This window comes from Lithobates pipiens, unplaced genomic scaffold (genome assembly GCF_037356315.1).
Source record: "Lithobates pipiens isolate NorthernLeopardFrog02 unplaced genomic scaffold, aLitPip1_a1.2 Scaffold_30, whole genome shotgun sequence".
Classification (NCBI taxonomy): Eukaryota; Metazoa; Chordata; class Amphibia; order Anura; family Ranidae; genus Lithobates; species Lithobates pipiens.
The window spans coordinates 104,901,261-105,023,156 of record NW_027507791.1 but is presented as its reverse complement, the minus strand read 5'-3'; the positions used below and the strand labels follow the sequence as shown (position 1 = coordinate 105,023,156).

The following is a 121,896-nucleotide window of genomic DNA, read 5'->3' as shown; positions in this document are numbered from 1 at the left end:
TCTATCTTGCATCAGGGCGACATGCTCAATCACGCTCCTGTGAGGAGAACTCTCATTTTCCCAAGTTTCCTTGGCGATATCCAGCAGCCCTCTTGGGTGTCTCCCATAGAGCAACTCGAAGGGTGAGAAACCTGTAGAGGATTGGGGTACCTCCCTAATGGCAAACATTAGATAGGGTATTAGACAGTCCCAATTCTTTCCATCTCTATCCACCACCTTATTTAACATTTGTTTAAGGGTTTTGTTGAATCTTTCAACCAACCCATCTGTTTGGGGGTGATACACAGATGTACGCAATTGCGTCACTTTGTACAACTTGCATAATTCTTTCATAACCCGGGACATAAAGGGTGTACCTTGGTCCGTAAGCAGTTCCTTACAAATACCCACACGGCTAAAAACAAGAGATAGCTCTTTGGCTATGGTTTTGGCCGAGGTATTTCGGAGAGGAATTGCTTCCGGATAACGGGTGGCATAGTCCAATATAACCAAAATGTACTGATGCCCCCTGGCGGACTTCATTATCGGACCTACCAAATCCATTGCGATCCTTTCAAAGGGGACCTCAATGATAGGAAGAGGTACCAGCGGGTTACGGAAATGTGGCATAGGTGCCGACTTCTGACACACAGGGCAGGAGAAACAATAATTTTCTATTTCCTTCATGACCCCAGGCCAATAGAATCTCTGCAATACCCTCTCTCTGGTTTTCTCTGTCCCCAGATGACCTCCCAGAATGTGCCCATGAGCCAATTCTAACACCAACTTCCTGTAAGGTTTGGGCACTACAAGTTGCTCAATGGTTTCTTCTGCCCTTTGAGCCACTCGATACAGCAGGTCCCTTTCCATAGTGAAGTAAGGATAAGTACAAGTCTTATCTGGGTTCACTAACTCGCCATCCATTTTCACCACATTTTCCCGTGCCTTTATAAGGGTGGGGTCTTTTAACTGTTCTGTGGCAAAATTTTCCCTGTGAACCTCAAGATCCGAAAACTCCACAGACGGCATGTTTTCATCTGAGGATGTTGGCTCCCCCCCCCCAGTTTCTCGAGTTTCCCCCGCCAATACCGACAAGGGAAATTCAGGAGAGTCCTCATCACTCCCAGAGGAATTCTGGTCATCTTCCTGGTTTATAGGGGCACCAGTGGGGGGCTCAGGACAATCCCAGAGTTCCCAGAATTTTGGAAAATCCCTTCCCACAATAGCATCATGTGGTAAGTGAGACACTAACCCCACCTAATGAGAGAGGTTACCTTTGGGAGTCTCAAAAAACACTGAAGTTACAGGATACTCTCGGGTGTCCCCATGCACACAAATAACAGCCACCCTGTTCTTCCCAGAGACCTCTGTAGTAACTAATTCAGCTTTTATCAATGTTACCAGGCTACCTGAATCCAGCAACACATCAACATTTATACCATTAATACACATTTTACATAAATGTTTCTCAGGTCCCCGAATGGCAGTGCATGCAACTGTCGCAAACAGCGACTGACGTCTCTCCCTTATAAAGTCACATTGCATAGGCTCATCCACAACAAGGCAATTGGCTGCAATATGTCCCTCTTGCCGGCAGCGGTAGCAAATAATCTTTTTCGCTGTATGGGCAGTGTATGAGCATGGGCTTCCTGGGCTGCTCCCGCCAGACCTTAGGTAGAACTCCCACCCTCTCACTCTCTCCACCCTCACCCCTTGGAGTCATCTTACCCGCCACTGGGAATGATCTGGTCTTAGGGTGGAAAGTCCGTGAGTCCCTGGAAGAGGTGGTCAGGCTCTCTGTAGCAAAGTACCTCTCAACCAGATCCACAAGTTTATCTGCATTTTCTGGGTCTCCATGGCTTACCCATTTTTGGATGGCAGTAGGAAGAGCTCTCAGGAAACGATCCATAACAACACGTTCCACAATGTTTGGTGCGGTCAAAGTCTCTGGCTGCAGCCACTTCCTGCTCAGGTGAATGAGATCATACATTTGAGACCTGTTGGGTTTTCCAACCTGAAAAGTCCAATTATGCACACGCTGAGCCCGGACGGCCAGGGTGACACCCAGCCGTGCCAATATTTCTGTTTTTAGCACCACATAGTCTTTTGCTTGGTCAGGCTCTAGGTCATAATAAGCTTTCTGCGATTCCCCAGTTAACAGAGGGGCCACCAGTCCAGCCCATTGCTCCTTAGGCCACTTTTCCCTTTCAGCAGTCCTTTCAAATGTGGTCAAAAACACCTCCGGATCATCCTCTCCAGTCATTTTTGTCAATAAACGGCTCACACCAAAGGATGCGGTATTATTGTAACCACTTGCTTCATTGGTCTGCGGACGTTGCTGTATTAATGTCTCTATTTTCTGTTGAAAATTCTGCTCTTGCTTCTGCAACAGATCTATGAAGCGGGCTTCAGATTGCTGCTGAGCTTGTTGCTGAGCTTCCAGACTCTGCAGGTGAGCTTTCTGCTGAGCTGCAAGGCTCTTTTGTAAAGCCGCATTTGTTTGCTGCTGATTTGCATTTGCTTGCTGCTGGTTTGCATTTGCTAGAGCCAGCTGTCTCAGTATCTCCTCCATGCTGGCCTTTAAAAAAATTGAAAAAAAACTGCCAAAATTCTCCACCAACTGTGAGGGGTTAGCTCGACAGCGGGTGTGTGTGACCCCCTGGATGGGTTCACAACACAAAATCAGGCACAGCAGACAGCGTTGTAGGTGCAAAAAACAAAAGATGCAGTTTATTTATGCTACATGCAGTGATACATATAACAGCCAAACAAAAAAAATAAAACATGAAAATAAATCCTGGTCAGCTTGACCTCTAACTACACACTTAGATTCCCTGTCTAACAACTGAGTGCAGCCTTGTGCTGCACCAGTCCCTGTCTCTGTTGTAGAGGTTTGCCACACAGGCGTAAACTCACCGCACAGAACAGATATCACACTCCCCAGTCTATACAACACAAAACTGGTTCCAGGATGGAGCATCTCCCTAAGCATGCTGGGGTTTTTTGTAGAGGTCTTAATGAGCCCACTTACTTCAGCTGGGCTCATTAACTCTTCCCCTCTAATTGTAAAGGTCTGCATAAAGCCTGAATCTAGGGCACACATATTTCCCATCCTGGATACAACCAGGTGACTTTACCTGCGTGCTGCCACACCAGGTATTGGATGATTGGTGGTGGATCGATTGGTTGTCCCCCCTTGTGACTATAAAATCCCTGTTCTATGCTGGATCTTGAGCATGTTAACTGAGGAAGGGGTTAAACCCCCGAAACATGTAATCGCATACCGCTCAAGCGATGGCACCTGCTGTGATATTCATCACATCCCCTGCTCTGATTCATCAACCTTTGCTGATGTCTGCCTGCGGCCAGAGTATATGACATGGCCAGGGAGGAATCCTGTGATGTCCGGACACCTTGCAGCCCAGCCTCATACCCGCTGCCCCTCCAGCATCCATCTTTGGTCTCAACTGCCGCTGAAGCAGCTCTGCCATTTTCCACTCTGGTTATACAGTGATCGTGCTTCCTGGATCTGGACCCAGCCTCTCCCCTACCTGATGTAGCCCGGCTTTGGTTATGGTCACCGCTCCCAGCTTTTGGAAAGTGTTTTCAGGCTTCCCATTTTTGGTCTGCAGCCCTCTGTCCACAGCCCTCACGGAAGCAAGACAGCCATTTCTCCACCACCTTTGGCTCCATTGCTGGCACTATCACAGTGAGTATATGGCCATTCTGACAATTTCTTCCCATTTGTACTGTGTATTGGTTACATGTTTTATCAGCAATGAACTGTTTTAAATTTCACATGGATTCCATCTCCAATTAACTATATAAACTATATCTGAACTTGTGTGGTGGTTTATTTTTTGCAAGTCGGAGATATGGCAAGAGACCATAGAGGCTGTGTTCAAGAGTGGCCTGAAAATTACCAAAAAAAAAAAAGAAAAAAAAAAAAAAAAAAAAAAAAGGACATCTGGCCACAACTCCAAATCATACGAGGGAACTCAGGGTGCCAAAACTACACTTCTCAAAGCAAAAAAAAAAAAAAAAAAAAAAATGCTAAAGTTTGAGCGCTCTGTAGGGATTCTCATGAGACTCACTATTGATCCAAAACGGAGAATGATTAACAGTCATGAAAAAGCCATTATATGGATAGATAGCAAATCTAATGCTTCCTCCGTCTATCAGGTTATTTGTGCTATCTGCAGCTCTGTTTGAGAGATTTTCCCCTCTCTCACCATCACAGCAACAACAGTTTCTCTTGAAAATCTAAGAAATTTTGCAACAGGAACATAAAGCTGATTGGGGGGGGGGGGGGTTCTTTTCTTCCCCCACTTTACTAAAATAAGCATCTTTAATTTTGGTGTTGCAGTTGGAGATTTCTTCCTTCTTATGTCTGGTGAGACTACCGTCACTGAGGCAATGAGAGGAATGAGGGGAGTAAGGGGAATATATTGGACTGAGCCTTGGATAGAACTAATAATCCAACACGAGTTCAAATGCTTCCTCACTGTTCAAAATTTAAAAAAAATGGTCTGAACGTGCGCTTAAGAACTCCTTGGACAGAATTTGGAATGGTTACAAAAATACAGACCTAATGAGTGGTGGAAGGATGAATAACTAGCATTCTGGTAATAATACAGTAAAAACCATAAAGCAGAATGAATTCTCTCCCTAGGATCTGAAAGGCATTCTTCAGATGCTATTTGATATTTATGGACTACTAAAAGTACTTTTGCCTCCAAAGTGGCTGGTCAGGGGGGCGCATCAGCTTGTCAGGTCCTAGTAGACTAACAAAATGGTAACCATCTGCACACAATAGTCTACCTGTTGCATAAATATGAAAAGTGAAAGATGGGTAAAAGTTGGCTTTAGCTCCTGTTCGCCACCCGTAGAGATGGGTTTTGCTCTTTTTGGGGCTTAAAATTGTTACTAAACCCACAACAGTAAAATATGCTTGTTATTCTCACTGTGAAACCCAAGGGGTTAATCCTTTGCATTGTGTATAAAGGTGGTTTGATCCTGTCTTCTCTGATCCTCCAAAAATAACCTGATATTTACAGAGCCAGGGGACAGGCTGCACATGCCCAGTTTGGTGTGTATTGCTGGAGTTTTTTCTTCCTTTCTTGGGAGGGTGCATGTGATCAGCACTGTCCAGACAGAGGATCGGGGGAGAATGAAGACGACTCCTACAAGCTTTGCTAGGAACTGATAGAAGTCACAAGACTACTATATACTGCCGATGAGAAAAGGTATTTATCAGCTTATATTTACTAAAATAATTGCATTTCTATGTTTTGTAGGAGACCAGATATAGTGAATATAGGATCTGCCTAGACAAACAATTGAAAAACAATTGGGCCGGTCAGAGGATATTCCTTTCTATTCATAGGTAAAAAGTGAGGAAATCATACACATTTGATTTTATTAACAAATGAAACATTCTACACAGAAAAAAACACAACATGATTTAAACTTTAAAAGAGACTTTTTTTATTATTTAGAAATGCAGTTATATACATAGAACAATTAAAATTAAATTACTTTGTACAAATATTAAAATATTATCTTCAGCCCCACAGCAATGTCCAAGTTGACAGTCAGAGCAGAGGGAATAAAGCTGTGATTTGTTTATAATGCATCATTCTGGCACCAGAGAGGTTACCTGTCCCTGTACACAGTCATGCAGTGCCCCATAAACCATACAACACACAATGACTTCCATAATGCCCAGGGACACCCGGAAGACAGTACTGAGGAGGTTAGACCACCATTGAGGTGGTTCTCTATTGTCAGCTTTCATGCAATGTCATAGGGCAGTAACCATAGCTCTGAAATAGTGGGTATAAAGAAGGAATCACCTGATATATATTTGAGGGCACTGTTCGAAGAACATATAGAAATAAAAATATAAAAAAAAGGAAAAATGAAAAACCACCCCAGGTTATAAAGCCAAGCCTTGGTAATAGTTGCAGAGGAGTCTGATTAAAAGTATTTACAAACTGGTGAAAGATTGTGCAGCTCATACATTAATGCTCTTAAAAATATTGCACTTTAGAATATAAGGAGGGATGTCTAGTGACAATGCTGTAGGTAGCACTCAAAAGGAACCCAAGGCCTGCCAGCTGTGGTAGCCCAACAAATACCAGCAAGCTCTGGTAGATAAGGTCCAGCAGGTCATGCTACGTCTTGCAGCTCCTCTAGAGCCGATGAGCCACAGGCTACCTGATCCTAACTAAAAGGAAAATAAAAAGTGGCACAATGTAAACCAGCGGTGCTGAAATCAGGTCCTCATGACCCATCAGGGCATGATTCTTAGTGGAATAATAAAGGCTGTTTCTACACAATTTACTAATTTATACAGCAGAGTTTCTACCTCTTAGTGGGCTTTGAGAACCAGAGATTAGTGCCACTGAAGTAAACCACCACTGCAAATGAAGGCCATTTTTGGTTGAATGTCCACTCTATTCATGATTGAGGAAAGTAAATAGGCAAGCTGCAAACGTCCTCAATGTGGGCTGAATTCACAAAATGGCTGACCGAAAAGTGCATCTTTTTTGCTCAACTGATATTTTGTTTTTAGCTGTAACAAATGTTATATATTTGCATGCCTGCATGTTGAATCCCCACTGCAACAGTGCCGGCTCTGAACAGTCGCTGCTTAGAAAGCAAAACTAAAAAGGCCTCCAAAAAAAAAAAAAGCACACAGGCTGCAACAAAAACCATGAACACACAAATATACACACACACACACACACACACTCAAAACCATACACACCTACTCAAGGTGACTTATGTAGGTGTGTATGTGGCATTAGTCTTTTGTAGTAAATGAAATAGACAAACATACTCAGATACACACATTTGCAAAATTCCAATCTCCCTTATTTCCTCTCTCACTCCTGCCAGCAGCTCCCATATCTTCCTATATAAAACTACACTTGATGCGTCCATTTCCTTGAGTTCCTGGTCAGCTTAATGAACCTGACATATGCAAGAAACATTGTTGGTAAGGATGGCCCTTTCACTGTGTTCAGTATAACCCCCCCTCTCCCCTCAGATTATATCCAATTCCCATTCTTGACATCTCCACCTTGGCCTTTCTGGCACAACTCATTCTTTGTTAGGCTGCTGTGTTGGAACGGGATTATGAACAAGGATCTCTAGGATCCAGTCCTCAGGAGCATTGCATGATACCTGGAATCTTTCCAGGATTTAAAAAAAAGGCTATACATTTGTAGCTTAAAAGGGAAAACATTTTAAAACCATGTATCTATGTGGCACAGCTCTGATAGAACTGCTTAAGTTGAGCATTTAGGAAAACTCTTTGCATTACATTCAGGCCTACATTTTGTACAGATTTAGATCTCATATACCGTCTTCACACTTTTGCTGAACAATAAACTGGTTTATTGTCTTCTAACTAGAAATAATCTTTGCCAAAAGGGTAGTTGAAGCTAAAATATACAAGAGATGCAGTGTCCTACATTTTTGAGAAATGTAAATAGCTAATAGAATTATCTTGAATTATATTATTAGACATACAGGACCTACTGTACTAAATTACAGTATTTCCATGTCTAGTGCTTGGCATAGATTTAGCACATGCACCAGTTTTTTTGTTGTTTTTTTTTGGGCCTACCATGTCACCTGGCAGTGGCCTTACGTATGGAGCAATGAATCTTACCCAATGCATGAGATACATCTCTCGATAGAACTCAAATTTTAAGATGTTCCTCCTTTTAAAGTTACAAAATGCTTTGCAGTAACTTAATGCTAGACACATATCCCATACAAAACGCCAAACCACCAGCACAGCCTATGCAGGGGTCATGGAGACGTGCTGCTCCTCTGGTACAAACAATCATTACTGGAAGATATCAATCATAAACCTATTTTTAAAAGGCAAACATCAATAGGCAAAGTGCAGTAAATCCATGTGCCAATCACCTTTGAGTTATTCAACATTGGTTACTGTACATGTTTTCTCCTTGCATTATGAATTCTGCAATGATCATTAACAGAACAGAACCGAATAAGCCTCTAATGGGGAAAGCAGCCAGCCTGAGAAGTGGTCTACACCTTAGGTGTTGGAAAAGTCCTTGTCCAGTGATGCTTGAGAAGACAGCGAATATTGCACTGGACAATGAATTTTGTAGCCACCTGAATTAGGTGACTTAACCTGAGACAAGAGTCTTCCCTTGGGAACCATGTAAATATATTCCAATTATTTGAAAGTGTCTTATGGAGGTCCACAACAACATTTGTGCGTGCTGAAATCACTAGGAAGGCCAAGAGGTATTAATATTTAGTAGGAAAACGTGCCAGGCAATGTATGATCCAGCCCATATCACAGGAATATTCGTATATAGGTTACAGCATAACACATACATATTAAATAGTTGTACACCTCTGCAAGCGTGGCTCAGACAACCTGCTCCCAGCATTGTGTAGATGGGGAACAAAGCGTCTGTGCTAAGTGGGTTGGTGGGGCGAGGGAGGCACATGTCTGCTCCAGAGCTCCTGCCCATACAGGAAATGCAGAGCAGGAAGATTGTAGGGATCCCGCAGGGTTGAGTGAGGCATCAGATCTGTTCAAGCTTCTTTTAGCAGAGGGATATCTGGGGAGGAGAGATGAAGAGAACCCCATCAGAAGAAACCTACAGACATTCACCAAACACAATATGCATATAATGCCAATATTTTAAACCGGTTTCCTAGGACATTTTGCTGTTGAAGTAAGGTACCTAAAGCTGTCTGTACACATGCAACTTTTTTTTTTTTTTTTTTTTTATTGGCTTAGTATAGTGTGATGTCAGGAAGGGCTGCCAAAGCTCCTATGTGGCAAGGGCACCAGGGCTTAGAAGGGTGCTAGACAGCAAAGAAGCAGCTTTGATCACCTTTGAGTCTGCCCTACAGACGTAGAACATTGTATACTAATTATTTTTTTGGTGACACTTAAAAAGTGGAGCAACTGGACAAAATATAACTTTGGCAAGAGTGGATCAAGTTGAGAGAACAAAATTCAAGATAGCTTCTGAAGTTATAAACAATGTAAAAAAACGTAGCCAATTCCCTGAATCCCACCCACACCCTTTTATCTTCCTATCACACCACTAGCTGTTGAAACATACTTTGAGGGGGGGGGAGGGGGGGAACCCAGAGGTCCATCCATGTAATCCAATCAGTACTTGAACTCCTGATGAAAAGGGGGGGTGCATTATAGTCCTTGAAACGCACTGGATGGTTGTCCCTGGGGCTCTACGATTACATCAATCTTGGACTCTCCTAAACACATGTTGCTCCAGTTGACTACACTTTCCGGTTCTGTATCAGCTGTAGAAACTCTCAGGTATGAGTTTTATATGTTGTAATATGTTGGCCGATTTATGTGGGATATTATATATATGTACACATACAGTACAATATTGACCAGGCCAGAATTCAGTTGACCAAGCCATTTCAATTTTAATATATCAAAGGGACAGCTAATGATCCTTTGATATGCTAATCTTATGCAAGTCTACCTAGGTATTTAACCACTTGGGATCCGCACTATTGCCAAATGACGGCATTAGCGCGGATCTACTTTTCCGGGACTACGTCTATTGACGTCGTCCCGGGTACGAGCGGCCTGCGCGCGCCCTGAGGGGCGCGCGCGGCGCGCTCTGTGATCGGCGAGTCCGTGAGACTCGCCTGATCACCGATCCGTGCAAGGGGTCGATCCCGACCCCTTATCACGTGATCAGCTGTCAGCCAATGACAGCTGATCATGTGATAGAACGGAGCTGGTAATCGGCTATTATTCCTCCTCGAGCTGACAGCGCGAGGAGAGAAAAAAAAAGCCGATCACCGGCGGCCGTGATCGGGACATCAGTCCCGATCACGGCCAGCAATACAGCTGACCACCTGCCCCCTGCCAGTGCCCACCGCAGTGCCATCCTGAATAAAAGTAAGTGCCCCCCATCAGTGCCACCCAGCAGTGCCCATAGTGCCCACAGTGCCACCCACAGTGCCCACAATGTGCCTCAAAGGTGCTGCACCCCAGTGCCGCCCATCAGTGCCGCCCATCAGTGCCACCTATCAGTGCCCATCAGTCCCATCTATCAGTGGTACCTATCAGTGCCCATCCGTGCCACTTATCCGTGCCACCCATCCATGCCATCTTATCTGTGTCCATCTTTGCCCATCAGTGCTGCCTTATCTGTGGACAGTGCCCACCAATGCAGCCCATCAGTGCCCACCAATGCAGCCCATCAGTGCCCACCAATGCAGCCCATCAGTGCCCACCAATGCAGCCCATCAGTGCCCACCAATGCAGCCCATCAGTGCCCACCAATGCAGCCCATCAGTGCCCACCAATGCAGCCCATCAGTGCCCCCTAATCAGCGCACTTCAATGAAGGAGAAAAATGACCCGTTTGCAAAATTTTATAACAAACTATTAAAACATGATTTTATTTTTTTTATTTTTTGCATTCTTTTTTTGTTTGTTTAGCAAAAAATAAAACTCCGAGCTGTAACTAAATACCACCAAAAGAAAGCTCTATTTGTGGGAAAAAAGTTATAAAAATTTAATTTGGGTACAGTGTTGTATGCCCGCGCAATTGTCATTGAAAGTGCATCAGCGCTGAAAGCTGAAAATTGGTCTGGGACTGAGGGGGGTTTAAGTGCCCAGTAAGCAAGTGGTTAAGGAATGGCCTGTTAATCAAAGGGTACATTGTTTATATACTAAAGGACCATGCAAGAAGTATTTATTGATGGTAATTAGAATTGAGGAGGTAACAAGAAGATCAAATAGTATTTTGGGTTGACCTAGGAGAACACCCCCCGCCCCAGTACTTGAGAGACATTCAAGCTGGCAATCATTCAGTCTTTTCAGGGGACAGGAGGAACTGGGTTCTCTTAAGGTGTATGAATGCTGTACAAATAGCCTGTCCCCTATTTTATATTTACTCTGTTGGATTTTGAAATCTGTTGTAGGTATCTTATGGACTTTGTCACACACCTGCTGTGGCTTTTTTTTTTTTAAAGGGACCATTTATTTAAAATGGAGTTCAACCCAGAAATGGAACTTCCGCTGATCCGGCCCCCCCCCCACCCCCCGCGGTGTCACATTTGCCACCTTTCAGGGGGAGGGGGGAGAGCAGATACCTGTCAAATCCAGACATCTGCTTCAACTTCCAGGGAAAGAGCGCCGCACATTCTGTGGTAAACTATGCCATATTCGGCCCCTCCTCCTCCCCCTACTGTTTTCTGGGAGACACACAGGTCCCAGAAGAAAGTAGGGACCATTCAGATGTGCATACGCAGTAGGAAACGGGCTGCGAAGCCTCAAGGCTTCACTTCCCGTTTCCCTTCTTGAAGATGCCGTCACCTGCACTCTGAGCCGAGGGACGGGACGGCTTTAGGTGAGGACATCACGGGGGCCCTGGTCAAGTAAGGGTCCTTATATTAAAAAGTCAGCAGCCACAGTATTTGTAGCTGTTGACGTAACTTTTTTTTTTTTTGCAGGCGGAACTCTGCTTTAAGAATATAGGAAATAAACCAAATGGAGTAGAAACACTGAAAACTCCAAGATGTGCAAAAACACAGCCAGAAGCAACTCTGATGAGATCCACGGGAGCTCCTGAGAAACAGAGACCAGGGGTGTCTTAGTATACTAGACCAACTATAAAATCTTTTGGTGAAAAGACCCTTTAAATGTTGGGGGATATTTATTATACCTTACACCCGATTATACCTTCCTGATCTTTCAAAGCAAACCTCTCTGCCAATAATAAGTCACTGGTCGCTAGATTGAACGAAATTAGATCAATGGAAAGCCTGGTGGCTTCACGTTGTAACAGAGAAGATTAATTCAGGGATACTTGGATGCTATGGATGGTGTACACTTGCTCTACTGAGTAGATTGATACAATATCCAGAGCCCTAAAATTGAATTGGTTGGGACCTGACCTCTGTTTTTCCTAGATTGTGCCTCCCGCCCCCCCCTTTCCCAACCTCACCTCTCAATATTTTAGATATAATTGATTTGACCTGGTGTGGAGATCCACATTCCCCAAGTTTTCCTTTGCTTTCCTCCCAATTCCCTTGATACTAGGGAAGGAGGACATTTCTATGTTTAAAAAATGTACGTTGTATCTGTTGAGCTGATTCAGAGATCTGCAATGTACATTGTGACAATTATTCCCTCGATTATACGTTCTGATGTGTACTGATGTTGTTTATCCCTTTCATGACTAAGCCTCTCGCTCTGACGATGGCGGCAATACCTCACATGTGTGATTTGAACAGTGTTTACATATGCGGGCGCGACTTCCGTATGCGTTTTCTTTGCTGCACAAGCTCACGGCGACGGGGGCACTTTAAAAAAATATATTAATATTATTTTGATCACTTTTATTTCTGTCACAAGGAATGTAAACATCCCTTGTGATAGTAATAGGTGGTGACAGGTACTCTTTATGGAGGGATCGGGGCTCTAAAATCCCTCCTTTACACTTCAAAGTATTCAGATCTGAATACTGAATACTGTATTTTTTTTTTAAAACTGGCATCATTGGCAGCCGAGTAAACCGTAAGTGACGCCATGACGTCGCTTCCGTGTTTACAATTAGGAGACTGGAATGAAGCTGCTTACGGCTTCATTCCAGTCTGTCCCTAGCTGCCGGAGGCATCGGATGTTCGATTGGGGTTCCCGATTGAACGGGAGCCCCGGCAAGAACGGCGGGAGGGGGCTTCCCCTCCCGCTCCTCCGGCATAACAGCCCAGCGGCTTTTAGCTGCATCAGTTGTTATGGCTGGAAAGCCAATCACCGACTCTGAAAAATGGAAAATAAAAAGGTTTTTTTTTTAAATATATTTTTGGGGGATATTTTTTTTCAAAATTGTCGCTCTTTTTTGAGTGCAAAAAATAAAACACAGCAGAGGTGATCAAATACCGCCAAAAGAAAGCTCTATTTGTGGGGAAAAAAGGAGACCGTGCAATTGTCAGTTAAAGTGATGAAGTGGCAAATCACAAAAAGTGATCTGGTCTTTGGCCAGCCAAATGCTCCGCGCTGAAGTTTTTAACTGACAATTGCTCGGCCATGCAACTCTGTACCCAAATAAAATGTATGTCATTTTTTTTTCCCCACAAACAGAGCTTTCTTTTGGTGGTATTTGATCACCTCTGCGTTTATAAAGAAAAAAAGAACGACATATAAAACCCTTTTCAATAAATAGAAAAAAAAACTAAAACAAAACTAATTTCGACATAAAATTTAAATATGTATTCCGATACAGGTTTTTGGTAAAAAAATCAAATAAAAAAAAAATCCCAATAAGCGCATATTGATTGGTTTACATGAATATAGCATTTACAAACTATGGGATATATATTTATGAAACATTGTTTCCCCTATACTAGTAATGGCCACAATCAGGACTGTGATACTGCAGCGGACAATCGGACACCGACTGACTGAGACTTTGTGGCAACCAGTGACACTAATATTGTGATCATAAGAAAAATATGCACATTCACTGTACTAATGACACTGGCTGGAAAGGAGTTAAACATCTAGGGCGATCAAGGGTTAACTGTGTGCCTAATCTGTGTTTTTGTGTACACTGAGTGCTACTTTCACTAGGGGAAAAGATCAATTCTAGTCTCTGCTTTGCAGGAACACAGGATCGATCCCCTCCCCCCCTGTCAGAACTGAGATAGGCCTTGTTTACATAGGCATATCAGTTATCTATGTATTGCCGACATTGGCAGGTGCTGGAGGACATCAAGTGGCCGACACCCGCAGATTGGCTTCTGCTATGAAGAATCACAGCAGAAGCAGTGCGCCCCCTGCAGGCAGAAATGGAGAATCAAGTATATATGTGATCCCACACACAGCTGCCACCCTGTAGAAGTAAAACTGCTATAGTGTGGTCCGCAAGTGAAGTGGTTAATATCACTTTAAGGGTGAATAAATGGTTTAATGTGTATATTGGGAAGAAGTTCACTTTAAAATTAGTCTTAAAAAGCATAACGCAACTATTACTTGAAATAAAAGAGAATATGTGTTAATGTATCTACATGACATCTACTTACCATCTGTATATTCCTCAGAGGAGAGTGAAAGAAGACTCTGCACATCGCTGTTTTCAGAGTCAGCTCCCTCCCTTCCCAGTGTCCGTCTCTGTGCTCCAGACACCCACTGGGAAGAAGTCTGATGGACGAGTACAGTCTCTGATCGCTGTGAGCTGCCAGCTGTGCATTGCGAATTATGTGCCATGGCTGGGCCAGCGGCCTGAGTATTCTGCAGAGATTGTCCTGGTATGCTGGAGTCGGGTACTTCTTGCTGTATATCCTGCTCTTCTCCTGGTCCTTCAGATAACACAATCTGCACACGAGAGCTGGCAGATGGGATACAATTTCCTGCACTGCCATAAACAGCTTCTTCATACGAAGGAAGGGCTACCTGCACCCCATCAACCATGATGGAAACTTGCTCCCCCGTCACGTGGGTTTCACGCCTGTATCAGATCATACAAAGAAAAATTAATTAAAAATCATGAAGGCTTCAAGTGTCTTTTACAGAAAACTCTACTACTGGTAAAACATGATCAAACATATAAAGTAGCTGAGTGAGACATTGTGTAATGTAAAGGAAACTTGTATTGGATGAAATAGAGGGATGAACTAGCTGACCACTTTTGAAGCTGCCAGTTGTCTCTTTGGCCTGGATCAAGCATGCCGATCAGAAAAGTCCTAGTGATGTCAGAACTCCTGATCTGCATTGTTGGAGTGCGCAACATTTTCACATCAGCGCATTCATTAAACCGGTATGCCAGTAAGTTTTTGATCATCACTGGGCGACCTGTTGCCCCTCACGAATAGAACCCTAAAATCAGTGGTGCAGAATAATTCAACAAGAGGTTTATCGTTCTCCTGGATAAAACTTCACGCATAGCACCCTATAATGTTTTATGGGGGTCATATCTGTCCCAGTGTGAAAGTAAATCACAGTTCCTGTGAAATGAATACATATCAAAGCACTAACATGCTTACTGCTCATCACCAAGGCATCAAAAAAACAGACTGTAATCTAAGGCTGAGTTCACACTGGCCTTAAAAAGGCCATTGAAATGCCTATGCACAAGATACAATAGACAGCACATAGTGCTGTTCACACTAAGCTTTAGTGTTGCGTCAAAATGTAAGCCTCACACCAAGTCATGAGAAGTTTGAAAGGCTTCAACACCTCCCATTGAAGTCTACGGTAACGCCTCGCAAAAATGCTCTGGCAGGCAGTTGCAGAGCGTTAAGATTTGTTAATTTACTGTCAGTTTCAATGCTCGTTAAACGCTTCAAAACTGCCCAAAGGGCGTTTGGGAAGCATTTTTATCTCCTCATTAATGCTTATAAAACGCCTGTCTGATGCTCATACTAACGCTCATGGACACTGGTCTGACGCCCATACTAATGCCATACAAACGATATATTGTATATGTTTGTTTGTAGTGTTTGTTGAATGTTAGAAATGTAGGCAAGTGTGAACAAGCCCAAATGGTGAAAAAAGCAGCACTTAGAATATCATATCACCACATGTGATAATTACATCCCATACATATATATCAAGTATCCATCAGATAATGTATAGATAATCAACACCATATGTAGACAATAGCGATCAAAAATTTGAAATCCTCCACCACAGTGTCTTTGCCTCCACCAAAATACGCAGAATTCAAACTTACCAGACCCAATTGCTGTCTAAAATGTAGAACAGCAAATCTTGTTCATTACTTAACAATTCTCCTTTATTCTGCATGCGTGCCCTTTGAGAACGTCATGTGTGACGAAACATGTCAGGGCGGTGCTACACATTGACGTCACTCCTGCTCACGTGACCCCGGAAGCATGGGTGAACGTTTTGTGTATTTTATTGCCGGCAAACCTTTTAGAAACTCTCTTTGTATGTTCGCTTTTGAACATTTTTATGAATTAAACTAATAGTGGTTAAGGATAACACACTATTGGGGTCCCCCTTTTTGTTTGCACCATTTCATATGGTCTGTTCCGGTACGAAAGAGCATCCAGCCTTGCTATCAGAAGGAGAGTCCCTCCACATACCAGACCACAAAGTGGTGTTACGAGAGAGGGGGATGATACGAGCCTGGAGGTTCTGATACTTTGGATTGACTTCAAAGATCCTGCAGAGGGCTCTCTCTCTAAGCGCCAACGACCTTACTAGAGATAGGAGGTCCATATTATCTGGTAAGGGTCTTTGTTATTTTTTGGTGTGCACCCCAATGAGAGGCCCTTCCCTCATTCCCCTGGTGGTTGTGGTGGAAGTCTAATCTTCAATTTACATCTTCACTTTCTTTTTTGCAATTGGAATCTGGACTCAATTTTTTTCTTAAGCAGACCTTGCACACAAAAGCCTTTTTATCTTAATGCATAGAATGCATTAGGATAAAAAGCCTTCTGTCTTTACAATCACTTTAACTTCCACATTTTGGTAAACACTTAGAGCCCCCTGTTCACATTGGTGTTGCTTTGAAATCACGCTACTTCAGCTTGATTTCAAAGCCGCACAATCAGTGCGATGTGCACTGCCGGTTTCACTACAAATCTGTAAAAAAGTAGTGCAGGTACCTTTTTCATAATCGCTGTGGCATGAGTCGCGACAATATGAACGGTTCCATTGCCAGCAACTGGGTGCGCCTTGTCATGCGATTTGAAACTGTCAAATCGCACCGTGTGAACTGCTGTGTCAGGTTTGCTTTCACACCGGATATAGGTAAATGAAAACAGACTAGCAGCCGGCTAGATGAAAGCAACCCATGCATGATCATTATTTGCAGAAACAAACTGTTTGAGAGAATTTTCAAAACAGTACTGTACATTTTAGGGCAAAACACACATTTAGGCCCTCTATCAGTATATATACATTTTGAAAATGGGGAACAATGAAAATGTTCACAATATAGGAAAGTTTGTGAAAAGCAGAACTTCTTAAGACTAGGCAGCCCTTTTATAAAACAGGGGCATGTCAAGTCCCCTCTCTATTGTGAGTCAGCTCATTTTAAGCATCCCTTTATAGAAGTACATAAGTAGTGCTAATACCCTCTGACCGTGTATGAATGTTTCACAACAATTAAAGAGGAAGTAAACGGCAATAAAAAAAAAAAAATGCAACCTGCAAGGCAAAGGCATAATGAGCTAGTATGCATAGCATACTAGCTCATTATGAATAACTTACCCGAGAACGAAGCCCCCGAAGCTGTCCTCCGTCTTCATCTTCGCCACTGCCATGTATCCCGGAGTGACTTTCGGGCCTTGCTGCTTCAGCGCTGTAATCCGCCGGAGCCGCAAGGATGTCATTTATGCGCATGCGCATGGGAGCCGACACTAGCGGCATATCGCAGTGATCTGCGGCCTGCTCAGAGCGCCATTGTCTACGGGACATGCGCCATAGACAGCAGTGCCTTTCTTTTTGTAAATTATCCCCTAAACCGTATAGGTTTAGGAGATATTTCTTGGACCTGCAGGTAAGCCTTAATCTAGGCTTACCTGTAGGTCAAAGTGGTTTGTAAAGGTTTACAACCACTTTAAACATAATTTACAAAGAAAAAAAAACCCACAATAAAAATATCAACAGCTATACCTTGCTATAAATTACATTTTTCTAAATGTTCAAACTGATGTGATACATTTTCAATATGCAGTGCTGATACCAACCCTAGAGGCCTCATAGAAGAGACCAACAAAGTGAAAGCTGTCTGACATCATTTACCTCTTACCATATACAGTATAGTTTTTCTGGTTTTACAGAAACCATTAATTAAACTTTTAATAAAGGAGCGTCTAGAAGCTCTAACTCCAGCTGAAAGCTGCCTGAGGTGAACGTAAACCTGCTGAGACAGCAATATGCTTTCTTCCATGATCAATTATGACGTTTTTGGAAATTCGATGCGATATAATATTATGATGTACAGACATTATGCAACACTCACCTGCTGTGGTGGAAGGACTTGATTTTGGGTTGCAGCAGGACAAATAAGACAATTAGGAGTAATATCAGGGCCACAGAGCTGGCTGTTGAGGCAACAATGGAAAGTGTGGGGACCCCAAGGCTGGTGTTTCTATTGGTTTCTGGGGGGGAAAAAAAAAATCTGTAAGTTACAAAGGTTTCCCACTACATTGCGTGCAAAAAAAAAAAAAAAGTTTTGTCCAAACTTTAAGTTATTATTCTTTTGTTTATACGGTTACCCAGATTTTTTTCTCTCTCACTTCCTGTCTGTAAAATGGTTGTCACCATGACAGAAAGTGAGGGGGGGGGGGGGGGGGGAACACCAAAAAAATAAAAAAATAAAAAAAACACAGCAACAAAAGACATTTTTTATTTGTGTGTGTGTGTGTGTGTGTGTGTGTTGCTGTTAGAGATTTATCTTTGAAATCGTTGTCACCAGGATAGAAAGTGAAGGAAAATCTAAAGCAAACCCAGGTAGTGAATGGAAGCAGACAGAAGTTCTAATCCTTCCCCACTAGCTGATAAAAAATGTCAATGACAGTGTACAGTTCATCAAGCAGGCAGATAGCTTCATCTTTTCCAGGGAATACCGACTGCAATGCATATCTTGAATGATCTCATCTGATGGAGAATGCCTTCCATTGATTCCCATAATACAGAGCAATCAACACTGCATTCCTGGAACCAGGTATCCCACATAGCCATAACTAAAAGCACTCACCTTGGTTCAGCCTACAACTAACTCCCATAGGTGGGTTCCAAGCACCATTCTTGCATGTTAGGAACTTGTAGTCTCCTTTCAGCATGTACCCTTCAGCACAGAAGTACTCTATGACGCTTCCAGAAGTAAACGACTTTTCACAGTGTGGCGGGTGACACATGAATCCACCATTCTCTGGTTCTGGGGGTGGTGGACACACTAAAGAGGAGACAACATAGAAAAGATATATATTATTACACACACAACTAAGCCAATATTTCTATGTTAAGCATTTCATCCTGTGCTATAAATGTACTGTAAACAGTATTGGAGAAAATATTCTTGATGCACAAAGTCGTCCATTAACTTATCCCAAGGACTGAAACATTTATGGAAAAGCAACAACTGTGCAAGAGAAACAAGGAAAATACAACTCAATATTTGCAAGCGATGCTTAAAATGGAGCATTGCTCACTGTCCGTGTTCAGCAAGTTCTGCTGCTCGGTGCTCATTTGGTTAAGGAAAGAAAGGCCAAATATTACCAAGAGTATCATTCCTAAGAAGATCTCTCCATGTAAACAGACTGTCACCAACTTAAAAATGCAGATAAAGGCACAAAAAAATCATAAAAATCACATATTTTAAATGCTTACTTATGGAGTTTTCCTTTCCTTAAATGATTTGTATTTACTAGGAAAGTACCTCTGAGTTTGTTAGAAAATGTGACTCCAGGAGAGTCAATTCCCTTAGTCCCAACTTCCTGGCACATCAAATAGAGTTTTCTCAAACATTTTCAGACACGGCAAAATTTTAAAACTATGCAAAATCTTGAGACACCCCCAGTCTAAAAAAGTAAAAAACTGAAATGTTACTTATCAACGGGGAACTTGATCCTGGGATGATGCACACACTCTTCCCATCACATGAGAGACCCCTTTTCACATCAGAGGCCCCTCTTCATGCCAGTGATGTGCCCTACCATCACATCAGAGATTCCCCAATCATCACAGACCCTGGTGCAGCAGAGATGCAGAGGGTAGGAGGTGAAGCAGGCGGGCTTTTGTCCTGAATGCTAGGGCTGGCCGCCTGCTCTGGATTAGCATTATGAGCTGGCATAGTGCAGACCATCTGCCAACACCATAGCAGCAGATGAAGCCGCATGTCCAGTCCTAGAGCTTCAATGGCTGTTATGGCGCTGGCAGATAACCAATACCATAGTAACTCATGATGCCGATCCAGGGCAAACTGAGTTACGTGCTCACGGTACCCCAAGGTAACCCAAACTTCTCCCTTGTTGATAAACACTGTCATAGCACTCTACTCCTCGTGGAGCATATCCAACTTGCCTGTGCTGGCCCAGCTCATCTACTCTTCTTCCTTACCTTCCTACATAACCTTTTATGTAGTTGCTGGAGAAAAGCAAAGGGGAATATTATAATGAGAGTCACTTGAGTAACAGCTCTGAGTCTGCTGGGGCTGATGATATCACATCCAAGAAGGCAGCACCTCATGGTATTGGAAAGTCTACACAAAGAAAGCTTTTACAGGTAAATAACATGCCTGAAATGTTATATGCACATTTCCTCCAAGAAGATTTCTATTGAAATCGAAAGTCAAATGACAGTCTTAAACTGTGTGAAATATTTGATAGTGTTAAAAAGGTTCCACAAACCTACAGGATATCCTGTACTATAATAGGTACTTATTAAAATATGCACTTCCCTTTTAAAACCCGTTGTCCTAGCACACTGAAAGGGGTTGTATTACTGTAAAGCAAAAACCTGTTTCAGACTGCCTCCTTACATAGCAAATGGATTAGTACTGGGATATGTATGTAGAATTTAATGTCGGCCCTCACGGCACTATCCGCCATCTTTAAAGAATTACGTTTAATCTTTGTATCTTTGTTGAATTAGCCAAAGACAATAGATGTATTCCATGTTGATGGATTTTCATTGACAGGCACCTCCCATTAATGCATTTTGCTTCAACTGGAGCTTTAAAAATAAATAAATAAAATTTTTTAATTTTTTTTGATAGATAATAGCGATTCACCTTATTTGTCCTTGTAACCACTCTCACCAGAATAGAAAATGATGCCTCTGGTGAAACCTGTCCAAGAAGGGGGTTTTCCCCAATTGTGGAGAGATTTACTCCTACTCTGAAAGAGAAATATCCCCAGTGGGAGAAAGCAAAAAAACGCCTAGGCAAATTGGAGCAGAAGTTCTCCTCCCACCCCGCAGTCTTCTAGGACACATCATAGGTCCCAGAAGACTGCGGGGCCATTCACAAAGTGCAGCGTGGCTTGCGCATGCACAGTGGGCACTTGGCTGTGAAGCCACACAGTTGGGTTCCCACAGTCCAGATACTGATGTCGGGGACAGAACACTGGTGGAAAAAATGGCTTGGGTGAGCACATCGTTGGATCATGGGACAGGAGTGTCTGTTTATTACAAGTTACAGTTTTTGTAGCTGCTGACTTCTAATAAACAGCAATTTGACTGGAGTTCATCTTTAAGATATCTGTAAATATAATTATCTTGTAAATGGGTTGTAAATCTTCAGGCCTCTTAGTTAGTCATTTCTCTTTTACGTCATAAGACTATAAAAAGGCTGGGGTGTTGGCATTTTTTTTTTGTCCTGACATACACTTTAGGTCCCTTCATACAGGCAGACTGATCGGGTCCACCTGTCAGTTATTCAGGCGAACCCAGTCAGGCCATCCACTGCCCTCTATTGAGCGGCGGATGTAAACAGACATGTGTCCATTTATAGCGGATCGAATGTTGGCAGGTGTAAACAGACAGATTGGGGGGGGGGTCCATTTCACATCCGTCTGTCGGATTGGGTCGAATAATGGTCCATTTACATCTGAACCTCCATGGAGGAAATCGGGCTGTGTCCGTCTCTACTCTGGATAAGCAGAGCGAACACAGACCTGTCATCCGCCTGCTCAGTGAACAGATCCCGCTGAGCAGACTGAGTCCACCCATGTGAAAGAGCCCTTAACCATCCCCTACTCTATCAAAAACAAAAAAAATATTTTGGGTTTAGATATACAATACTTGAATAATAAAACACAGCCAACTAGAATAACGCTACCACAGTAGCCTCAACCGAGGTCACCAGTATTCAGTGCAAGTAATGCTACAGAAGGCTGTAGTAGCCAGCAGACGAGCCACAGCTGTGGTCGGATCCATGCTGTAGGGCAGTGGTCATCAACCCTGTCCTCATGACCCACTAACAGGTCAGGTTTGCAAGATAACTGAAATACATCACAGGCGATATCATTTGCTGCTGAGTGCTTGCAGTATTCTAGTCTGCATCTCCCCAAGGTAATACATAAAACCTGGCCTGTTAGTGGGCCCTGAGGACAAGGTTGATGACCACGGCTGTAAGACAGTCCTAGACTGGGGACATGTAACATTAGACTGGGTTCTAAACTTTCCACACTCTCCTCAAAAAGGTTTTATTTGCGTCATCTCCCATCGGAGAGATTTCCTATTACCAATTCCTTCTGTGACATCCTCTCACAATTAGTTCAGCCGAATCCTGGGCTTGCTGTACAGAAACCTCTTTAAGGGCCTGTCTAAACTGGTCCTTTAGGGGTTGACAGATGCCTATTGCAGTGACTGCAGGCTGAGTAACCGCACCTGCTTAAAAAAAAAAAAAAAAAAATAAGGATTTTAACACGAATTCTAACCTTTTAGCTGTTGGATCCTTAACCAGTTGCCGACCGCCGCACGCCGATGTACGTCGGTACAATGGCACGGGCAGGCATAAGGACATACATGTACGTCCCTTGCCTCCCGCGGGTCGGGGGCCCGATCGGGCCCCCGCCCGGTGCCTGCGGCGGTCGGTATTCGTACGGGAGCGATCCCGGACGAGGGGACGGCCATTCATTCATGGCCACCCCCTCGCGATCGCTCCCGACGAATAGAAATCCCCGGTGACATCACTTCCTCTCCTGTAATGTAAACACAGGAGAGGAAGTGATGTATTCTCTCCTCCGTGTCGGTATTTTTCGTTCCGACACGGAGGAGAGCGGATCAGTAAGTTGCACCAACACTCTACACACACAGTAGAACATGCCAGGCACACTCACACCCCCCCTTTACCCCCCGATCACCCCCCCAATTACCCCTGCCCCCCAGTCACAGTGACACCAATGTCATTTTTTTTTTTTTTTTTTTTTTTTTTTGCATTGGTGTCATTTGTGACTGTAATAACTGTTAGGGCAGTTAGAGTTAGCCCCCTTTAGTTCTAATGTACCCCCCTAACCCCCCCAATAAAGGTTTAACCCCGTGATCACCCCCCGTCGCCAGTGTCACTAAGGCTGGGTTCACATTGCAGCGGTTTATGAGAACGAATGTGATTCGCACCGCACTGCAGTGCAAATCACATCCGATCTCTGTGCGATTCGAGTTCAGCCATTCGCCGCACCCGCCGCACCCGCCACACCCGCCGCAAATTCGCACGGGACCCTTTTTTTGGCCCGCAGCAGAATCGGATCGCATGGGTGTTCACACCATGCGATCCGAGTTTGCAGATCGCACTGCGATATGCGAACTGATCTGGGGGTGTCAGTAACATTTCACTGACACTCCCAGCAGTTCGCATAGGGCAGTGTGAACTGCCGCCGGGAGGCATGCGATGCGGGAACCCGCCGCGCATTCGTGGCGTTTCCGCATCGCTCCAGTGTGAACCCAGCCTAATAAGCGATCATTTTTCTGATCGCCGTATTAGTGTCACAGGTGACGCTAGTTAGGCAGGTAGGTATTTAGGTTCGCCGCAGCTTTTTATAGCGCCAGGGACCCCCATATACTACCGCATAAAGCCCCCTGATTGCCCCCTAGTTAACCCTTTCACCTGTGATCACCATATAACTGTTACAGGTGACGCTGGTTGGTTAGTTATTTTTTTATAGTTTCAGGGCACCCGCCATTTATTACCTAATAAAGGTTTAACCCCCTGATCACCCGGCGGGTGTCATTTGTGACTAATAACTGTTAGGGCAGTTAGGGTTAGCCCCCTTTAGTTCTAAGGTACCCCCCTAACCCCCCCAATAAAGGTTTAACCCCGTGATCACCCCCCGTCGCCAGTGTCACTAAGGCTGGGTTCACATTGCAGCGGTTTGAGAACGGATGTGATTCGCACCGCACTGCAGTGCAAATCACATCCGATCTCTGTGCGATTCGAGTTCAGCCATTCGCCGCACCCGCCGCAAATTCGCACGGGACCCTTTTTTTGGCCCGCAGCAGAATCGGATCGCATGGGTGTTCACACCATGCGATCCGAGTTTGCAGATCGCACTGCGATATGCGAACTGATCTGGGGGTGTCAGTAACATTTCACTGACACTCCCAGCAGTTCGCATAGGGCAGTGTGAACTGCCGCCGGGAGGCATGCGATGCGGGAACCCGCCGCGCATTCGTGGCGTTCCCGCATCGCTCCAGTGTGAACCCAGCCTAATAAGCGATCGTTTTTCTGATCGCTGTATTAGTGTCACAGGTGACGCTAGTTAGGCAGGTAGGTATTTAGGTTCGCCGCAGCTTTTTATAGCGCCAGGGACCCCCATATACTACCGCATAAAGCCCCCTGATTGCCCCCTAGTTAACCCTTTCACCAGTGATCACCATATAACTGTTACAGGTGACGCTGATTGGTTAGTTATTTTTTTTATAGTTTCAGGGCACCCGCCATTTATTACCTAGTCTCACTAGTGTACCCCTAAATTTAGGGGTGTCTACTTTCCAAAATGGGGTCATTTGGGGGGGGTTTGTGCCATCTTGGCATTTTATGGCCTTCAAAACTGTAACGCCCTTAGAAAGCCTGAAGGCGGTGCTTGGTTTTCGGGGCCCCGTACGCGGCTAGGCTCCCAAAAAGTCCCACATATGTGGTATCCCCGTACTCAGGAGAAGCAGCAGAATTTATTTTGGGGTGTCATTTCACATATGCCCATGGCATGCGTGAGCAATATATCATTTAGTGACAACTTTGTGAAAAAAAAAAAAAAAAAAAAAAAGTTTGTAATTTTCCCGCAACTTGTGGCAAAATATAAAATATTCCATGGACTCAACATGCCTCTCAGCAAATAGCTTGGGGTGTCTACTTTCTAAAATGGGGTCATTTGTGGGGGTTTTGTGCCATCTTGGCATTTTATGGCCTTCAAAACTGTAATAGGTAGTGAGAAGTGAACTCAAAAATTTACGCCCTTAGAAAGCCTGAAGGCGGTGCTTGGTTTTCGGGGCCCCGTACGCGGCTAGGCTCCCAAAAAGTCCCACATATGTGGTATCCCCGTACTCAGGAGAAGCAGCAGAATTTATTTTGGGGTGTCATTTCACATATGCCCATGGCATGTGTGAGCAATATATCATTTAGTGACAACTTTGTGAAAAAAAAAAAAAAAAAAAAAAGTTTGTAATTTTCCCGCAACTTGTGGCAAAATATAAAATATTCCATGAACTCAACATGCCTCTCAGCAAATAGCTTGGGGTGTCTACTTTCTAAAATGGGGTCATTTGTGGGGGTTTTGTGCCATCTTGGCATTTTATGGCCTTCAAAACTGTAATAGGTAGTGAGAAGTGAACTCAAAAATGTACGCCCTTAGAAAGCCTGAAGGCGGTGCTTGGTTTTCGGGGCCCCGTACGCGGCTAGGCTCCCAAAAAGTCCCACATATGTGGTATCCCCGTACTCAGGAGAAGCAGCAGAATTTATTTTGGGGTGTCATTTCACATACGCCCATAGCATGTGTGAGCAATATATCATTTAGTGACAACTTTGTGTAAAAAAAAAAAAAAAATTTTTTTTTTGTCATTATTCAATCGCTTGAGGCAAAAAAATAAAATATTCAATGGGCTCAACATGCCTCTTATCAATTTCCTTAGGGGGTCTACTTTCCAAAATGGGGTCATTTGGGGGGGTTTTGTACTGCCCTGCCATTTTAGCACCTCAAGAAATGAGATAGGCAGTCGTAAACTAAAAGCTGCGTAAATTCCAGAAAACGTACCTTAGTTTGTAGATGTGACAACTTTTGCGCAAACCAATAAATATACAATTATTGACTTTTTTTTTACCAAAGACATGTGGCTGAATACATTTTGGCCTAAATGTATGACTAAAATTGAGTTTATTGGATTTTTCTAATAACAAAAAGTAGAAAATATCATTTTTTTTCAAAATGTGCGGTCTTTTTACGTTTATATCGCAAAAAATAAAAATCGCAGAGGCAATCAAATACCATCAAAAGAAAGCTCTATTTGTGGGAAGAAAAGGACGCAAATTTTGTTTGGGTACAACATTGCATGACCGCGCAATTACCAGTTAAAGCAGCGCAGTGCCAAAGTGTAAAAAGACCTCTGGTCATTTACCAGCAAAATGGTCCGGTCTGAAAGTGGTTAAAGAGGAAGTAAACCCTGATGGGTTTACTTCCTCTTTTTTTCCCTGCAAAGGTAAAGCATAATGGACTACTATGCATCGCATAGTAGCTCATTATGTGTCACTTACCTGACACAGGAGCCAGCGAAGTCGCCGCTAATCCCTGTAGTCCGCCGCATCCATCTTGCTGGTGGCGTCTCGCAGCTCCGACCAATGACAGCGGCGAAGCCGCGATGACGTCACTCCCGCGCATGCGCACGGGAGTCGCGTCTCGCAGCTCCGCCGCTGACGTCACTCCCGCACATGTGCACGGGAGTCGTCAAATTAGGCAAATCCATTCTTGGACTTGCCGCATTTAGTGCGCCTGCGTGCCGCTGTCTACGGCGCATGCAGCGGTGCCCATTTTCGGGCAAATATCTCCTAAACCATATAGGTTTAGGAGATATTGCTTGGACCTACAGGTAAGCCTTAATCTAGGCTTACCTGTAGGTCAAAGTGGTTTGAAGGGGTTTACTTCCTCTTTAAGCATTTGTGCATTGTCTACTGGGAAAGTTAGATTCGCGCTAAAAATCGCAGCATCAACTGCTGGTACATTCAATTTTCTGCTGAATTTCTCCTCCATGGGATAGAGAACTGTGAATCTCTTTGGAGGGAGAAAATGCTTATCCAGGTGATCCCATTCAGCATAAATAAGCTGCTCTAGTAATGCATGGACAGGAAATGCATGAAAAGGCCCCCCCTCCCGCCACCCTCCGGTGCTTCTACCGACTCACCGCTTCCTTCGGTGAGTCGGACACAGGATCCGCCGGCCCCCGGATGGTGATCATAGAGATTTCTATGATCGTTCGGAGGCTGGGCGCGATGTTATGACGTCACGCTCGGCCTCTGCATTCAAATAACGGCGCCACCTCGGCTGGGAAGCCGTGATCATTTTTTTTTTTTTTTTTTTTTTTTTTTTTTAGGCTTCCCAGCCTAGAGGTGAGATGTGGGGTCTTATTGACCCCATATCTCACTGTAAATAGGTCCGATCATGCCATATTCCTATTACAAGGGATGTTTAAATTCCTTGTAATAGGAATAAAAGTAATCAAATTTATTTTTTATTTTTTTTAAAGTGTCAAACGGAAAAAAAAAAAATAATTTTAAAGCGCCCCTGTCCCTGTGAGCTTGAACACAGAAGCGAACACATACGTAAGTCCCGCCCACATATGAAAACAGTGTTCAAACCACATATGTGAGGTATCGCCGCGAACGTTAGAGAGCAATAATTCTAGCTCTAGACCTCCTCTAACTCAAAACATGTAACCAGTAAAAAAAATTTAAGCGGATTTTTAAATACCAAAATTTGGCGCAATTCCACGAGCGTATGCAATTTTGAAGCGTGACATGTGGGCTATTTACTCGGCGTATCTTCATCTTTCACATTATGCAAAAAAAAAATTGGGCTAACCAAATACTGTGTGAGATAAAAAGTTGCAACAACCGCCATTGTATTCTCTAGGGTCTTTGCTAAAATTATATATTATATTATATTATATATATATATATATATATATATATATATATATATTTATTATGTTTGGGGGTTCTATGTCCTTTTCCATCATGAATTTTACATGTAGGAGAGAAATGTCAGAATTGGCCTGGGTGCGAAGTGGTTAAAAAAAAAATAGAAAAAAAAAAGAGGAGATCAGGAAATATCTATTACTGTTTACCACCAAATAAAAGTCCAATTTGTCCTGAAATAAAAAAAGAAAAGAAAAAAAAAAAGAAAATGTATAATTCACTTGGATACACAAAGTTCTTGCGATAATATGTACAGTTTTACTAACCCATGTCAAAATTTCAAAATTGTGTTCAGATGGATTTGTTTTACACTCTGTCAAATAGGGGTTATATTGTACGGAAGAAGCAGACATGGTTTACTGATGAGAGGCAACATTTTTTCACAGTTGCGACTGCAAAACCTCTTCAAAGATTTCCATCTGTGAGTAGGCCAAGCAGATGAAGTGTAACAAAACACAAGCTATGAGCAAGTTGAGGCAGAGAGATTGCAAGAAATCTTTATGTCTCATACAACAGATGCTCTGTTCCCTCAGGACCCCATATTTAGAGTAACTGTCCACGTGGCTGGAACAGCTGAGAACACACACTGATCTCTACACTGCACAGAGCCGCAGCTTTTCAGCAGCGACATTTATGTGGTTCCAGCAGCTGAGGCAGAACATCAATAACTTCAGGAAACCACACACACACACGAACAGTACTCATATACAACTGACGCAGAGAGAAAGGAAGTTGGAGGAGGGGGGGGGGGGGGGACTTTTTATAGTCCTCAAAATGCTAACAATACTGCAATCAGATATAAAAGCATTGAGCAATTAAAAAGTGCATTTCCAACAAGTCTTCTCACTTTCTAGGAGAACGTGCATGTTCTTGTGCCGCATTCTCTTGAGCAAGAGGTAGCACAACTAGGATACAGATTTTTTTTGACACTAAATTATATTCTTAAAAGGATAAAAAAAAAAAAGGAGAGAGATATCGATCTAATAATATATATTTATATTTTCTAATATATCTAGCCCTACAGCTGTTGAGAAACTACAAGTCCCATCATGCCTTTGCCTGTGGGAGTCATGCTTGTAACGGTCAGCCTTGCAATGCCTCATGGGACTTGTAGTTCTGCAACAGCTGGAAGGCCCCCAGTTTGCCACCTGTGTTCTAAGGCATGTATAATAGTGGGACCATTTCTTAATTGTAGACTTTCAGTAGCTTTAATTCCCCGTTAACCATGATGCGCCAACCAAAGATAAAAAAAAAAATGCAACTAACAAACAGCATGTCCTAATGACCGCACAGACTGATCGTTCAGCATTTTGTAAGGTTTTTCTGGCAGTCGTATATCAGGAACACTAGAGCTCTTATGCATTTCACAGTACATGCAGTACTTCTTCCATAATCTCCAGCAGTATGGGAAAGAAGTTGGATCTGCACCCGTAGGCTGGCGCAGGCTAATAGGCTGACTGACCCGGAGTGGTTTTCATATATCATATGCACCAAATCTGTAGCCCACAAAATCAAAACTACATTATAGCACATACTAGGATTTGCTATGATTTTTTTCCAATTAATATGTGGGTGTATTGGTAAAATGGAATATTACTAATTCTACATGTGACATCGGGTTTCTTGAACTGTATAGCCAGTGGCAGAGAGGGACATTTATTTATATGAAAAAGACTAAAAGGAGAAGTTCACTTAGGGCACTTTTCGCACCAACAGCGCCGCGCGCCCCCCCCCCCTCCGGTGTCAAAGCGCCGCTAACTAGCGACACTTTACTGGCTTTACTGTTTTTGTGCGGCTTTTCGGGCGCTAGCAGGGCACTTAACGGCTAGCGGCCAAATAAAGGGTTAAAAGCACCCACAAAGCTCCACTGCCGTGGCACTTTGGAAGCACTTCGGCGGCACTGCCCATTGATTTCAATGGGCAGGGGTGCTTAAAGCCCTGCAAAGAAGCTGCTTGCAGGACTCGGACATCCTGCCAGTGCAGCGCCCCAGTGTGAAAGCCCTCGGGCAGATGAGACTTTTTTCAGACGCTTTGAAAAACTCCTCCGGTGTGAAAAGGGTCTTGATGGCATTTTACCGTTGTTTTAGCTGAGCTTTTCAGCTGCTAACAGGGCACGTCTAACCACCACTAACTGCTGAAAAGGGGTTCAAAGCCTTGCTGCTAAAGCGCTTTGCGGGCGCTTCGGCAGCACTGCCCATTGATTTCAACGGCAGGAGCTTTTTATTTTTAGCCCTTTTGCGCCTGAAAAATGCCTCAGTGTAAAAGTAGCCTTATTGTAAAATGTTATGTTAGACCCAGATTTAGGGTGCAACATGTTGGAGTAGGTTTGGAGCAGATTACTTCCCCCCCCTCCTTCCCCCATCACACCCACCCCCTGTGACAGCAGGTGGGGGATCCTCTCCCCGCACCCACAGTCGCGTTTTAGAAAACAGCCCTGCTGTGTGGGGCTCCACCCATGCGGCTGCATCATTTATTCACAGGAATCTGTGAATGAACACACTACAAGTCCCATCTTCCAATGCCGTAGCCTTGTAGCTCTCAATGAACTGCGATGGCACTGATGAGCGTCCTCGTGGTTCATCAATTTTTTTCCTGCTCTTCAGTAACTGTCTGCTTGTATGGGAGGTATGGGCAGACAGATGTATTGAGTATCTGCAGGATCATGACATTGCATCTATGATCTACTCATCAAAAAGGTGCAATGCTTTGCAGGCTGCAGTGTAAAAAAAAAAAAAAAAATGATTTTGCAGGTAAAAAGGTGCATTTATTTTTTTTTTTTACAAAAGGTGAATTTAGCCTTTATGATCGAAGTTGTTTTTATTTATTGGTGAGCCGCTGTGTCTTATTATTAGAATCTGTCTCCAGGAAAAGAGAACATATGCTCAGCTAATGGATACACATTTACGTCATGTAACAGCACACGGAGCTTCACACGCCACTGCCAAAAAATCATGTCATTAGCTGGACAGTAACCAAGAAGCTCTACCTCACACTGTGACAGATTGGTGTGTGGGTGTCTGTTACATACAGTTCAGAATAGGGGTGATCTATGCTGGGATAGCAATATAAGCCTACTGGGTGCAAAGTATCAAAAGGTTCCAAACACCGTTATATCAGGAAAGAATGCTGCACAAGCAAACGAAAAATCCACACAACGGATTACATTTTTTTTGCTGTAATGCATAGAAAAAAGGTAAATAAGTATGATGACAAGTAGTTCCAGGCGAACCAAACCCACCGGCCTACAAATCAGATGAATGCTGGGGACACCTGAAATTTGTATTGTTCACATTGCAGCTTAAAATAAATCTATTGTGTGGATTTGCCAGTTGGCTGTGCAGAATCCTTTCCTTGGAGAAGAAATAAAAAATAAAGAGAAGGTAAAATTATATATATTAACATACATAATGACTATGGAAATGTAAACATATTTTGATTAAAATAGCATTGACTAATGGTGACCAATCAGCTTTCATACTTGCAACTTCATTTTCAAAAGCCAATTTCTCCTTTTCTGTGCTCTCTAGAAAGTCACTTTCCTGTGTTTTATATCATCAAAGATGATTTTCCTGGCAGGTATCTCTTTTTTTTTCTTCCCATGAGCAAAAAGAACAAGTTATACAACTCTCCCAAACAAACAAGAAACTACAACGTACAAAATGTATCCATATAAGTGTTTCCATACAGTAGCACAGCAGCCAATCCTATATTTTATTTATTCTTGGTAATGTAAATTTACACAGCGTTTTACACATACATATTGCACATTCATATCAGTCCCTGCCCTTGAGGAGCTTACAATCCAGGGTCCCCAATTCACATTAATACACATTAGAGGTGCGCATCTTCACTGATCTCACAATTCTATAACGATTATCTGGTCAACGATTCGATAACGTGATGCATCACGATTACTGACGATGGTTTCCATCAAAAAAAATTCAAACATTTAGAAGAAGAAATCCATTTTTTAAATTTTATCCGCTAAAAAAAAAAAGAAAGAAAGAAAAGAAGACACCCCCTGCATATAGCAGGACGAGGACAGTATATGAGGGAGGGGTAGGAATTGAAGGATGGAAGAATCCATGAATAAGAAAGGAAGGATGGAAGAGTCTGGGGATGGAGGAATCCATGGATAGAGAATGGAAGGTCAGAGGAGTCTGAAAAAAGGAACTGAAGGACGGAAGAGTCTGGTGATGGAGGAATCCATGGTTAGGAACAGAAGTATGGAGTTCAAAGATAAAAATGGTGGTAGTGAGGGGGGACTGAAGTAAGGAAGAATCAAAGGGAGGATGTTAAGATGGTCATCACAGAGTCCTGCAGGAGAGGAACATCAGAGGTAGAGGATCCCTTGTGTGGTGTACACGGTAGGGTTTGGGTGGTGACGGTCTCCTCCTGGAGTCGAGGGTTAGGGATGTCATTGCGCTTGCTGTATAAACATATTTTATTAAAGTGGAATTCCACCCAAATGTGAAAATTCCGCTTTAGGTGCCCTGACCCCCTTACATGCATGTCCTTTTTTTTTTCTGGGGGGGGGGGGGGGGGGGTGATCTGATTACCTAGTTTTGACAGGTACCCAGCTTTTTTAAAAATTGTGGGCTTTCGAGACACATTTAGTGGGCCTGAAAGTACTTTCCCCCTTAGAGCCGGTTCACACAGCGGGCGATGCGAGGCGACACGACTCGCCTCGCTCTCGCAAGTCGCCCCTGTTCTGTACAATGGAACCGTTCTGAGAGGAGCGACTCGAGTCGCTCCGACTCAGAAAAAAGGTTCCTGTACTACTTTTGGGCGACCTCGGGGCGACTTGCATTGACTTCTATACAGAAGTCATCTGCAAGTTGCCGCTGAGGTCGCGGCAGGACGCGGCAAGGCAAGTCGGAGTCACCTCGCCTCGCCTGCAGTGTGAACCGGCCCTTAAAGTGGTGGGTCTCTAGTTACTTTCACACTTCACTGTCAGAGGAGGAAGGGCCATCTAAATGTCTAATTTCCCAGTGCAGAGGTTACCACATAGATACACTACAATGGAGGTTACCACACATATACACTATACTACCAAACATATTGGGACGCCTGCCTTTACACGCACATGAACTTTAATGGCATCCCAGTCTTAGTCTGTAGGGTTCAATATTGAGTTGGCCCACCTTTTACTGCATGTAAAGGCAGGCATCCATATACTTTTGGTAATATAGTGTATATATCTGGTAACCTCCGCAGTGGGAAATGGGCACTTTCGATGGCATTTCCTTGAACGGACACTCCTCTGACGTGGAAGTACCCAGAGACCCACCACTTAAGAATGAAAGTACTTTCAGGTCCACTGTGTCTCTTGAAAGCACATGATGCGGGAGTATGTATCTATAAAATAAAGCAATTGAGATAGATATATATATATATATATATATATATATATACACTTTCAAGTATTAACAAAAATGCATAAATATCCTAAAAAAAAAAAAAAAAAAAAACTGTTGGTAAGAAAAATAAATGCATAAAAAAAAAAAATGTATTTAATAGCAACACCATTAAATTGATCATAATGTGCCTGTTATTTTAAATATAACAGTCCAGCAAATGTCCCAAAAAATAAAGCATCCACTAGAATTCTCCACTGATATTGCTTCTCAGTGCATCAAAAAGTGTACGATATACGCAGTGTAGATACTTCACCCCTAGGCACTCACCAGAAGGTTAATAGTCATTAGCCTAGCAAAACACTCCAGCCTCAAGGGGCATCCAAACAACGCTTTTCAGAGTAGATGGCATGCAGCCAGAGAAGTGCCCAGGAGATTGTGGAACAGGTTGCCCATCCTTTCCCCTCACTAGGGGGCTCAAACACAGCAAATCTCACAGCTCTCCCACCAAAGTACCTTACAAATTTTCAACTGCAGGAACATACAGCACTAATGCAAAGATTTTATTGAGACATGCTGTAAGATCGCAATTTAGGTCTTTTACTGTGAGACTCTGAAAAAGTTACTACTGGACTAAACACAATCCAAAGTGGTCACTACCATCTACAATGTATTGCAGGCAGCCAGACCTCAGCCATTCAGTACCTCTCAAAAAAACAACAGGTCGCATACATTTCCAATCTGTCCCAAGAGAACAGTAAGGATAGCGACTGACCAACAGGGACCCTACAGCCACACGATAAACCAGTGGTTTCCAAACTGCGACCCGGGGCCAGATGTGGCCCTTTGCTTGCCTTTATCTGGTCCTTGGGGCACTGTTCCTCTCACTGACACCAACAATGGGGTACTATTCCTCTCAATGACAACAACCAGACACTATATCTCTCACTGATACCAATAAGGGGCACAATTCCTCCTACTGAGACCATCAATGGAGCAGCATTCTTTCCACTGACACCAATGATGGCGTTATTTACTCCCACTGACATTTTCTTGTTGAATAATTTTATTTTATAGATTATACGAAAATCTGACAACAGACCGCTGTATGCAGAAAATTTACTAGCCTGCCATCCAACATTTATTGGTGGAAAGTTGGACAACAACTGTCTGAAGGAGCATACTAACGGTCGGATTTTAGGCAGTCTGTCATCACACAATTCCCTCCCGAAAATCCAATCGTGTGTACGAGGCTTAAGTCTACTTTTAAACTTCCCTAAGCATTAGATGGAGCAGTGCTGGGGCGCAATGGATGTCTGCAATTTTAAGTGTCGGACTTGGAGCCTTTCAAAGAATAAGGGCATCATAAATGCATGGATTGAAAATAGGTCTGCCGGATGCAAGAGATTCATTTTAATTCATTTTGAACGGGTGGCTTTAAATGATTAAAAAGTGTATGTATCAACATTTTCAGTTTTGGATAGTATGGAGAAGAATTAGAGTAGAAGTCCACCAAAACACTAAAATCCCTGCATCTACAGACATCAAAGATCTAACACCAACTTATCTAGCCCTGTAAAAAATCATTATACATACCTTTTTTGATCCAACCGAATCCCACGTTGAGCTGTCAGCCGTGGCTTCACTGTGGAGGCGGGTGAGTAGATAATCTCTCCACTTGTTTATATGAAAGAATCGCTTACTCTCAGCGAAAGAGATCGTAAAGGGGTGGGGGGTGAATCGAGATCGCGTTTTTTTAACGATTAATCGCACAGCTCTACCTGATTGCATACAAATTTAAACTCTTCAGATTTACCAAAACCATTTAATATGAGGTCAGACTTTAAGAGTTCCAATTTTTATGCAACCAGGCCGGCCCTTGCACTACATGGTTTTGGTAAATCTGAAGACAAAAATCTTCAGAAAATCGTATAGTGTGTATGGGGGGGCTTAAGTCTCACTGTCAAATTAATAGTTTTGATTCAATCCGAACCATTAATTGGGCAGGCTGAATGTACAAGTTGATCGACCAAGCAACTTGGGTACAACCAGCCCCCCAAATAATCGCAAGCAGCTGCTATAGCCGCTAGCGATAATCACTGTCTTCACTGTCTCCCCCTGGAAGAAGACAATTGCTCATCAGGAGGGATTCCCCTGTCACACTGTGTTGGTGGGCAAAACATGCAAATTTCATTCCTGCAACTCTTGGTTGCAGGAAAGAAATTTGCACAGTCTATGCCCTGCCGACAAAAAAATATTTCTGAAATCTAGAGAGCTGGTTCCTATAACATGTTATACAATTCCAGTAAAGCAGGCAAAATGATTTGCCTGTTGTAGGCAGGGGTTCTACTTTTTCTAAAAACTGTTATGAGAAGCATCAGGTAAATAAATGTGCTTTGGTTGACGAACATGGGAAATTGTGGCTAGCATATGCAAGATCACAAGACAGAAAAAATAACTGACAGAAACCACAGGGAGACCTACAGATAACAGTGGGAGGAATAACACCGCAGACGTAGCCGTCATATAGGTCAAATAAGGGTAAAAGCGGAACTTGATGCAAAAAATAAAAAACCTACAAAAAACAGGCAGATTCTTTATCACTGCAGAGGCACACAGTGTCTCCTTATCAATCACATAAATTTACTTGCAATAAAATAAACTGGCCGTTTGCAATCCTCTGCATGTACAGCGCCGTTTACATTTCTCCAACAGTGCTAGTGTGCCAGGATGAATGACTCCCGTGCATCTGCGGAAGTGACACCATCCTGCACAACCCAATCAAAATGGCAAAACCAGCACCCAGAAGAAGTTAGGGAGAAGATGCCAGTACAGGACCTTGTGAGTGTCAGACTGTTGGAGCATAGGTAAGTATTCTTGCCTTTAGTTTCACATTAAGTTTGCCTGTTGTGATAAAATCTGTGGGCTGCTGATGCTAACCTCTTTTATGAACGTTACTTGCCTAGCAGCATTTGTGAAACAAACACCCAAAGAAACAAACCGCATATGAAAGTCAAAAAGAAAAAAAGTGAGCATTTCTCATCTTTGTACTTGTTTGGGGTCATTGATTCAAAGTATGGAAGGCAAAGTACGAGGAGTCACGTTATTGGAATTTCCAGAAGAAAAGGTCTGTAATAGCAACCCACATGATTCACCTTGCTGCTTTCACCAAAAAATGGCAAGACCCTCTTCAGCCTAGTAGACATAATGAGAAAAATCGGAAGAATAATAGTCTCCCCCCCCCCCCCCTTTCTTTGCATGCTAGTCTCTATATCAAAAATGAAGAGGTTCCTCAACTTATGAAAATTCTCGTAGAACAGAATAAAACTTCGGAAGTGATGTAATGTGTTGTATATGTATTGCATTTTCAAACGAAAACTGTACTGATTAAAAACGCAAATCGTAGGATCTGGTATTGTATGAGAAATTTTGGGCTTGCCCTTCAGATAATTTCAAATGAACTGTTGTGATCGGCCCTCAAAAGCTGTGTACTAAATCAGATTATTGTACCATCACTCCCAAAGGGGTATTTTTCCTACAATTTTATGATCACGTGTACTAGGTTTTAGCTGGAACCAGTTAGTTATCTGGTGAATGTTCAGGATCACAATTCAATTCATCAGGATTTAGCTTTCTCTACAAAGAGGAAAAAAAAACACCCCCCAAAGAGAAGAAAACAGCCCCAACAGCAGAGTGCTTTGCCAATGCGCAGTAAGGAAACGTTTGTGAAGCCGAAAGGCTTCACTGCCGGGTCCCCTTACCATGATTGGGGGTGACTGCACACAAAGATTGGCTGGGGTGCTGACATCGTGGGCTCCCTGGAAAGGTAAGTGTTCATATATTAAAAGTCAGCAGCTGCAATATTTGTAGCTGACAACTTAATTTGTTTACATCACCACGACGCAGCCATTCAAGCAGCCACATCCCAGGAACCCAGCAGGAAGACCGGGTGAAGATAGAAGCCTCTGCAGCGGTGACAGAGGGTTGCTGGAGGGGTTTGATTCAAGGAAAGTCCTTCATAATTTTGCTAGTATGCAATGCATACTAGCACATCGTGCAGAGAGTTTTTCTTTTTCCCCTCAACATTTTCTACCGCTATAAAATTCTCATCCCAGCACTTGCAGCTTACACATTTCAGTGTTGCTGGTTTCTGCTCTCAGTGCTGCTTCCAGTGTTCATAGGGAAAAAGGAGCTTCCAGCAGACAGTGCAGTGTCCAGCCAGTCTGTTTACTCAGAGAAGGGAGAGAGGAGGAGCGGGGTTGTGCCTTGCCACCTTAGGCTATGGGGCTGTTTCTATTGAAGCACACATTGTTGAAAGACATTAGTCCTTGCATGCAAGGGTGGCTCCATAAGACACTGCAAGAGACAGGAGTCACCCTAAAACAGGAAACCTGGAGGTATTGGTCATGGCTTCAGCAGCCTAAACTGAAAGACAGGCAAGGATTATAAGAAAGAAAATTGTATCTACCGTAAGCGTCTAAAATCAGCTGCAGAGTCAGTTTCCTTGTACGGTACTGATCTACTTAAATATGTATTTGAATATCCAAAATAAAATATCCACATTGTACTTATTCATTACAGCAGCGAAGGCATAGGCTGAGCTCCCACCAAAAGTAAAGTATATGCAGATATTGCTCATTTACATAAACCCAGAGACATGATGGCTGGAATTTCCCAGTGAGGAAACCACAGTGCATTTCTGGTTTGTACTGCATGCTTCTCAAACAGTTTGCTTACTCAGGCCTCTCTTGGGGACATAGGGGGTAGTGCCTCCCATATCACTTAGTACAAGATAAAATCTGAAGCAAAATAAAAAAAAAATATATCTGCTGCAGTGCAAAGACAAATGGCGTGAAGGAATGCTTGTGAAATTTCTGAAAGCCCTAGAACACCATTTCAGAGCAGTAAATTCACTTGTTTTAGACAGGCTTTGTCGGGTCACATGTTTAAATCAATATGTTCCCATTTGACATCTGCCCAAACGTGGTTCTCTGTCATAATAATAAGCTGTCCAGGCTGGCCTCACCATTTGGCCTGGTGATGAAGGTTGATAACTGTGTACTGTACACAGGAGGGGGTGTGAGCAGATTAACTCACTAGAAGGGAATGCGGCCTGTAAATATGAGAAGGGGAATTTCATAATGCCAAGTATTCACCTACAAAGCCTGTACTGAATGAAAATACTCTTTGTGACTAAGTTCTGGAAAACCTAGGCTACAGGTATCCAGGCTATAAAAATCCTATTTTCTTTAATCGTACATCACGGGACACAGAGCCATAGTAATTACTATGTGTGATGTCCCAGAGCAATGGCAACTGAGGGGAGGGAGACACAACAAAAGTAGGGCACCATGAGATCAGAGGACTTATACTGCTGCCTGCAGTACACTGCACCCAAAGGTGACATCCTCATGTCCTTTTACATCCACCTGATAGAAAAATTTACGGATTGAAGACCAAGTTGCAGCCTTGCAGATTTGAGCCATGGAGGCTTGGTGATGCACTGCCCACAAAGCACTAACAGCCCTAGAGGAGTGCGCTTTGATTTGATAGGGTAGAAACGACCTCTTTAAACAATAAGCTAGTATGATTACTTGTGGAATCCATTTAGAAGAGTAGATTTCCTTGCTGCCTGTCCGTTTTCCAAATCTGAGCAGTTGTCTTTAAGTAGACTGCTCCCACCACATCCTGAGAATGTAGCGATTTTTCTTCAGTAGGACAGTGTTCTGGAAAGAACCGAAGATAGAACAATATCCTGGTTTAGATAAAAACCTGATACTACCTTCAGTAAAAAGTTAGGATGAGGACACAAAACTACCTTATCCTTGTGAAGGATAATAATAATAATAATAATAATAATATGGCTCTTTACAAGAAAAAGCAGCCAAATCCAATACCCTTCTTGCAGCAGAGATGGTTACCAGAAAAAAAAAAAAAGTTTCCTTGTCAAAAAGGACCAAGGAAATATGTTGTATCGGCCCCAAAAAAGGGCTATTTTTAATGCTGACAAAAATAATTCAAGTCCCAAGGGTCCAGGGGTGACCTAACTGGGGATTAAGCCGTGTTACCCCCTGAATAAAGTTACGAAGCAAAGAATGCGAAGCAAGTGGTCGTTGAAATAATAGTGATAAAGGTAGAGACCTGTCTTTAGAAGGCACTTAAGGCTAGCTTTCTTACTCCATCTACAGAAAGTCAAGGATTCTACCTTTGACCCATTTCCTGAGGTACAACCCCTGGTTTCACACCAGGAGACATATGCTTCCCAGACTCCATAATATATAATTATGGAGGCCGGCTCCCTTGCATTAACCAAGAAACTAACCACTGAACCTGACAGCCCACGTTTCATCAGAGTGTGGGTCTCAATAGCCAAACCGTTAAATTTAGCATTTGTAAAGTAGGATGGAATACCGGACCTTGCAAAAAAAAGGTCTGACGGTGGCAGTAGGGTTCATGGGTCCCCTACTATCATCTTTACGCTCTCTGCATACCAAGATTTCCTGGGTCCTGCTGGGGGCCACAATAATCACCAACTTCCCTTTCTGCTTGATCCTGCAAAGAAGTCGTGGAAGCAGGCAGAATAGGAGGGCATGCATAAATCAGTGAAAACTGATTCCAGGGGAATAGCAAGGCATCTGTTCCGCATGCTAGCGGATCCTTTGTTTTTGACACAAAGTTGTCAATTTCTTTGTTGAACCTGGACGTGAACAAATCTATGTCTTGGATCCCCCATTTTGACATATTGACAGGAAGATATCGGGGTGAAGGAACCATTCTCCCGGGAAAAACTTCTGGCGGCTCAAGTAGTCCGCCTGACAATTTTCTATTCCTAGAATGAAGACCGCCGATAGGCAAATTACATTGTTTTCTGCTCAAGATAGGCTATGATTCACCTTTCTCTGGGCCGCACAACTTCTTATGCCCCCTTGGTGATTAATATAGGGCATTGCGGTGGCACAATCGGATTGAATCCTGGCAGGACAATACCGTAAACTGAACGTTCAGGCCCTCAGAACCAAATGCCTGAATTTCTAGAATGATAATGGGCAAGGCCATTTCTGATCTGGGCCACTTCTCTTGGACAGTTGCCTCTTCCAGGACTGCTCCCCAACCCAAAAAGAAAGGTTGGCATATGTTTTTACCACTTCCCAGGTACCTGAAGGATTTTCCCCTTTACAGATTTTTGGCTCCTGCATACCCAGCCTATAGCACCTGGTATGTCCAGGTGGTCCATCCGGGTACTAGCCAGGCCCGACCCTGCTTAGCCTCCAAGATCAGGCGCTTTCAGGGTGATGTGGGCATAGGCTTTGTAGTCAGACACATTGGGAATCTAGAGCTTGAACCCTCTGGTCCAAGCCGATAGAATACGGTTTTGCAGCAGAGCATAAGGAACAGCTTTGAATGAAGCCACCATCTTTCCCAACAACCTCATGCAAAGTTGAATAGGAGAATTCATCTTGCTTCGACCACCTAAAATCAGTTCCTTTATGGAGCTGATCTGTGCCTAGGGCAAGAATACCCCTTTTCTGGGTGTACCTATGATCAGACCCAAGTATTTTAGCCTTCTTCATGGTTTTAAAGATTTATCCTAGGATTGTGGAGCATTATAATGTACTAAAGAGCTTCATGGCACATGTAGGACATTTTAGTGCATGCATTGACATGCATATCCATTGAGTTCAATTTCAAAAACGTTCTGCCCCTGTGGCAATGGTCACAAAGATAAATAAAGAGGGTGCATCTTAACACCTAAAAAAAAAACTAAAAGGGCTTTTAAAACTCCAATGCTCTATCCAAAATGGAAAAAAAAAAAAGTTTTGGCTTTAGATAGAGCTGCATGATTAGGTCGTTAAAAAAAAAAAAAAAGCTTGCAAAATGTTTAACAGCGCTGAGAGAACTAAAAAAAATGCATCATTTGGTTCTTTTAGCTCAAAAAGGGATGAACTTTGGTCTGTAAATGAGGTCAGTTTAACCCCTTAAAGCAGGGCTCGACAAAACCCGGGCGCCAGGTCGCATTGGCGACTAGAAATAGCGACCTCGCGCCTGGGGCAGCACAGCTGGGGGTATCCTGTCTCTGTGGACCCCCCCAGCGTGATCGCGTCGGGCCGTTCCGCCGGCGGCCGAAAATTTAGGCCGCGGCTTTGAGGCCTTCTGCGGTCCTATGATTCCTTATGGAATCTGGCGCCCTCTTGTGGTCGCCGTTGGTATGACAAACCAGCAATGCTAATGACTGTTTTATATTACCTGCCTCTTCTTCCCTTTATTTAGAACCCCCTAAACATTATATATATTTTTTATTCTAACACCCTAGAGAATAAAATGGTGGTTGTTGCAATACTGTCTGTCACACCGTATTTGTGCAGCGGACTTACAAGCGCACTTTTGTTGGGAAAAATAATTTAGTTAATAAAAAAATAAGACAACAGTAAAGTTAGCCCAATTATTTTTTATATTGTGAAAGATAATGTTACGCCGAGTAAATTGATACCCAACATGTCACACTTCAAAATTGCACCCGCTCATGGAATGGCGACAAACTTTTACCCTTTAAAATCTCCATAGGCGACGTTTAAAAAAATTCTACAGGTTGCACGTTTTGAGTTACAGAGAAGGGCTGGGGCTAGAATTATTGCTCTCGCTCTACCGATCACGGCGCTACCTCCTATGTGTGGTTCGAACACCGATTTTATATGCGGGCAGGACAGGGCGCGTTTAAAAATTATTATTTTTTCTGCTTATTTTAACTTTTTTTTTTTCCACTGTTCTTTTTAAAAAAATGTTGTGTCACTTTTATTCTTATTACAAGGAATGTAAAAATCCCTTGTAATAGAAAAAGCATGACAGGTCCTCTTAAATATGAGATCTGGGGTCAGAGAGACCTCGGATCTCATATTTACACTAAAATGCAATCTATCTTTTTTTTTTAGTAGAGACCCTAGAGAATAAAATGGAGTTGCAATATTGTATGACACTGTGAAAATACAATTGAATAATGAATTTAAAAAAAAAAAAAAAAAAAAAAAAAAAAAACGAAACAGTCAAGTTAGCCAATTTTTTTTGAATAATGTAAAAGATATTATGCTGCGAGAATCATGATCTTTATTCTAAGCAAAATAAAAAAAAAATTGTGATTCTCATTTTAGCCAGAATCATGCAGCTCTAGCTTTAGATAAACTTTAATATGTACTGGGAGGGTTGTTAAAATGCTGCCATCCATCTAAAACTGAAATATAAAATTAGATTGGACTGACTGTTTAACATTTAAATAATAAAATCTACTTTTGTTTTTACCTTTTTCACTTAAAAAATTGTTCATGGTACAAGTCCTGACAAAGCACAGGCATAAAAAAAAAAAAAGAAAGAAACAGTTGATGTCCCCCTCTCATTCACTGCCTGTGGCTAAAATGTAGTCAGTTTCAACCCAGAAAGCCCTCAGATAAAGGCAGAAAAATATGTCCGAAATCTCCAGTTGAGCGCTGTAATGTCTTTATTTTTTGCTGTCAGAATCCTCATTAAAAACCACACAAAAGAAAAACGAACAGACAGTTGGCCAATCCTCCATAATCAATGAAGGCTTACAAGCAATCCTGACAACAGGATGTTTTCAGCCAATGAGGGACTGGTAATGTCCACGCTGTAACTGGAAGAGCAACCTTGTATACTTTGCAATTACATTGCCAATATTTAACCAGGAATTAAGAAGCAATAATGCCCACAATGGGAATGTTTGCAACCACAGATGGCAACAGAGACAAAACAAAGACGACTGTGTATTGCTAAACTCGGGGAGTTCTAAATGTGGTCATGTCAAGTCATGCAGAAACCGACTACAGCTGAACACAAAGCATATATTTATGAAAGTGGTCCATTAACAATAAAATCTATGAGTGCCAATATGGAACAATGCAGATCACCATGAAAAATAAAGAATGAAAACACCCACATATTTCTGAACTGGTCATTTTTAGCATGCAGAAATGGTCATATTCAGTTTACATTCGTCACTTTAATCAAAAGGGAATTCTACCTCCATTTACCCAAGTTTTGTATTGAACAACCACCAGCCTCAATGCATAAAATTAGAGGTGCACCGAATGGAAATTTTGGTGCCAAAATCGAAAATGCCGGAGGCACTTAGCCAAAAATAATAGTAAAAAAATAAATAAAAAATATATATTTTTATATAACTGTATTATATTCAACTTTTAATTAGTATCATCAATTTAAATTGTTATGAATTTATTATTGCCCATTATTGGCGCCTTTAGTGCAAGAAAAAGGTCAAGAAAAATGCAGTCTGTAGTCTCTAACCATCTCTGGCATCATGTCTGCAATCTCTTACGTAAACTTAAACACATTGATAATAGTATTTCCATTCGGTGCACCTCTAACAGACATGATACAATAAATCAATGCAGCCTCCCCAGAGCCCAACAGATGCAGCCTCCCCAGTGCCCAATACTGCGGTCTCACGCTGTGTCACAGAGCTGGATCTGAATTGACAGGCAGCTGCTGTAACAATGTCCCACCTCCTAGAACTGCTCCTATGACACACGGCACAATGATTAAATTTTCCGGCATTGGACCAGTGTGACGTCCATCACAAGAGTCGGTCTAGGAGGTGGGACAGTTACAGTGGCTGCCCGGCAATTCAAATCCAGCTCTGTGACACAGCGCGAGATCGCCACTCTACATGACAATTTCAAGGGGAGGACTCCGTCTGGGGCGCGCCAGGATGACACGTGTGGCACCCAGGACGGACCGCACCCTTTTTGGTTCCATTATCTGGAAATTTTTTTTCTTTTGGCCGATGAGTTTCGGCAGCCAAAATGTCGGTGCACCTCTAATGAAAATTGTACTGGCACTTCTGTTTAGGCACCTCAAGTACATTCACCTAAATGCGATGGCGTTTGTTGAAGTGCAGGTCATTAGAGAATACTATATATGTAAGTTGGAACACCACTGAGAAAGAAAATGCAATGCTTTACACAGATACAGCATGTTGAAGTGCACTGCAGTGACTAGGGATGCACGGATACCGATACTAGCTATTTCCGCGAGCATTGGTACTCGCGAAAATGCTTCGATACCGGAAACCAATACCGGAAGTGACATCACTTAGGAGAGGGCCGCCTCCTACTCCCTTCCGGACAGTGCCTTCCCTGCCTCCTCCTCCCATTGGCATCGCTAGGTGCAGGCCCGCCCATCCTAACAGCCCACAAGCGTTGTTTCCTTGTTGCACGATGCCTGCAGTCTCTAGCTGTCTCCTATACCATGCCTTCAGTCCCTGACTATGCCTGCAGTCTCTGTCTGTCTCCTGCACCATGCCTGCAGTCTCTGGCTGTCTCCTGCACCATGCCTGCAGTCTCCGGCTGTCTCCTGCACCATGCCTGCAGTCACTTCTGCCTGTTGTCTCCTCCTTCCTTCTACCACCCGTCACCTCTGCCCCCATGTCTCCCAATGAACCTCCTATCCCCCACCCCCTCCCTAGCGATGACAGTCTTTTCCATCTAAACTCTCCCACCCCACAATGCCTATTTCACCCCATCCTCAACTACTTTGCCCTCGCTTACCCCTCCCCTCCCACCCTGCCATCACTTGACCATGCCCGCAGTCTCCGGCTGTCTCAGTAATCGGTATCGGCGAGTACATGATGTCAAGTATCGGTACTTGTACTCTGTGTCAAAAAAGTGGCATTGGTGCATCCCTAGTGATGTGTAAAAATTTAGGTTTTAACAAGTTACTACGCATGGAAACAACCCTTGGGACTTGGCTAATTTGTTTTGAATCTAGGAGCCAGTTAAAGTTAGGAGCCATTTTTTTTTTCTTTTTACCAAAGCTTTATTGTCAACGACAAAACCCCTTCTCTTATGTAGACCTGATGTGTATCTTTACAGATGCATGACACAGGTTTACACAGTTATGCTTCCGCATTAACCTTAGGATCCCTAAGAACTTAGGGCATTTGAAATTGTAACAAGTGAGGTACAGGGAATGCTGAGACTTTTAGTTCTATCACAGTCTGCAATGAAGGTACATCATATGCTGGGACTTGCAATTCCCCAGCAAACCCTGCCCCCAGTGTACACACATCTAGGAGATATCCCTATACCACTGGCAGCACACAGGTGTGTATAGCCCCATCATAGATGATATAACACCCCTCCAGTCCAGTGCCCGTACCCTTGCCCAACAGTCTGCCATCGGCTCCAGCCCAGTCCATCAGGCCTCCTCTATTCCCCTGCTTCCCTTGTCAGGGACTCGGCTTCACCACTCAGACTCAGGCAGAAGTGAGACCCAGGCCCAGTCACTCCCTCCCCAGCCAATCACCGCCCGGCTACTCCAAACTGGACTCAACTAACAGCGAGGCACAGTGGGCGGGATCGCCAGACTTGGAGCATGCGAGGTGGGGTCAGCTCGGTCTGTGTGATCCCAGTGAATGGATTGACAAAAGCTCAGGTACCAGGGGGAACTTTCTATTCACCATGATGACTTGGTGCCTAGAATTTGTCAAGCTCTGCCCTTGGGGTTGTTTCCTGGGTAAATTTAGGAGGCAGCAGTGTACCCACTGTATATTATTTATAGGTGCGAGTGTGTTACACTGGTTATAACAAAAAATTATGAAAAGCGTATGGACTCATACCAGGGTGATCTTTGTTACCAGGAAGAAACTAAATATATACTATCCATGGAGACCAGGCTTCAACTATACTTGAATAAAGCCAAGACCTTGTTGACTGTCATGTGCCTTTTCCCTTCCACTGTGGCCCATTATGACTTCAGGGAAGGCTGGAAGAAATACATACAGTACAAATCCAGTGAAGCCTCAACCACCAGCAATAGATCATCTGTCCATGCGATGGTCGACATGAGGCCAGGAATAATTGTGCCTTGTACAAAAGAAGTAAAAATGCTACTAGCTGGCGCATGGCTTTCACTCTCAATTAACTCTCACAGACCCCATCTCTGCGGGTATTGAAATGCTAATTAAATTCTGTCCCGATCCTAAACACAGAAGCTGCCTGTGTCCTCTGTAGACAGATGGCTGGGTCACTGCAATGCCTCAGGGTCACCCTAAGCATCAATCAGACCATTCCTATTGAAGCAGCAGAGACCAGCCTGTGGCCTTTGTGTATATAACATACAGACAACAGTGCAGCGACTCAAAATTTGAGAGGTCCCTCTACAGAAAAATGGTTACACATCATAAATGTGTTCTCTGGAGAGTCACCCGAAGGAAATGACCACATCGTCATCACCCTACACCAGTGATCAGACAAAGATAAATTCATTCATTGCTCAGTTGTTTGATTTATTAAAACTGAAATGGTCAGCCTAACAAAAATCCCAAGCAGCATTTATACTGCCATTTTTTTATTTTTGGAAGAACGTACTGTTATAATTCAGCTTGAATGCAAAATATACTCAATTATGGTGTTCAACAGACCATTCCAGCAAACTCTGTCAGGTCAGCATATCTCAGTAGTGTAATGAGAACGATAAGTATTATCAAACTCAAAGAGGAAAATTACAAGCTCACGTGCACATCTATATTTCGTACAATTTTTCAACTCACGGTTGCAAATGACAGAACCACCTTCTTTTTACCTTGACTTCTATTCTTGCAATGTACTCTCTCCCAAGTGTTGTCTGTGTAGACACCGCAGTATGGGCATTCTCAATGGCTCAAGGGCTGCACAGGATACCAGTTTTTTTTTTTTTAACCCATACACCGGTACTTTTTCTGAAGTACTTGCCGATACCAATTACCGACACCCATTTTTAGTGTCACATGACAGTTTTTGTTAGGGCTTGTTCATACCAAACATACATGAAATCTGATAGGAGAATTGCACAGACTTCACCTCCAGAGACATTCATTTCACATCAGTTTTCATGTGCGTTTCAGTGAGGTTTTTACAGCTTGGTCGCAGTGTGATTTCTCTCCGATTAAGTGCTACACTACAGTTCACATTAGAATCGCGCTTGAACCTAAAACAAAATCGCACCGCGCGTTGAAATGAAATTGCGCTAAAAAAGGGAAAAAAAAAAGACCCGCAAGTACTCCAGTATCGGTACAATGCTAAAAAAATTAAAAAAAAAGAATGGAATGTGCTCATGGGAAATGTAGTCCCTCCATAAGCAGGGAGTTGCGGAATACAGATTGTAAAGAAGGAAGCCGGTGTGAGTATCAAAGTATTACTAAAATATAGACGTGCTTTAGACAAAAACAAATAGCATTTTCCTAGCAAAAGTAAACATTATGTACACATAGACCATTTATAAAACAATGGTTTAACAACTTGAGATCAAGAAAATGTTACCTCCTTCATAAACAGGCTATTTTTTACTATTTAGCAGTGCGCTAGCTGGTAATTTCGCGATCATGCAACACTGTACCCCCAATCAAAATGTATACTTTTTTTCTTATTACACAAATAGAACTTTCTTTGGGTAGCATTTGAGATCACCACTGGGTTTTTCATTTTTTTGGTGATGTAAATAAAAAAGTTCATTTTGAAAAAAATATATTTTTACTTTCTGCTACAGAACATATACAATTTAAAATAAATGAATAAAAATTTGGCCAAAATATATTCTGCTACATGTCTTTGGTTTGCGCGAGAATTATAGACCTACAAACTATGGGATAGAGATAGATAGATAGAGAGAGGAGAGATAGATATATATATATATATAACGAACTGCCAGTGACACCAATACAGTGATCAGTGCTAATATTATACACTGTCACTGTACTAATAACAAAGCTGGCAAGGAGTTAACATCTAGGGCAATTAAGTGGTTAAACGTGTGCCTAACGGTGTACTGCTTTTTACTACAGATCGGTTTCTTATACCTGCTATGCAAAAGATCACTCCCTCTGTACAGAACCCTGTATTGATTGTAAACACAGGGCTCTGGGCTGTGATAGCACACAGCCGATCAGCAGGTCCTGGCCATGAATCATTGGGCGGGATCTGCCGACAAGACTCCCGCTGTGTACAATCCAGTCTAAACCTAGAAGCAGGCAGTGATGTATGGGTACGCTGCTTTGCCTGTGAGGGCTGCCCCTCTGCAAGTGGTTAAAGTTAATCTTTGAGGGCCCATTCATGGGGAAACCCATGTTCTATGCATATTTCCCACATTGCGTTCAAAACGTGCTGAAGTGGGTGTCAATAATAAGTTAACATCACCCCAAACACGGGTTGCAAATGCAGTGCATTTGCCCGCACCGGATCGCATGGTACAATGAATGGGCTGAAATTGCACTGCACAGAACTGCATGGGAAAATCGCACTAGAATGCACAGTACATTCCTATGGGATTCCTGGGTGAACCAGCCCTAAGAAAAAATAAATAAATGCATATATTATTGCAGGAATAATGGGTATATATTTTTCACAAGAGCCTACAAAGCATTTGCACCCACGGTCAGTGGATCATGGGTGCAATGTCAGGTTCCTGCAGACTTTTCCTTCAGCTCTCTGCCCTCACCTCTGTACAAGCTTTTAGTTGGAGAGCATAAAAAAAAAAAGTGTTGACTATGAGTGCACTGATTAGCACGCTGGTGTACCATTGAGAACAAGTCTGACTGCTGTGTTGGCAGATGGACTTGTAGTTTATTTATTCACAGATCTCTGTGAATGAATGACATGATTGTGCAGTTAGAACGCCGCACAGCCACATAGAATTTAAAAGTAACAGCGAGAAACCCCCAAACACTTTATAGGGGGGCTTAGCAACATGTTACATGCTATATAGGGGTGTAATATGTTGCTAAAAGGTAAAGTATGTCTTTACTACTACTTTAAGAATACTTTCACAACAGGCAAGTGTGAATCCAATGACATTGACACTCCCCATAGTCAACAGCTCAGCAGCCAGCATTAATCAGAATCTAAAGATATTGCTGCTGCCAAGCTGGATGACCAGAGAAACTGTGACGAGCCAACAATCACCAATGTATTTCAAAGGTCAGGCAAGTGACTGTATTTATTGCTGCTGTATAACACAGTATTACTTTTTAGACATTGAGTATTCCACAGTAAGCAAAGCAAAAGCCGACATTTAATGATTTTCTGGCTTTGGAAGAAGAACCCTTATTATGCCTAAAAAAAAATAAGCTGTGAAACATCTCAATCTCAACCTTATAAGAGACAGAAGTGTAACTGGTTTAACCTGTCAGAGGTATTACATGACACACCTTGCAAGACTCTAACCTCAGGGATTTCTTTGCATAATTTAACCTGGACAAACTTTTATATGTCTTTATACTGATGACCTTTAAAAGCAGCCACTTTGGATGTTCCTTGTTCTTTACCATCTTCTAATTCTAGATTTTTCTAGCCCCAATAATAAAACTCATGACATATTTCTCTAAAAGGTCAAATCACTTCACACTTCACACTACCACATAATCTCCAAATTGTTTAATTCATCACTGCAGAGTTTTAGCAGCACATAAATAAGAGCATCAGCTGACAGCATTATGACCAAGTACTGGGTGACAGAACCTCGGATTGCTATACCATTGCCAAGTTTCCCAAAACACCTTGGAAAAAATACGGTATTGATATAGTGGAGATATCTAGGCACCGATTACCTGCATTTGATGTGTGTCTGAAATGCACAAATACAGATCAGCAGATTGCCATTTATCATAAAGATGAAAGCAGATAATAGTTTTCAGACTAGGTTTGAATTGCTTTGCGTTCGATTTCTCTAAACTGTCCTAATGGAGATGCGTTTGCAATGCAGGAAAAACAGGGCAAATGCAGACTTTTCCATTCAAACAAATGCTCCAGGGGGAAATTAATAAAGCAGTTACAAATATCTTCAGGTAGTAGTTTCCATCAAGCAAGCATTTTGACAAGGCTTTGTACCAGTTTTGGTAAAATTACCGACATGTGCACCAGAAACTCAGGTAGTGCCAACTACTCCTACTTAACAGCCTGTCACTATGGCAGCAACAAAGCCTTAAGCCCCAAACACACTATCAGTTTTTCTGATGAGTTTTTCCTTCAAGTTTACCAAAACCATGTAGTAGAAGGACCTGTCCGATTGCATACACAGTGAAACGCCTAAGGTTTGACTTCATATTATATGGTTTTGGTAAATCTGAAGGAAAAACTCAGCAGAAAATCTGATAGTGTGTATGGAGCTTTAGAGAATCACAGCCAGTTTACAGATCAGGAAACGACCTGTGATGAAGACCAGCTCTGAGCTTGCATATGGAAATACCCTGGGTCATGTGTGTGCTGGGAAGTGAACATCAATGTGATTTCTGTACAGATCAACGTATAGATTTGCTAGCACACCATGAATCTTCAAATAGCACGCAGAGCTTTTATTCGGAAATCACATCACAGCAGAAAAGTACAATGTTTCAAGACCATGCAGGACCCCTTTATCAGGCCTAAAGAAGGGGTCCTGTGTGGACCCAAAATGTTGCACTTTTCCGTGGTAATGTGATCTCTGAATAAAAGCTTATGAATGCTACCTGAAGATCCATGGTGGGCTGGTATATATGTGCATTATTCTGCGATGTTACCAGTTCCCAGCTGATCATTGCTGCAGTATCCGTTTAGCTCTCAGCCTATTCCAGAAACGTGTGTGATGAGAATATCAGTAGTAAATTTCAATACAGGGCTCTATCCCCAACCCCATTCAGCAGTCGGCCGGGGGATTCCCCAGCCCAAAAGCAAAATACACACAAAAGGGCTGGAGATTACTGACGGTGCCTGACGAGTCAGATGGAAGGCGGACCTGATGGGAAACTAGTCCCCCACGGTTGTAGCACCTATTGCATGGGCAGAACCTGATACGGAACTGAGAAAGCCCACCTTACTTTCCACTGACAGCAGATGGCAGTGGGCGTATTCAAAGGTGCTATTGGACTGAATAGTGGCTATGGATCCACCCAAAGCTGTGCACTGTCAATCAACAGCAAGGTGTGTGATGGAGAACTAGTCCTTAAAGTAGGCCATACATTGAAAATGAATTCCTGCAACCATGGGACTCGGGAAAGAAATTCGTTCAAATTCCGCCATCAAAACAGACAGTGTTGACAGGGGAATGCCTCCTGCCGGGTCATTATATTCTCCTGAGGGGGGGTTGGGGGAAGCTGCCTTCGTCGGGAGATGACAGTGATTATTTCTAGCTGCTATACCAGCCGCTATCGATAATCACATGTCAAGATATGGCAGGCTGGCTGTAACCAAGTTGACAAACTGATCAACTTGGTACATTTAGCCTGCCCATACATGGTCCAAATCTCAGCCTGTTCCAGACCATCTTCTTATTAAGTCTTTGATCAGCTTTAGTCAAAAACTGACCTTTGTCTTCTTCAAAAACACAGAATTTATACAACAAAAAGACAACTTCCGCCCTGGTTCACATTCATGTGATTTGACATGTTAAACCGCATGCCAAAATCTGCGCAATTGCACTGCCCGAAAGTGTGCTGCGCCACACCAATTCCCAAAAGTCATTTTTGTACTACTACTGGCAATTTCGGGGGGCCGGGGTTTCCATTGACATCTGTGCAGTAACCTGCACAGATGTCTAGGAAATCCCCCCCAAAGTCAGGACATGCATGCCGGAATGAAATTGTGAGAGTTCAGCTGAACTCACACAATTCTATTCCCGTTTGTGTGAACTTGGGCTCAGTGCTATGCTGAACCCTTGATAGTGCCAACGCATTGTCATTTGAAAAGTTTTTCCAACTCTTTTCTATATAAAAAGGAACCCTCCCCCCATCCCATTCAATGTGATTCTAGGTTGATCCTGTGCAGATATGAGTAGTTGTAACTTGCCAAGTACAAGAATGCACTTACCTGAGCTGAAACTATAAGGTAGATAGGAAAGTAGTAACACTAATACTCCACTCCTTCCTGAGGACCAGACTTTATGCCACAGACTTTTCCCTGCAGATACTTGCTGGCACATCTTCCTGGATGAAGGTAAGCCAAGGGGCAGATATGACAACCAGCACCTAGTCATGAGAAAAGAATCCACTGGTCAGGATGCAGAATAAAGGAGAGATTCAACACATTTTATTTTAAGAGATTAAAAACCAGAGGCTGGTAAAGTCATCTAGGAACTGTAGTCCAACAGCTTTAATGGAATGCATTTGATTGCCTTAGCAATATATACCTGTGTTTTATGACTGTGCTACATACAGTTACACTGTAACATTCTCACCAGCAGGCCAATCCTGATAATCAAGAAACTCATGTTACTGCTTTTATACCATTATGTTATTGCTCACTGTCGTCATGCATTTTAAAATTAGAAAAAAGATGACTGTAATGTTACATAAAAAAAGATAAATAAACAGGAGGGACCGTTTTCACCTTGGTGCGTGCAATAGTTCGCTTTTATGACACTTGTGTCTTGACATGGGTTCACTTTTAAAGGGTTTATTGGCATTTTAAAATGTATATATAGTGTAATTTGGGAGGGGGAGGCTAGAATGGACATTAATGGTACCGTATACCAGCTGACAATAGACAGTCGTGAATAAAATATAAAAAAAAACATTTACAAAAATATACATATATAACATTCGGCCTTTCCATATTAAAACCAATAGTGATCATCAAGCAAATATTGGGTTTTACTTCCACAGTTGCACTACAATGTGACAACTATAACATGGACACCATCTGTATACTGGTTGCTCTACATGTTTCGCGGATCACATTAACCGCTTCTTCAGAAGCTTTATTTATACAGTTAGGTGGCGATTAAAAGCTGATTATCACATAACTATGAGATAAAGAGAATAGAGATTAGTCACAATACAAAAGAGCATACATTTTTACCACACTGGCATATTATACTAGTGTAAATAAAACATCTGCTGTGAGTACCCTCATGATCCACTGTCTTAGTCTTACCAATGTATGTTTTTTTTAACCTTTTGAGATCCGCGCTATAGCCGAATGACGGCTACAGCGCAGACCTGCTTTGCCGGGACTACGTCTATTGGCGTCGTCCCGTGCACGAGCGGCCTGCGCGCCCTGTGATCAGCGAGTCTATGAGACTCGCCTGATCACGGATCCGAGCAAGGGGGTCGATCCCGACCCCTTACCACGTGATCAGCTGTCAGCCAATGACAGCTGATCATGTGATACAACGGAGCCGGTAATCGGCTATTTTTCCTCCTCGCGCTGACAGCGCAAGGAGAGAAAAAAACAGCCGATCACTTATACGCTGTCCGGCATTAGTCCCGATCACGGCCAGCGTATAAGTGCCCACCTGCCTCCTGCCAGTAAACCCCCAGATGATTAATAAAGTGCCACACAGCAGTGCCACCCATTAGTGCCCATAGTGCCACACAGCAGTGCCACCTATCAGTGCCCACAGTGCCAACTATCAGTGCCCACAATCTGCCTCAAAAACATTGCTGCACCTCAGTGTCATCTACCAGTGCCCATCAGTGCCACCCAGCAGTGCCACCTATCAGTCCCGTCTATCAGTGCCCATCAGTCCCGTCTATCAGTGGTACCCATCAGTCCCATCTATCAGTGGTACCCATCAGTGCCCCTTAGTGCCACCCATCCGTGCCACCTTATCTGTGCCTATCAGTGCCCACCAGTGCCGCCTATCAGTGCCCACCAGTGCCGCCTATCAGTGCCCACCAGTGCCGCCTATCAGTGCCCACCAGTGCCGCCTATCAGTGCCCACCAGTGCCGCCTATCAGTGCCCACCAGTGCCGCCTATCAGTGCCCACCAGTGCCGCCTCATCAGCGCATTTCAATGAAGGAGAAAAATGACCTGTTTGCAAAATTTTATAACAAACTATTAAACATGATTTTTTATTTATTTTTTATTTTGCATTTTTTTGTTTGTTTAGCAAAAAATAAAACTCCGAGCTGTAATTAAAATACCACCAAAAGAAAGCTCTATTTGTGGGGAAAAAATGATAAAAATTTCATTTGGGTACAGTGTTGTATGCCCGCGCAATTGTCATTCAAAGTGCATCAGCGCTGAAAGCTGAAAATTGGTCTGGGCAGGAGGGGGGTTTAAGTGCCCAGTAAGCAAGTGGTTAAACATATGTTCTGGACAAATTCATGCCCAGTGCACACAGATGTTTACATGCTTAAAATTCCTGGCGCTTTGCTGCTCCCGAAGAGACGCTGGTGCTGCGTACAAGTGAATGACAGCACATGGCGGCACTTGTGTAAGCATGTTACTGCTTCTGTATCAGCGCTTACACCTCCATGCGTGCAAGCACATTTCCCCAAATGCTAAAGTGATGCGCTTGGGGAAATTTGTTGTACGCACATGCACAAGTAAATTCCAATGCGGAATCAGCCAGCATTTACATGAGTATGGCCACTTACATCCATTAACGTGTACTGGTGGCTGTATGTGGCACCTGCAGCTCCCTGAGCCAGAAAAGCACCACTGAAAACAATGTGATTGCCATAGTCATGCAATTCTTTACGACAATCGCATCTGAAATTGCACTAGCGTGAAGCAGACCTTATAGGCAACAGAAAAAGCTCATAACGCAGTCTTTGTTGGTATGTGGCCTAAGAATGTTACCAGCTCAGATTGTACAATGTAATGCTAATGTTCAAGGCCTTGGTATGTGCAAGCTTTGCTGTAGATCCCCACAATATACTGGAGGAAATTCAATTTGAAATAAAAGACAGGTCAATGTTTCCTTGTTTTAAAAAAAAATAATGCTTTTTACCAAAAGCAGTTTTTAAAATGTCGACCTTAGACAAAGTCTTGACTGGGCTCCTTTCATAGGACTGTTTATTTGTAGTGTGTTAATATCTATACAGCCCAATCAATGTGCAACAACCACAACCCCACTTGAGCTTGCAATCCAATTTCCTGGCCATTCATTTTTAATAGAACGGAGATGGTTTAGAGCCGCTTATATTTTTATTGCTATTACTAGAAAAATATCACCTCACTTCCGCTCAGAACAGGAAGTGATGGCAAATCTCTCCAACAGACACACAGACAACGACAAAATCATGTTTTTAGTAGGGGGGGGGGGGGTGTCTTTGTAATGTCTGACAATAATTTCATTCCAGCCCAAAAACTTTACAAATCATTTCCCCGCTCCATCCAACACAAAATTTTGGCTCGAGTTGGGCTTTAAATACAACAGTTCATACTGCTACCACTTATTGGACAAGCTGGATTCGGCTTTAGAGTGATTTTTTTTTTAAATAACAATGAAGCTTTACAAACATCTTATACTTACCTTCTCTGTGCAAGCATTTTGCACAGAGTGGCCCTAATCCTCTTTTTCTGGGGTCCCCTGGTGGCGCTCCTGGCTCTTCCTCTACTCGAGTGCCCCCACAGAGTGCCAGTTTCCATGGAGACAGTCGTGCGGGCCCCCTCCCGAGTCACTGGATTTGATTGACAGCAGCGGGAGCCATTGGCGATCAATCTATCCAATGAGGACCCAAGACAGCAGCTGGAGCTGCTGTGCTCGCCCTCGACTTTGGAATGATCATCTGGCTCGGGTAAGAAAACAGGGGGGTTTGGGGGGCAGCTGCAGCACAAAAGATTAAAAACCATGATGGTTTACAAATACAACAGCTCATATATGCATACCCCCATCCTCCCCCCATTGGACACACTGGAGTTGGGCTTTAAATACAACAGGTCATCATACATGTACCTCCTATTGGACACACTGGAGCTGGGCTTCAAATACGACAGTTCCTATGTGTACCTCCTATTGGACAAGCTGGGGTTGGGCTTTAAATACAACTGTTCATACAAGTAACTCCTATTGGGACACGCTGGAGTTGGGCTTTAAACACAAAATTGAATGCACACCCACCTTTGGATTCTGGAAAGATACTACACAGTATTCAGCCAACACAAAACAATGAACATGTTTCAATTACAGCACCTCAAATCCAGCAGGGTCGTTAACACCATTCGTATTGCAGTAACGTACCCCATACATGCGTTGTAGCACATGGTTCACCCATTTCAGTGTCATTCATTTTGTACCGTACTGTATGCCCAGAATGAACCTGCAACACAACTTATTTCTTCGAACCCCCAGGTGCGTTGGAGTCCCTTTATTTCAATGGGACTACCTAACATTACACGCCACAACCTACAAAAATGTGTGTAGCAGTGAAGTTAGGTGTAGTGTAAGTGAGCCCTTAAATGCACCTTTGCTACTACAGGAAGGCATACAATCTCTATGCAAACAGAACCCTGAAGCAGAATGCCTTTCATTTTTTAATAAATGTACATGGGTTTCTGCCAAACAACTGGAATCACTTAAAAAAAAAAAACACAGAATGAAGGGCTATTAAAATTTTCGGTATGGATCAAACCTCAGTAACATGGCCTAATGAAGACTGTTCGTATGTCTTCTTATGAAATATGAGAGTTTTTGCTTCAAGGAAATCTGTAGAGTGCTGAATAGGGAGCAGACACCTAATACGCCTTTCTGGTGACAGAAGCACAATCACCAGCGGTGAACACGATCTTCCTGCAAACATGAAACCGTTTACGGCAGAGTTACTATTCTGCTGAAAAGGTAAAACTTCACATGAAATGACTCAACTATTTAGCCTACTTTCACTTACTAACATCCACTAATCTCTGCTCGGTCATCATATCGGAGCTACATACCCATTCACGTCGGCTCACGGATAGACTAACTTGGATTTACAGTAAAACTCAATGCTTTTTAACCATTGTCCTTTTAAGGAATTGGGTGTTCATAAAAATAGTACAGGAAGGGGAAAAAAAAAAAAAGAAGGAAATATTGGCTGAAATATGTAAGGAGGATATCCAGACGGAATAACATGCTGTTTCTCAAGAAGGGGGGATGAGTCACTGCGAGAAGTAGCGATTAACTCATCAAACTGTCTAAAAGCAATGATTTGAGTCCATATGACGCAGCATTGTTGTGTCAATGAGTGTCTTTATTTCCAGACTAGAAGAAACTGGCTGAGCAGAACGAGGACTTGTGCAGGCCTGAAAATCCGGACCTCACCTCTCCTCCCCTCACGTGCCAAGTTCATTGCCTGGTCCTTCAACCTTTGAGAAATCTAGGCTGGGGTATCTGCTACAAAGCTTGAAGCCCCACAGCCCCTGTGAGAAGTATTTGTGTACAGCCATGTTATGACCAGTAGGGAAAGTAGATGTTACCAAGTTCTGCATGGTGTAGTAGGGTACACAATTTGCCAGTGCTGGAAGATTTAGGATATCAGCTCTTTTCATGTGCTACTGGGGTATGTAGGTTAGTAATCTAATCTAAGGTGACGTTGAACTCCAGGCAAATGTGTTTTCACGCACAAAGGGCTTTAACAGGCATTTTTTTATGCTTCGTGCAATTCCTGGCACTTTGTCTGCACCCAGGGAGCTGCATGTACTGCGTACGGCCTGCCATACAGGTGAGTGGCTGTACGTGACCATGCTTTTGTAAAAGTCGATGCTGCCTAGCTTTGGCATTTACCTTTGGATTTTCCAAACACAAAAGTAAATGCCCCCAGTTAAAGTGACTGCAAAGTTTCCTTTTTTTTGTTTTGTTTTTTTGAGGGGGAGTGGGTACCCCTCCAACTTCTGCCCAGATCACCTAGACAATCCAACCGGAAGTTCCTTTTGGGACACATCACAGGTCCCAGGGAGGCTGCAGGACCATTCACAGGGTGGAGCATGTGCACAGTGAGGTATGAAGGTGTAAGAAGTCACAGCCAGCTTACCATAGGTAGCTTGGTGGCACCAGAAGACCGGTGAAGAACTGGCCAAGGTTAGAAGAATGGTGCATCCCTGGACAGACAAGTACGCTGAATTGCAGGTATTGCTCATTTACCTTGCTATATTGGTTCTACTTTGACCAATGTAAGTCTGTATGTGATATACCCGTGGGATCCCTGCAGCGCACGGGGGGGTTCACCTTCTTGGCACCATTTAGAACACTTTGCATTTTCTCAATTACTGCAAAGTGTTCTCGGACAGGACGAGGTGGGGTTTGTGATGTAACTGACCCACCCACCTTTCATTGAGAAAACGCAAGGTGTTCTCTGAGCGGTGCCGGTGCAAAGGGGAGACCTCCTGGGTTCAAAGAGCAACAGGGCAGTCGGGGAACAAGAATCTAGCAGTGAAGACCATTAGCGGTGCCTACAACAGTGATTTCCAGATTCCACAGGCATTTGCGTTGGTCCAAGCTGGACTAATGTAACTATGCAAAAAAAAAAATCCTACAATTCAGCTTTAAATTAATTATTTGTGGCTATGACCATCCTCACACTTATTGACTGGCTATGGAGGCACACACCACATCAATCTTTGCCAAAAATAAATAAATAAATAAATAAAAAAATGACCTAGATTTTAGTATACATGTTGTGCTCTTAATTCTGTGTAATTTATAAATTTTAGCTTTTTTTTACCTTTCAGCTACATATACATATTTAGGAAAATCTACTGTGTGCTCCAGTGATCTTTGTTGCATGCCTGCTTAGCTCTCCGCTGCCCCTTTTGAAATCCCTCCTTTGGTCTGTTATAATAATAATAGTTAAAAAAAAAAAAAAAAAAAAATTGCTATACCAAGCCTTTCACCCCAAGCTCCAAATGATTGCATATGCTTTTTTGAAAAGCCAGTATAAGGGTATGTTCCACCAGCTGCTGCGTTACAATCTAGTGGCTGGTGTGCACTGCCGACAACCCGATCTACCGCGGAGCATCACACAGTTCACTTTTTTTGTGAACCTTTCTGTGAGGCAGTGGATTGCCTCAAGCTGCGCTGAAAAAAATAAAAAAAAATAAAAAGAACTGCATGCTGAATTTATTTTGTTGAGAATTTTGGCTTGTCATGCAGTGGGACGATGCTGGAATAATCACCCAATGCAGCTCCGCCGCATCTTGTGTGAATGCACCCTAAAAGAAAAGCTGGGCTGAAAAAACACACTTGTGGATGCCCAATAATGTCTTGCATATTAATTCTTTAGGGTCTGCATAATAATGGCACAGCAGGGGTGTGTCCTTTGCCTTAATAATTTGTGATACACGGTTGTCCCACTATCATTCTAGAAAAGTTGAGAGATACGATATCTGTAACGTCGGCAAAGCCGTTTCATGCCCCATCTCAAAGAGGCAAAAAAAAAAAAACTGTACATTTTCCTGTACATCCTTCCCAGAATTCACTGTCCTTTGTTCCTTCTTTAAAGATTTACTTGAATTGTGTCATTTACACCGAATTTCACACCACTTCCTGCATTCACTTTCACTCCCCCTTTTCCACCAAGTCTGCTACATATACAACTCTGAGCTGCCCTCTTCCTCTATCACATAAATCAAGGAAATCACAAGCCAGTTTCTTTATTGCTGCTTGAGGCTCAAGTTTGTAAATTCTAGATCAGAGGATTTTTGTTTTCTTGGGGACACCAATTACCGAGACCTGGCAGACAGTTGTTAAAGTAATAATAAAGTTTTAAGTTTTTTTTTTTTTTGTATTAAAATACCAAACATGTTATACTTCGCTGCTCTGTGAAGTGGTTTTGCATAGAGCAGCCCTGATCCTCCTCTTCTGGGGTCCCACCAGCGCTCTTTGCTTCACCCTCCCGCTGAGTGCCCCCCCCCCCCCAGCATGGAGCTTGCGGCACTGCTGCATGCTCGCTCCCATCTATAGACACAGAGCGTGGTTCGGCTCCCCACCGGCTCACAATGAGGCAAAGCAGAGCAAGAGAGCTGACACAGCTTGGGCTCTTGTGCACATCGCTGGATCAAGATCAGGCTCAGGTATGTATTTAGGGGACTGCGGGGGAAGCTGTATGCAGAAGATTTTTTATCTTACTGCACAGAATGCAGTAAGGTAACAAACATTCTGCCTTTACAAACACTTTAAATAATAATTCTAGACAAAACCAAACGTCTCAAGTGCCACAAGTCAAAGCTGTGGCAACTTTAGTAGTACAGTGCTACTAGGAAGGCCCTAGAAATATTTCCATCTCTAGCCTTCAAGCTGAATCCCAGGTACACCGCTGCATATGAAGCACATATGAGAACTGCCAAATGGATTTGTATTCCTGCTCATCCAGTCCTAATATTTACAGGAGTTCTTTAAAGTGGGCGGCACAGTGGTGTAGTGGTTAGCACTCTCACCTAGCAGTAAGAAGGTGAGCTGGTTAGTATCCCAACCATGGTTCGTATGGCTGGTTCGTATCCCAACCCAACCATGACACTACCTGCCTGGAGTTTGCATGTTCTCCCTGTGCCTGCATGGGTTTCCTTCGGGATTATGCTTTACCTTTGCAGGGAATGAAAGAGGAAGTAAACTCATCAGGGTTTACTTCCTCTTTAACACAGCACAGTCCTGCCTGGCAGAAAAGGGTGCCTGATCTTTCTCTGCTGCAGTTTCACTTTAAGCTTATGTTCAGGTATGGCAATTTATGCATCGTTACATTGGTCCAGCGTGGATCAATGCAAGTATACATGTGCCATAGCTGTGGGATCCCCATGGAAGCTGGAAATCACTGTAGTATACAATGCTACCACAAAAAGATTGCCATTAGCTTTAAAGGTCCAGTGCGGAGCAGCTGCCCTGCTTCTTACTAAATACAGGAGGTTGCTAGCTTAGCGCAGGCGCCATTCAAAGAACACTGCATAGTGGATTTGGAGGTGGAAATCAAGATACCACCACCCTGCCTCTCCACCTCTTCCAATCCAAACCCTTTGTATTAATTGGGAAATGTAAAATGTTCTCTAAATGGCACCTGTGCCAAATAAGCAACCTCCTGTGTTCACTAAGCAGCTGCTTGGCACAGGGAGCTAGTCGTGATCACTGTAGTAGCGGTCCCTACTCAAATGATTTCCAGCTTCCAGGGGGATCCCACAGGTATGACACTGGCATACTTACCATGTACCTATATAAAATTTGCCATACCTAAACCTGAGCGTCAAAGTAATAAAAATGAGATTTAAACTTACAAGATATGTGCAACAATATTGCACAGAGCAGTCCCTTTCCTCTTCTTTAGCGGTACACCGCTGGCACGATTTACATCATCTCCTTACAAGATTTGACTAAGCACAGCAGGAGACGACTGCTGTCTATGAGACGAGGAAGTGAAGGTAGAAAACCTGCAGCCAGGCACAATGCTGGATCAGACAGCCAAACGTTTTTTTTTTTTTGGGGGGCACTTTGCAAATCTTTAATAACTTTGGTGGATACTTGGGCATCAAGATAAATTGGGCTAAAATTGGTTTAAAATTTTCCATAGATGAATGAGCAGTCAACAGCACCCCCCCCCCCCGGGTTGAGGAGTTCCGATATCTTGGGGTTCAGGTGATCAAACATCCCTCTGGCTTGAAAAATACATTTTCTGCTTGTATTGTTTACTCTGCAAGCAAAGTGTGCCACATGGGAGAGCCTACCCCTCAACCTACTGGGTCGTATCAATCTCTTAAAAATGGTGATGCTGCCTACATTGAATTACTTGTTTAAGAACTGTCCAGTATCCATTCCTAGCTCGCTTTTTAAGGACATTGCTAGATGTGTGGGCTCTTCCATTGACAGTGGTCACCAGAAAGGAAGAATCTTGCAAAGAGGAGCACAGCACAGCGATATAAACCTGACAGGGATTCTAACCCCTTCCCTCTATCTGAGTGGAAACCAAAAAACAAGGTTTAGCTAAGCATCATGTTCAAAAACAAACATTAAAGTGGATGTAAACTCTCACATATACCCAGTGAAGTGAACAGCCTCAGATGACACAGAGATGAAACAAATCTCCCTATATAAGGTTTACATGTATATCTGCTGTCTTAAGCTTTATATATTTTTTAGAAAGTTCAGATTGTGTTAGGAGATATCCTCTTCCTGTTCAGCACTGCAGTGAAGCCTGGGCATACAGCCAAGACAGCCGATTGGAGCAAAGGCACAAACAGCCTCTCTTCATAGGTAGAAACTTTCAGAACTGTTTGTTGAATGGTTCAGCACTCTGTCAATCTATTTATAGCACCCTCCCCAACACAAAGTTCAAGCTGCTTTCATCTCAGTAGAGAACTTGTCAGAAGTTATCATGCTGAAACCAGAGGAACTGAGCAAGAGACAGCTACAGGACAAAGTGCTTTGAAGAGAGATAAGAAAACACTGCAGTGATATGTGCCCAGCTCAAATTTCACGAATGGGTTTTACATCCACTTTAAGTGAAAAAGCTGTTAAAGCTTTTGTATAGGCTGAAGGTTTTTTTTTACCTTCATGCATTCTATTCATGAAGGTAAAAAAACCTTCAGTGTGCAGCTCCCACCTCAGTCCTCCCTAATATTTACCTAAGCCCGATCCCTATTCAGCGATGTGCGCAAGACTCAAGGCTCTCCCAGGTCTTTTCCTCCAGATTGGCTCTTGCTGCTGCATCTCAGCCTATCAATCACAGCCCCTGAGGTGGGAGCGGGGGGTGGGGCTGAGCCGTGCTGCGTCTTAAAGACGCGAAGAGCCGGCTTGGGAGCGAGAACGCATGAGTGCCCCCCACAGCAAGCGACTTGCTATCGGGCACTCAGCCAAGAGCACGGCAGGGGACACGAGAAGAGAAGGATCGGGGCTGTTCTGTGTAAAACCAGATAAGTATGACATGTTATTTTTTTCCTTTACAATCACCTGTGTGGAACAGAGGGATCTATATTTTATTAAACTTTGCATACAGCCTGCTCTCCTATGTAAGCCGCTATGTGTACAAACCAGGAGGTCTGTGGTGCGTTCTAAAATCTGAAACTTTAACACACAAGCAGCTAAAAGGGAACAATCCGAGCATTGGCCAGCAACTCTATAACAGTTTACAGGAGGCAGGCTAACAATGAATTGTTTGACTTACAGAATAAACCAGTACAGTATATAATCACACAGCACACTTTGGACATCTATAGCACAAGGGTTCATGTTATTATGTAATAAGAAAGAACTAACACATTCTATAGCACGTATGGACAACACTTCTGTGTATTTGGCACAGTTCACCGAATACAGACAATAAAGCTGAGGACTATTTGTACAGACAATACAGGCGAGTAGAGCCCAGCACTATCCTGTACAAACAATACAGCTGTGTAAGATGGAGCAACACTTCCTGTTTCAGACTCCAGTCCCAGCCATACAGATCACTGTATACATGCCCTCTACTCCTCACACTGGGGGGATACTGACTGGACCCCTACTTACCAGCTGGTCTTGGGTGTCCCTGATGCTCCCCCTCTGTGCTCCGGTGTCAGCCCCAGGTTCAGTGCCTTAGCTGCCAGTCCCCTGGCGTCAGTCTTTCCGTGCTTGCTCCGTGGAAGGATGGAAGAAAGCACCCCTGGCTCCCTTTAGCTGTGCATGTTTCTTGTGCAATCCTGCCTGTCATGGGTGATACCAATCACGTTTACAATGATACTGCTACAGGACTATTAATGCAACCATTTCCAAACTGCACATTTTCTTTTTGGCAAATGAATTGTGAAATGCACACAATTAAAGGGCATCTCTATAAGAGTAATATGGTCAAATCTTTGTTAGTCTTACTTTTCTTGTTAGTCACAGCAGTGCAATCACTTGTGTACGCCTGTGACCTGCAGCCAGCTGACAGCGCAGAGCCACTCCAGGCTCTGGAAGGATCCCGACCATATTGTCAAAATCCACCCAGCTGCCTGATTGACAACTGGATCCGGCTCTCAGCAAGTGGCTGAGAGCCAAAGCTAGCTGCCCCCATCCCCTCCCAGGCCCGATGCTCCAGTGAGCGCTGGATGAGCGGAGCTTCATAGAGACAACTTCCAGAACTTCTTTTTGGCGACATGCATCCTATGATTTTGCTGCGATTTGTCGCATGACAATCGCAGAAAAAATCACACTGCATTTGGGGTGCTATTGAGAAATAATGGGGTCAAACACATCCTGCCGTGATTCAGATTCGCTGTGGCCGAGGTGTGAATGGAGCCTTAGTGTAGGGAATGAATTCTGTTAACCTTCAATTGCTACCAGTTTAAAAAGTTGTTATTGAATTTCCTTACTTTATATATACACTGTATAGTTATATTAAAAACAGCTACCCATACTAAAAAAACAATAAATAAAATGCTCTTCAAATGCAATATTGTGGAATATTCTAGTCTGTTGCCCTAGGTTTACACTTTCATGTGTTGTGCATACCCGAGTTAAAAAAAAAAAGGGGGGGGGGGCATACACCTTTTCATAAATGTGGCCACAGGGAAATTGCACGGTTCAGTTGACAATTTCCCTGGGGTTCCCGCCCCCCGGAAATGCGATGCGTCCTGAGGCGAGTGGGGGTGCCATTTAGAATAAATTGCAGCCCTGCGCCTCTCCTAAGGCCCCTTTCACACTGGGGCGGTGCAGGCGTCGGCGGTAAAGCGCTGCTATTTTTAGCGGCGCTTTACCGTCGTTTTAGCGGCGGTCTACGCGCGCTAGCGGGGTGGTTTTAACCCCCGCTAGCGGCCGAAAAATGGTTAAAACCGCCCGCAAAGCGCCGCTGCCCCATGATATTGCCACGCTGTCCCATTGATTTCAATGGGTAGGAGCGGTTTAGGAGCGGTGAATACACCGCTCCAAAGATGCGGCTAGCAGGACTTTTTTCACTGTCCTGCCAGCGCACCGCTCCAGTGTGAAAGCCCTCCGGCTTTCACACTGGAGTGAAAGGGGCCGGTTTTTTTCAGGCGCTACACAGGCGCTATTTTTAGCGCTGTAACGCCTGAAAACCGCCCCAGTGTGAAAGGGGCCTAAGGGAAACACGCTTAGGCTGAGAGTACAGATGCGATTCCCGCAGCCACATGCAGAGGTGCGAGCAAAGCCTTAATGAAGGATTCTAAGCCTAGTATATTTCTATACCATATCTGCATATCTGGCAGACGCCCCTGGAAGATGGAAATCACTGTAGTGGACTTGACACCGCTACTCCAGTGATCTCCACTTGTCTTAGGGTCCTGTGCTGAGTGGCCAGTCTGTTGCACTAGGAACAAAGAAGGTCGGCTACTTGCCATGGCCGCCTTTCAGAGAATGCTTTTCTCTGATTGGACGAGGTAGAAAGACAAGGTGGTGAGGTCTCTCTCTGTACCTCATCCAATCACAGAATGTTTGCATTTATTCAGAAAATGCAAAGCATTCTCTAAATGGCTCTCATGCCAAGCGGACAGCTGCCTGTGTTCACAATGCAGCCGCCTTTCCACAGTCCTAATGGTTATGGGCTATATTTATCACTTAGTGGTAGCGGCATCCAGATTGTCATATTTACACATTATAATTTATCATTTATTTTATAGACACTTTTGGAGCCGTTACTTGGCCCTGTTACCACATAAATGATGGCGACCTTCACCCTTTTGGGGACAGTAATATGTGCACCCCACACTACAAAAGATCTCATGACCTCAGATCCCGGGCTAGACAGTCACAGCGCGCCCCCCCCCCCCTGTTCATTAGTACTGCATAGGCTGAATCCAACATTGCAAGTCACTTTGGGTTGGATCAATTTTCTCCTCCTTACCCATTTTACTACTTTGGGTTTGACCTGAACTATAATGGTACCCATCTATATATTATATGATTTCTTTAAGTATAAGGGGGGGGCCGAGGGGAGCTGCCACACACAGAAGGCTTATCATCTTAATGCACAGAATGCATTAAGATTAAAAAAAAACTCCCTTTACAACCACTTTAAGTCTCAGGCTGGTACTGCTAACTTTGTTGGGAGATTTTCCATCACTGTTGTTGCTGGACAGGAAGAAGAGGAAAGATCTGAAATATCTCAACAGGAACTCGGACCTCAACAGAAAAAAATAAAAAAATAATAAAATCTAGTTTCAGCTCTTTCCTCATGCGATCCAAAACCAATAAAGGTTTTAGCTTAGATTCCACTTTAGGGAAAACACTACAGAAGAATATTGGCCTCCTCCAGCTTAGGCCCCTTCACACTGGGGCGGTGCGGGGGTCGGCAGTAAAACCACACTATTTTTAGCGCCGCTTTACCGTAGTTTTAGCGTTGGTATTTGGCCGCTAGTGGGGCAGTTTTACCCCATGCTAGCGGCCAAGAAAGGGTTAAACCACCGCAAAAGCGCTGCTGCAGCGGTGCTTTGCCGGCAGTATAGCCGTGCTGCCCCATTCATTTCAATGGGAAGGAGCGGTGAAGGAGCGATATACACACCGCTCCAAAGATGCTGCTAGCAGGACTTTTTTTCTACCGTCTTGCCAGTGCACTGCTCCAGTGTGGGGAGCAGCTCTTTCAGGGAGCTTTGTAGGCGCCATCTTTAGTGCTGTAACGCCTGCAAAGCGACCCAGTGTGAAAGGGGTCTTAGTGCTGGGCCTAAAGAATTTACGAGATACGTTTTGGAGTGCTGCCATATATCCTAGGGAATACTATGTGATGTACTAAGTAACAAGCATACCCTATATCCCATGAAGCTGCCAATTATTATATTTAGATGTTACACATGTAGAAGGAGGGTGAGAATAACAAACCGGCAATACTATGAATAAGGAAATAGTAGCGCACAATGCAGAGGAAATAGGGAGCCCGCAGTATATCATTATCATTTGCTTATGGCAAATGCCTTTTGTTTCGTGACAAAAGAAAGGGATGGCGAGGTCAGAGGATACAATGCAAAGACAAGTGTGAAACAGGCACATCTAAAGGGATTCCAGGGATGCCTTCCTTTATGTAGCAATAGTCTTTGATCAACTCCAGGAAGTGACATCCCCAGGCAGAGGGAAGTGCTGGAACTCCTCCTACCGCTTACACCATCTGTGCCAGAACCATATCCCCAGCACCTTACACACCATCATATAGTGTGTGTATACTGCTGTGATTAGGCACTTCTCTTAAACTATGCACACATCGGTAGCACTTACTGTATACCATTATATAATGTTCTGCTGATCAGTGCTACACAGGGTTACTGGTGGGCAATAAAATTTATTGGGACTGTAGAGACAATGCCCTCCAAAGCTGCAGTCTGTGTTCATTTTCATATGGTGTCCCCATTTAACCCTTTCTGCACGCATCACAAAAATTATTTTAGGTCTGACGATTACTTGAATCAATTAGTTATAGATTTTCCAAAAGCAGAGACCCAGGAGAATAAATTGGTGGTAGTTCCAATATTTTATGTCACACAATATTAGCGTAATGGTTTATTACCCACTTGAATACAGGGCACTTTCACCCCCTTCCTGCCCAGGCCAGTTTTCATCATTGTCGCACTGTGAATGACAATTGCGTAGTCATGCAACACTGCACACAAATTACATTTTTATCATTTTTTTGGAGACAGAGCTTTCTTTTGTTGGTGTTTAATCACAATTGGTTTTTTTTTATTTTTTGCTAAACAAACAAAAAAAATACCCCTTTTTCTTTGTTTCTGTTATAAAATTATCAGAATATATAATTTTTCTTTGTCACTGATGTGTGCTGATGAGGTGGCGCTGATGTGCAGAACTGATCATCGGGGCACTGATGATCAGTATAAATGCCCCTGTCACCACAGGAAAGCCAGCTATCAGCTTTCCTTTCCTCCGACACAGACAGCTCTGAGAAACAAACGGTTAGCAGCTTTCCTTTCCTCAGACACTGACAGCACTAAGGAAAGGAAATGCCTCTGCAGCAGAGAACCTGCCTGAACAAGCCATACAATTCACATCTGGTCCGGTAGGCTCACTGTTGTAGTCCGTGGTACTACAGAGATAGTCACAATCTTCTAGGACCTGTGCTAAGTAGCTTCATCTCTAGAAGTTCAGGGCTATCACTGTAGTAGGTAGTGCTGACTACTACACTAGGGATGCACAAATATATCAGCAGCCAAAAATAAGGTTATCAGAGTTTTGCACAGAAACAAATATGCCGATTATGGCGATTTTGGTTCACCACTATACTACGCCAAGCTGGACTGATGTAAGTAAGCATTTCAGATCTTTCCTAGAGTTCAGCTACAATTGTTCAGTGACTGACCCACAAATGGATTGGAATTTTTGTGATCTGGACCTTTCATTGACTGCAATGGTTTGTCTCTTCGCAACAAAAGTGTAATAGGAGAGCAAATGTACAGTATTTCCATTATTATTTCCAAGGCCTGGTATTTCATCCCCACAAAACAGCAGGCAACAAAGCTGTCTTCTACAAAAAGAGTACCAGTCACCAAAATTATTCTTTATGAAAGAATAGCTCCAAGAGCACACATTCATGTGAGACTAGTCAGTTTGGTGATCTGAATTCATGTACATTACTAGATCATGAAAACAAAGAATGCTCAGCACTGTCAACACTCCGCACCCAACACCACCATACAAACACCACCATACTATATTATGGCACGCTGCATCCAGTAGAGCTGCACGATTCTGGCTAAAATCAGAATCACTACTTTTTTGCGTAGATAGAAGATAGATCACGATTCTCGCGGCATATCATCTTACACATTAAAACAAAAAAATATATAATTGGGCTAACTTTACTGTTTAGGATTTTGATTTGTTTTTTTAATTCACTGAAGTGTATTTTTTCCCAAAAAATTGCATTTGAAAGACTGCTGGGCAAATACAGTGTGACATAAAATATTGCAGCAATTGACATTTTATTCCCTAGGGTCTCTGCTAAAATATAGATAATGTTTGGGGGTTCCAAGTCATTTTTTGGCAAAGTGTCAGAAAAAGATTTAGGCGTTAAATGGTTAAACTTCCTGCATTTACACCTTGTTTAAAAACTTGGCAGACTGCCCAGATTTTTTTCCTTACACACAGAAGTTTCCCTTTGATCTAAGAAGGAAGTTACAATGTTTCATATTAAAAACTTGGCAGAGGGTGTTTTCTTTTGACAGCTGAGTGAGCAGATAAGTCTCTCCACTTGTTATATGAAAGAATCAGCAAACTCTGCAATTGAGATCACCCGAGGTGTTGAATCGAGATCACGATTTAATGATTAATTGTGCAGCTCTAGCATCCAGACAAAACAGCACACGAATATACATGGAGCTGCTCACCTAAATTCCAAGACCAACTGCACAATAAAATCTCATAACACAATCTGTGTACTAAATCTACGCAAGGAATCTCCAATCACCGGGAGCATGGTCAGTGCATAGACAGCACACAGGCTCCTGTGGGGGAGCGCACAGCACACTGGGGTCAATTTACTAAGAGATGTACACTGCATTCATTTTTGTGGTAAAATATCTTAAGTGATATTTTTTTCAGAACTAGGAAATTCACAAAAAAAGGGGGGGGGGGGAGGTTAAAATGTTAACCCACAGGCATCCCAGCAACAGTGATCATCCCTACCTGGCACATTCAGCTATCAGCTTGTAAATGGGTGAATGTAAACAAAGGGGCGGGGACAATGTGCAAGAAAAACAGCATTTTTGGTAAGTGCCTCCCTCCCCTAACCTGAGAATGCAGGACTGAAAAAGGGCAAGCGTTGTTCACCATGACTGCCGTGGACTTGCATCAATGGATGACATAATTGACAGTGAATGTGCATTATTATTTTTTTTTTTTATAAAGGACTTGTTAAAATTGTTTTGTGTTTTTGTTACAAACAGAATTGCTCTTTATTGAGAACATTAACAACAGTCATTCAGAGGATTACACATAAAAGAAAAGGGGAAGAAATATTCCATCAAGTATAACATATCAGTACATCACACAGATAATTAAAGAGGAAGTAAACCCTTCCAAACAACTTGGACCTACAGGTAAGCCTAGATTAAGGCTTACCTGTAGGTCCAAGCAATATCTCCTAAACCTATATGGTTTAGGAGATATTTGCCCGAAAATGGGCACCGCCGTCTACGGCGCATGCGCCGTAGACAGCGGCGCGCAGGCGCACTAAATGCGGCAAATCCATGAATGGATTTGCCAAATTTGTCGACTCCCGTGCGCATGCGCGGGAGTGACGTCATCGCGGCTTCGCCGAGTGGCAGCGGCGGAGCTGCGAGACGCGACTCCCGTGCGCATGCGCGGGAGTGACGTCATCGCGGCTTCGCCGCTGTGATTCGTCGGAGCTGCGAGACGCCACCAGCAACATGGATGCGGCGGACTACAGGGATCAGCGGCGACTTCGCTGGCTCCTGTGTCAGGTAAGTGACACATAATGAGCTACTATGCGATGCATAGTAGTCCATTATGCTTTACCTTTGCAGGGAAAAAAAGAGGAAGTAAACCCATCAGGGTTTACTTCCTCTTTAAGGAACATAGATTGATGTTTACCAGTAGAAAAAAGAAGCAAAATAAACGTGTCCCATATGGGAGTAAACACATAGGGCCAGTTCACACCAGATGCAGTTCCATTTTTTTCTGCACCAATACAGTCAGTTCCGGTCAGTTTTCGGTCAGTTTCTGCACCAGAAACTGACTGCATGGTGTGAACTAGAGCCATTGGAATACACGGAAAACACTGTGCATGCATTTTTATTGCAGAAATAAAGCGCACGGAACTGAACGGAACTGCGTCTGGTGTGAACTGGCCCTTAGCACTCCAACCATGGTTGCCAGATTTTTTTTCATATTTCCTGGGGCAGTTCCTATTTCTATATGTCAATTTGTACATCGGCAACAACCCGTTTATAATAGATTCTCTAAAATATCACATTGGAGGGGGAAGGGGGAAGTCCACGTAAACATATTTTTTGTGGCTTAGTACAGTAAATATGACAGCAGCTTAGTATACCTAGGTCTTTGGGCATCAATTTTTTTATTTTTACTGTGTACATATTTTTGGGGGGAATGACCAGAGGAACTAAGTGCCCCTTTGCTCTTTCACATGGAGAGGGGCAGGATCTTAGAACCACCTTCTTGTTAACAGGACTCCCAGAAACCCAATAAGACGCCCACAACCCAAAGCCAGGGCTGGGAGGGAAGGAGCCCTTGTGCCCATCAACATGGGGACAAGGAGCTTTGGCATGGGGGTTCCTCCCCCGATGGTAAAGACATGTGGCCTGGTATGGTTCAGGAGGGAGGGGGGCTGTATGCGTGTCACCTCTTTCCTGGCTTGCCAGGCTGCACACTCAGATAAAGGGACCGGTATAGAATTTGGGGTGACCATATGCCAGTTTATCTTAATTTTGCATGGGGTCCCTATTAAAATTCATACCAGACCCTCAAGTGTTTTATTTATTTTGTTTTTAGACATCTTATACACCCCTTTGTTCACATTCACCTGTCAACCAGGAACCCCCTGGCTGTCAATGTGTGGGTGGGGATGAGTCACTGGTTGTTAGCCTTCCTAACAACCAGTAAAAGCCCTGAGCTGGAGCTGTTACATTTAGGCACCATGCACACTAGCGTCATCATTACAGTGATGATCTCTGTAATAAGCAATCCGTAAGTCTGTTCAAAGGTTTCATTTATGAAACCTTGTTTACTACTGTGATGCTGGCATTAGTCACCGTTATCACATGGTACATGCCTTCTGTGATTGGCCCTGGTGCCATGTGATTACTGTGACCAATCGCAGAGATCACACAGATGTAAACAATAACAGCCTTGTCTACTACCGTACCTGTGATTGGTCACAGTAATCACACGGTACCAGGACCAATTGCCATGTCCCTTATACAATTTTTTTTAAATCACCTTTCTGCTGTGTCTGGTGGACATAATGATCACAGATCTTGCTGGACGTGTGGGTACGTTCACTTGGTATGACATTGCTCCCATCCAGCTGTATATACACATTGGCTGGAAAGGAAACGGTTAACCACTTCCCATCTGGTCAATAGCAGATTATGTTATTCTGATTGGGCACCATATGACGTCATTCAGGATTACATTGGGGCGCGTATTGTGGGAAACGGTGGAACGGTGTGTCAGTCTGACACACTGCTCCACCGATCTTGGTAAAGAGCCTCCGGCGGAAGCTCTTTGCCACATGATCAGCCGTGTCCAATCACGGCTGATCACGATGCAAACAGGAAAAGCCGTTAATCTGCTTTTCCTCACTTGCGTCTGACAGACACGAGTAGAGGAGTGCCGATCGGCAGCTCTCCTGACAGGGGAAGCCCCCAGGACCACCAGCGATGTGGGCAACATGTGGATGGCAAAGTATGCAACCTATGGCTATCCACATGTGCCCAATCTGTGCCAATCAGAGCCCACAGTTGGGCACTGACTGGCACCATCACGTACAAAATAAAATCAGTGATGCCCAGCAATGCCACCCACCAGTGCCCATCAGTGCTGCATACCAGTGACACCTATCAGTGTCCATCATCAGTACCACCTCATTGGTGCCCATCAGTGCAGAAGAAAACTTACTTATATTCAAATTTTTTTTTTTAAAGAAACAAAAGAAAAACTTTCGGTCTTCATTTGTTGCACAAAAACAAAAAATCACAGAGGTGATGAAATACCACCAAAAGAAAGTTCTATTCGTGGGAACAAAATGATAAAACATGTGTTTGGGTACAGTGTTGCATGACCGCACAATTGTCATTGAAATTGCTACAGCTCTGAAAGCTGGAAATTGGCCTGGGCAGGAAGGTGTGTAAGTGCCTGGTATTGAAGTAGTTAAATACCAAGTGGTCATATCACCACATAATAAGAACATTTTTTTATTTTATTTTTATATACACTGTAAAGTGATATTGCATTTTTGTGAAGTTTATCGCCTGTAATTACAGTTTTTTTTTACAAATACAGCCGTACTGAATTGTCAGTGAAAAACATCGTATGCCATATTTCATAAAACACAAACATTACAAGCGATAAACGTAAACCGATTGGCCGCCTCCTATGGGGGGACAGCACAGCCCCCTATGGTGTACACATAGATCGGTGCGGAGTTCCGGGCTCTCTGTACTCAGCTCTTCCTGGTCCGGGCTCCTTGTACCCCACCTCCCTCTCCCCCTCCAGACACACACTCACCGGCTGGTCCCCGGGCTCCCCTCCCTGTCACAGTGTTCTCCTCGGTCCCCGTGTCTCCGGTGCCAGGCCCCGCACCTTCCCCTCCGCTCTATTCCGGGATCCGATCGGTAAACAGTGGAGGAGTCGGACAGGAACTGATGTCAGCGGAAGAGGGCGGGCTCTTGGCTCGGGAGGAACAAAGCTCATCTCTGCTGGTTCCGTGTGCAATGTATTGTCATGCTGAGAGATGGTGGAGGAGTGCTACTGTTTTCCCCCGGGGCGGTGGGGATTTCCTGGTGTGATGGGGTGAGGGGCCATGTACATGGATGTTCTCAAAGGACCAGTTATAACTGGGTAGACCTACATACAGGGTGCAAGGTTCAGTGGTGAGCTGCATATAGAGTTCAGGGGTGTGCTTGATACAGAGTACAAGGTTCAGGGGTGCGCTTCATACAGAGTGCAAGGGTGCTCTGTGTACAAAGTGCAGGTTTGTACTTCATACAGGGTTCAGAGGTGTGCTTTGTGCAGGGTTCAGGAGTGAGCTACGTCCAGGGGTGCGCTTGGTACAGAGTGCAGGCTTCAGGAGTGAGCTACGTTCAGAGGTACTCTATGTACAGAGTACAGTTCCAGGGGTGCCTCGTGCACGGAGTGTTAGGTTCAGGGGTGTGCTTCATACAGAGTTAAGGGGTTTGCTGCGTACAGAGTGCGGGGTTCAGGGCTGTGCTTTGTACATGGTTCAGGGGTGCAGGATTGAGCCGTGCGCTTGGTACAGAGTGCAGGGTTTAGGGCTGCGCTTCATACAGAGTGAAGGGTACAGGGGTGCTTTGTGCGGGGTTCAGAGGTGCTCTTCGTACATGGTTGTAGAATGCATTTCATGCAGAGTGCTGGGTTTAGGGGTGTGCCTGGTACAGAGTGCTGGGTTTAGGGGTGCACCTGGTACAGAGTGCAGGGTTTAGGGGTGCGCCAGGTGCAGGGTTTAGGGGTGCACTTGTTACAGAGTGAAGGGTTCAGGGGTGCACTTGATACAGAATGCAGGGGTGCGCTTCCTCGCATCTCCCTCTCGACTTCCAACTTTTGGCATCCGTTTCAGACTGTCCAAACGAACATTTTCAAAGGATCAAACTCCAACAGTTTTCTCTGTGAACAGAGCTAACAATTTTCATTTAATGTGTACTGTTTTCGTACGAGAAGAATCAGATACGAAAGACTGCGTGTGATAACAAACAATAGGCAACAAAAAAAAAAGTGTGTAGGGGGCTATACATGCACTTAAACAATATCATTCCAACATTTAAAGTAGAACTACTGTATAGGCAAAACTTTTTTGGGCCTAGAGCAAGCGGGCGGGGGGGGGGGGGTTTAACCCATCAGAATTTTTTTCACCATCTGTGTCCCATTGTGTAGATTTCTCTTCACTTCCCATAGCTAAATGGGAAGTGAGAGGAAACCCCTGCAAATAGAGGGAATTCCTTGGGGACACCCAGGTCACCAGTACTAGTGCCCCTATTGGAAGATTCCCCCTCTATTAATTTTCTGGGGACATCCCATGATTTTTTATTTTTTTTTACTTTTACTTTCAATGATGACGGTAAACGGGACATATAGGATGAATCTTCTTAATGGGGACACAGACAGCAATAAAAAAAATTACAGATGTTCTAATCCCTCTCCACTCCATCCAAAACAAAAAAAAAAAGTTTTACCTTTAATTATACTTTTTGGTTTTCAGGCTACCATCTTGCCCATGCCAATCTCATCCCTCCTAACTATAAGTTAAAGGTCTTCCTCCTTTAGCAGATATCTCAACTCTCCCGCAAGCCGCGGGAGTCTCCTGCATTTGGGTGCGGTCTTCCGGTCCCCCACAAGCGCCGGGCCGTCTCTTGGCTGCGCCTGTCACTCAGCCACAACAGCGGCCTAATGGAGTGGTCACGTACCTTAAGGCAGAGCCCGGAGTGCAGGGAGCGACCTCTCGTAAACCTCTGACTCGGGAGGCCCTGATAGAGATGACAGGGGCTCGGGAGCACAAAGGAGCACAAGCGCCTGACTGGATGGCCGGTGTAGAAGGCAGGAGACCGTTGGTAGTGGGGAGGTGTCCTGTAGTCCAGCTGCAGGATGCAGATGATAGCAGGACGCAGCAGGCGGTTCCAGCCGGAAGCAACGGACAGCAGGGATGTGCCTTGTAGCCCAGTGGCAGGATGCAGACCGTGGGCAGGATGCGGCTGACAACAGGGAGGAGTCCTGTAGTCCAGCAGTGGGAGGCAGGTGACAGCAGGATACAGTGGACAACGGGAGGAGTCCTGTAGTCCAGCAGCAGGATGTAAGAGGTAACAGAACACAGTGGAAGGCACCAGCCGGGTACGGTGGAGAACCGGGAGGTGTTCTGTAGTCCAGCAACAGTAGACAGGTGACTGGCGGGTAGCAGAGTAGTTAAACAGTCCGGGTCAAGCACAGGCGAGCAGATCAGGTACCAAAACGAAGTCCAGGAGAATAGTCGGGTTCGGAAGTCAAGGTCGGGGGCAGGCAGCAAGCAGAGAAGTCAGAAACAGGCCAAGTTCAATACGGATCAGGTAAGTTCAGATGCAGGGTAGCAGAGCACACAGGAACGCTGTTGACCGGGCAGCAAGACAGCAAGGCAAAGATCCCCTTTAAATAGCGCCATTGGCGCCAATTACCGTCAAAACGGCCGTGTGCGCGCTCACACGCGCGCACCACCGATCGCATTGTCGCTCTTCTTGCGCACAGGTATTCTTCTGAGCCTTACACCACTCGAATGTCTGTGGGAAGGGTTTTCCTGACAGGAGTACGGCTGCTCGAGCTGCTCTGTCTGTGGCTGAGTGATCGGAGGCCCTCCTCCACTACATCAGTCACACGCACCGGTCGGGAATTGAGTGTAAAAAAATTTGGCTGCACTGTGACAAAAATCCCGCCCTCCTCCTAGACCAGCTTGTGTGATAGTCAGAACACTGCGTCTATCACACGAACTGGTCTAGGAGGAGGGCGGGACTTTTGTCACAGCGCGGCCAAAGTTTTCACACTGAATTCCAAGACACAATGGGGGATGCCTGCTGTGTGTAATCCAGGCACTGACCGTAGTAAGGCTGCGATTTATGGGTAATGTAAGGCTGCGATTAGGGGCACGGTAAGGCTGCAATTATGGGCACGGTGGGGCTGGGATTATGGCCATGCTAAGGCTGAGATTATAGGCACGGTAAGGATGAGATTATGGGCACGGGGAGGCTGCATTTAATTAGGGGGGGGGGGGGGGTTTAAGCGGCGGCATAAAACCTCCCTGAAATGAGTTTGCCACCTCCCTAAAATGAGTTTTTGCAGATTGGGATGTCTGCTTTAGGTTTATTATGGCCTTCAGTCTTCTTCATCTCATTCACCTCATATGATAAAGTCCTGGTAAATCAAAACAGTGGTAGGCTTTCAACTTCCCAATCTCTCTTTCTCCTGACTTCTTGAGTAATAAACAATTTTCTCACCTCACCTTCCAGGATGGCAACATATGAGAGATGATAATCTCCTCCCTACAGGAAACACAATCAACTCACAGCTGTTTATAAGGCCCCACCTTACCCTTTGTCAGTATTGATTGTGTTTCTTCCACAGGGAAACGTTTGTCTCTTATCGTACATCACGGGACATAGAGCCATAGTAGTTACTATGTGGCGTATAGGCCACCTTCAGGTGATGGGCACTGGCAGGCCCTAAGGCAAAAAGTGCACTCCCTATATAACCCCTCCCACTACTCGGTGTAACTCAGTCTTTTCGCCAGTGTCTAATGTGTTGGTCACGAGTAAAGATGTGCTGTGCCCGAGCTGCACTGGAGCAATCCTTACTGGGGCTAGCCATGCAGACCGGATTCATTCAAAGTGTCTTTTTAGCCAAATTGAATGGTACTCGGGCCTCGTATCCAAAGAAACGAGGTCTTGCCTGTAACGCTTCTCTTTTTAAAGAGCTGGACCCGGGGATCCAGTACTTTTTGGTAGTAAGGCCATAAAGTTTTACTGGGGGAGGTGCTATTACAGGCCCAGGATTGTGAGTTCCCTGAGGGCCCTCAGCTCTTGAAGGTTTAACGGAACCCACCGTGAAGGGTGACAAGGAAAATTATTTTCTTGGTTGCCATATCTTCTTCAAGAAGAGTATCAGAGTTGGCTGCTCTTTCTTGTAAAGAGCCACATTTCATTATTCATAAGGATAAGGTTGTATTGCGACATCCTAATTTCCTACCGAAGGTGGTATCAGGTTTTTGTTTAAACCAGCATATTGTTCTGCCTTCATTTTTTCCAGAACCTCGTTCTGTAGAAGAAAAGTCACTACATTCTCTTGATGTGGTGAGGGCAGTCAAGGTCTATTTGAAAGCGACCTCTCAGATTCGTAAAACAGATGTTTTGTTTGTGCTGCCAGAAGGTTCTAAGAGAGGACAGGCAGCATCAAAGTCTACTGTTTCTAAATGGATTCGTCAAGTGATTGTTCAAGCTTATGATTTAAAGAGGAAAATTCCCCCTTTCATATTAAAGCCCACTCCACCAGAGCTGTTGGTGCTTCTTGGGCAGTGCATCATCAAGCCTATGGCTCAGATTTGCAAGGCCAAACTTGGTCTTCAGTCCATACATTTACCAGATTCTATCACGTAGATGTAAAAGGTCAGGAGGATATCACCTTTGAGCGCAGTGTACTGCAGGCTGCAGTATAAGTCCTCTAGTCTCTTGGTGCCCTACTTTTGTTGTGTCTCCCTCCCTTCAGTTGCCATTGCTATGGAACACCCCACATAGTAACTACTTTGGCTCTGTGTCCCGTGATGTACGATAAGAAAATAGGATTTTTATAACAGCTTACCTGTAAAATCCTTTTCTTTGAAGTACATCATGGGACACAGAGGTCCCTCCCTTCTTTGGTAGACACGTGTATTGCTTGGCTACAAAACTGAGGTACTCCCAGTAGTGGGAGGGGTTATATAGGGAGTGTACTTTTTGTCTTAGGGCATGCCAGTGTCCATCACCTGAAGGTGGCCTATTGTCAGGGCTGGCTTAGCCCTTCCTCCTCTGGGCAGGCCGCTCAGCTGTCGGCTAATTGCCAGCTCTCTTCTCTCTCCACAGTTACCAGCTGTTCCCGATGATGCTCGTCTGACCTGCCTATTTAAAGCCTTCCAGCTCACTTCTCCTCTGCCTTCGCGTTGGTCACATCACAAGGAGCCATCTCCTGCTGTTTGTTTCAAGACTGGCTTGCTGACATCCCTCCTGGCTGCTTATTCTGCTTGCAGTTGCTCTCCTTGGATCTCTGACTTCAGGCCTGGCTGATTACCCGATCTGGTTACTGGACTCTGGCTATGCTTGACTACGCTTTTTCTATTTAACTTTAAATTTTTATTAATAAACAAGTGTGATTTGATTGTACTTCTGTCTCGGTCTGATTCATGGTTTCTGACACCTATACGCCACTTAGTAACTACTATGGCTCTGTGTCTCATGATGTACTTCAAAGAAAAGGATTTTACCGGTAAGCTGTTATAAAAATCCTAATTTTTTTTCTGTGAGCAGAAGTCTAAAAAGTGTCAGAAGATACCCCTGTGAACCAGGTGTAGGAATGCTTATGAGGGCTGCACTTACCTGCTTCCTCAGAGCTTTTCACAGATCATCCCCAAAACGGCATTTGTGCAGGCAGTCTGGGCGTTTCAAACACACGCCACTCAGCAGCTTGGGTTTGTTGGTCTTGCCCTGGTGCAGTGGGCGCCATTTTGCCGGAGTCCAAACAATCTAAGTACCAAGGGGAGGAGTCAGCATGCTGCAAGCCTCACTCTCAGGCTGAAACTTCCTGTAACAGCAAAAAGAGGTGGAGCAACTTCAAACACAACCCAGTGGGTTTAAAGCATGGAGGAGACGGCGGACCCTCATGGCTGCAGAAACTGAAGCATTCCTGCTCACAGCAGGGCCCAGTGAGTGGTAAAGAGCTAAAAGTCTGTCTGAGCCCACCTTATGGACAAGGAGGATGGAAAGATAGCACAGGTGGCTGCAGGCAAGAGCAAACCAGGTCAGGATAAGTACCTTTTTCTTACCTACTTGGGTGATTTACCAAGGATCATCTAATCTGGTGTCAAACCCCCATGCCTTCTCCTCCAAGGAAAAGGGGCCTGCAGCCATGATACAGGGGGCAGGAAGAGTGCTTATGACTTGTTCCCTCTTTTCTTGCAGATTCCACGAGCAGAGCACAGGAGGTCTCTGACAAACCACCTTCCTCACCTGCTAGCACCAGTGCTAGTAAAAAGTGCGGTAATTGGGGGGGAAAGACTGTCAAAATGTCACACCAAGCCTTTTTGTTATAGGTGTATTAACAAACTGGCTGGGAAAGAGGCCTCAGGATTAATGAAAGATTTTCTCAAGTCTGTACAAGAGGAAATGTTGGCCACTATACAATTTTTCTGCACCTCTACTCACACACCCCTAGTAGTAGGTTCAGAGGAACCCACTCCTAAATGGGGTCCCTCATCACAGGAGAATTTATTATCAAAGCCAGGACCAAGTATCTCTTTACCTTTCTCTCAGGGCTTCCCCTGGCTCAGCCCAGGGAAGAGGATGAGATAGAGGAAGCAGAAAGCCAGGCGAACTCTGAGCTCTCTTCAGATGAGGAGGCTTGCTTAGGTCCATATAGTGATGTAGAAGACACCAAGTTAAGTAGTCACCTCTTCGGCTTAGCCTGGAGGACTCCGTCTAAGTTCTCTATCTATGCCACTGAAGAAATCCCTGAACCAGTTGAGGAAACCTCTGCACAGGATAAGATGTACAGGGGGTTGGTTAAAAGCCAGGCTAGGGTATTTCCCCTATGCCAATCTCTAAAAGATGTGGTTCTTCAGGAGTGGAAATGCCCTGAAAGGAGTTTGTTCAATTCTAAAACCTGCAAAAGAAGGTTCCCCTTCAAGGAGGAGGAAGCTGATTTTTTTTTAAAGGTCCCCAAGTTGGACGCCTCCCTCTCCCAGGCGACAAAAAAGTCTGACCTCTCCTTTGAGGACTCTTGGAACATCCGGGACACAATGGACAGGAAGTCAGAGTCCCTGCTGAAAAATGCCTGGGAGGCCAATTCCTCGGTTATGGCCCCTGCATTGCCAGCTGGACAAAAAGCCATAGCCAAAAGATAAGGATGACAGAACAAAACAAAATGATCCAGTGCTCAATGGGTTAGTGGAAGAAGCAGTCTCACAACAGGCAGTTAAACATGAGTACACATAGTTTATTCAGTAAAAGCCATATAATCCAATTCTGTTGTCAGACAAGGAGGAGTAGGAAATGATAAAAAAAAATAATAAATCATAATAAAACAGGCTTATGCAACATACACATGATCGGAATTCCTGTCGGAAAAAGCTCTGATGGTTTTCCCGTCGGAATTCCGCTTAAACTGTCTTGCCTACACACGGTCACACGAAATTATGACCGCCAAGAATGCGGTGATGTACAACACGTATGACGGGACTAGAAAAAGGAAGTTCAAAACCTAGTAGCCAATAGCTTCCATCTCGTAGTTGAATCTGAGCATGCGTGAGTTTTTGCGCGTCGGAATTGCATACACACAATTGGAATTTCCATTGGGAAAATTGAGAACATGCTATCAAATTTTTGCTGGCGGGAATTCGGCCAGCTAAATTCCGATGGAGCATACACACTGTCGCATTTTCCGATGAAAAGCTCTCACCGGTCTTTTGCTGGCCGAAATTCCGATCGTGTGTACGCGGCATTAGGGTGTCGCCAGAAGTCCATGGAGGGGCTAACAGCATCCAGATCTGGGAGGCAAACCTTGCTGCGGGGGGCACCAATACCCCTGCTATGCTGTAGCAAAGTATACAGACCATTCACCAGCATGTGAGAGATGGCTGTATGTGCTGGAGAGGAAGGAGGAGGCAGAGGCAGTTATCATCTGGGAGATGGAAACACGAACTCTGTGTGTCACATGTTGGAAAAGCCAGACCAGCTGGAGTGCTCACAGGAAGAGGAGGAAATACAGCGATGCTGCAGATAGATTCATGTTACTCTCTCCTAGTGTAGCTATGCACTTGGGTTGTTGCACACAGCTGTAAAGGAGTATCCTGGGGTTATGTATTGTCCAAAAGGATAACAACCGGAGTTGGGATAGCTGACATAGAGGATAATCAGCAATGCTGGAGGTTGTGAAGACTTTGCTACCTCGTGGTGACCCATAAGCTACTTGGTGTCCTTGACGACGCATTTCACATGCATGCGCTTTTTCAAAGTCCTGGATTTTATGGCTATTACTGAATAAACTATGTGTACTCCTGTTTAACTGCTTGTTGCGAGACTGCTTCTTCCACTAACCCATTGAGTGCTGAATTCTGGATAGAGAAGCTTAGTAGCCACGTCTCCCAAGGAAATAAGTCTCAAGATATTATAGATTCCCTTTCAGTGATAGGAAAGGCTGTTGCATTCCTGACTGACACGCCGGTGGATTCCGTTAAGGCCTCTGCAAAATCAGGAGCACTGATTAACTCAGCCAGGAGGGCCATTTGGGTTAAAGCCTGGGAAGGTGATCTTACCTCTAAGGCCAAACATTGTGGCTTGCCGTACGAAGGATCTTTTTGGTTTGGCTCAGGCCTTGATAATGCTTTGTCTAGGTCCTTAGAAAAATTGAAGAATTTTCCTGTCAAATCCAATCCGAAAAGTACAAGAAATTTTTTCGAGACAAAATCAACAAAGGTCCAAGAAGGAACCCAGCAAAAGGTGGGGTTATGGCAGAGACAGGCAAAAAGGTAAATTGCTCTTTTCCTCTCCAGGCCAAAACACAAAAGATCCCAAGTGACTCCAGAATCGGGGTAGGGGGCAGACTGTCTCATTTCATTCCTCAGTGGGAGGAGATTTCAGACAGTCCTTACATCCTCAGTCTGCTCAAGGAAGGCTACCGCCTAGAATTCTCATCAGAGCCCCCACCTATGATCACGTTAACGCATCTTCCCAAGGAGGCATTAAAAAAGAAAGCCCGGGGGCGTGGCCAAGCGCATGGAGGAGAAGGACGTGTGAGAGCTCAGCTCCCGCTCCACCGATCCAAACGGCACACAGCGCCGCCGATCCACGCCACACCGAACTCCTCCATGAGCAGGAGAGGAGGCACCAACACCCCCCGCACCTCGGGGACCCAGAAACCGGGGATATCGGCAGTTTTTTCCCCGCGAGAGGGCCGAATAGCAAGGCCGTGCCGGAATCCAAGATGGCGGCGACCCGCTCGGCGGCGGCACAGGCAGCACACACTGCATCTAAGGTACAGGCCTCTCGGCCCTCCTCGCCCCCGTCCTCTCCTGGGTCCCCTGAGCGGCATGGTGGGAGCCCCGAGAGCCCAGCACATTCAAGAAGCCCCTCCCCGGCCTCTGGCACGCAGAGCAGAGGCTGGGACATGGAGAGCTACATTAAAGCTCTCCCTACTAAGGGGGACATTGAGGCATACATCAGCAGATTGGAGAGGTCTTATAAGAGAGAGATTAAGGACTTGCGCCAGGACATAGGCCAACGCATAGAGGACATTGAGATCCATGCTGAGGAATCAGCAAATAGACTCAAGGAACATGACCATGTCTTGCAGCAGCATACTAATCAGATTCAGCACTTATTCTATGGTCTCGACGACCAGGAGAATAGAAGTCGCCGCAACAATATCCGCATCCATGGTATCCCAGAAGCGATTGAAAACAAAGATCTAATGTCGGCAGCCACCGCCATGTTTAACCAGTTGCTGAACAAACCCAAAGAATCACCGATCGAGATAGATAGAATTCACAGATCCCTTGGCCCTCGCAATCCTAACCCTGCACACCCAAGAGACGTCATTTGTCGCGTCCATTTCTTTAATGTCAAAGCTGAAATAATGCATGCTGCACGTGCACAGGAATCCATCCTGTTCAATGGCTCACCTGTTATGCTCCTGACGGATCTTTCAAAGCAGACGCTGCTAATGAGGAAAGCCTTGAAGCCGGTCACGGACGCTTTGCACGTTAAACAGATCAAGTTTCGCTGGGGGTTTCCGTTTCATCTTTTTGCTTCCCATGATGGTAAATCTGCCACCTTCCCCACATTAGGGGACCTGCCCAACTTCCGTCACCCCTGGCCTACCTGGCACCTCAGCCTGGGTAACGCAAACCAAGAAGAAGAGGTCCCGCTCCCGCACCGCCAAATCCCCTCCTGGATGAACGCACTGTGTCCCACTGAAAAGTGGGTGTCTGACTTCCACATTTTTTCCTCTGTCTCTGTAGAGACCTGTGCCTCCGGTTGTTCCCCTATACTCCGTGACTTGAATGTCATTCATCCGACCTTTCTCCTGCTTTTTCCTTTTAACGTTTTGCATTTTGTCATTTTTACACTTTTGCACTTTCCTTTTTTACCTTTATTGTCTCAGGTGTGGATCATCCCCCGCCGCTCCCCCCCCTTGCTACAAGAACTGCGAGCACCCCTTCTACTATGTTGGGCCCCTGCCGCTGTGGGTCTATATTGTGTTATGCTATATGGGTGGGGGACGGTTGAGTGGGTCTGAGAAACGTCTGACTTAGTCTGACTGTTATCTGAAGTTTTTCATGTTTATTGGATTAGTTATGGTTAAATGTGTATATGCTAGATCCTCTTGATCTCACCTACTAGTTAGATGGCGTGTGCTATTCATGCTCTTATAGGCAGATATCTGCCCTATTGGTTAGCCGACTACTTAATTTAGCACACGTCGTCGGATAACCTTTGAATTCATAGGCGCTGTGTGCTATGCATCAGCTCATCCGGTTTTACAGTTTATTACAGTTGGGGCGGAGCCCCTGAGTTCAGTTTGACCACGTTCCCCCACGATAGGGTGTACAGAGTCTTTGGTGACTTTGTTACTGATATATTCTTTAGCTTTTCATTGTAGTGTCCATCGCTTCTACCCCCACATGGACACTAGAGGGAGCACTCTCCCTATAAGTTTACATCTTCAGCTTCCTAGAAAGCAATATACCACGCTGTTACAGGAACCCTGTTTCCATCCCTACCTGCATTACACATCCCAGGCCCCGCTAGGGGCGCACCTACGCACTTTCCTACCTCAGCGCTTTGACCTTCTTTTTTCCTCTCCCTTCTTGACCTTCCCTTCTTCCCTCCTCTACCTCACCTCTGATGCACAGCTTACTCGTACACTCTCCCGCTCAGTTGCATTCAGTAGCTCCAAGGAACATACCCCCCACCTCCCCTTCCTATGGCCACCGCTCTAGACATTAAGTTTTCCTCTCTTAACTGTAGAGGATTTAACACCCCAGAAAAACGTAGACAGATTCTACACCACTTTCTCAAGGCTGGTTCGCAAGTTCTTTTACTACAAGAGACCCACTTTCGGACCGATAAGGTACCTTCCATACCAGATAGACATTACACAACCTGGTTTCACAGCACGAATCCCCTAGCGAGTTCAAAAGGGGTCTCGATAGCTTTTCATCGATCCTTTACACCACAAGTGCTTGAAAGTGACATAGACCCCAAAGGACGGTTTTTATTCTTGAAATTACAATATCTACAAACTGTACTAACTGTTGCCAATGTTTATCTTCCAAATCAGAACCAACTTCAATTTCTTTGCTCCGTGACCGCTCGCCTCAAATCTTTTGGGACTCCTAACCTGATCCTGGGAGGCGACTTGAATGTCCCCCTCGTGCCGAGACTGGACTCCTCCATCGGTAAGTCTCACCTGTCACCCACCTCACTGACCAAACTCGGGCCACCCTAGCTGACATGTCTCTAGTAGACACCTGGAGACTGCTACACCCTTCTGATAGGGACTATACCTATTTCTCCCCTGCACATAATTCTTACAGTAGGATAGATTACATCCTCCTCAGCCAAAACCTACTAGACTTTGAACCTCAGTGCGAGATTGGGGTGCGGCTATGGTCGGATCATGCTGCGGTACACTTAACACTCGGGAAGCTTCCTTGCTACCCTCGCCGGGGTACGTGGAGGCTGAACGACAACTTACTGACTGACACACTATGTGTTGCAGAAGTATCTCAAGCAATCACAGATTTCACCAATGACCATGCCCACGATGAGACTAGTAATATGACCAAGTGGGAAGCCCTGAAATGCGTTATTCACGGTATTTTTATACAACGCGGCTCTAGATTGAAAAGAGCACGTACAGAGGATATACGCCGACTTTTCTCCCAGATAGCTTCCCTGGAGGCCTCCCATAAATGCACTTTAGACTCTCGGACCCTGACGGAACTCTCTAACGCGCGGCGGGACTTGCTTCAGATATTTTCGGCAAGATCGCTGAATGCATACCACAAAGGCCGCCATACCCACTACTCACAGGCTAACAAATGTGGAAAGCACCTTGCACGAGTTATCCATCCTAGACAACGGAGGCAAAACATCCCTTACATCTTATCGGCTGCCCAGCAGAAGAGGTTCAGGAGCTCCGAGATTGTCTCTGAGTTCAGGGACTTCTATTCCTCCCTCTACAATCTCCCCTCCCCGGCTGTCTCGAGCTCCGCTTCATCGTCCGATTTGCACCGCTATATTCAAGATACGGCCTTACCTACCATTTCTTTAACTGATAGGGCTGACTTGGAGCTACCTCTGACCACATCTGATTTCCTAACAGCGATTAAAGGTCTGAAGAATGGCAAAAGCCCAGGCCCTAACGGATACTCCCCACAATTTTATAAAAAATTCGCACAACAACTCTCCCCGATTATGGCCACTACATTCGAGGACATAGACGACACACATCCCCTCTCACTCCAAATTCTCCAAGCCCAGATAGTTGTAATACCCAAACCGGGGAAGGACCATACACACTGTGGAAATTATAGGCCCATATCCCTACTGAACGTTGACCTCAAGCTTTACTCCAAAATTTTGGCAACACGCCTTGCTCCCCTGCTCCCCTCCATCAATCATAGCGACCAAGTGGGCTTTATCCCAGGCCGGGAGGCTAGGGATAACACCACTAAGACTCTACACCTTATCTCATATGCCAAACTCCACAACATCCCTACTTGTCTCCTAGCTTGTGATGCCGAAAAGGCGTTCGATAGGGTGAACTGGACGTTTCTCCAGGCCTCCCTGCAGCAACTAGGCTTAGGCCCACGAATGCTTACTAAAATCATGGCTTTATATACGAGCCCATCTGCCAGGGTCTTAGCCAATGGGGAATCGTAGGTGGCTTTCGGGATCCAGAACGACACCAGGCAAGGATGCCCGCTATCGCCACTCCTGTTCGCAATCACTGTTGAACATTTGGCTCAAGCCATCCGAAACAATCACTCTATTCATGGGCTCCCCGTAAGCTGTCACTCTATGCAGATGATCTACTCTTATATGTCACTCAACCCCGAATTAGTCTCCCTGCCATACTGGAGGAGCTTGCCCGGTTTGGAGCTCATAGCAATTTCAAATTGAACCTGAACAAAACGGAAGTTTTAAATATATCACTACCACCGAAAGACCTAGACTTTATTCAAAAGCGATTCTCCTTTAAATGGCAACCGCGCTCGATCAAATACCTTGGGACGGAGATTCCTACTAACGTTCATGACGTGTATGCCCTAAATTTTAGTCCACTACTGACTTCTATTAGACGTTCCCTCGAGGGCTGGCACAACCTCAAGCTCTCCTGGTGGGGCAGAATGAGTGTTATCAAAATGGATATCCTTCCAAGGGCATTGTACTTGTTTCAAACTCTTCCCATTCTCCTTCCGACGACTTTCTTCCTCGCATTACGAGCTTTGGTGGGCAAGTTCCTGTGGCAGCACCACCCTCCTAGACTTAAACACAAAGTTTTATGTGCCCCCAAACTTAGGGGGGGTACAGGTCTCCCGGACTTCCAACTATACCACACATCTGCGGTATTTTCCCGACTCCTGGACTGGTTCCCGAGGCCAAGTATTAAACCCTCCACCTTAATTGAACAGGACATGGCTACAGTAGATCTGGGAGCCCTGTTATGGGGGTATAACACAGAGTTTCGCATGATGCAGGGGATCTCCCCTCTAACGAGGGCAGCCCTTACGTTGTGGTATACTAAAGCTACTCCTTACGCCTTGTCCACAGATCCCAGCCCGTTATCGCCCCTATTTGATAATCTGGCCCTCTCCTCCCTCGCTGCCAAGATGCACTGCGGGAACTACAAACGTGAAAACTGGCCGACATCTAATCAGTTTGTCCATCCTACTACTGGACATTTCCATCCCCCTCCAGACCCACAGACCGCTATCCCGACAGACTGGCTGACTACAATCTCGTTAAACCAGCTTTGCAGAGACCTTCACCTCTCAGGTAGAACACACAGACCACTCACGTTATTTGAGGACCTCTGCAATCTAGCTCAAACCCCAAGACACACTTTATCGTTAATTTACAAAGACATCCAAACTCGATTATATGACGCTCTCCCTGCATACACGAGTAAATGGTCTAGAGACCTGAATATAGAGATTTCCCCAACACAGTTGTCTACCTCCTTTACCCACACGCATCACTCATCCAGGTCAGGGTTTACCCAAGAGAAGAACTACAAATTGCTGTCGAGGGGGTACAGGGTTCCGGTCTCAGTACACAGGATGTTCCCATCAACCACAAACATATGTTGGCGATGTCACGGAGCACAGGGATCCTATATCCATATTTGGTGGGACTGTGACAAGGTTCGTCCATTTTGGGATAAGATCTTCGAGATTTATAATGATGTATATCAGACTTCGTTACCTCCTTCGCCTTTGTCTGCTCTCCTATCCATCCTTCCTGGGACAATTCGGTCCCAGAAGAGTAGTCTTTTGAGATTCTTTCTCTCAGCAGCTCGTCATGCCATTTCCTTATGCTGGAAGACGGACTCCACCCCCCCTATCTCTAAGTGGGTGGATATCCTTAATGATATCATGCTCATGGAGGAATTGCAGGCGAAGGCGGACGATACTTATGATAGGTTCACCATGTTGTGGTCCGTCTGGCGACACCATTCTCAGACGGAACTATTTCTTAATAATCTTAAGATCTCCTAAACAAACTTACCGCCAAGATTGGGCGGAGAGTGGTGACGTCGCGATGGCCACAAGTGACACTGGAAGGAGAAACTTGGTTGTTTCTGCCTCTGAGTTGGGCATTTATGGTGTATCTTATACCAACCCGTTAAATGTATTTGCTGTGCTCTCCCCCTTCCCCCCCCCTTTTTTTTTCTTTCTCTCCCCCCTTTCTTGCTGTATTCACCTTCCCCCCCCCCCCCCCGTCTTCTTGTGCCTACCAATGTGCCTTACTTGATGTTATTGGTGACATAAATTGTATACTTGCCTGTTTTCTTGTATGTTATTTTACACTACCTGGCATATAATAAAAATATATTCAACCCTAAAAAAGAAAGCCCTATTAGACGGGATTCAGGAACTAGTAAAACAGGTGGTAGTTCCGGTCTCAAAAAGCCAGCTTTATCAAGGCTTTTACTCCCATATTTTTGTGATACCCAAGCCTTCAGGGAAGTATCGCCTTATTATAAATCTCAGGAACTTAAACAAATTCCTAGAATACAAAAGGTTTTCCATGGAGAGTATTTACTCAGTGCGGAAAAACCTACTAAAGGATATTTTTATGACCACCCTGGATCTCAGGGATGCCTATCTACATGTTCCAAGTTTCCCAGAACACCAGCCTTTGCTGAGATTTCCAGTAGTAACCCAGGAAGGAGTTTTCCACTGGCAGTTCAAGGCACTTCCTTAAGGATGGGCTGAACACCCCCCTGTTCGGTTCGCACCAGAACCTGCGAACAGACCTAAACTTCGTGTGAACTTTAGAACCCTATTAAAGTCTATGGGACTCGAACGTTCAAAATCTAAAGTGCTAATTTTAAAGGCTAATATGCAAGTTACTGTCCTAAAAAGTGTTTGGGGACCTGGGTCCTGCCCCAGGGGACATGGATCAATGCAAAAAAAAGTTTTAAAAACAGAAATTTTTTCAGGAGCAGTGATTTTAATAATGATTAAAGTGAAACAATAAAAGTGTAATATTCCTTTAAATTTTGTACCTGGGGGGTGCCTATAGTATGCCTGTGAAGCGGCGCATGTTTCCTGTGCTTAGAACTGTCCCTGCACAAAGTGTAATTTCTGCAGAAAAAAAGTCCTTTAAAATCACTCGCGGCTATAATGAATTGTCGGCTCCCGTAATACAGAGAACACTCATTTGAAAGTCATTGATAAAAAAAAAAAAAAAAAGTGTGGGGTTCCCCCAAATTCAATTACCAGGCCCTTCAGGTCTGGTATGGATATTAAAGGGAACCCCGCATCAATTTTTTTAAATAATTGATGTGGGGGTCCCCCTAAAAATCCATACCAGATCCTTTGTCCGAGCACGCAACCTGGCAGGCCGCAGGAAAAGAGGGGGGATGAGAGAGCGCCCCCCTTCCTGAATCGTACATTGGGAGGATGCTTTGGGGGTCTGTGACCCCTCAAAGCACCATGTCCCCATGTTGATGGGGACAAGGGCCTCATCCCCACAACCCTGGCCGTTGGTTGTGGGGGTCTGCGGGCGAGGGGCTTATCAGAATCTGGAAGCCCCCTTTAACAAGGGGACCCCCAGATCCGGCCCCCCCGTTTGAAATGGTAAGGGAGGTACAAAAGTACCCCTACCATTTCACAAAGTGTAAAAAATTGTTAAATAAGACAAACACACTTTTGAAAAATTCCTTTATTAAAAAGAAAAAAAAAAAAGATTCCAGCTGTGGTAATCCACTCTTGCTATCAAAGCGGTGGCCCATCTCCACCTCCAGGGAATAGCAGTGATACCCTACCTGGATGACTTGGTCATTTCCGGTCCATCAGCCGCTCAGGTGGAAACAGATACCCAGAAGGTGATCTCTCCTGAAAATATTGGGCTGGCTGGTAAACGTGGAAAAATCCTCCCTGGAACCAGCTCAATGTCCAGACCTACCTGGGTTTCCTGGTGGACTCTTGGGCTCAAAAGCTTTCCCTACCAAGGAAAAAGGTGGAAAAGGTCATCTCAGCCATCAAAAGGCTGATAGGAACCCCTGTTTGCGCCAGGAGGGAGATCCTCAGGGTCCTGGGGCTCATGTCAGCCAGCATTCCAGCAGTCGTCTGGGCGCAACTGCACTCAAGGGATCTGCAATCCTTCCATCTTTCCTCTTGGGACAAAAAGAACAAATCCGTAAATGAAATTCTAATCATTACCCATCAGGCAAAATCCTCCCTGGTGTGGTGGCCAGTCCCAGGCAATTAGGAAAAGGGTAAATCCTGGGGTCAGTGGGATCCACTAAAGGTCACCACAGACGCAAGTGCCCATGAATGGGGAGCTCACCTAGGGAAAGCCAAAGCTCAGGGCTCCTGGCAGAGGGAAGTAGCCAGATCCTCTTCCAATCTCAGAGCGGTGGACGAAGCCCTGAAAGGAAAGGTTGCTCAAACAGAGTGATAGACACTCTCCTCTTAAGCAGGAAGTCGGTGATCAGAAAAATTTACTTTAAGGTTTGGAAAGTTTTTTTGTTCTTGGTGTAAATGAAAACAAATAGTTTCCACTTCTATTCCAGTAATCCTGGAATTTCTCCAGGATGGGGGTAGAGAAAGGTGTGGCTGTCAACACTCTTCGAGTACAAGTGGCAGCTCTTTCGGTTTTTCTTGATGCTAGAGTAGCGAAGGAACCTTTTAATTAAAAGGTATTTGGTAGCCAGGGATAGGGCTACCCCTGTCAAGGATAGGTTTCCACCTTGGGACCTAACAAGGGTTCTAGAGGCATTATCTAGTCATCCTTTTGAACCTTTAGCAGAAGTTTCATTTAAGTTTTTGACCATAAAACTAACCTTTCTCCTAGTAATTACTACTGCTAGGAGGGTAGAGGGTCTTTCCATTAAAGAACCATTTTTACTGATCCTACCAGATAGAATCATCCTCAGGCCAGATCCATTATATCCATTATATCTGCCTAAGGTGTCTTCAGCCTTCCATAGGACTCAGGTAATAACCTTACCATCCTTTTGCGAGAACCCTAAGAATGAGGGGGGAAATAAATTGAATTGTTTAGATGTCAGGACTTATTTATCTACAGAGAATAAAATAATTTAGGAGATCCAGTCATCTTTTAATCCTCTTCTTTGGACCTAGAAAGGGACTCCAAGCCTCAAAATCTTTAGTCTCTAGGTGGATAAGGCAAGCCATTACTATAGCTTATGAAAGCTCAGGCATACCTGCACCAGAAAGTTGAAAGCACACTCAACTAGAACCCTAGCAACCTCCTTGGCTGAAAAAGCCTTCTGGGAGCAAATTTGTAGCGCAGCCACCTGGTCCAGTCAAGACACCTTCCTGAAGCACTACCGAGTGGAAGTCCTATTGCAGCGAGACTTAGCCTTCGATCGAAAAGTGTTACAGTCAGTGGTACCAGCCTAAGGTAGTTCTGTGGATTTCTTTATTATCCTCTCATGTGTTGCTGTCCTGGAAGGTGAAGTGAAAAAAACGACGGTTACTTACCGATAACGGTGTTTCTACGAAACCTTCCAGGGTGGCAGGCCTACTTCCCTCCCTGTTATGGGTGGAGGAGTATGTACACACTAGGAAGTAAGTGCCTAAATGTTGGAATAACCCTTGTGAATCTGTTGGGAGCATTACTTTACAACTACTGAGGGACAAGGGGTAAGTTGGGGCCTTATAAACAGCTGTGAGCTAATTGTGTTTCCTGTAGGGAGGAGCCTATCATCTCTCATGTATTGCCGTTATGGAAGGTTTTGTAGAAACACCATTATCGGTAAGTAACCGTAGTTTTTTTTCTTAACCACTTCAGCCTCTGAGGATTTTACCCCCTTCCTGACCAGAGCCCTTTTCTGCGATTTGGCACGCGTCACTTTAACTGACAATTGCACGGTCGTGCGACGTTGTACCCAAACAAAATTGACATCCTTTTTTTCCCACGAATAGAGCTTTCTTTTGGTGGTATTTTTGCTAAAATATTGTTTATAACCCTCAAACATTACATATATTTTTTTTTAGCAGAGACCCTAGGGAATAAAATGGTGATTATTGCAATTTTTTATGTCATACGTTTTTTGCTCAGCGTTCTTTTTAACCGCTTCAGCGCCGGAAGAATTTACCCCCTTCCTGACCAGAGCACTTTTTGCGATTCGGCACTGCTTCGCTTTAACTGAAATTGCGCGCTTGTGCAACATGGCTCCCAAACAAAATTGACGTCTATTTTTTCCCACAAATAGAGCTTTCTTTTGGTGGTATTTGAGCGCCTCTGCGGTTTTTATTTTTTACGCTATAAACAAAAAAAAGCGCCAATTTTGATAAAAGCGCAATATTTGTAACTTTTTGCTATAATAAATATCCCCCAAAAATATATAAAAAAAACTATTCCTCAGTTTAGGCCGATATGTATTCTTCTACATATTTTTGGTAAAAAAAAAAAAAATTGCAATAAGCTTATATTGATTGGTTTTGTGCAAAATTTATAGCGTCTACAAAATAGGGGGATAGTTTTATGGCATTTTTATTTGTATTTTTTTTTTTTTAATAGTAATGGCGGTGATCTGTAATTTTTATCGGGACTGCAACGTTATGGCGGACACATCGGACATTTTTGACACTATTTTGGGACCATTGTCATTTACAGCGATCGATACCATAAAAATGCATTGATTACTGTGTAAATGACACTGGCAGACAGAGCTGTGATCTGTCCTCTCACTAGGCAGAATGGGGAAATGCTTTGTTTACAAAAGCCTCTCCCCGTTCTTCCTCTCCGTGACATGACCGCGGACATCGAGTCCGTGGGACCCACAGTCACGTGCCTGCGACACCGCTTCTTAAAGGGGACATACCTGTATGCCCTTTTGCCTACCAGCACCATTTTGACGACGTACATCGGTGTGCACTGGTCGGCAAGCAGTTAAAACTGCCATTTTTTTTTTATTGATGTTAACATGTTGAAATCAAAAGAGGGTACAGTTGAAACTTACTATATACATTAAAATCTGATTAAACAGACACCTTTAGATCTACCAACAGTTATTTAGAGCAAAGATGAGGCTTAATAAATGCAGCATTAATAGTTAATATGGGTAATTTTTGTCTAAAGCAGCCCAATGAAATATCAGGGGCGGATCGGGGGGGGGGGAGGCAACAGGGCAATTCCCCCCCCCCCCGAAAATATCAAACTGACATGATTGTCACACAGCCCGGTCACAGGCTGTAGTGCTGAACTGCTCAAGTCTCTCTCTCACGCTCATCAGCCGATCAGCGGCACAGAGAGAGAGACTCTAGTGTTTAATTATGCGGCGCTGGGACCAGGAGGAGCCTGGAGGTGGGTGGAGCTGCGCCACTGGCATGGCAACCCTGCACTCATTGCTAGCGCCTGGGCCGCCTGGTGTCTAGCATGTTTGCATGTGCATGTTTGCAGGAGTGCATGTTTGTGAACGAGAGAGGAGAATGGTCGTGCTGTCAAGGCTTGGTGGGGGAAAAATGGGGCTGTGACTGAACTCTGTCTCTGAGCTGCTATATAGAAGGGTGTAAGCATCCAAATGTTTTGGTTTAAGCACCATTCAAGTGAAAATATGAAATGTGTGCTGATTTGTAGCTTCATATGGCTGTTGCTTGACTGAAAGCACCTCAGAGACTCGTTAGTTCTCTCAGACCCCTTTCATACCACTGATGCAATTTTTAGGCATTTACTGTCTCCTCAGTGTGGCAGGTGGCGTGGCAAGTGACAATCTGCAAGGTGTGGCAGGTGACATAGCAAGTGACAATCTGCAAGGTGTGGCAGGTGATGTGGCAAGTGACAATCCGCAAGGTGTGGCAGGTGACATGGCACGTGACAATCTGCAAGGTGTGGCAGGTGACGTGGCAGGTGACATGGCAAGTGACAATCTGCAATGTGTGGCAAGTGACAATCCGCATCTGGTGGCAAGCGACGGTTGCAAGTGACACACTCAGGGCTCCCACTGATTCGGCATTATGATGAGTTGAACCATTTCATTTTATATAACAATGTAATAATAGAAATAATGCACTTCAGTCATCCTGACACCATATCAACCATGGTACCGTGATGATTGAAGCGCCAACGCCAACCATTTCCCCTGATAAATTGCCTGCAAAAAAAATTATATTTTCTGGCAGTGCCCCTCCCGACACTAGACTCTGGATCCGCCCCTGTGGAATATATATACACTCATAATGAAATCTAGGGTTTCTGGTGGTTTAGGAGTGTAGGAGGGCCTTGCATTGACTTCACAAAACATTTGGATGGTTATATGTAAGACATACAATAAAAAAAATTAAGAATAAGAAATTAAATATTGGATTAATAAAAATCTATTTATTTTTATCAGGTTTTCTTTTTTTAGTAATGTATGTGTTGTGTTTATATCTTTTACCATTATCACCATCGGGAAGCTGGTCCTGAGCAATGATTGTAGCCACCACTGAAGAGAGCATATAAACTGGAAGTAGCTGTAAAGAGGCAGGAACACTGTGATCCAACACAGTTTGAGAAATAGGTGAAAACATTACAGTTGGTTTTAATATACACTGCTGTACATCTACTTAACTTTTTTTTAGCTGCTTATAATTCCTTAGACTCCCCCTCTACACCATTTGCCAGGAAAAAGCAAAATTACATATCCAATGCTTCTGGAAATGAACGTGATGTGAATTGATGATATTTGAGCATGGGGACACAGGTTCACCTGATTCATAAATATTATTTTGCAAAGTAAACAACCCCTTCACTCTTAGCAAATCAACCCTATAGAAAAATATTTATTAACCAATGGTATTTTAATGCAGTGCTGTGAATGATGTTGCACAGATCGTTACCTTACCTCCTTTTCTGGAGTCCCCCACCAGCGCTCTGTGTGTTCTGCAAGCTGTGTGCTGAGGGAGGCACCCTTGCAGGTGCGCTCCCAAGCCATTCTGTGTGCATCCATAGACTTACACACCACTGGTAATCCATGCTCCTGATTCCTCCTTACAGAAGTTTGACTGACAGTATTACTCCTGCTGCATTCAGAGTCTCCTGTGAGACCAGGAAGCAGAAGAAAGATGCTGCAGACCAGGGATGTGCAGTCAGGGGAGGCAGGTGAGGCAGAGTCTCGCCTGCCATGAACATTAAAAAAAAAAATTTAGTTTTGAGGGTCGTAGCTCAGTGACCTGAGGTCACAGAGACCCCAAATTTGGTAAAAAGTTGGGGCCACTGGGGCTCCTACGACTTATGGTTCTGGAGATATGGGGCTCCTTGCACAGCTTGTCAGAAGCTACATACAGAGCGCCAGTTTAAATACAAGCTGGCACACTATGTTTGCAGCAGACTGAGAGGTTGAGCTCACAGTGCCTCTCCTCACTTCTTGTCAAAGAGACTAAGCTCAATGGACACCTTGGAGTTTTGGACCAATGGTATAAAATAGGATTTTTCCTACAGCTTATCTGTAAAATCCTTTACTTGGAGTACATCACGGGACACAGAGCAGCCATAATATCTAATGCCGCGTACACACGACCGGACTTTCCGGAAGAAAAGGTCAGACAGAATAGTTTCATCAGATATTCTGATCATGTGTGGGCTTCAGCTGACTTTTTTTTTCAAGAAGTCTGATGGACCTGGAAATAGAACATGTTTTAAATCTTTCCGATGGAATCAATTCCTATCGGGAAAACCGTTCGTCTGTATGCTATTCCGATGGACCAAAAACGATGCAAGGGCAGTTATTGGCTACTGGCTATTGAACTTCTTTTTTCTAGTCCTGTTGTACGTCATCACGTTCTAAACGAACGGACTTTGATGTGGTCGTGTGTAGGCAAGTCCATTCGGTCGGAAAACTCCATCGGAAAGACTGTCAGTTTATTCTGACGGAAAGTCCGGTTGTGTGTATGCAGCATAACTGGGTTATACACCACCTATGGGTGAATGAACACTGGCAAACCAAAAAAGACAGGAAGTCCTCCCCTATATAACCCCTCACAGGAAGTACCTTGATTTTGTAGCAAGCAATAAACTTCCAAGACAATAGGGGAGGGATCTCTGTGTCCCATAATGTACTCGAAGAAAAGGATTTTACAGGTAAGCTGTAGGAAAAATCCTAATTTCTTTATCGTACATCACGGTACACAGAGCAGCCATAATAACTAACTGGGACATCCCAAAGCAATGCTGAGGATCGGAGACACTTATTACCATAAACGCCATCAGAGTAACCGGATTTATATTGCAGTCTGCAGCACACTACGTCCAAATGCAATTTCCTCCTGAGCTCTAACATCCACTTGATAAAATCTAGTGAATGCACTGACGACCAAGTAGCGGCCTTGCAAATCTGAGCCATCAACGATTGATGATGAACTGCCCATGAAGCACTCAGCCTCCTAGTAGAGTGTGCCCTTACCCGAAAAGGTGGGGCCTTACCCTTTAACCCATATGCCTGAATAATGACTTGGCAAATCCATTGGGAAATATTTGCCTTGGATGTTGCCTGTCCCTTCTTGAGACCCTCTGGCAACACAAGAAGAACATCAGTCTTTCGAATCTGAGCCAACATCTTTAGATAGCTCATACTATATCAAGAGAATGAAATAACTTCTCCGTAGATCAAGTATTTGGAAAAAAGGAAGGCAGAGTGACATCCTGATTCAGATGAAAACTGGACACTACCTTAGGCAAAAATTCTGGTTGTGGCCGCAAAACCACCCTATCCTGGTGCAAGATTAAATATGGCTCTTTACAGGATAGAGCCGCCAATTCTGACACCCTCCTGGCCGAGGTCAGTGCAACCATGAAAACAAATTTTTGTTGTCAAAAGGACCAGAGGAATCTGCGAAATAGGCTCAAAAGCTTGCTTCAGTAAGACCCTGACCGGCGGAAGCATACGAATCATCCCATGTACAAATGTTTGAACTAAGGAGTGGGAAGAAATTGGCCTCTGAAAATTGCTATGGCTAAAGTTTGACATTTAATTGTACTTAAAGCCAGATTCATTTCCACCCCCTTTTGCAAAAATGCAAGAATTCTCTCGATTATTTATTTTCAGGGATGCTATTTCCTGGCCTTGCACCAGTCAATGTAGGATTTCCAGACTCTATAGTAGATGCTCCTAGAGACTGGCTTTCTAGCATTTATCATGGTAGATACTACTGGCCCAGAGATGCCCCAGTCTTTTAAAATCCTGGTTTCAATAGCCAAACATTACAATTTGTGTGTACCAAGTCCTCCTGGGCCAGGCTGGATCACTAGAATCACAGGCTTTCTCTCTTCTGGCAGCAGCCTTGGTAACAGATGGATTGGAGGGAAGGCATAGTTTAGAGAGAACTGATCCCAAGAAATCCCTAAGATCTACATCCGGAACCCCCACCGACGGAAACTTAACAAAAAAATCTCAGGATTTAGGGGACAATTGCCCTGGAAACATCTGCTGGCGACTCAGAAAGTCCACTTGCCAATTTTTCACTCCCAGAATGAATACTGCTGATAGGAATGAAACATATTTTTCTGCCCATGTCAGCATGCGATCCACCTCCTTGGCTGTCTGACTCTTGGTGCCTCCCTGGTGACTGATATATGCCACAGCCGCAGCGTTATCGGACTGGACCCTCACAGGGCATCCTTGTAGCCTGGAAGTCCAGAAACGTAGTGCTAAGCGAGCTGCCCAAATCTTCAAAATGTTGATGGGCAAGCTCCTTTCCCTCCAAGACCATTTCCCCTGGACAGTGGCTTCCTTTAGAACTGCCCCCCATCCAGAGAGACTGGCGTGCGTCGTCACCATCTTCCAGACCACAGGTAAAAGGGACTTTCCTCTTTCCAGATTCCTGGCTATCACCCACCAACTGAGACTCTGACACACCTTCAGAGGAAGAGACATGCCAATCCAGGGCCTGGATGGTTTTGTTCCAGACAGGCCGAATGTTGTTCTGTAGTGGTCTGGAGTGGAATTGTGCATAAGGGACTGCCTCGAATGAAGACACAATTTTTCCCAGTAGCCTCATGCACAGGCGACTAAAAGGATATTTCCTCCCTCTTATGACCTGGACGAGATTTCTCACGGCCCTGACCTTCAATGGGGGCAAAAACACTGTTGCCTATACTGTGTCCAATATGCAGCCCTAAATACGCTAACCAGCTGCAGGGCCAACTTTGACCAGTTCAAAACCCAACCCTGGCACTCCTAGAACTGAGCTGCCAGGGTTACATTCCACCTTATACCTGCAGCCAATTGATCTATGATCTATGAGTCTAGGTATCCTGCTACCAATATTCCCTGAAATTTTAGAATTGCCAACACCAGAGCCAGCACCTTTGTGAATACACGGGGCACCATGGCTAACCCAAAGGGCAAAGCCACAAACTGAAAATGTTGATTCTCTACTGCGAATCACAGAAATCTTTGATGGGATCTGAAAATTGGCACATGTAGGTATGCATCCTGGATGTCTATGGATGCCAAAAATTGCTTTCTGTGCAAAGAGGCTTCGGTTGAGCGAACTGACTCATCCTAAAAGCCTGAATGTTTAGAAACTGATTCAGAGCCTTGACATCCAGAATAGGTCTCACATCTACATTTGGTTTTGGGATGAAAAGATTTGAGTAAAAGCCCCTGAACCACTCGTCGGCTGAAACCTCTGAAATCACTCCCTGTGAGATCTATTGCCAGAAAAAATGCTTTCCTTAAGGGATCTGTGGGTACACTGGACCTTAAAAACCAAGAGGGGGGAACCCCCGAAATTCTATTTTATACCCCAGAGACAGCATAGAAGCAACTCACTTGTCTTGGATCACCTCTTCCCAGGCGTCTGAGAACCGCAATAATCTCCCCACTCATGCGAGTGGGGGCGCCCCTTCATAAGGTGGGTTTTGGACCAGACTTAGCAGGCCTCTGGACCCAGGGCTTCTTCTGCCCCTGCCCTTGAGGCTTTCCTCTAGACCCAGATGGCTGAGGCCATCAAAACTGCCTGGAATTCGAAGTGCTGGGTACCAAAGCGCTAGACACCTTAAAGGAAGGCCGTCTACTCCTTTTCTTAACTGGTAGCGCACTCTTATCTCCCAAAATCTTCTGGAGATGCTTATCGAAATTGTTACCAAATAGCCGCTCCACATGAAACAGAAAACCAGCTAATAACTTTTTGCAGGGTAATTCTGCATGCCAGTTCTTTAACCACAGAATCCGGCACATATGTACTGACAGAAGAGCAAAACGTAACACCTGCTGTATGGATGTCTTAAAAACATCTATTACGGAACACAAGGCACGAGGTAACTCGCCAATTCCTCAGCAGACTCCCTCTGACTAGGAATATTCTTAGCTACGAGCATAATTCGGTCTTTTAAAAACTGACAAATACCCACAGCTGGTTGTGCAGCCGACCCAGCAATAGCAAATTAAGCCTTTAAAGTGGTTGTAAACCCTTACAAACCACTTTGACCTACAGGTCAAACCTAAACCTATACGGTTTAGGAGATATTTACCTGAAGACAGCCACCGCTGTCTACGGCGCATGCGCCATAGACGGCGGCGCACTGGGCAAGCCGCAGATTGCGCCGATATGCCGCGAGTGTCGGCTCCCGTGCGCATGCGTGGGAGTGACGTCATCGCTGCTCCGGTGAATCACAGCGCCGGAGCAGCAAAACCCACCAAGAAGATGGACGCTCGGAACTACAGGGGACAGCAGTGACTTCGCTGGCTCCTGTGTCAGGTAAGTGACACATAATGGACTACTATGCGGTGCATAGTAGTCCATTATGCTTTACCTTTGCAGGGAATCAAAGAGGAAGTAAACCCATCAGGGTTTACTTCCTCTTTAATAAAGTTTCCAATTTCTTATCCGCTGGATCTTTAAACACCTGGGCATTATCTACAGGACAGGTTAAAATCTTATTCACAGAAAAAATGGCAGCATCTACCGATGTAATACTCCATTTCTTTATAAACGTTTCCTCCATAGGATACAAAAGTGAAAACCTTTTGGGAGGAACAAAAATCTTATCAGGGTGATCCCAGTCAGCATACACTATTTGCTCCAACAACGGATGCAAAGGGAAAGCCAGAGAACTCTGTGGAGGACGTAAAGAGCCCAATGACAAAAGGAAACCTCAGGGACCTCTACTGGAGGCTATTTAAATCCCGACTGGACCAGCTCAATGAGAGACTGAATTAACAGTCGCTGGGATTGAGAGGCTGAAAATGGTTCTTCACACTCTGACTCCCCAGAAGTGAAATCCGTGGCTTGACCCTCCTCCAGGTCATTTACTGCCACTTCTTCCACATTCTCTGCCCAATCCTGTTCCAACACAGGTGGGGGCTCAGGTGAAGGGGATCTATCCCGTTTCCTTCCATCCTGGGAAACTAAAGCAATCATGCCCACTATCTTTCCCTCTAGCCCAGCTAAAGCTGATGCCAAGTCGTCCTTTGTGACGTAGCATGAGGCAGAAGCATTAGCTGTAGCTCCAATGCCTGAGAACAATAATGGTAATATCATCCAATCAGTGAACGCTTGGTGCTTGTGTTGAGTTTTGACCTCCAGGGGCACTGGCCAGCTATGTAATATACATAGTTATAGTGATCCAAGCTGAACCAACGTAACTATGTATACCATACCAATAAACAGTGATATAAAAAAAACGTATCCGCGTTTGGACAAAATTCATAAAACACTAATATGCAATGAGTTACATGATTAGTAATAGCAGCCAGCAGGTATAAGTCCAATGATCATCAACAATATTAGTAAAGTTCCATAAGTACAGCGCTAAAAAATTATAATAGAACGTCCATAAACATTTCATATATGTTGAAACTGATGAATATATACAAGGATGAGACAGAAGAACCCAACACTGGCTTCGATGTGATATAAAACAGCCTCTTACCAGATGTCAGTGACCCTCAAAAGTTATACAGTGGTCACAAAAGCTTATGGTTATACAGATCTCCCAAACACTCCAGTGACACCAATGCTTCAAGGGTTAAATTGTCACCTAATACCCGGCACAGATCCACAATATACGGACATATCTTCTGCTTGGGTCCACTCCTGCCTAAAGACTTCAATAAAAACAATGAAACAGAACTACTGAAAAGACGAGTATAAATAATAAAACAAAATACTAGAATTTGTTTGGATAAAAACAGTTACAAAGTACAGTTCAAAAGCACATAACAACCCAAGTGTGAGTCATACACATGTATAGGGAGGGCCAGGGCCCAAGCTGACAAAAAAGTCCATTGTCTGACATCCCACACACCATTTGTGGCCAGCAACTCATAACAAAAGATGTATTACAGTGTATGGATTTTAACAGTATGTTAATTTACATCTTCAGCTGGATCATGTCTTTCTTTAGTATAGTCAGCAAAAATAAAAGAAAGACAAAATGCAATACCGCACTCATGCGCTGAGATCACTGGCCTTTATTCAACAATAAACCACAATATAATCGGACGGTTCCACTGGCCATCATCGATCATTTCACATGTAATACACACTTTCACTGGAATGGGGTTAGTAGTATACTGTATAAAACATCTCTCACACTCATTAAACCCAAATTCACATTGGGCCGATTTGACATGCGATTTGACATGTTAAATCACATGCCAAATTGGTGCCCATTGCCAGCAATGGTACCATCCGAATTGGTGCAACACCGACTTTGCAGCACAACACCAATTCCCAAAAGTTGTTTCTGCACTACTTTTGGGGGCGATTTCAATAGACATCTGTGCATGAACCCACACAGATGTCTGTCAGATTGCCCCCGAAGTCAGACTAAAATGCCGGTTTGAAATCCGCCCTCAGTGTGAGCGTGGGCTAAAACCCAGTTGTAGCTTCTTTTTTTAATTATTAGGTGCAGTTTGGGTACTGAATAAATGGAGACTTTATAGGCTTTATTTAATTAAGTAAAAACACCTTCCCCACTTCTTCTAACCCAGTGGCGTGATAGAGACTCAGAACACTTGGCTCTATGTAGGAGGAGCATTGGGGATCTCCAGCAGTCCCACGGCTCTGCTTAGTACTGAAATCAACAATGCTCATGATCTCTGAGGGTTCAAAGGGTGTGTCACAGCACTGGAGAGCCTCATACCTCCCACATTTTTGAGATGGAAGCGAGGGACACCTATTAGCAAAAGTATGTAGTAATAGGACACACCCTGCCACACCCCCTTAAAGGAGAATTCTAAAAAAATATATTAGTTAAACCCACAAGTGCCTTTTTTTAACCACTACTATTCCTGTATATTGGCTTTTGACATTCACAAATGCAGCAATTTAGAAATTGGATGAAAGTTTTATCACTGGGAAACACTTTTTAAAAGATAAAAAAATTACATTCTATATACAACTATATAGAGCAGACCCAAATGAGGAGGAAAATCCAAATCAGGGACAGTCTCTCGTAATCAGGGACAGTTGGGAACTGTGGATCCTCACCTCTGCTGGTCCAGATATCCAGCATTTTTCCAGTGAAGGGGAGCTTTGAAAGGTGCCGGAGCGATTGTAGCAACCAAAAATAATAGAAAAAAAGGCCTTTGAAATCTTAATTTCTTCACCTTCACCTAATATTTAAAAGAGAATCTACTAAGTTTGTTTATTTACATCTGTCTTGGGGTGCTATTACTTTTGTTTCTAGTTACTGATACTTTTAAGTTTAGTTAAAAAAAGAAAAACGGAACATGGGACATAACCTACTACCAATCCAATTTGTCTAGATATGTATGTCTATATGTATAGACATTGTCATATGGATGCACGCTATATTGTCAGAAGTATTGGGATGCCTGCCTTTACACACACATGAACTTTAATGGCATCCCAGTCTTAGTTCCTAAGACCCACCCTTTGCAGCTATAACAGCTTCAACTCTTCTGGAAAGGCCGTCCACAAGGTTTAGGCGTGTGTCTGAGAACAAACGAGTCCCGCAACATGGAAGGTTGTAAACCAAAATTCTCCACAAAGGGGACAATCCGGGAAGCAGAATTTAAGGCACTGTTGTGGGCAAACTCTGCCCACGTTAATAGTTCTGACCAGTTGCTATGATGATCAGAAATATAGCAATGAAGGAATTGCTCCAAGGACTGATTGACTCATTCTGTGGCCCCATTAGACTGCAGGAGATACGCAGAGGAGAAAGCTGACCTCCCAACTGCACACAAAACGCTTGCCAGAACACACAAACTGACTACCCCTGTCTGAAACAATCACCTTGGGTAGCCCATGTAAACGAAAGATCTCCCAAGCAAAAATGGAAGCCAGTTCCTTAGAAGTGGGTAACTTCTTTAGTGGAATACAATGACACATCTTTGAGAACCGGTCAACCACCAAAGGATAACTGTGTTGACCTGGGAGTTGAGTAACTCCAATGTAATCCATAGACAGGTGGGTCCAGGGCCTCTCTCCATTGGGTATGGGTTGTAGGAGGCCCACCGGAAGGTGTCGTGGAGTCTTACTCTGAGCACACACGGAACAGGCAGCGTGGAAGGCGTTTACATCAACATATAGACTAGGCCACCAGAATTGTTGGGAAATGGCCCAAAAGAGTTGATTCTTCCCAGGGTGGCCAGCAGCCTTGGGAGAATGGTAAGTTGGGAGCATGGCAGTACGGAGACTCTCTGGGACAAAGCAGCGGTCACAAGGTTTCTCAGGAGGAGCATGGACCTGAGCAGCAAGAATTTTGACACCCAAAGGAGAAGGGAGACTAATGCAAACCGTAGCCAGAATACGATCAGTAGTCACAGGAACTGGAACCAACATCTGTCTTGGGGTGCTATTACCTTTGTTTCTAGTTACTAATACTTTTAAGTTTAGTTAAAAAAAGAAAACAGCACATGGGACATAACCTACTACCAATCCAATTTGTCCCTCGTGATGCTGGCTCCTTAATTGAAATCATCCTCCTCTGATCTACTCCCAAGAGCTGAGGGACCTGTCATTTGCACTCATCAACATTTGTACTACAGCTAGTATGAATGAGAAACGGTCTGTAAATGGAGGACAGGTGGAAGAATAAAAGGTCTGCTCCCTCCATTCATAGATTCCTTAACCACTTGCTTACAGGGCACTTAAACACCTTCCTGCCCAGACCAATTTTCAGCTTTCGGTGCTCTCACAATTTGAATGACAATTACTCAGTCATGCAACACTGTACCCAAATGAATTTTTTGTCCTTTTTTTCCCACAAATAGAGCTTTCTTTTGGTGGTATTTGATCACCTCTGGGGTTTTTATTTTTTGCGCTATAAATGAAAAAAGACCGAAAATTTTGAAAAAAAACGCATATTTCTTTGTTTCTGTGACAGAATTATGCAAATTATTAATTTTTCTTCATAAATTTTGGCCACAATTTATACTGCTACATGTCTTTGGTAAAAATAACCCAAATTAGTGGATATTATTTGGTCTTTGTGAAAGTTAGAGAGTCTACAAGCTGTGGTGCGAATCGCACAAAATTGATCACATCTGATGTACTGGTGGCCTATCTCGCTTCTTGTGACCCGAACAAGTCAGGAAAGTACAAATACCCCCCAAATGACCCCTTTTTGGAAAGTAGACATTCCAAGGTATTTAGTAAGAGGTATGGTGAGCTTTTTGATGTTGTCATTTTTTTCCCACAATTCTTTGCAAAATTAAGATTTTTCATTTTTTTTTTTTTCTCCACAAAATTGTCATTGTAATAGGTTATTTCTCTCACGTGGCATGTGTATACCACAAATGACACCCCCCCAAAAAATTCTGCTACTCCTCCTGAGTATTACAATACCACATGTGTGGGACTTTTTCACAGCCTGGCCACATAGAGAGGCCCAACATGCAGGTAGCGCCATCATGTGTTCTAGGAACATAAGTTACACATCTAACTTGTTGACTATTTATTACACTTTTGAAGCACCAGGACAATGACACGTGACACTGATGACAGATGGCACTGATACGTGGCAATGATGACAGGTGGCACTGATGACAGATGGCACTAATATGTGGCACTGATGACAGATGGCACTAATATGTGGCACTGATGACGCGTGGCACTTATACGTGGCACTGATGACACGTGGCACTAATACGTGGCACTGATGACACGTGGCACTGAAACGTGGCACCGATGACAGATGGCACTAATACGTGGCACTAATATGTGCCACCGATGACAGATGGCACTAATACATGGCACCGATGACGCGTGACACTGATGACAGATGGCACTGATAAGTGGCATTGATGACACGTGACACTGACAACAGATGGCACGTGACACTGACAGGTGGCACTGATGACAAATGGCACTGATACGTGGCACTGATGACAGATGGCACTATGTGGCACTGATGACACGTGGCACTGACGGCAGGTGGCACTGACGGCAGGTGGCACTGGGGGCAGGTGGCACTGGGGGCAGGTGGCACTGGGGGCAGGTGGCACTGACGGCAGGTGGCACTGGGGTGGATGGCACTGGGGGCAGGTAGCACTGGGGTGGATGGCACTGGGGGCAGGTAGCACTGGGGTGGATGGCACTGGGGGCAGGTAGCACTGGGGTGGATGGCACTAGGGGCAGGTAGCACTGGGGTGGATGGCACTAGGGGCAGGTAGCACTGGGGTGGATGGCACTGGGGGCAGGTAGCACTGGGGTGGATGGCACTGGGGGCAGGTAACACTGGGGTGGATGGCACTGGGGCAGATAGCACTGCTGGGGGCGGATGGCACTGCTGGGGGCGGATGGCACTGCTGGGGGCGGATGGCACTTTTTATTTCATTTTTTTAATTTTTTTTTTTCCAGAATCAGAACGGCTGCCGCTGCAGCCGTTCATCTCTCCCCTCTCGCACTGTCTGTGCGAGGAAGGAGAGCGGCGCTGCGAGATGATCTCATATGTTTACATATGAGATCATCTCCCATTGGACACGCCGATCACGCTGTAAACGGCCGCTGTGATTGGCCGTTTACAGCGATCTGTGTTTGCCTGTCCCCGGGGGACACGGCGAACACAGAACTTCCGCGATGCGCGCCCGCGGCGGCGCGCATTGCGGAAGTAAACATCAGGCCGTCCAGGGACGACCGCCCGAACGAACGCGCCTGCTCTACGGCCGTAATTCGGCTATAGGGCGGGCGCGAGGAGGTTAAAGTAGAACTATAGGCAATTTTTTTTTTTTTTTTTATTTTTTTTTTTCATTTTGGATAGAGCATGGGAGGATTATAACCTCTGTCAGATTTTTTTTTCACCACCTGTGTCCCATTGTGGAGATTTCCCTTCACTTCCTGTCCCATAACCAAACAGGAAGTGAGAGGAAATCCCTGAAAATTGAAGGAATTCCTTGGGGACCTCCAGGTCACAAGAACTAGTGTCCCCATTGGAAGATTTCCCCTCTATTAGGTTTCTGAGGACAACCAAAAATGTGTGATTTTCTTTTACTTTCACTTTCAACAATAATGGTAAACAGGATAAATAGACAGGTTTACTCCCGCTTTAAGGCATGAGCATACCAAGACATTTGTACAATTTCATGCTCCCAACTTTGTGGGAACAGTTTGGGAATGCCACTTCCTGTTCCAAAATGACTGTGCACCAGTGCAGAAAGCAAGGTCCATAAAGACATGGATGAGTGAATTTGGGGTGGAGGAACTTGACTGGCCTGCACAGAGTCCTCACCTCAACCCAATAGAACACCTTTGGGGTGAATTAGAGTGGAGACGGGGAAGCAGTGTGGGGGAGTGGCCGGATGGAGGTGGGAGTGAGAGAGTGTGAGTAATGCCCGGGCTCCCTGCCTCCGCCTCAAGATCCGAAGAATGCGAGCTATTTCTCCCTGACGAGGCCGCGCTCTGAGCGTTCGGGAGACTGTATGTCATCTTCGATCTCCCCTTGCTTGATGAAGACCGTCGGAAAAGCGCAGAGAGCTGCCGAGATTGCCCAAGCAGAGATCTCGTGGAGGCTCGGGTTATCGCGAGACTCCGAGACCCGAAGCCGAACGATCTCATTCAACGCTGCATGGGGACACATAGAGGAGGCTCCGTGACCGACCCGGACCGGGATACCACTGCCGACGGAATCCGGTAGAGTGCATCACCAGGTTTCGACCAGCGGAAACCCCTTCCCCAGAGGCCTGAGGTACCCTAAGGTATACCCTGTACATTGAATAGCCCAGTAGGGCTGGCTGGAAGCCAGCAGGAAAATCGGATAGGATCCGCACACTTAGAGCACTGAGGACGGTGATTGCAGGCTTGTTAAAACTTGCTAGCACGGCAGCATATTGGCGCCCCCCGCTCTGATGGAATGCCTGTTCCCCCTCTTTTGCTTTTCTTTTTTGAACTGCCAGTCGATGAGAGTTTAGCTCCATAAAATAATTGGTGTATGTTCTTGGCATTGTGGGACTTATAGACTAATAGCTTTTTTTTCCCTTTCCAAGTGTTTTTAGCTAAAAGTGGACCCTTTTTGCTGGAAAGTTTTGGGGGGATACACTACTCTATAACAACTCCCTACTGGCTTATCGTCTTTCCCCCCTTTTTCTTATTTTTTTTTTTAGCAAATACTACTATGCTCAGTAAAAGAGCCGTGGAGGATATGTCACATGGGGAGGGGAACCAAAAAACACGTGCTGCCAAGGAAAAACTAAATCAAGCCTCAGCGGCCTCAAAACTTGAGCGTTTTGCACATGCGACTTCTCCTGGCAGGAAAACACAGCATCATCCATCTGGCCAACTAAAAACCCAGGGGACGCTGGGGGATAGGAGAAGTGCGGGCTACTTGGCAGCAGACTCTGGTACTCTACCTCCTGCAGGGGGGGTGGGTGAGTAATCCCAAGAGGAGAATAAGATGTCCCAAAAATCCGTAGGGGGCGGTGAACCTACCCTACGAGAGATTCTGTCGGCGATCAATGAGTGTAAAACTTCTATTTCTGGTTTTGACAGCCAATTAAGAAATATTCAAAATGAATTGCATTCCATGAGTCAACTATTAAGTAATACCATCGATAGAACAAATGCCCTAGAGGGAAGATTAAGTATGGTGGAAGATGAACTATCCCCCTTACAGGGAAAAATTGTTATACTCCAGAAACAAATTATCGCACAAGCATCTAAAATTGACGACATGGACAACAAGAGCCGCAGGAATAATGTGCGATTAATTGGCCTTCCTGAGGGAAGCGAGGGTTCTAACCCTATAATTTTTTTGGAGAACTGGTTCAAGGAATTATTGGGAGATGTCTCCTTCTCCTCGCTCTCTTGCATTGAAAAAGCCCACAGAGTTCCTGTTAGGGTGCATCTAGCAGAGGGACGCTGCAGGCCAATGATACTGAAATTTATCAACTATAACGACCGAATGATCTTGATGCAGAGAGTTAGGGGATTGGGAGACATCTTCTATAGAGGGACTAGAGTGTCATTCTATCCAGATTTCTCATCAGATTTGCAGAAACAGAGAGCGGAGTTTGTACCTGTTAAGCGTACTCTGCAAAAGCACAAGATAGCCTACGCTTTATTGTATCCGGCCCGACTTCGTGTGTCTGCTTTGGGCTCAACATTTTTTTTCAGCTCTCCATTGGAGGTTATGAACTGGCTGGAGGAACATAAGGGGACTCTTTAGCGGCATTTAGAGTCGCCGTGTACCACCTTTTGTACTAGTTCTTGGGGGGGGGGCAGGGGTGGGTTCGCCCCTTTTTTTTTTTGTGTGGGTTTTGGTCGTTCTGTTTTTGTCTTGCTCTGTATTGTCTCATGTTACTAATGGTTAATGGGGTGGGGTGGGGAGGGGGATGAGCAGGTGGATATAATGTATCAATTAGGGATGGGGGCCAATGCATTACGGGTCATTGTGCACTATATGGTGAATTACATTGCGCATAAAGTTTATGTAAGGAATAGCCACAGCTGTGGTGGGGGGGGGGGGGGTGTGAGGAAGAAGAATATAAAATCGTGTATAAATACCACTAGTAATACCTCACTTATGAATTTATGTTAATGATTATAGGGTGAATTACATTGTGTATAAAGTTTATGTAAGGTGTAGTCACAGCTGCGGTGAGAGGGTGGGGTGGGAGGGAGAAGAGTATAAAACTGTGTATAAATACCACTAGCAATATTTTATTTATGAATTTGTTAATGAATGGATGGGAAGGTAGAATGTCACTGTTTGCCACCTGAGAGAAGAGGGATAAAGATATAATAAACTGATTAGGGAATGGGTAAGCACTATGGGTTATAGAGCACTACGATATTGTAAGGAAAATTAAATACTATACTATTTCATATTAGCTGATGCAAACGAGGCTCTATAGTTGAGTTGGGAGGGGGAGACCTGAGGGGGGGGGTGGGGGTGGGGGTAGTGGGGATATATCTATAGTCTAAGGGTATATAATATTATAACCACTGTGCTTTTGAAGCCATATCGGCACCTCTCCCCCTTTTTTTTTTTTTTTGAGGGATACAACTGGTGTTATGGAGGGACTATGACCCCACCTGGAACTTGTGTCAAATGGGTATGGCAGGATCATTTGGGGGGGCGGGGAGCAAGGGTATGTTTGAATGGGGTATGATCATACCGGCTACAATCGAGACCCCTAGGGGTTGCTCTAATGGGCAGGGTTGGGGGAGAGGGGGGTGAGCCTTCGAACACGTGCTGTTGGCATTGGGATGGTGACGGGGAGTATGTTGAGATGGGGGGTGGTGCTGGGGGGAGGAAGCGGCTCCCTCCCCCCTTGCCCCCTCCCATCCCTGGGCATATCAGTCATTGGAGTCGATGGGTAGGTGGAATATAATCTCATGGAATGTGAGGGGCCTGGGAGATCCTAAGAAAAGGGGGTCCGTGATGTTGGAGATGGAGAGGAGGGGACCTGGTCTGTTTTTTTTACAGGAAACCCATCTACACAACCGTAATTTCCAGGCATATTATCACTCTTTCTATTCATCGTACTCCCGCGGTGTGAGTGTGCTAGTCTGGAGGGGTACAGATTTCCTATGTAAAGAGTCCCAGGTTGATGGGGAGGGGAGATTTATTTTTTTACACTGTTTGATTGATGGGCAAGAATATGTCTTGGCTAATATCTATATACCTCCTCCTTTTAAACTGGAGGTTATGCATAAATTCCTCATGTTTAGCCTGGGTAAACTAGGGGTCCCATGGATAATAGCTGGAGATTTTAATGAAACTATGGATAAGAGCTTGGACAGATTTCCTTGGCCAGTGGGGAACAGAACCGGCCAATTACACGAATTCCTGCTAGAAGTCGGACTAAAGGATATTTGGCGTATACGACATCCCCAGGATAGGCAGTACTCTTGCTTCTCTAGCACCCACCAGACGTTATCGAGAATAGATATGGGTTTGGGGAATAAAGAGGCATCAGGGCTGGTGGCAGATATAGTATATGAGGCACGTGGGATTTCAAATCATTCCCCCTTAGTTATAACCTTGAATACGGGAGAGAGTGCCCCACTGGGAGAGTGGAGAATAAACCCCGCTTGGCTGGAATTAATTGATAGCTCTAACCTTCTAGGGGCACAGATAGGGGAATTTCTTCAAATTAATAGAGGGACAGCGGCACCCAAAATTGTCTGGGACTCCTTAAAAGCCTTTCTTAGAGGAATACTTATACAGAAAATTGCAATAACTAAAAAAGAAGCTCGAGAGCAAGAGAAAGAAATTAGAAATGATGTTATCCAGGCTGAGAGAGCGTTTGTGGAGGACCCATCGCCAGGGAAACAACAGGCCTGGGTGGACTGCCAACAGATATATAAAATGGCCCTCTTAAAGAAGGCAGAAAACCAGCGTATCTTCCAACGCCAATATTATTTTGGTGAAGGAGAGAGGGTGGGTCGAGTTCTTTCTCTATTAGTTCAATCTAATGGCCCCTCTACTGTAATACAAGCAATTAAAACACAGAATGGAGACCTTGTCTCCAGACCCCCTTAGATTATGAAGGCACTTAGTGATTATTATAGAAACTTATACAAATCGACCATACAGGAATATAGACATCTGGCCACCAACTTCCTACATCAAACAGCTATTCCTATGCTCTCAGACCAGGATAAATTGAATCTTGATCTGCCACTAACGCTGGAAGAACTAAAAAGTGCAATTACTAGTATGCCCAACCATAAATCCCCTGGCCCTGATGGGCTCCCAGTAGAAGTCTATAAACGCTACAGCGAACAGCTGATGCCTGCACTACTGGAAACATTAAACCATGCATTAGAAGCGGGAGCTCCCTGCTTCAATGCTAGAGGCCAATATCACTTTAATTCTAAAGGAGGGGAAGGACCAACAAGAGGTCTCGTCATATCAGCCGATATCCCTGTTATGCTCAGACGTAAAAATTTTAGCTAAGGCCCTAGCAACTCGTTTAAATAACTATATCCATAAATTAATACATCCAGATCAGTCCGGGTTTATCCCGGGCAGAACAACTAGTACTAACATTAGGAGGGTTTTTTTAAATCTACAAATACCTAGAGACAATGAAGGCCCAGGCGCCATACTGGCTTTAGACGCTACTAAAGCCTTTGACAGCCTGGAGTGGGGTTACCTCTGGGGTGTACTGGAACGCTTCTGCTTTGGCCCCTTATTTATCCAATGGGTAAAGTTACTCTATGGGGGACCGAGGGCAAAGATTAAAATGGGGACCCTATTTTCCGATACATTTCATTAAGAAAGAGGAACGAGACAGGGGTGTCCGTTGTCCCCCCTCCTGTTCGTACTGGCTATGGAACCCCTGGCTGTGCTGGCGAGATCGCGCCCGGACATCCAGGGATTCCGACGCGGACCGGAGGAGGAGAAAATGGCCCTATTTGCAGACTATGTCCTGTTTTTTATTGGTGATATGGCCTCTACCCTGAACAATGTCGTGCAGTTGATGGAGGAATTCGGGCAACAATCAGGTCTGGTTATTAACTGGAGTAAATCAGCCCTTATGCCATTGTCGGGGCCTGGAGACCCAATACTACCTACGGTTTTGGGATTAGAAGTGGTGCCCAGGTTAAAATACCTGGGTATCTGGATCTCTAGAGATATAAATCAGTATGTCGAGGAGAATCTAGTACCATTACTGGCGAAGCTGAAGCAAAAGGTTGACAACTGGTGTCGCCTCCCCCTGTCTGTGGCAGGCCACTGCAACTTAGTAAAAATTATTTGGCAGCCACAGATTCTATATATTCTTCATAATTCCCCAATCTGGATTAACCAGAAGTGGTTTACCAGATTGGAGGTGCTGATCCGTGAGCTAATATGGAGGAAGAGACAGCCTCGCATTCGTTTGCAGACGTTGCAGCTTTCTGCAGAAAAGGGAGGAGTAGCGATACCACATCCAAGAACATACTTTCTGTCAGCCCAGCTCCAGCATTTTATTGGGGCTGGGCTTGAAGGAGGTGGTTGCCCAAACCATAAATTGATGATCGACAAAGCATACCATAAAACATTAGCTGAAGTTTTGGAGGCCAACTCATTTGCTTGTAAATGTCCTACTAATGTACTGGCGAGGAAAGTATGGCAGATAGCCAAGCAACTCCTGGACTATGAGGGAGTAACTGAGTATACACCCTTATGGAATAACGGAGACCTGGCCGAATTAAACAGCATAGGTAGGCCACTAGAGTGGGAGAGAAGGGGGATCACTAGGTTAGTGCATCTTTACCAGGGGAGCCTTATGAAATCCTTTGAAGCCCTTCGGCAGGAATTTGGTATTTCTAATAGAACGTTCTACATATACTTGCAAGTGAGACATGGGATACAAGCACAGTATCGTACACTTACCATTGAGAGGATAAAGACCCCCCTACTTCAGGAATTTCTCGATCGAAGGCAAACAAAGGGCCAGATTTCTAGGCTATATACAAAACTCAAGGATAAAGTGTTGAAAGGAGAGGGCCCTGATAAGAGTAGAAGGGGATGGGTGGCAGATTTGGGACCACTTAAGTATGAACAATGGGATGAGACCCTAGCACAGGGGAACCTGGTATCTATCTCCCCATCACAGCGTATGTCCCATAAGCTCTTTATATACAGGGCATACTATACCCCTAAAAAAATGTGGAAAATAAGTAGAAAATCTAATGGTAATTGCCCCAGATGTGGGGCATTAGGGGATCTTCTCCATATGGTATGGAAGTGCCCAAAATTGTATCAGTATTGGATAGAAATTGTACATAGAATTAATAGGACTTTTAACACCACCTTGAAACCAGAAGCTAAGACTTGTCTATTAGGAATTATGGAAGGGGGTAGAATATCTGCTGTAACAAAGACATCCATACTGAGGTGCTTATACCAGGCCAGACGTCTAATTGCGCTGAACTGGCAGGCAAAGAGTCCCCCAGTACTACAAGCATGGGTAAACGCCATAAATTCCACAATTTGGTGTGAACGAGCAATGTTTATTAGACAAAATAATATAAAAAAATTTAGGGCGTTATGGAATCCATGGTTGAGAGATATTGGTTACCCCCTGGATGAGATAGTGGATGATAAGACTTAGCGAGTATTTACTCGGTCTGGGCTTGGTGTGGTTCGAGAACCTGTTGATGTTCTCCATTCCTGTCCCCAAAGAGATCTGCCATCTTCCTAGCCGGCCAGCCCGAATCGGTCTGGCCGGAGCCGGTAGCACGTGTTCGAAGAATGGGGCTTTGGGGGGGGGGGGGGGGAAGCCTAGCAGGCGGGTTAGGGATAATTAGCATGGGGTGTACGATTACGCCTGCGTTTTTTGGTAAATTTTATGATGGAACAATTTGTATTCTTTGTTGTCTTATATGATAATTTTCCACAATTATGTCTCATGTAAAAAAAAATCTTTTTCAATAAAGAGTATTTAAATTTAAAAAAAAAGAATTAGAGTGGAGACTGCGAGCAAGGCCTTTCTCGTTCATCAGTACCTGACCTCACAAATGTGCTTCTGGAAGAATGGTCAAACATTCCATAGACACACTCCTAAATCTTGTGTACAGTCTTCCCGGAAGAGTTAAAGCTATTATAGCTGCAAAGGGTGGGCCAAGTCAATATTGAACCCTACAGACTAAGACTGGGATGCCATTAAAGTTCATGTGCGTGTAAAGGCAAGTGTCCCAATACTTTTGACAATATAGTGTAAATTACAGGTCCCTTAGCTATATTAACCCCCTCTATGAAGATTATGACGGTGGGATGGGGGAGCCAGCAGCACGCAAGGAACACATCACATTAATAGGGGGTAATGTACTTTGTGCTGATTATTTTTTTTTGCCCAAACTTACATTTTAATATTAAATCTAGGCAGAAACAACTTCAAACTAAGGTTTTTTTTTTTCTTTTTTTAATGGTTGGTTCACAGCTAAGGATGGGCAAACGGTTCGGCCCTAGCATGAGTTCTGACAGAACATTGACTGTTCGCATGTTCGCTGAACGACTACAATGCACTGCACTGTCGCACAGTTGTGGCATTCAAGGCACTGTTGTGGGCAAACTCTGCCCATGGTAATAGTTCTGACTAGTTACTATGATGGTCAGAAATATAGCAATGTAGGAATTGCTCCAAGGACTGATTGACTCATTCTGTGGCCCCATTAGACTGCAGGAGATACGCAGAGGAGAAAGCTGAAAGCTGAACTCCCAACTGCACACAAAACGCTTGCCAGAACACACAAACTGACTACCCCGGTCTGAAACAATCACCTTGGGTAGCCCATGTAAGCGAAAGGTCTCCCGAGCAAAAATGGAAGCCAGTTTCTTAGAAGTGGGCAACTTCTTTAGTGGAATACAATGACACATCTTTGAGAACCGGTCAACCACCATAAGGATAACTGTGTTGCCCTGGGAGTTGAGTAACTCCACAATGTAATCCATAGACAGGTGGGTCCAGGGCCTCTCTCCATTGGTTATGGGTTGTAGGAGAGTTATAAACAGAAGAAAAAACAGCGCCAATCTAAGTGCAGTATTGTTGAATCAAAGACATTTAATTTGTGAAGTTATGCACTCACACTCTACCAGAAGGTTTCAGGCACATCATGTATCTAGAGGGCATCGCAGGGCTCTCGAGGAGAAGCGGTAACTCGTTCGGCTGTATCTCTCGTCCGGTGGTGCCGGTGGTTCCCAGCGTCGCACGGCTTGGTGTAACAGCGTCAGGGAGGTCCGTTCGTCCGTTCGTTGTTATGTTGAGGGGCGCACTGCGATGACGTTTCGTTGTGGTTTACGTTGCACGCGTTCGGAGCATGCGTGCTCCTTCATCAGGCATCTGGGTTACTATGTTTGGAGTGGTTTAAATAGGGAAAGGGGGCAGTTCTAATTAGTCGTTTAGGTTCCACCTTATGGGGCGGAGCTGTTCCGACCAAAGCATGGTGTTGATTGCTCATGTGTTGCAGGCTCTCCAAAGTCTAGCAAAAAATAACTCTATTGTCATCAAAACAGCAGACAAAGGAGGTGGCATAGTAATCCAGAATTCGGAAGACTATCTAAATGAGGCCAACAGACTACTCTCCGATAACAACACATACAAGCCCTTAAAAAGTGACCCGCTCCCCCTCTTCTCTATAGAAGCTGAAGCACTCATAAAACGAGCCCTTGGAGATAATATTATTACAAAAGCAGAAGCTTCCTTTCTATCCAAAACATATTATAACACTCCCTATTTCTATCACCTTCCCAAAATACATAAAAATTCAGAGAATCCCCCGGGGAGACCAATTCTTGCCGCAATGGACAGTATAACCAGCCCCTTTTCTATCTACATTGACCATTTCCTGCAACCACTGGCACAGAATCTCCAAACTTACATACGAGATGGTACACACCTACTAGAGATCCTAAAAACCTACTCCTGGGAGCCCACCTACCAATGGGTGTCCTTAGATGTCAATTCCCTCTATACTTCAATTCCCCATGCTGTTGGCCTTCAGGCAGTAAAACACTTCTTAGCCCTAGACCCATCCCTAAAAACTGCACAAGCAGAGTTTATCTTAGATTCCACAAAGTTCTGCCTCACCCACAACTACTTCTCCTTCAATAAAAAATTCTACTTACAAACCCAAGGGACAGCTATGGGTGCCAATTTTGCACCTAGCTATGCAAACCTGACAATGGGCTTCTGGGAAACTCTTTACATTTGGAACAACAATCCATATACAGAGCATATTATATACATAGGTCGCTATATAGATGATATTATCATCATATGGGACAACACCGGACCACCCATAGACCACTTTGTCTCACACTGTAACGCTAATGATCTAGGCCTATCTTTCACTTTTGAATCCAGTCCAGATACCTTACCCTTTTTAGATCTTGAACTCTGTCATATCAATAAAACCATCTTCGCAAGAAACCACATAAAACCCACTGCAGGAAATTCATATTTACACTTCCAAAGTTGCCACCACCCAAGGTGGATCACAAATATCCCAAAGAGTCAATTTAATCGTTTAAAACAAAATTGTACTCACAACTCAGATTATATCGAGCAGGGCACTCTGTTTAAAAGAAAATTTGAAGACAAAGGCTATCCCCCCACCCTAGTAGATGAAGCCTTCACCAAATTCCTGGACACCCAGCCAGTAACACACCCGGTCACACCCCAACCACATGAAACCACACCGAACAAACCCACTGTCCATTCCCAAACTCACAGCACCAGATTCATTACTCAATATCACTCCCAACACAAAAAAATGGAAAAAATCTTCAAAAACCATTGGAGTATCCTTCTAGAAGACCCTCTGTTAAAAACCTCCATAACAGATACCCCCAAGATAACATATCGTAGAGCACGCAACATAAAAAGTTTTATCGCCCCGAGCAAATTAAAAACCGATAACAAACCAAAGCCACTCAGGACATTCCTCACCCTGAAGGGCATGTACCAATGCAAGAAACAAAAATGTCTCACCTGTAAATTTGTCCAACACCGCCAAAAATCTTTTACGACAAAGGGCAACACATACCAACTAAAAGAGTTCTACAACTGCTCCTCTGAGTTTGTAATATATGCAATCTGCTGCCCTTGCAATCTACTTAATATAGGGCGTACCATTCGTACCCTAAGAAAAAGGTTTGGCGAACATCGCCGATCAGTAGAAGGGGACTCCAATCTCACTATCCCACGACACTTTAAAGAACACCATCAAGGGTCCACAGAGGGCATGCAAGTATGGGCCCTTGAACAGATACCTGGATCCTTCCCCCTCGCAGAACGTTTCAAACGTCTCTGCGAGAGGGAAACTTTTTGGATATATACGTTAGACACCCTCACGCCTGGAGGCCTCAACGAGGACATAGAAATCAACTCAGTTGTCTAATTTTTACCCATCACACTTTTTCCATGAGATTTTTTAATGAGACTTAAAATTGCTTAGCCGCCCCCGCCCTTAGCCATCCCCTTTCTATGACTATTTTCCACAACCAGTAACTGTGGACTATAATTTGTGATCCTGCCAGCTATCCATTACTTCTACTGCATTTACTGACATACACAGCAAGGATTGCAAAACTCTGTGATAAGCAGACTTGACATCCCTAAATCCGCCACACCAATTTATCAACTTCAGCGGTTTTTTTCCCCCAAACCTTTTTCCCCTCCCCCATAAAAAACCCCCTCTTTTTTCCTTCCTCATTCCCCCCATCCAGGACATATATAATCCAGCAGCGCAACGCACAAAAAAACAATTTTTTCTTACTCTATGGGTTGTAGGAGGCCCACCGGAAGGTGTCTTGGAGTCTTACTCTAAGCACACATGGTACAGGCAGTTTAGAAGGCGGTTACATCAGCATGTAGACCAGGCCACCAGAATTGTTGGGAAATGGCCCAAAAGAGTTGATTCTTCCCAGGGTGGCCAGCAGCCTTGGGAGAATGGTAAGTCAGGAGCACGGCAGTACGGAGACTCTCTGGGACAAAGCAGCGGTCACAAGGTTTCTCAGGAGGAGTGTGAACTTGAGCAGCAAGAATTCTGTCACCCAAAGGAGACGTGAGACTGATGCGAACCGTAGCCAGAATACGATCAGTAATCACAGGAACTGGAACCAACTCCAACTTGGAAGTGGAGGAAAATTGTTGTGACAAGGCGTCAGCCCTTACATTCTTAATGCCCGGGTATGAATGAGACAATGTAATTGAAACTTGACAAGAAAAGAGCCCATCGCGCCCTTCTGGGAGAGAGGCATTTAATCTCAGACAAGAATGTGAGATTATTGTGATCAGTAAGAATGAGAACCGACACAGCGGTACCATCAAGGAGATGTCTCCTTTCTTTCAGGGCTAAAACGATTGCCAACAGCTCTCTGTCACAAATCTCGTAATTGCACTCTGCAAAGGAGGAATGAATGAATAACTTGTATAGCGCTACATTTCTTTATCATACATCACGGGACACAGAGCAGTTATTCATGATTATCTGGGTTATATGCTACCTCTAGGTGATTGGACACTGGCAACCAATAGCAAGAAGGTTCCTCCCATATAACCCCTCCCATTCGGGAATTTCCTCAGTTTTTTCACCAGTGTCTTCAGGTGATGGTCACGAACGTGAAGCTCTAAAATTTTCATCAATTGGCGTTCCAGTGAGGACGTTTTAATCGGATCCATTTGGATGGCACGCAGCTAAAGAAATGGTACCCGAGCCTCGATGCAAGAACGAGGTTTTGCTTGTAATGTGTCCTATTTGGTGCTGGACCCTTGAATAGTGCTATTCTGGTCAATAATTTGCCCAAGATAAACCCAAAGGGTGATTTACAGACCCAAGGGTGTGGACCCCAAGATGGGGGACCCGGTCCTTGAAGGTCCACAGAGGCATTACCCTCCGTGATGGGGGAAGATTGGGCCTGTCATTTCAGGTCCTGCAGCGTGGACTGGTGAGTACTCCCTCTGGGATTGCTGTGTTCCCATTACTGTGTCTTTTCTCAAGGCTGTTACAGAATGTCTCCTTGCTGTGTGTTTTATTACGATGAAACACTGGCGCATGCGGAGACGCCGGTACCGTACAAACGTACGCATGTGCTGTTGCCTTATGGTCGTATGCGTGCGCCATTGAAGTGATTTTGCTTTGTATGGTCCGCGGTCTTCCGGCGCGCATGCGGCGTATTTTGGCGCCACTTGCTGTGTGCGGTCGGATGCCACGCGGATTGAATGGCGCCATCTAGAACTTTCAAAAGAAGCAGTTCACCTGGTGTGCGCATGGAGGCATAGAGCTTGTTAGGCACGTGAGTCTGCAGGTTTTTGGACACAGTTACATCAGGTTAAAGGGGATGGTGTTAAAACTGTAATAGCTGCTGTATACTGGATTACAGTTAAAAGCTCAGAGGGAGTACTGTCTTCCCATACTTTAAGCAATGTCTTCCAGGAAAAGAGGAACAGGGAGCAAGACCAATACAGAGTTAAAAGTACCTCCTTTAAAACCAGGAGATCAAACTCTTGAGGATATTATGCCAGTTTCCCCTGAAGGTCCTGCAGCTTCTGGCCTAGCTGAGCCATTGCATTTGTCAGGCATTGTGGCCACGGCTAGTGCCCCTACCTCAGCTTATGTTGCTAAAGATGATTTGGCGTCTGCCTTGGCTGGCGTTGAAGGTAAAATAGCGGGTATGATTGCCTCGGTAACACAAGCAGGGAGAAAACGTAACAGATCTCCTTCTCCAGAGCCCGATCCTGATGGTGAGTCATCTGAGCATCAGGACTCTAATAACCAGGCAGGGCCAGGGAACCCAGACCCAGAGTGGGTGGAGGATCTGGTTGCAAAAGATCGGGAAGAGGGAGAAGCTGAGGAATCCTCAACGGGAGAGTCTAGCTCGGAGGAGCCATTCTCAGCCTCTCATTCCCAAAAATTATTTGTCCAATCTCTGACAGAGATGGTTCGAGCTGGGTTTAAATTACCCCCAGTTCAGGAGACTGGACCCTCCTGTTCTACTTTGGGTTCTCTTCGACCTCAACAGGGTTCCCAGGCATCCGTTATTAGAACAGGTGATCTATGCAGATTGGGATCATCCAGACTTAATATATTTACCTTCAAAAAGGTTTCCCCTCCTATGGAAGAGAAATTCAAGAGGAAGTGGGGTACACCTCTGGTGTTTGCCGCTATTTCCTCAGTGAATAAAAATTAAACCTGCCCGATGGATAACGCCCAGGTATTTAAGGACCCGTCCGATAAAAAGCTAGAATCCTTGCTAAAGGCCTCCTTTGCAGTAGCTGGTTCAGCTGTCCAGCCAGCGGTAGCAGCTATTGGCATTTGCCAGTCCTTAAAGGATCATGTTAAGAAATTGGTCAGGAACCTTCCTTGTCAAGGAGAAGCTACCAAGGAATTATCAGAGCTCCCTCGCGCCTTGTGCTTTGCAGTAGACGCATTAAAGGATTACATCCAGCAGATGTCTCGCTGTGCACTTCTGTCTGTGCATATACACAGTGTCTTGTGGCCGAAACACCATGCAAAAAGCTTCTTGCAGCTTTTCCCTTTCATGGTGAATGCTTGTTTGGCAAAGATCTGGATTGGTATATCCAAAAGATCTCAGGTTGGAAAAATGCTTTGGTCCCTGTTAATAGGAAGAATAAGCTACCCTCCTTTAAGAGTCACCATGCTCCAGAACCTAGCTCTTCTTCTCCCAATCGGTATCGCGGCCTCAGCAGTCCGGTTTTAAAAAAACGCAGGGTCAGAAAAAACCCTGGACTCAAAGGCCAAACAAGCCCAGTTCCAAGTCTACCCTGTGAAGGGACGCCCCCGCTCTTACGGATGGGGGAAAGACTTCAGCTGTTTTTGGATGCTTGGGAAAAACAGGTTCAGGACAAGTGGGTCATTTCCATCATAACGTCAGGTTACAAGATAGAGTTTCGGGAATTTCCTCCAACTCGCTTCCTGAGCTCAAGGGTTCCAGCGGAACCAGAGAAAAGGAAATGTCTGCTCCTAGCCTTAGAGCGTCTGCAAAAGCAGGGAGTAATCATCGGGGTCCCGCATGGGGAAAGGTTCAAGGGGTTTTACTCGAACCTTTTTACCGTGCCGAAACCAAATGGGGAGGTAAGGCCCATTTTGGACCTCATGTCTCTCAATCTTTTCCTAAATGTTTAAACTTTCCGTATGGAATCAACCCGCTCAGTGATAACATCCCTAAAGAAAGGGCATCAAAGGTTTCTGCGTTACGCGGTAGAAGGGCGCCATTTTAAATGTGTCGCATTGCCGCTCGGTTTGGCCATGGCCCCTCGGGTCTTCACAAAAATTCTGGCCCCTTTATTGGTGGTTCTAAGATCCCAGGGAATTGGTGTGGTAGGATATCTGGACGATCTTCTATTAAAGGATCAATCTCGTCCAGTCCTGGTCCAAAACATCTTAAGGACCATCCAGATTTTACAACACCTAGGCTGGATTCTGAATATAAACAAATCAAACCTTCATCCCACTCAAGTATTAATGTGTTTGGGCCTAAACTTAGACACCATCCGAGAAAAGGTGTTTCTACCCACTGTAAGGATCAACTCCATAGTAGAGCTCATCCAGAGGGTGAAAAGAGAAGGAAAACCATCTGTTCGGCTTTGTATGAGGTTACTGGGCAAGATGGTTTCATCTTTCAACGCAGTCCCTTATGCTCAATTCCACTCCAGGTTGTTCCAGAACAACATTTTAAGGGCCTGGAACAAAACCACTCTAACTTTGGATCATCCTATGGTCTTGACCCAACAGGCTCTAAGGAGCCTAACATGGTGGTCAAAAACCAGCAATTTAAAGGTCGGGAAATCCTTTCCACCTGTGGCCTGGAAAGTTGTGACCACAGACGCCAGCCGTCTGGGCTGGAGAGCAGTTCTGGGGGAAGCATCGGTCCAGGGACAATGATCTCTTGGAGATTCGGGCAGCCCGGCTACCTCTGCAGTTCTGGACGACCAAGCTGCAGGGTCTCCCAGTCCGAGTTCAAACTGACAATTCCACAGTGGTCGCTTATATCAACCACCAAGGGGGCACCAAAAGCCTAGGGGCTCAGAAAGAGGTGGCTCAAATATTAAGGTGGACAGAAAGGCATATGCCATTTCTGTCGGCAGTATTCATACCAGGGGTGGACAGGCGGACTATTTAAATCACCAAAAGTTGTTGCCTGGGGAATGGTCCCTTCACCCCGAGGTCTTTCTCCAGATTTGTCAGCATTGGGGGACCCCTGATGTGGATCTCCTAGCATCCAGGTTCAATACCAAGCTGGACAAATTTG

The 121,896-nt window shown here is 44.5% G+C and overlaps 1 protein-coding gene across 2 annotated transcripts; it reads right to left on the bottom strand.

The window, feature by feature from the left end:
* Nucleotides 1-5,442: 5,442 nt before the first annotated feature.
* On the bottom strand, nucleotides 5,443-72,963 carry SUSD6 (sushi domain containing 6). 2 transcript variants are annotated; one of them, XM_077464730.1, is made up of 6 exons: nucleotides 72,824-72,963; nucleotides 51,825-51,982; nucleotides 18,707-18,904; nucleotides 17,969-18,107; nucleotides 14,058-14,482; nucleotides 5,443-8,594 (listed from the first exon to the last, which is right to left on the bottom strand). In XM_077464730.1, the coding sequence occupies exons 2-6, from the start codon at nucleotides 51,934-51,936 to the stop codon at nucleotides 8,569-8,571; spliced, it is 900 nt and encodes a 299-aa protein (XP_077320856.1). In that variant the 5' UTR covers nucleotides 51,937-51,982; nucleotides 72,824-72,963; the 3' UTR covers nucleotides 5,443-8,568. The 2 variants fall into 2 exon arrangements, with proteins under 2 accessions (XP_077320856.1, XP_077320857.1); XM_077464731.1 differs by lacking the exon at nucleotides 72,824-72,963 and adding an exon at nucleotides 63,149-63,299.
* Between the last annotated feature and the right edge of the window lie 48,933 nt (nucleotides 72,964-121,896).

Coding starts and splice junctions, on each gene's coding strand:
- SUSD6 (XM_077464730.1), bottom strand. CDS start 51,936: ATGTGCCAGCAAGTATCTGCAGGGAAAAGTCTGTGGCATAAAGTCTGG. Junction 18,108..18,706: donor TAGTTGTAGGCTGAACCAAG/GTGAGTGCTTTT, acceptor TTTCCCCCCCAG/AAACCAATAGAAACACCAGC. Junction 8,595..14,057: donor CTCTGAGGAATATACAGATG/GTAAGTAGATGT, acceptor TCTCCTCCCCAG/ATATCCCTCTGCTAAAAGAA.